A 115,029-nucleotide genomic window follows, 5' to 3' on the forward strand; every position below is an offset into this window, starting at 1 on the left:
TGAAAATCCTTTCATTGTCCCTTGTGTTGGAGGCCTTGAGATTAGTAATTAGCAACCGGCCTCCTTTGGCAGTGTTTTCCCTGCTTTGCTGTGGAACAATTGGCATTAAACGCTTGCAGGTCTTGGTCAATATTGTTGTCTTCTTTGCTGGTGTCATGTCCAAGTCCCATAAAAATAAGACTATGGGACAGTAAGGGACCTGGGGGCAATTTTCAGCCCATCCTGCTGTTGCACATAGCTTCGCAGGCAGAAGGGCCGTGCCCCCACTGCACCCAGCACGGAGGGGTAGACACCTTTCTTCACACCTTTTCTGTGGATCCACCTTTGTGGTATGCCAGAGGATGTTTTCCAATCCATCCGTAATAGCTCCCAAAGCATCATTTCAACATCCACGCACAAAACCTCCTGACGTGTCAGGTTTTAGAGGACCACGAACTACCTTAAAAACGGGACATAAAATTAAAGAATTAACTGTTCACAGCTCCCGGTAGGGAACCCAGTAATTAATATATAGCTTAATCTACGACTTCTGCTATCCTTACACAGCTCTAGCACTTTGGCCTGCAGCCCCTGTGTTTTAATTGCTCTCGCTAAAGATAACGCTGCTCTAATGCAAAATAATCTGGTGACTCCTATGCCTGTATCGGGGCCAAATGCCGGGTCTGTTAGACAAAAAGAAGCCAGCTCAGCACAACAAGGTGTTTGCCTGAGTTCAAGGGAAAACAGAAAGGTTTACTGCAAGTCAGAATACTGCATTGAAAATTAAATTAAATGCCACTAAAAGCTAATTTTTATGGTTATTGAATATTGTTTTTTTGTGGTCAACGTTTCACGGATAATCTTTTGTTAACATATAATAGTGAGCCACAACTTGTCTGCATGCCAGTGTTACCCTCTTTAAAGAAATATAAATACCGTGCAACACTTCTGATCTTTCTTATATAAAGATCATTTTTCTTTATGAAACACTATTTAGATGCTTCATGGCCAGCAAACATAAATAAATGTTATTAAAAGTAGTCTCGGCTGAGAGAGAGGTCTGAAAGACTGCATTCCTCGAGGGAGAAGCAAATAAACCAGGAAAAGTTTTATTTCATTATCAACGTGGTAGTGGCATGCACACATCAGCTGGTATTAATCTTGGTTATAGCTTGAGGCTAGCGACTGACGGCATGCTGTAAATTCAAATTCGGAAGGAAAAAAAAAAAAAAAAAAAAAAAAAGGTGATCCTCCTGATTAATATATTAAAGCTCATTTTAAGTTGGATCAGATTGCAGACATCTGACTTTCACGTCACAGCAAGTGTTTGGGTCGGTTTCCGCTGTTTTGGTTTTTCCAGGCCGCTTTCCTCCGCTGCGTTACGCTCCTTGTGCCGGGACGGGCTTCCTGCGGTTGGAGGTTTAGGGACTTTTTAAGCCGGAGGTTGTATCCAAACGGTCGCGTTTCGTAGCCAAAATGAATTTGCCTAATCCTTTTCAGAATCCATTTCTAATTCAGGCCTCCATAACATCCTATAGCAAGGCGCTTCATAATTTAATTACACGTCGCGTGAAAAGGTAGTGAAATTAGTAGAAGTTATTAGGGTTTCTCAGCCAAGGAGAGCATTGTTAGCTGGAGCGCCTTGTTTTGTCGAAAAGCCTTGCTGGCTGGGGAGGAAAGGCTGCTCCTGCTGTTCTTGCTTTCGGCCAGGAGCGTGGAGGAGAGGAGGAAAAGCAAAGGCATGAGGGAAAGCAGGGCTTTCTGCTGGGATATGAGCAGCCGGGTCTCACCCCTCACACAGGGCTTATCCCAAGCAGCTCTGGCTGGGCTCAAGAGAAACTGCGCGTGGCTTTTGCCCACATCCAGCCCTTTATTCCCCTGAGCCTTTGGTGGAGTTTCTGAAATATTTGACTGAAACTGCCCATGGAGGCAGCAGCCTGCAGGAGCTGGACGTGGCCCTCTGCGCCCCCGTCCCCCTGGAGGTGCACGTCCATGGACTGCTACCAGAGCCTGAACCGTGGGGCTATGGCACTGAGATAAGAAGGCTCTCGACAGCACCACAGTCTCCTGAAAACTCCTCTCTGACTGCACCACAGGCTCCTGCAAACTCCTCGCTGCGTTTCTCTGTCACTGGCCTAGCAAACCCTGCAGGGCCGGCTGCCCTTCACCCACCGCCGTTCAGCACCTCAGCCAGGCAAACCGACCTCTGCTGCCTCTCTGGGCGGCGAGAGCCGGCGCTCCACAGCAGATCCCAGCTCCAAGCAGCCTCCCCAGCACGCAGGGAAACTCGCCGCCTCCCTGCCAGCTCCCCACGCTTCCCACGGGGGAGCGTTTCCCTGCTCCTCTCCTTCCCCATCCAGCTGCGTGTGCGCGGAGGACACGGTCAGGCAGAGGTCAGGGCGTTGGAAAAAGCAAAAAAAAAAAAAAAAAAATTAAAAAAAAAAAATCAAAGAGGAGTCACGCACGCGGGGAGCACATTCACCGCATTGCTGAACTGTCTCACCAGCCCGGGAGCAGCCTCCCACACGCCCGCGCCGCCGGTGCGCAGCTGCCGCTGGAGAGCTGCCCGCGGATCCACCGCCCTCCCACCTCTCCCCAGGGACCTTCTCTGGAGCCACCAGGCTTCTGCTGGCCACGGGTGGCCAGGCACGCAGGAATCCTGTGGCCTAAAAGTCAGGCAGGGTCCACAAGGTGCTCCCTCCGAGTGCCTGGGGAGTGCAGGGCAGTGCTTCCAATGCCAGGAAAAAAAAATTAAAAAAAAATAATAAAAACAAAACCTGCTGGTGCGGTCAGCTCTGTGTCTTAATTCTGTGTTTGGTGGGATACATAAATTGGGTTATGTTGAGCTCCAAAGTAGGCCTAGCTACAGCCAGGCCAAGGGCTTTTGCAGAAGGATGACTTCTCCACAAAGCGCCTTGCGTCCTTCTGGGACTATAAATACTAATTATGCGCCGTGCCAGCGAGCACCGGTAGGAAGAAACCTTTTCAGCCCCGGGCTCCCAAGGATGTGTGCACAAAACCACCAGCAAAAGCCCTTCCGTGGCTTTTCCCTGCTGCAAGCAAGAAGCCACAGCGTGAGGTGTTCACCGAGGTTCCTGGTCAGGGCCTCAGGAGCTGGAGGTGCCGACCTCGCTGGAGGGGCCTCTGGATATCACCGCCTGGCCATGGCACCCTGCCTCTCCAGGACAGGGAAAATTGCCACGTCAGGGCCATGTGTAGCATTTATTTATTTGGGAGCTGAATTTCTGCTTCTGAGCAAGGAGGAGATGTTGATGTAAATGGGCAAAAGTGCTACTCTGCCATTAAAAGTCTTTCCTTCGGCTGGCATCTCTCCTAAGGGCCGCGTCCAACACAACTCCTAAAGTTTGGGTTTCCGAAGGCACCCTTGGGGATGGGAGACCACGCTCCCTTTGGGTCCTTTTAAAAACCCCAGCCTCAGCATCCCAGCTGGGGGGCAGCGAGCTGCTGTGCTCGTCCCGGGTCTCACCTTCCCTCCACCACTCGGCACGCGGCGCGTCGGGCGCTCGGCGCTGTGCCTCCCAGCCCTGCCTTCCCTTTCATCCGCACGCTGCGGATTATCCCATCTGATGAGTCATCGGAAACAGCCCTGCGGTGGCAGGGCGCGATGCGAGGGGTGACTTCGCACGCTGCTTCGTGTCACCATTCCTGGGAAGAAGCCGTGCCGCTTCCCCCCTCTCTCTCTTCCGCGCTGCGCCGCGCGGAAGAAAGCAGCCCCTGAACCGCCAGCCGTTTAATCTCAGAATAAGATAACCTGAGGCATTCAGGAGAGCTGAGCCACCAGCGCCTTCGTCTAAACAAAAGTTCTTACAGCAAAAAGCACGCCGCTGGGATTTGCCCATTCCAATCTCATAAAGCCCGTGTTGCCGCGCGGGCGAAGAAAACCCGGCTCTTTAAACGAGGTAATTCCGGGCTAAGAACATTAATGGCATCCCAGAACCGGAAAGCTGGATGTGTAAATTAAAAAGCAAAAAAAAAAAAAAAAAAAAATCACATACACACTCTTAATATCCTAATACCTATTACACGCGATCTCTTTCAAAGTAGCTTTCGGTGAGCAGCGCGGTGATTCCTTGCTGCAGCTGCCAGGCACGCAGCCGGGATGGGATGGGATGGGATGGGATGGGATGGGATGGGATGGGATGGGATGGGATGGGATGGGATGGGAAGGGATGGGAAGGGATGGGATGGGATGCCCTTTGTTACAGTCCTGAAGCCGCATCCGCATCCCTCACAGAGTCGGGATCACCCAGTTTCGGCAGGGATTAATCCCCTGCTGTCTCTTCCTCTCCCCAAAGCACGGATCTGGGGCAAGCACAGCATCATCCCCCCCGCTGGGCAGCATCCCTCTGCTTCACCTCCCCAAAACCCTCACCCCAAAGGCGAAGCTGCCAGCGTTGGGGTCAGCCCCCAGCACCCACATCTGCTGGGGAAATGAACACGAAGGAGGGAGGGGGGGCATGCAGGGGGGGTGGTGTTTCCCTGGAAAACCTCCCTCCAAAGCCCCCCAACGCCCTGAGGAACAGGGGGGGGCCTTCCTGCCTCTCCTCGCCCCTCCGGGGAGGGCACGGAGGGGGCGCAGCCCCCCGGGGGGGCTCAGCCCCGGCCGGGCCGGCCTCAGGGACGCGCCGTCGGGCGGCAGCTGCAGGCGGAGCCGCTCGGCTCCACAGCCCGGCGCTTTGAAACAAAAGGCTTTTTTTTTTTTTTTTTTTTTTTTTTTTACCCCTTTCAGAGGAGAACTCCAAACGTACATTTGCAGAAATATACGTTTTGTTTTCCTTTTTTTTTTTTTTTTTTCCCGGAGAAAACGAGCTCCATCCATCCCTGCGCTCCCCCCCCCCACCATGTGCGCAGCGCTCCCCCCCTTCCCTCCCCTTTTCTCCCCCCCACGCGTCTCCGGGCTGCGTTTTCTTTCTTTTTTTTTTTTTTTTTTTTTTTATTATCATTCCTTTAATTATTATTATTACTTTTTTTTTTTTTTTTGCTTTTCCTTCCCCAACCACCCCCCCCCCCCCCCCTCCCATCCTCCCGGCTTCATTTCCACGCACGTTTCGGCTCCAGCTCCCCAAACTCTTTGATCTCCCCTTGCTGTCTCCTTACCCGGAAGAAAACCCTCGGCCGGCTCAGCTGGGAGCTCGGCGCACACGTGGGCGCCCTGGCTCGCCTCCATGCTCCTGCCAAATTTAGTCGCACAAAGGGCCCGGGGGGGGCTCGGGGGGGGGGATGAAAGGGGCCGCCGGCGGGACATCAAAGGCTCCGCCGCCCCGCCCCGCTCCCGCCCTCCCCTATATACCGGGCGCCGGCGGCTTCGCACGCAAAGGGGGTCCCCCCCCTCTCCTCTCCTCTCCTGGCTGGCTTTGGGGCACCCGGGGGGGGGATTTGGGGTTTGGGGAGCCTGTGCGCCCCCCTTCCCCTCACCCCGACTCCCCCCCCGAGCCCGCTCCGGGGTTGGCATCGGGGGGTCCCGTCCCCGTCGGTTCGTGTTCCCCCCCCCCCCCCCCCCGACCTCCCCAGTTTCCATCCTCGACCCCTCGGATCGGGGCTGAAATTAAAAAAATTAAAAAAAAAATAATAATAATTTTAAAAAATCACCCAACATCACTAAACCGGCGAAAATAACCAAAAACGTTTTGAGCTAAAACGCCCAACACGGGAAAAAAAAAATTAATAATATAAAAAAATCCAAACCCCAAAGCCACCCCCCGCCCCAAAAGATGCCCGAAGTGCACCGAGAGCAGGCGGCCGCCCCCCCCCCCCCCCCCCCCCCCCCACCCCCCCGGCAGCCGCCAGCTCTGCCTCGTCTCCAGTGAAATCTGGCGTCGGAGCTGAGGTTTCCTGAGTTTATCCCCTTGACATAAATCTTGCCGGTCTCCACCCCCGCCGCCCCCTTCTCCTCCTGCGAAGCCCGAAACCTGCTCCGGGACCGGCCCCAAAGCCCGGGATGGGGTGGCCGGGGGGGGGGTCCTGGGGGGGGGGCTGCCCGGCTCCGGTCCGATCCGCAGCATCCCCGAGGTGCCGCTTGCTCCCCGCTTGCCGCCTCCCCACGGCCCTTTTTGGGCTTTCCATGTCCCCTTTTTCCCTTTCTCCACTCTTTATTTTCGGTTTGCCCGGCTGGACAAATCCTGACCCCCCCCATTTCCCCCCCCCCCAAAGTTTCCCACTACCTGCTCCCCGTCCCGGGGCTTGCGGCTCCCTATTCCGCAGCCGGTTTTTTAACCGCTCGCTCGTGGGAAACACGGCTTTTGCACCAAAAAAAAAACAAACAAAAAACGGCGTGTTGGGACATTTCCGAGTGTCCCCAAAGCGGAGGGGGGGGGGGGCAAAAAGGGACAGGCACCCCCAGGCTCCCCGCGCCCCTGCTGGGCCAATTTGGTGGGAGGCGGGCGGGGGGCGAAGCGGAGCGCCCCGACGCCGAAATCACGGGCAGTGCTTTGCAGCGAAATGCAGGGATTTGCTCGCTTACATTTTCTTACATTTTGAGACAAATATATATTTTTTTTAAATTATTAGTGTTGTGTTTTTTGTTGTTTTTTTTTTTGTTGTTTTTTTTTGTTTTTTTTTTTTTTAACGCGTCCGTACCCTGTCCCACCGCGGGGCTAACGGGGCAGCGCGACTTCCGAAGGGACGGCACGGGGAGGAGAGTTGGAGAGGGGGGGGGACACACGGGGACACCCCCCCACGGCTCCCCAAAACGCTGCCACCCCCCCCTCGCCCCCCAGATCCCGGTGCCCCCCCCGGCGGCTCCTTTCATCCCCGCCCCGACGGCGGAGGCAGCGGGGGAGGGCGGCGGGGGGGGGGGCGGCCGCTTTTTTCCCTTTCCCCCCCGTTTTCCCCTCCCTTTCTCCCCCCTTCCCGGGCCGAGCCGAGCCGTGCCGAGCCGGGAGCCGCCGGACAAAGCCCTGGGGGGTGCCCCCGCCTCGCTTTTTGTCACCCCCCCCTCCTTTTTGTGTGTGTCCCCCCCCCTCCCCCCCCGAGCCATTTTAACCCGGGTGGCCGCAAACTTCGGGCGTGGGCACGGCTCGGGCCGGCTCCGCTCCCCTCCGCGACCCCTCAGAGGGAGCCGGGGGCTCGGAGGGGGGGTCGTGGGGAGGCCCCTGGGGATTTGGGGCCTCATTAAACCCAGCAAAACCAAGGCGAGCCCCCCCACACACACACTTCTTCCCCGGGGTCAGGACCGGGAGGGAGCGGGGCTCGCTCGGCCCCGAGGGGGCGGGCGGGGGGGCTCCGGCTGGCGAAAGCCACCACCCCGAGGGCTTGACGGGGCTTTTTTTTTTTTTTTTCTCCTTCTTCCCTCCTCCTCCTCCTCCTCCTCCTCCTCCTCCTCCTCCTTCGCCTCCTCCCCCCGCTGCTCCTCCCGCTCCCCTTCCCGCGGCGGGCCGGCGGCCGCAGCAGACGCCGCGCTGCCGGGAGGATGCCGCAGCTGCCGGGGGCCGGGGGCGGCGGGGGGGACCCGGAGCTGTGCGCCACCGACGAGATGATCCCCTTCAAGGACGAGGGGGACCCCCAGAAGGAGAAGATCTTCGCCGAGATCAGCCACCCCGAGGAGGAGGGCGACCTGGCCGACATCAAGTCCTCGCTGGTCAACGAGTCCGAGATCGCCCCCGGCGCCAACGGGCACGAGGTGCGGGGAAGAGGGAGGCAGGGAGGGACGGAGCTGCCCCCTTTTTGCCCCTTTTTGCCCCTAGAAAAAACAGCCCCGGCCCCTCACCGCCGCTCCCGGTCCCGCCCGGGGCCGGGAGGTGCCCCCGGTGCTGCCGGGCTCGTTTCGGGGTGCCCCGACGGCACCCGGGGCACCCCGAAACGAGCCCGGCAGCACCGGCGGGGGCAGCCGCAAACTCTGCGAGGGATTTGCCCCAAAACTGCTTGGGAAGAAATTCCCGACGCTAAAACAACGTGGGGCGAGCCGGGGACCCGTTTGTGGTTGTTGGCTTTTTATTTTGCCATTTCTTTTATTATTTTTTTTTTCATTCCGTCTTTTTTTTTTCATTCCTTCTTTCTTCATTCCTTCTTCTTTCACCCCTTCTTCTTTCATTTCTTCTTTTTCCTCCTTTTTTTCCTTCTTTTGTATTCCTTCTTTTTAATTTCTTCTTTTTCATTTCTTCTCTTTAATTTCTTCTTTCATTTCTTCTTTTATTTCTTCTTTCATTTCTTTATTCATTCCTTCTATTCATTTCTTCTATTCATTCCTTCTTTTTTCTTCTTTTTTAATTTCTTCCTTCCCTTTTCTTTTTCTTTTTTCTTTTTCTTTTTCTTTTTTTTTTTTTCCTAAAGACCTGGCAGCCCGATTCTCACTGTTATTTTTGGTAACTCCATGTAGCGAGGGGGTTTCGCCCGCCGAAGCTGGGTGTGTTTTCCAGAAATCAGCCCCTTTCGTTAAGCGCAGGGCACTGTGGCTCTGTGGCTTCACACAGCCACGCAGTTGTCGTAAAACAATCGCTTATACAAACGATGATCCCGGTGCAGTTGCCTTCCAAAGGGCTTAGGAGGAAAAACAAAGATGCTTATCTCTTGCCCTAACTTTCTTCTGTCCCCAAGAAGACGTAAGCCCCGTGGCCGATACGTGAGCATCCACACAATGACTTTTCTTCTTTTCCTTCTTCCTCTCCGGCGGTGGATTCCCCGTGGTCAGGTTTCCAGGCAAACCCAGGCGCAGGATTCCTACCATGACAAAGGCAGAGAGCACCCCGAGGAAGGTGAGAACCGCACGGTCCCGTCGTGCTGTATTGGCCCGAGCCCCCGCGGACTGGAATTTGGTTTCTTTGGGGAGGCGTAAATTTAGTATCTTTTGGGGAAGGGGGATGCCGGGGCGCTTTCAAAGCACGTTTGGAAAGGAGATGGAAGTACAGCACGTTTATCTCGAGTGACCAAATGGTAGACCAGTTGTCTAGAAACTGATAAGTAGGCCAAATGGATCCTCGCTGAAGAAATAACTATTTTTAGGATATCAGCTTAAACACATCTATCTCCCCACTCAGACGGTGCAGCCGAGTTGTGTTCAGAAACTGTGTGCTCTCTTCCCCTTAGCCAAAGTCTGTCCCTTAAAGCCCCTCTTCAAATCTGAGCATGAACAGACCTCTTGCCATTTTTAATGTACCAGCCGGTTAATTTGGGTCGAGGAGGACAGAGGAAATAACAAAGTTTGTCAAATACCGCCTAGGAAGCTGGACACGTGTACAAAGAATGAGTGCTGCGAACGACGGAAGGCTGTGTTTAAAATGAAATGCTTATGATCGTGAGCTAAGCCAGATCATAAATGCCATGTAGGGACGGGCACCGTTCGGTCCTGCTGCTTCCCGGGACTCTGCGGTGATCTGTCACAAAACTGGTCGTTAAAGAGCCTCCAAGCAGTAATGCCCACGCTGCTGGCATTTGGGCAGTTAGGGGGAGGAGATCAGCTCTGCACAGCCTTCCCTTCCGCCTTGCAGCCTCCTAAAAGCTCACCTGCAAGTGGTGCCACTGCCAGCGACCCTCGGGTGGGAGACCTGTTCACCCCCTCCAGTGCCCATCCCTTTGCAGGGCCTGGGGCCAAATTCTTTATTTTGGTACAAAATCACCTTCCTTGCTCAGCTTCCCCTTCAACTAGAGTGCCATGCCTGTTACACAGCTTCCCCCTGACTCTCCCCCCAAAAATAATTCACCAGGGTCTCCTCAGAAGCTGGCCCTTGCCCTCTAATTGTTCCCGGTTAGCACGGCCAGCATGAATTGTTCGCTGCACACAGTGTCTCGGCAAGAGAAGGAAACAATTATATCTAGTTATCACTGCCCCGTTCCTCCCTTTCCTAACAATGATGTTGAAAACCCGTACTGACAATACTTCTGAATCCACAAATCCTAGAGGGATGTGTAAAATGGGGGAAGACTGCTACTTGAGAAATGTCATGTCCCTGCTGATGTTTCTGCCTCTCTGACTGGGGGCTTGGCAAAATACATGGGTTACTCTGAGGGTTTGTCGTATACTGAGTGTAAACTCCTCGCTGAATGCACGCAGCCCTTTAAGGATTAACTCTTCTTCCCCAAAAAATGTTTCTGTGAATTGCTGCAGACTACTTCCTGCTCGAAGTAATTGCCATAAGCGAGGAAGTGTTTGCATGCGGAGCATTTCCACGAATGGTACCTGTTCAAGTGCTCTGACTTACAAGAAATGCATGTGTGGGGAATAATGTAATCGTTGTTTCCTCTTCCACAGGAAAACATCCAGACAGTGGCTTATACAGCAAGGGACCATCCTACTCTGGTTATTCTGGGTATATCATGATGCCAAATATGAATAACGACCCCTACATGCCTAATGGATCTCTGTCGCCACCCATCCCCAGAACAGTGAGTGATCCCTTCCCAAGACGGGTTTTGGCGAGCGGGCTTTCCTCCTGCTCGTCCCGCAGCGTGTTTTCGGGTAGCTTCAGCCCAGGTGAAGGCTGCGCCTCTGGTGCCCAGAGCCTGCAGCCAGCGGGGTTTCAGAGCTCGTGGTGGTGTCGGTCGTGAGCCCGCTGGAAAAAGCTGCAATCGGCGATTAAGCGCAGCCTTTGAACAGGGCCGGGGGCCGGGGGGGGGGAGCCCTGGTTTACGACTGTAGGATAATGTATGGCGGAATGATGTAAATGCCGTCTTTGTAGTCACTAGGACAGATGTGAATTTTCTGGCTTTAACTCTTTGTTCGGCGAGGAGCAGCGAGGGCTGGGAGCAGAACCGCTCGAGTTGCTTGTCAGGGAGATGAAAAGGCTCGGTTCTTTTTTCCTTCCGCCGTCAGATACGGCACTGCTCCGTGCTGACTGACATTTATTCCTGCCGTCGGCTGCGCCGGGCAAAGGCTTTATGCATCCCCGGGAGCCGTGCTCTGGCACACGCGGTGCAAGTTCCTCCACACGCTGTGAAACGAAACGGTGCTGTAGGAATTCGTGTCTACGGCTTCCCATTACGTTGCGGCGGGCACCGATCCCTCCAGGCCGGTCCCTCTGATTTCGTTGCTGAAGGTGTACCTGGACGGATGGACTTTACTGCATTCCTAATTAATTTGGGGCAGTAAATTCCTCTGGCCACTGGGTATGCAGAGAGAGAGGTGACGGGGAGATGGTATTAAAATGAGCCGTGGAAACTGTATTAGCAGAGTGAGAGCAGAGTGGGAAACACATTTGCTCGTAGGCATCCTACTGAGGGAATGTCGCTGCAGTCGTGTGTGCTGCGGTACGAGAAGTTGGATGCTGCTATTTCCTCGTGATAAAGCAGTTTTCCTCCTTACCGGCTCTCAGATTTTTATTTGGCAGCCTTTGTCAAACGACTGGCATCATTTTGGTCCCCCGTGTTCTTGATTTGTTCTTCAAGGCCATGGCTTTTGACTTCAAAAGCAAAAAGACGGGGCCTAATTAGTGTCGGCGATTTAATGGTAGCAAAGGGTGGTAAAATACCGGGTGTTCGGCTCGGGAAGGACCGAGCAGCCTGGCAGTCCGAAATTCCCACTTCTGCTGTCGTGACACGTCGCTGCTCGCGTCTGAAAGATGCAGAGCCGTGCACCACGTCCTGCTTGCCACAGCTCTGCTTTTACACGAGACGGTGCTTGCGCAGGACTTGCTGCTCAGGGGCCTGCGTTCGTTTAGGACGGGGCGCACGCACAAGCTGCAGCACTCCCAGTCCCCCTGTGCAGTGCCCATGACTGCTGATATTCGCTGTTATAAGCTCTGCTCCATGGAAAACTTCAGCTCTGATGCATCGAGGGGGAAAGGATGAAAGGATGCAGCGTCGGGAGTGGGCACCGAGCCCCAGACCCGTCCCCGCAGAGACGGGGGAAGCCGAAGGCCTCTTTCCCCTGCTATGCTCCCAGGAAAGAACCTGGTGCTGGCGCGAGGCTCGGAGCCACAAAATCTGGTTTAATTATTCACTTAGGATTTTCTGCATGTATGCGTGTCGCAGGGCTGCTCCTTCTTACTGCTCTGCCATCGATTTTCAGACGAGCATCAGCTTCTTGCAGATGCACCCTGCTCGGGTCGCTCAGGTACTGGGGGAGCCCACATAGAGGGGTACATGGGAGAGAAGGGGGGCACGCATCTGCTCCCTGCTTTAAAGGCTCCTGCCTGGCATCTAAGGGGCTAATTCAGCCCGGCACTGCTCGTACATGTTGGAGCAGCACCACTAGATCCATAAAACAGCGCTCGGGGAGCGCTGCAATGTTGACATAAGTCTGGAGCGCCTTCAGTTTAACCGCAAGCCTACACGCTTGAGTTATTAAATAATATTTTTTGTTTAATTGAACTCTAATCTCCGCCGGTCCCGGAGCTGACAGCTGGCTCTTGACGGGCGTCACGTCCAAACTGGGGTCTCCACGCTCTGCCTTTCCCCCCAGCACCCCCAGTCCCACCTCAGCGGGGCATCCTTTGCCAGGGGCCGGGGCAGGGGTCCCCCGCGGTGTACCTGCACCCTGCCATTTGCATGACAAAGCCGCCGCTTGCTCGCTGCATCTGTGGCCTGGAGGTGTGGGGCAGGATGAAAAAGCAGCCCCGGGGCCCTGAATTTTCTTTATTTTTTTTTTTCCCACCCCTCTGGGACACCCCGTGTCCTTCCCAGGGTTGGCAAAGGGGTGGGAAAAAAAAAATGCATCCCCCAGGAAATGGTGGCTGCGCGGGTGGATCTGTGCTGGTTCGCTGGGAGCGTGAGCCAGGAGGAGGAAGGAGTAAGTGGTCGTTTGCTCATCAGGCTTCGTGCTGCCCTGCTTGAGCCAGACCTGTAACCGAGGTGGTGGGCCAGCTTTGCTGGGATGGGAAAAAGTTACTTTGACCAATGTGTGCAGAGAAAAAAACGTCCTGTTTCATAAAGAAAAGGTAAAGGCTTTACACTCTTGCTCTGTAAAACTAAAAGTACAATTTTAATTGTACTTAGTACACTCGTGCTATCCTAATAAACCTTAAAAGAAGAAAACTGAGGTGTAATTTCAGGGCAGCTTTTGGAGGGAAGAGGGTATATGAGGAGGATTTCAAATTTTGATCAATCCACCGTGGTCAGAGCGGTCTCACTTTCCCTTCTCCACCTCCTTTCTGTATTGGTATGTATTTTTGTTTTCATTTTACTGGCAACTGCTTTGCCCTTTTCAAGTGGGATTTGCAGGAGAGTTAGCTGCAAGTTCACGCACAAGCCGGCTGCAGCAGTGCGTACCCTTATCAGCTAAAATCACTTCTAGCTGGGTGAGTGGAGAGGCGAAGCAGTGCGTTCGGGTAGCTGCAGGAGAGGGGGCACGTGGTGACGCCAAAACCGCAGTAACACCTGGTGAATGTGCATCCTGTCTGCTCGAGATATCTTTCGGTGGTTTCTCAACATCACCGGCGTGCTGAAGATGGGAGACGGAGACAGCTGTTTGTTTTCTAGCATCTGCGGGTTTCTCGTACGTTTTCGTTAGTTTTGGGGCAGCAAACCTTTCTCATCTGTGTGATGGGAATGTGGAGGCAAAGGAGGAGGCTGCAAAAGAGCCTTGGCTGTTTCTTAAAATCACACAGAAAATTGTTTTGTCTTTGTTGTCCCCCCCACCCCCCTCTTTCCCAGTGAATTAAACTTTGTGCTGGAAGGTGCAGGATTTCTGCAACCTCCCTTTTGTCCCTTCTCCTCTGTTCTTGGGCTCCGGGTTTATTACTTTGTGGCTAAGCTGTGTGTATGTTAGCAGCTTGAGGTGTTAAATAGGTTGGAGGATACAATCTATAAACACCTTACAGTGACTTGCAAAACACAGCACATCCGTTTGACAGTGAAGAGGAATTCTGCTAGAAGAGTTCGAACGCAAAGAGCAACACTTATGCACAGGGCCCCCCTCCCTGCCCAAATTTTGGGTGTTCCTGGCGTGCATCTGCATGGTGATGAGCACGGAGGTGGCCCCTGTCCTGAAGAGGACATCCCAGGAGAAATGTGCAGGTAGCAAGGACAGGAGGAAGCAAGAAGGTAGAAATAGGCAGAGTGCATTGCCATGGGGTCTCAGTGGGAGATTCCCCAGCTGCATCGTGCTGTCCCTCAGGAAACACTGGCTTGTGGAAGGTTTTGGGGACCTTGAGAAGAATGTACTGGGGTGTTAGTGCTAGTGTATCCAGCCTGGAAAACAGTGCCTGGTGGAGCTGCAGAAGGCTATGAACATGGTTTTTGGTAATGCTGTCTTCCCATTCCCCTTGGTACCTCACTGCAAAGGCAGGCATTGCAGGGATTGCAAATTCTCCTTTTGGGAAGGGGGGGCAGAAGCTTCTGTGGTGCCTCTGGGTGGGCTTTTGTTCAGAGCCTGGTCTCGTCGATGACCCAGGCAGAGTCCTCGTGCATACACGTGCTTGTGTCCATCCATCTGTGTGCTTTTGTATCTATGTTTGTGGCCTTTCAGCCCATACTGGTGAAGAAAACGACCTTTCTGCTTTCGCTGCCTTCTCCCCTTCAGGGTGGTGCAGTTGGTAAATCTAGCTAATTGTGAACGGGGAAAGGGGAAAGAAAATATTCCCCTTGTGGCTTGGTCCAGAGGTGGGTTTCGCGTGTGTGTGACTTCAGCTGAGGCGTGACCAAAAACCCCACCCACTGCAAATAATCAAAGCTGGAGCTTTGGTGTATCAACATGTGTATGTACGTGCCCTAAATCTCATTTCTCTGTATATCTAGGAGCGCATTCAAGGTAACCCATAAAAGGTGGGGCTGCTGCTTTCATTTTCAGGTGGTGTACAAGCAAAATGTCATTCTTCTTGTTTTGGTGCTGTGCCACCTCTTCTCCAACTTAATCCCTGTCCAGAAAAAGGTGTTAATAAGAACAGCTTGTTATGGGCTTCGAGTGCCAGAGAGGATAGGGCTCAAGAAGGCCTGAAGCTCTACAGGTTCAGGAATTAGAAGAGGAAAAGACTTTCTCCAGATCCTTGCAGTGCTGCGTGGCTGCAGGCACTGAAGAGCTGGGTGCTGCCGGCCTGGCTCCTCCAGAGTGCTGAACTTCTGTTTATGGTTAGGGAAAGCTCTCCCGATACGGGAAGGAAATAACCCACACAAAAGCATTTTACTGCTGCTGTAATATTTCTGAAGTCCTAGTAGAGGCATGCGCGTTCCTTTTTTTTTTTTTTTTTTTTTTTTTTTGAGCCATAAAATAGTGCCCGTATCTCTCAGAAAGAGACATATGTGCAAGAATACGCTGCGGAAGGAATACTGAACAATTTGCAGCCCGAGGTGTGTCGAATCCCCAGCTGCTGCCCCATGCACAGCACGATGTGCTGGGACCTTCCAGGCGGCCCCGTCGTGGCTGGGGGGCAGCTATCGCCGAGCTGGGGGTGGCACGTGGGGTGTGAAGACCCTTCCCACCTCCCTGTTGGGTTTAGTCCCATTTCGTAGGCCTCTGGGGAAGGCAGCACAGCTGCTTTGCATGCTGTCCCTGTCCTGGCAGCCGGGGATTAGCATCTCTGTCACTCCGGCCCTTCCTAAGCATTGGATTCACTTAAGAAAATTGCATTCAGAATAACTTAATCTAGCAAGCCAACGGCTTCTATTTTAAGACTTGGATCTTGTGGATGTGTTTATTTAGTTTGGGTTTCCCACTTCAAAGGAATCTGTCCTGTCAGCAAGAAAGTGATTGAGCACTTAAATAAAAACGTATTCATTGAATCTTTGGGGCTGAACGAAAAGTATGGTAGGGAGTTAACTTGCGCGCCAACTGTGCTGATCGGCCAGGGACTGTCCTCGTAAGGGGGAAAAGACACAGTCTGAACCATGCCAGGAGGAATCTGTCCCCTGGCCTGTGCTGGTGGTGTTGCCAGCTGGCACTTGAGGGGATGAGGAAGGACCTCGAGTATCTTTGTCTGTGATCTTCAAAGTTACCAAATCCCTCATGCAAAAGAGCATTTTTGTGGAGCTGAAAGGTTGACTCGATGTTCGTCTGTTTTCTTTGAGTGGCTGTGAGTGTTGGTGAGATTGGGGCATAAAATCAATAGGAGGACCTTAGTCAGCAAGCATTACAAGTGTAAAGTTACAAGGCTTTGATCGAATATTCATAATATGGGCAGTTTAACAGGAGAAGTAGGCGCACTATTGACACCAGTGGTAACACTTAGGGACAGAGCATCACTTTGGCCAGGTGCTGCTGGGCAAAATCCCAAATGCACCTGCCTGCCTAAGCACTCTCTGCAGTCTGGCTCCTTCCTTTCCACCATGCCACGCAAGCTGGCAGGCAGCACCAATGTACTGTAATGTCCCAATAATGTTATGTACCATGGCCCTTAGGAGCCAGATTTCGTGCATGCTTTTGTCATGCAGCACCTTCTGAAAGCACTGGCACTTGGAGCGAGCACGGGGGTGCGTGTGTGCTCCTGTTTGCAAGGGAACTCCAGTCATGCTGCCTTGGCAAAGAACAAAAGAAGTCTATTTGTTAGACGATTTGTTTTTCTGCTTGCTTTCTGAGGAGGAAAGCTTTAAAGTGAATTGAAGCAGACAGCTGCACATCCAGCCTGGTGCTGGGCACTGTATGTACTTGAAGCTTGCAATTGTGACCCTTGGGAACCATGACAAACCCTGCAGAGACAGCACTGTGCATGAGGTATAGCAGAATTCAAAGTCCTTGTGCCAAAATCCCATTGATACTGATGGCAGCTCAGCTTCCCTCTTAGCTGACCGGAGCAGAACTCTGAATAGGGGGGCACAGTGGTTGTCTGGAGAAATGAGGCTGGAAATGGTCTGACTGGTCAGGTGCATCCAGAAGGAGACACAAACAGGGAAAGGGGCATGGGGCTTTTTTTGGGGCAATTTTGTTGGCTCAGAGGTGGAGAGCAATGAAATCTAACAAGCTGTCCCTGTAGTCTGTGTGTTTTCAGTCTAGAGTTTGTACTCCCAGTGACACTGCCTGCTCAGAAGTAACTCTTTTTACAGTCACCTAGCTATGCTATGAAGCTCTGTTTCTACTATTTTCTGCCTCTTTCTGTATTTCATAGAATCGTGGAATCATAGAATGGCTTGGGTTGGAAGGGACCTTAAAGATTATCTAATTTCAACCCCCCTGCCATGGGCAGAGACACCTTCTACTAGAGCTGGTTGCCCAAAGCCCCATCCAACCTGGCCTTGAACACCTCCAGGGATGGGGCATCCACAACTTCTCTGGGCAACCTGTGCCAGTGCCTCACCACCCTCATAGTCAAGAATTTCTTCCTAATATCTCATCTAAATCTAATTTTAGTTTAAAACTATTACCCCTTGTCCTATCACTATACTACTTGACAAAGAGTCCCTCCCCAGCTTTCCTGTAGGCCCCTTTTAGGTACTGAAATGCCACCATTGACATTTAGTACCACCAGTACATTGAGGTACTGCAGGCCCTGGAGCCTTCTCTTCTCCAGGCTGAGCAACCCCAACTCCCTCAGCCTTTATTCATAGGAGAGGTGCTCCAGCCCTCTGATCATCCTCATAGCCCTCTGGACTTATTCCAACAGGTCCACGTCCTTCTTGTGCTGGGGGTCCCAGATCTGAACCTGGTACTCCAGCTGGGGTCAAACTCACGAGAGCAGAGGAGGAGAATCCCCTCCCTCGGTCTGCTGGCCATGCTGCTTTTGATGCAGCCCAGGACATGGTTGGCTTTCTGGGCTGCAAGCACACATTGCCAGCTGGTGTCATCAAGCTTCTCATCAACCAGCACCTCCAGGTCCTTCTCATGGCTGCTCTCAATCCATTCCCTACCCAGCCTGTACTTGTACTTGGGATTGCTCCAGCCCAGCTGCAGGGCCTTGCCCTTGCCCTTGTCGAACCTCATGAGGTTCATTCACACAGGCCAACCTCTCGAGCCTGCCCAGGTCCCTCTGGCTGCCATCCCTTCCCTCCAGTGCGTCGACCACATCACACAGCTTGGTGTCATCGGCCAACTTGCTGAGGGTGCACTTGATCCCACTGCCCATGTCTCCAACAAGAATGTTTAACAATGCCAGTCCCAAGTTTCAAAACCGCCTCCGAGATTTTTCTTTGTGATTGTTTTCTCTCCACAGTCTCAGCCTATCTTCATGCCTTGATCTTTCTGCCTTCCCTCCAAATCTTACACTCATCTACCATAAAAATGCAATATAGGGCATAAAATTAGAAGCATCAACACTTTTCAAAGTGGGCGGTGACAGCATGGCAATGTGGTGGCAGGCCTCACTGCGGCCTGCCTCCCTCCCGCCTCCCTGCCCTCTCCCCAGGCCGTCGGTGCCATTTCTGTGTCCTGAAACACAAAAGATGAGGTGAAGCAGGACTGCAGCACGCCCAGGGCACATTTGGGATGCTTGGGATTGACAAGGAAAGGAAGAGTGGCTGAACCAAGCTGGTGCTTGCAGAGCTTTCATTGCACTGGGCTTTGTGGAATAATGTCTTGCAAACTTTCAACTTCCTGTAGGTTCTGAAAAGGTTTTGAACACTTAACCATGTTCAGCCCTGCATTACTTTGCCAACAGTGCAAAAAGGAAATAAACCATACGTTGCACACACTAAAATACATTGTGAAAAACATTAGCAATTGAAAAACTTAGTCTGTGAAGTGCTGCTTTTGGTTTTGCTGCCCTCTGACACTGTAGCACTGAGTTACATTTGCGTGCTCCTCACTGCCAGGCTCTCTCCTGCAAAGTAAATTTGAACTGAGCATGTTGGGTTTAAAAAATAAATGTTTCTAAGTCCACTCTCTCTCACAAATTACTCCATGTCTTAAATACCCATGGTACAGGGAGAAGAGCAAGCTGTGATGGATCTCTAGGGGGGGGGGGAAAGAAAGAAATGTGAAGAAAAAAATAGCTTTTGAGTGTGTGGAATTTTCTGATTTTTGTTGTGACTTTTCGTTGTGGCTTTTTCCTTCTCTCTGTTATTTTAGGAATATTTCTAAGCTAATAGCTCAGAGATCCTGTTTGAGATGTAAGTGATTTTTCCAGAAAGAAAACTCAGAATAGGAGAACTGGGGAAAAAAAAAAAAAAAAAGAAAGAAAAAAAAAAAAAGCCAGTTATTAGGCAGCTCCCCCAACAGTTTGACAGCACTGTTACTAACACTTTTTTTTTAAACTGGCAGCTACTAGGCTTCTTATCAGAGTGACCTGTAACAGATGACTTCATACTTTGTAATAAGGAAATATTCAGACAGTCTAGGAAAGGTGGTCAAAATGCTGTTTTGTTCAAAGATTTCTTGAATGAAAGGGCCTTTCCAAAGCAGCCTGTGCAGAAAGCTTTCCCTCTTTCTTTGAAACTTTAAATTTTTCCTTTTTTTTAAATTTTTTTTTTTTAGAGGTTTATATAAATGAGAATATTACAGGCTAATGGGGCGGAATCAGAAATATTGCATCAGCAAATCTGGCTTAGTCGAAACTGGTTTGATGACTCTTGTGTTTGGGAAGCAGGCAGACTTTTTAAGGGAGAGCGATTGCAGAGGGGTTTTGTGGAACTTGTCTTCCAGCTCCAGCTGCGCCGCTGCAGGTAAATATGTCCTGTTTGGTAAAGAGTTTTTTTGGTCGCTGTCCAAAAAAATGCCCTGCTCTGCTAAATGAACGTTTCTGGCTGATATCTTCCGGACAAAGCATTTTTCCAGGTTCAGTCCTGCTCTGGAGGCAGCACTCCCCAGCCACAAAGCCCTTAACGCATACGCTTGCTGTGGGCTGACTTTGATCTGTCCTGTGTCACCTGCGCTCGGTCTCAATTTCAGTGCCGGCTGATTTCTCACCGGAGGGCTCGTCTGGCTGAGGTGCTGGCTGGGATTTGAGCCTAGGGGGCAAAGCCAGGGCTGCGGCAGCTGCCTGTAGCAATGCATGTTGTTAGGCTATGGCTGTTCTGGGGGTGGAGCAAAAGTTTTTGCTTGTGCAATTAAGCATGAAATAGGTAAATTCTGGGTATAATTACCGAGCACCGAGTTGAGCACGAGGACGTGACCCATGGAAAGGGCTGTGGGGCAGTGGCTGTGGGCAGATGCCAGGAAGGTGTCTGGCACCCTGCCCGGGGGGCACCGTCTCGCCTCCCCCCACCCAAAAGCAGGGCTATGAGCCAAGAGGATGGGGCTGCAAGCAGGGAGCCCGACAAGCAGCGTTTGTTTGGAAGGTGAGGGCAAAGGCAGGAACAAAATCCATGTTCCCTGAACATCCTTCAGGATCCCACCTGGAAGACAACTCCTTTATAAAGATATGTTTCTTGGGGTTTGTGATTTTATTTTATTTTTCCTTTTTTTTTTTTTTTTTCCCCTATGACAACAAAACAGAGTTCTGAGAACGTAAAAACTGGCATGTGTGTGGAGGGGGTGCTAAGAGGATTTCCCAACATCTCCATCTGATTACAGGCAATACAGATAAGAAAGTTCCTGGCAGCACTGGCGTGGCTGTTTCATAGCCAGCCTTTCCGCTAAGGACCAGAGAATCCTGATAAAGTTTTTCAGAAAAAAAAAAAAAAAAGGAGGGACTTAAAAAATTACCTTGGAAACATTTTGGCAAAAAGCACGCTTTACTTTTTTTCCCCTTCTCCCTGCCCACCACCTCAGCAGCACCAGCGTCTTCCCCCTCTTTTATGTTTGCCATCACTACTCCAATGGCAGGGGGCAGACCGCTTGCCCCTCTCTCCAAAATCCGGCATAAATGGGGCCAGGGAGTGAGCACAGCGTGCTCCCTGCCCCCAAAAACTGCCATCCATCCTGGGCTCCTCCAGCTCCTGGGGTCAGGGGGCCAGCCGTGCGGTACAGAAGGCTGGCTGAAAGCCTCTCCTGGGCTGGGGAGGGTCTCTTCAGTTCCAGCTGCAAGAAAGGAGCAAGCTTTCAAGCACAAGGATCAAGTGGATCCTCTGTAAATGAAGAAAAAATGTCCCTGGAAGGGAAAATAAGCAGTAATTACAGAGAAAAATACTTTCTCATCACAGTAATGGCTTGATGCTGAAAGGTAGGGTTGCAGCATCGTACGGCCGTGACTCCCCGGCGCTGTTTCGGAGACCTTTGCGATGCTGTGCGTGTTGCCCGCTGGGTTGCTGGGGGCTGGCGTTCACGTGCCGAGACCTGGGGCTCCCCGTGGGACGTGGGGATGGCTGTGCCACCAGCCCAGCAGCTGGCTGCTCCGGCACTCCTTCCTCAGCACCGCTTGATGAGGATCCCTCCGGGCCGCGGAGCTGGTGCTGGAGACGCAAAGAAGGAGGCTCAATTTAAGAAAACAGGAGCGCAGAGGAAGCAGTAAATTTTCAGGGGGTGGGGGAAGAGTTGGGGACAAAATGAAAAAAAAAATAAAAAAGGACACCTTGGCTTAATGTTGAAAAGACTTCTTGATGCTGTTAAGAAATCAGGCATCTTGGTAGGGAGACTGCGTGCTGCAGTTGGCACCAGTTTGAGCCTCAGCAGGGCTGTGTGCACGCTAAGGAAGAGCCAAAGTAAAACCGAGGCAGTTTCCCAGCCCTGAAATGACAAGGACATTGGCGCTGTGTCCGTGGGGAGGGAGGGCAGATCCTGTGCAGTTGTCTCTGAGCGGGGTTTTAATGACTACAGGGAGAGAAGGAGCACCAGAACGGCAGAAGGAAAATGCTACAGCTAGGAGGAAATTATTTTTATTGCTAATACATGGGTGCTCATAATGTCTAATTCTTTACAGCTTATAATGTTTAATTCTTTACAGCTTTTGCTTTATTTGCACATTCTTCGCTCCTCGCCGCTCTGCACGCTGTAGTGGCAGCGAGCATATTGCAGAATTACTGCTCTCAAAAGCCTCTGCTCAGTGGTTTTGAATGAATAAAAATGTTTGTTGAAGCAGCAGCGGTGCTCGGAGCGGTCAGCGCCCGGACCAGGGCTGTGGCATGGCCCTGGCTCTGCCCTCCCCGCGCCGTCTCCTTCCCAGCGCTTACTTTTAAGACTTCCCTGGAAAGATTTTCTTGGGACAGCGTTTAGTCAAAGCCCAGGGCCGCCTCTCTTGGTGGAGGTTTGCCTTTGTGCTCGCTCCTGAAGCCAGAGGAGGAGAGGGGAGGAGGGTGGGAGCATCTGACACCCCCCGGCGTGGTGCTGTGGCAAGGCCAGGTTTTAGGGCAGCACCGCGGCCGGCCGTGTGGCTGGGGGAGAGGGAATCTGAGCGGCAGCTTTGCGATGCTTTATGCTTTTAGATCACCGGTTATCTTTCAGATAACTAATGGGGATTTAATGTTCCCTCGCCACGTGCTGTGTCTGGTTCAGGATAAGCGAACCACTGTCAGTTTGCTGCGAGGAGCTGCAGAGGGGAGGCAACACCCAAGGCATCTGTATTATTTTGCCTTGCATCAGGTGCTAAAAGTCACTAAACGCACCGTGAGTCACAATATTTTTCCCCAATTTGACTCGCTTACCCAATCATATTTTTACTCCAGCCTTCAGGCCTGAAAAAGCATGTGCATAATCAGTTCATTTTGTGTGGTCTAGGCTATAAAAATGCCCCCTCTGTTCTTTCCATATGAAAAACGTGTTTTTAATTTTGGGAAACTTATATAATTTTCTGTGCTTTCTTTTGTATTTCAGATTGAAAACAAATGCTGCCTTCCCCTAACTTTGCATGTTCCAATTACGGAGTTGTGAAAATAAGTCATCCCTCAGCTTTTGTTACTTTAAAACAGCTATCGGTGATGTCAGAGTCAATACTAAAAGCATTAAGAATGCTGGCAGAATGTAATGCAGCTGCAATCCAACATGATGTTGGAAATGGGGTTGAGAGCATAAAGGCTTTCCATATTCCCAGGGCGCACAACTGCTCGCGGCCTTGGCTTTGATCTCTTCAAAGGCTGCTGCCTCCTCCTCGATGGAGAGACTTGGCTGCCACTCGCTCGCATTGAAAAAAGGCAGAGGTCTCTATTCAGGCAGAAATCAATCAGTGTGCAGGAACAATTATGTGTAATTCAACCATCATGAAAACAGGACGAGATTATGGGTTTGTTACCTGAGTGACTGCGTGGAGATGGGGAGCAGCGGACGCCGGCGTCCCGCTGACACGCCGCATCTCGGTGACAATTAGGGACGTGTGAGCGGGGCGGCGGGCGGGGGCGGCGGGATGACAAATGCTGGTCACGCTGTCCAGCAGAGCAGAAAATGAGGTTACAATTGGGAGATAATGTTTGCATATGTAACCATATTTCAGCAAGCTGGGCAACTCGAGGGAGCAGAGGAGACGGGCTATCGTAAACAACGGCGCTGCGTGCCGCGGCCGGCAGCTCCCCGCCAGACAGCGCGACCTCGGCGTGAGAAACCCGGGCGCCGCGTCCTAATGAGCAGCTCGTGGGACGCAGCACTGCCGGCGCTCGGGGCTGAGAATTTCCCAGGAAGAGGAGAAAAACCCCTGGTTTTGGCCCCAAGGGGGGGCAAAGGGAGCAAACAGGAGCGCGGGCGGCTCGCTGCGGATGCGCCCGTCCCCTCTCGGTGGGGATCGGCTTGGCCCCGCGGATGCGTGTCCCCGAGCGGGAGCGCCTTTCGATTTGCATGGTAACGTTTTGGCTGTAGTAGGCTGCCGGGGGTGTGACGTGATGCTCAAAACATCTTCTGATGTATAATGGCCTCCTTTAATTAGGAACTTGCTTTCTTCCCCCCCCCCCAACCCCCCGCCTCCCCGCCCCGAGCAGGGAGCGAGAGCGCGCGGGCTTGAAAAAGAGAAGGAGAAACCTGCGTGCGTAGTGTCAGCCACGAGGATATTTATTTAAAGTGTTATTGCCTATAAAGTCTTAAAATAGTTTTCCTCCCAAAAAGGCAAAATAAAACACAGATGACTGATTATAAAATGGGATCCCTGCTCGGTGTGGTACACAGGACGAGCTTCACCTTTTATACAGCTCAGGCTTAGACATCAGAGGCGCAAGAAGCTGCTTTGAGTTACAGATCTTCAAACAATAAGTCAAAACAAAAAATCAATCCCTCCAGTCCCTGGGTGCAGTTAGCTCAAGATAAAAGAGAAAAATAAAGTTATGCGAAAGCAGGTAGAGGAAAGGAACGGATACGCCAAGGAAACACAGAGGACAAGTGCAGAGCTGAAGCGGGCCCGGCGCGAGCCAACATCAATGAATTTTTGTCTCATCAAAAACTTTTAGGGGTGCCAATTCTTTTCAGACTGGATCCACTGTGCTCCAGGACCGCCTGGAGCCTTGCCTGCTGTAAGGGCTGCTCTCCCCACCCTCCTTGGTGCCCTTCAGTGCGATGGCACCGGGGCTAGGCAGCGTCTCGCACACGTGTGAGACGGCAGCAGGGAATTAATGGCTCGGGTAATCCCTCGTCGTTACAAATGCAAACTGAGAAGACTTCTCTTCAAATGTTTGGTGGAAGATGCACAATCTCCAAAAAAAAAAAAAAAAAAAAAAAAAAAAAAAAGAAACACAGCAAAGCCATTTCCCTCTGGTGATGCGTCCCCCTCCCCTTCCTCTGCCTCTCTATAAAAGTAGATGGCAAAGGAATGTTTTTAATGTAGAAAAAAAAAATATATGGGAACAATGTGATTTATGCTTTTTGGCAGCCGATTCGTGACATTTTTGATGCCGGCTAGCTGTCTTGACTCAATCAAGCACTTCTCTTAAGCCATAGCCTGCAAGGAAGCGAGCACTGCGCCCCGAGGCCATGGTGCACCCCTGAACTCCTCCTGGTTCGGAGAGGAGGTGGAGAAGTTTAGCTGGTGCCCACCACCTCCATGGCTGGGCCTACAGAGCAGAAAGGGACGTGTGGTGGCCCTAAGCAAAAGGTTGGGGATGTGCAGGTGAGCATGAAGCAGGGTGAGGGTGCTGGCGCTGGGTGTTGCTCGTCGCTGAGGTCTGAGGAGGGGATTTCAGGCAGGCTGGTGCTGGTTCTTCTCACTTCGGGCTGCCTAACCGCTGCCTTCCCTGCGCTGAGAAAAACATAAATCACCCTTTTCTCTTGTCAACAAAGACATCAGCCGCTACAAAGATGTTTATGGGATTGCAAGCTGAACAGGAAAAGGGTTAATGAGCGGAGATGTGACTACCAGATAGGGCGTGGGGGACGTGCCCCACGGTGCGAACAAAACGGTACCTTCGGTCTCGCGTTTCGGGGAGCTGGAAGTCACCGCAGGTAACCCTGCTCAGGAGAAACGCTCAGCCTTCAAAGGAAAAAGAAAAACCGCCACCACAAAACAAAAAAACTGCAGCGTGATAACTATTGCCATTCATCCCTGGGCGGACGGCACCTTAAAGGGGCAGTTTTTGATTGCTCTCCCCAGGGCTGCTGGCCGCGGGGTCGAGCTGGGGCTGGAGCTGCCCTGCTGCATGCAGCAAGGCGCTGGGTTCCTCTCGTCCCACCTGGAGGTGACATCTCCTCAGCAGCAGCCCCCGACCTCTCTGAAGAAATATTTTGGGTTTTGCAGAGGCGCAGACAGGTCTGGAGCTAGGTGATGGAGAGCTGGGGTGTGGGACGTGCATCCCTCTGGTTAAGGGGAGGAGGACGGGTCCTGCTTGGGGCTGCCAAGGCAGCCAGCAGGAGGTCACTGTAAAATACCTTCTACAATAGGGCACGTGGTGCCTTCTGATCTCCGCTGCTTCCTTCCTGAAGGGTGCCAGGCACAAGCTCCAAAATACTTCGGTTTGAAGCAGGATGAGCCGGGAGGGCCCAGCCCTCTGTAGACGTGCCACCCCAAAGGCCCCGCTGTCCCCAGCCCCAGGGGACAGAGCAGCAAGGATGGGGTTGTGCAGCTGCTGATTTGCATGTCTGCCAGCCCGGAGCAGCTCTGGTGGCACCCTGCTGTCCCCCCCCAACCACGTGGCGATGCTTTTTGGGTGTCTTCTGCTCTCCTCCCGGCAGCCCGAGCAGCTGGACCTGGAGAAGTCTCGAATTAGCTTTATTATGCCGCTGAGCCGAAGTCATTACTGGTGTAAGCCGATGCAGTCCCATTATTGTTGATGGGATTGTGGCTCTTCATGTCACAGGTGAATTGGGCTCAATTAAGCGGAGCCGGTTGCTCTTAATTAGAAGCTCGGCTCCTCCCGGAGGTGGGACACCCCGGCCCTGCCTGGCCACCCCCGGGGGGGGGCTCCTGCTGGATGCCACCCCCTGCAGCCTGCCTGCCTTCCCCTGCTCCCAACAAAACCACCTTCACCCCTGCAGGCGGGACATCCCGAGGCCCTTCCCACAGCGCGCTGCCTCCCGCTAAATATAGCGCCCACCCGGGCTCTATTTCGGGCACCCCATTTGAAGCAGGCGCCTCGCTGGGAGCCCTGCAGGACTCCAGGGGCAAAACCCTGCAGGAAGAGCCAGAAGGAGCCAGAAGGAGAGGAGAGGAGAGGAGAGGAGAGGAGCTGCAGCCGCCGCTCGGCTTCCTGAGGGCTCGTGCCCTTCCCTGGCCAGGAAGGATGTGCCGGGGACGGAAAGCTCGCGTGGGGCTGCCGCGAAACAGGCGGTGCGACAGCTGACTGCTGCCTCCTCCCTGGCTCGCTAAGAGCTCCTTCCTCTGCCCGCTCGTAGCTTTTTAATTTTTCTTTATTATATTTTTTTTCTGAAAGCTCGTGGGAACGCGGCCCTCGGAGGCCTCTGCCCCCGGCAAGGTGGGGCTGAGGGTGGCCGGGGGGACGGGGTCGTCCATGTGGGCGAAGGCTGGCTCGGTGCTGATCCCGTTCAGGCCACGTCCCCCCAAGGGCTTTAGGATTTGGTAGGGCTGTTCTGGCGACCCGGCGCCTTGTGCCGTGGGCCGGAAAGCGGCTGCAGAGAGCCAGGAAGGGGGCGAGCAGCTGGAGGCACTGGCGGCACTCGGAGGCGGTGGAAGTCGCGCTTTCTCACGACCCCGCTGGGGTCTGGCCCTTCCCTGCGCACGTCTCACCCACAGCAGGGGACGGAGGCTCAAGGGGAGCGATTTGGGTCAGTTTGGGTCAGTTTGGGTCGACAGGGAGCTGGGTGGGGCACGGGCTGCCTGTCCACGTCTGGGATCTCCACGCGGGCAGCCCGTGGTCCGTGCTGTGCCCCGTATTTCATGTGGATGCTCAACCTGGTTGTATCGTGGAGGCTTCCTGGGCTGTCCTGCTTGTCATCTCCACGGCCCTAACGAAGGACCCCTCGTTTCCCAGCGGGGGCTGCGAGAGCCGAACACCCCCGCGGCTGCTCGAGAGGAAGGTGCTGCTATTTCGGTTCCCCCGGTGGCTTGCAGTGGGTGCCGAGATAAGATGCGGTGGGTGGCACTCACATCAGACAGCTGCCCCCCTCCCGCCGAACAGAAAACAAACAGAAAGGGAGATAAGCCCTGCTTTTAAGGGAGATCAAAAACTCGCCTGCGTGGTTCTTCTCCCCGGGAGAAACCGGTGGCCCGACCGCCAGATCAAACGCAGGGCGAGGTGGGCACCTTCGGGGCGCCGCTGAAGCGAGGTAGCAGCCGAGCACGGCTGCCAGGAGGATGTGACAGCTTCGGCGTGAATCACCACACGGGCACCAAAAAAGCATTCTCTGAAGAAGTTATTTTCGTTCCAGCGGAGGTGCTCAGCCATCCCTGCGCCGTGCGGGGTGGGAGGCAGGGAGGCGGCTGCGTTTTGGGTGGAAGTGGCACGAAACAGCCTCTCTCTCGGTACCTTGTCTCCTCAGCTAGCTTGCAAAACGGGAGCTGCTGGTGGGGAGGGCACGGAGCCGGCTCTCCCGTGCCAGCTGGGTAAACGGGGAGAGATTAATGACTGCCTTGGAAGCCAGTTTTCCAGCGTGCCGGCCGGAGGGCAAGCATCGTGATAGTTGCAGCAGCTGGCTCGGAGAGGAGGGAAATGAGGGGAAGATAAAATTGCACGCCCCGAATGCCAGGGTAGCCTGTGTCCATGCTTTGATGTCTTCTCCCTCCACACCCTCCTGTGGGTTAAAAATGCAACTAGACTGCATTTATCATGGGTGTGTGGAGCTCTGGATTTAGCTCCAGCCAGCCAGCTCCTGGGCTGGATCCTCGCGTGTGCAGCTGGGCCAAACGTGGGGAGGGAGGGGAGCTCGCTGCGCCCTGCTTTTTGGGGCACCCTGCCCCTCATCGTGGGGTGCCAGGGCAGAAGAAGGGGCTCCTCCAAATTGCCGGGTGGCTGCGGGAAGGCAGCTCGGGGGAACGGAGCCTGGCTCCTGCCATCGTGCCACGCCGCTGCATCCACGGCTGCTTTAATCAGCAGCCCTCCCCCCCCCCCCCCCCCTTGGCCCCCGGGCCTCAAAATTCCACAAAACCCAATTAAGAGAGATGAGAGAGCTCCAGCGTGTATACATCTGAAATTTCAGGAGGCTAAAAAAGAGACTCCTAATACCATAAAGCCTGCCCTAAAGTCAAATTTGCATCTGAAATCTACATAGCCAAGCCCCGTGAGGAAGGCGGCACCGCCGAGCACGCCGCCTTTTCCCCCTCCAGCGGGGAGAAACGTGGCCAGCTGGGGCTGGGTTTGGCTGCAGCTGGGGGAACCTGCGTGGGGTGGCTGCAGGGACCCCGCCACGGCCACCCCGAGGGCCAGGGGAACCTCCCCGGGCCCAAAGCAGCCGGGTGGATGCGGTTCATTAGGGGAAGTGCTGGAGACTCGGTTAATTAGCGCCCGCCGACTCAGCCCAGGTGTTTCATGCTTTACTGCCCCTGCACCTCGCTGCCTCGTTCCAGTCGCCCGTCCTGGGCTGCTCGGAGAAAGACACCCCCCCCTCCTTCAAAATAATTAAAACAAAAAAAAAAATCAGCAGAACCAGTCCTTTAGGTACAGGTTAGGCACTTGGGGGGAATGGGAGGGGGAAAAAAAAGCTTCATCCCCTTCTACTCTTCGTTTTACTGTGTGATTTGTGTCAGGTACGCGCTTTCTCCTCCCATTATCCTACCTGCAGCTTAATTGTGTGCTAATTGGAGGCCGTGCCTCTGTGGCTCTGCGTATTTTGGAGCCTCTCCATGCGTGCCTCCCCTCCGAGCCATGCACAAGGAGGGGACACGGAGCCCAAGCCTCTGGCCCAAATTCCCCCAGCGGTTCCCCGGCAGGGCAGGGGGGAGCTTGCAGCACAGGTAAGCGTTTCACTGCCAAAACACGAGGCCTCAAAGCTGCTTTTTTTTTTTTTTTTTTTTTATTACCTCCGGATTCTGCAGAGGGCTCGTTATCTCACGCCGCGAGCCAGCATGATCAAAGCCCCGGGAAAGGTCAGGCATTCCTGCAGGAGCCACGCTCAGCCAGCGCTCCCCCAGCCCACGGCACCTCCCCAAATCCTTTATCTCCCTAAACGAGCCGGCCTCCAGATTAGCCAGCTTGATGTCGAGAGCACCCAACACCTGGCCTTGGTTTTCTGAAGAGGAGAGGGTGCTTTTTTTTCGCTTTTTTTTTTTTTTTTTTTGTCTTTACGTTCTGTTTTGTTCTTGTCTCGTGGGGGAGGCAGCGTTTCCTTCCTCTCGCCGAGCGCCAGGCAGCTCGATGCTGAGAGCAGGGCGCACCTCTGAAGGAGCTGCCCCTCTCGCAGCGGCGGCTCCCAGCTCGAGGCCAAGTGATGCACACGGTGAGTTGCCAAATTTCCCGCACCCGAGAAGCCATCCGCGGTGCCTTCCAGCGCTGCTGTCTCTTTGCTTTGCTAGGCTGGCAATGAGTTGCTCTTCTGGGGCCTGTTTCTGCGCCGAGAAGCGCCGAGGAGGAGCGTGGCTGTGGTCAGAAATTGCCCACACCTCTGCCGTGCTGTGGGAGGAGGTAATTGTGCAGGGGAGCCTTAATTGCCTGGAAAATCAAGCCGGCCCTAATGATGGGGCGCTGGAGAAGTTCGGAAGTGCCTCTTGACCCAAGGAAGGCGTAGCTGGCTTGGGGTTTGGTCGGGTTGAGGTGTGACTGCAGGGCGACCCCGTGCCACGGGCAGGGCGCTGCATGCAGCCCCAGGGCCATCTGGAGGGGTGATTTACCAGGGGCTCCGGCACTTCAGGCTCTCTTTTTATGATGTTTAAGCTTTTACCCACGTTATAAAGCGCAGTCCAGGCTTTTTACGAGGACGGAGGTGCCTGCTGCACAAAACTCAGGCTGTGGGCTGGGTGTTGTTTTTTCTTTTAAGAGTGATTTTAAAGGGCAGCTCTTGAATTAAAAAAAAAAAAAAAAATCAAGTCTAGCAGCAGGCAGGAATATCCCACGCAGGATTTAAAGGGCATCACGTGCGCCGTGCATACCGACAGCGTTTTATTTAAGCCCTCTGGCACCTTCCTGGGGCGAGCGCAGAGGCTGGAACAAAGCCAGAGCAGATCTGGTGCCACCACTGGTGGGAAAGTCACATTTTGGGTACCCCCTGCGTGATGATGCTGCGTTTTGGCAGGCGCAGGGCAGCTCTCAGAGACTGACCTAGCACCAAAGCCGATGCAGGAGTATCCCCAAAAGACTCCCTTGTTGGCTCCTCGTGATGCTCTGGGTCTGGTATCTGGTGCTGAGCATCCGTGCCTGGTCCATAGGAGGGGCACGAGTGTGAGGTTTAATTTTGACAGCTCCCTGACCTGAGCCACCTCCTTTTTTACATCTTCTGAGACAGTGAGATTGGGCAGCTGGGGATGCTGGCATCCGCGGTGTGGGCCAGAAAAAGCGTTTGAAGCCCTGCTTCTTTGAGCCCAATTCACTCTCTGCTCGTGCTGAGCTGTGTGCTGTGATAGCTGTACCTTTAGCTACATGTAAGTGTCATTTCGGGGCGTGATTTTGTGTCTCACGACTGTTACAACCCCTCGTGGGGCTGATCCATGACATTAAGCTAGCAGCTTTTCATCACTTTTGTTTGTACTGAAGTCATCCTGCACAATGTGGCGGAGAAATAATTCCTGTTATGACCTTCTGCGGATGGTTCAAATAACCTGTCTAAGAGACATCCTGTTTCTGGAGGGCCCTATTGCTTTAATTCCTATTAAAATTGGTTTTGCCTTCTGTGGAACAGTGCTGCAGAAATTAAGTACTTGCAAATGCGTTTTACCTCCAGATATATGTTGCAGTTTGCATTTTCAATCCCAGCGAAGCTTTAGCAGACTGCTGCTTTTGGCCTAATCATTTGTACGTTTTTAGGGATTTTTTTTTTTCTGAGTTTAAAAATGAATATTTTATTTTAAGCCTTCGGACCATCTTGCCCACATCCAGTGATGGATGTCTAATGAGATGACTTTTTACCTCCGCTAAATGGTTATATTGTTTGCACTGATGTATGCTAAGACTTGGTGCATTAAATCTTTGGTCATTAGCAGATGCCATTAGCAGAAAAGTCCAAATCACTTAGAGCTGTGACTTAAGACTTTTCATTAAAGCCCGAATTTGCATGTTATTGGATAAATCTGCTAATACGGTTTAGCTGGACTCAGAGAAGTTACTTGAAAACTTTTTCCAGTGGGTATGCGGGGTCAGCAGTGCCTGGGAGCCTTGGATTTCGAGGAAGCGACCCCTCAAGTGCTTGCTCTATGCCCTGCTGGGTGCCCTACGTGTGCTGGGTGACCTCTGTGTTAATCCCACCGTGTGCTGCCAGCCCTCAGGCTCTTAACTCCATGGCTCAAAACTCCTGGACAGTGCACGGATGGCCCTTCCCATGACTTTGGTGCCAAGCAAAGCTTTCCCCGTGGCAGCATTTGGGGCTGGAGTCCTTGCCTTGATGGGACAGAGCTAAGGTGTGCTCCCCGTGCACGTGTGCTGAACTTGAACATCTGAACCAAAACCGTGTGCGTTCCCTGAACCAAGAACATCTCCTCAAAAAATCCCTGCTCAGCGAGAAGCTGACAGTTTTCGGCCTTCTTGCTCTCAGCTGGCCTCTGTCATAGCACGTGACATCGAGCGGGCCGTGTGGCACGGACACCACGTAGATATATACTTGGGAGCGGCCCTATTTTAAGCGCTTTCATCATGCTGCCAGGCACCGCTGCTGCACGGGATGGGGCTTGCTGGGTTCGCCCCAGGATCCTCGGCCTGCATCCTGTGGGACGCGAGGAGGCCGACGAGGAAGAGTCGCCTCATCCTGTGACGCACGGCGGCGGCCCAAACAGGAACACGCAGGAGCACCGACATTCAGGGGGTGCCCTCGGGCCGCTCGCTCCTCTACCACATTTTGGTATTTATCCACCCGACGGCCTCACGTTTGCCCGAACAGTTTCCAGGCTTGGTTTGGAAACTCCCCGGGCTGAGTGTTGGACCAAAGCGCATCCCCTTCTGCAGGAGCGTGGCACCAGCTCGGGCTTGTGAAAATCGTGGCTCTTGTGTTCCCCCAGGAACAGGAAGGGCTGCGGGCAGGTGGGAAAAAACAGGGGGAAAACACCTTTGTGGCTGGTGTATGGTGAGGGAACGGCAGGCTGCGTGGGCAGAAGAGCCTTTGCTTAACCCCACAGAGCTGCGTATTCCCAGTGCTGGATGAACTGTTCAGGATGGACAAAGTTAAAGGACCTTCAACTTAAACGGAGCTTCAAATGAGCGCCAGCTGTTAAAATGTGGAGCATTTCCTAGGAACTGATGGCCGTCAGGAGGACCCGGTGCTGTCTTGGGAGAGCAACGTAAAACATCGCAAAATACTTGAAGAGAAAAGGCTTTCCGTGCGAGTGTGCGGCTTTGCTGGTGATTTCATGCCCTATCAGTCGTCAGTGCGTATTTCTGAAACTAATGGGCTGTGTGACATTAAATGTAATCTGCACACACGTGCTCTGGCAGCACGTAAATAGCAGCGGGCTTGTCCTCTCCCCGATAGCAGCCTTGAAAGAGCTGCCCGGCTCCCCGCGCGGTGCCGCAGCATCTCGGGTCTCCCGACAGCCTTCCCGAGAAGGCGAGAACAAACAAATTAAGGAGTCACGAGAGAGTAGAAAACTCAGATAGCAGGGGATTTCTAATCAAGCTATTTTAATACGGGGTGTGCTTTAATCACTCGCTTAATGGCGGTGCTTAATGAACACTTGAAATAAAGCCTGTTTCTGTCGGAGATTCAACAGCCATGTTTTTAAAGCTGTCTTGAGGGAACTCAAATGTTTATTACAACTTTTCAGCAAAAAAAAAGCAGTCACAGTTGTGCTATATTAATTTCCAAGATTGAAGGAAGGAAAGAAAAAAAAAAAAGTTGCAAAAAGAACAAGGTAGACCCGCCACTAGGACAGTGTTTTCTCACTAACATCACAATTAACCTGAATCCAGTTACTTCTTGTAATCCGTCTAGATAGATGCTTATCCCGGGCTTTATCAAATCCCATTCACTCTTTTCTTTGCAGTGCTCCCCTGGCTGCTGCACTCGGGTTTTTATTGTGCACTGACGCTTCAGGCTTCAAGCAGAGCAGTTTGCCCTTCCTCTGCTGGCATCCCTGTACGCTGTCTGTGTTGCCAGGCTTGACACCCTGTGGAATAAGTGGTGCAAGATCTGGCCCAAAAAAGAGCCCAGCATTGTTGCTGCATGGCTTATGCTCTCGGAGAGGAGGCTGAGCACCTGAGAAACTGCCTCTCCCATCTCTCTCATGCATTGCAGCACTGCTGCCAGGCTGTCTGAAAAGGAAGGGGGTCTTGGTGGCTCAGAAATGGGCACAAACTTCCGCTGCTCCCAAATAACCACATGAGGCTCTGGCAAGGATCTCAAGGGTGCATCCTTTGCACTCCAGTGGCTTCTCCACAACTCCTGGGGGTCTCCTGGGCTGCTGCATCTCCACATCCACTGGCACAAGGTGTCCCAGGGAAGGGGGAAGCGTACAATGACTTACAGTAATTTTCTTGTTCTCCCCTTCCCTGGCTCCCAGCACTGAATCCAACTTAATTATCTGGCCATGCACTGAAACAAAGGGCTTGAGGGAAAGGGGGACTGGGTGCAGTTTTCTTCTTTGCTAGTGACCGGTTTACTCCCTGAAGCATGCAGTTTTGAGGATAGTTTTGTTCTGAATAAGTGTTACCAGTTGCAAAGCTGCAAAATGTGATGTCAGAAGGGACGCAGGGCTTGGCTTTGCCATCTTACTGTGGCAAGTCCCATGGGTGTCAGCCCTGGTGTTTCCAAACAGGAAGGGTCAGCAACATAAACGGCACTGTGCTGCCATACTGGGAAGCAGCATATAAAGAACGTGACTCTTTTTGTCTTTTATAATTCAAAATATTGCTGCACCCCTGTTTCTGAAGGGGTGAGTGGGGTGGTCCCTGTGGGCGTGCTTTCAAGGTGAGGTCAAAAGTAAGGCTTCAAACCCACCACCTCTGTACCTATGTCATTTCCTCAGCTGCACTGCCTAGCAATTGGAGAAGGTTTTGAAAGTTAAACATAAAGTGATCTCTGCTGTCAAGAGCTTGTAAGGAGATTGGCTTTATACATAAAAACCATTTGCTATAATTTGCACCTCTGCAGATCTGCCTATGGAAAGGGATGGTATGACGGCTCCCTGGAAGATAGAAAATTGTAATTGCAATTATTGTTTGAGTTGATTACCTGTTTCATCTACTGGTAACGAGACACCTTACTTCACTTACTGCTCCTTCCACCTCCAGCTCCCTGTGCTAAAGCTTGCCCATGACAGCGGGCCTTCATACACAGGCCTGGCTTTCACATTGCTCCAGAACTATGCTCTCCTGGCCCTTGCATTCCTATTGCAACAGCTGGTCATCAAAGGCATAAATCCAGAGTTGGGTTAGCCATTAAAATGCTGTCGCTATTTTGAGATGGCAACTGAAATGTCGGTCTCCTCCGTTTGCCAAGTCCTTCTGCCTAAGAACGATTTCAGGGCCCTCGAAACTACGAGTTAAACAGGCTAAAAAAGGGACAGATTTCCCTTGTCTTTGCAGGCTAAGGTACCCTGAAGTCCTTCAACAAGTCATTGGTCTTCTTTGTCCTTTTTTTTTTCTTTTTTTTGAGGTAGACCCACAGCAGTAGTGGACGGGGTTGGGTTTTTTTGGTGGTGTACATTTGGAGGAGCTGTCTGCTGTTGTGTTTTCCCCTCTCAATTTAACATTTGCTGTCAAAAACTTGCAGCCATGCTTCTCAAAACGACCCTTCCCCTCAGGAACAGAGGGAACGCTTGCATTTGGCCACACAGGTCTGGTTTTCTCTTTCCTTAAGGTGTTTGCTGGTTTGTTTTGTAAATCTGTTTATTTTCATTTTGATTGAGAAGACTGTCCGCTAGTGCTTGTACCCAAGGTACCACTTATTGACAGGAGAGAAGTAAGGAGGCTGCAGCATTTCTTCTAGAAGCAGACAAATGTTTAAAGGAGGCGGGAAAAAATCAGAGCACTGTTTTGGGTGTTGGTTTTGGCTCCAGGAACTGGCTGGAGGACGAAGTATTTCTTCATTTTTGTGACCTGGTGGTGGGGAGCCATGGCAGGCCTCAGGCCAGGCCCTGCAGCCTGCTGCTCACAAGGCCACCTCCCTGCTCCGTGCCCCTTTAATGTCTTTCTCTGGGACAAATGCCCCCCTCCAGCTCCAGCCTGCCTGCCCAGTGCTGACCCACAGGCATTTTTGCTGTGGCTGGCTTGGGATTTTTATAGTTTTTGCACACTTGTCGCATATAGGACACCATATAGGTGCAGGCCGAAGCTTTTCGCTAGCTGTTAGTTTAAGATCCTCACGTAGGACAACAAGTAATCCTGTAATACGCCTTTCTCATTGAAGGCGTAGGCTCTGATAGGGATTTGCAGGAGATTTTAACATTGTATTAAGGGAAAAAGCATCACGCCTATATAAGATGTGTATCTTGTCAATGTGACGGGGACTGAGGAACCACGTTCCCCTCATGTGGAGCTCAGTGTGGTCAAGGTCAGCAGCCCCTGCTTTGGGCCTGTGCAAACTGCCTGAGGTTTCCTAAAAGTACTGTGTTCAGAGACAAATTTGGGGAGAATCTGGGGAAACAAATGCACACAGCCCATGTTGCATGGGCAGCATGCTTGTGGGAGGAGGAGGAAGCCCACTGATAAAGAAAATATGACTTAATGGACTGCAGAAAGAGAAATCTTACTGCAGAAAGAGAAATCGTGTTTTCTGCCCATCACACACGGTGACTGTCATGGTGGAACCAGCAGGGAACACGATGCTCAGCCTGACCACCAAGCCCCTGTCTGGTGGTGGATGTGGGTGCCCAAAGCACTGTGAGACAGGCCAGAGCACCTCTATCATCATCATCATCATCATCATCATCATCATTTTCATTATTATTATTATCGTTATTAATTTATTTTGCCAGTTCAGGCTCTGCAGAAGGACCTCCAAATGCTGTTAATGGAGATCCACCCTGTTTATATGTTAATTTTAAGCCCGCTGACAAGCGGTTTGCTTTTCTCCTCACTTCTCACAGTTCCTTCACCCGTTGAAAACCACTGCCATGGGCTTAGGGGATAAGGTGCTGAGAATTAGAAAATAAAATCGAATCTGCAGGATGCTGAGGAGCGAGGGGGTACATGGATTGGCTGACTGAAAGTAGGAATGGATGATTTCTGAAAGCAAGCAGCCCTGATACCACGGGCGTGCATGACAATTACATCCAGTATAATACAAAATGTTAATTACTAAATTTTGAGAAATTAATGCTGATTAGCAGCTGCGTGTGTGACCTAAATACATCTATTCCTTGATCTTTATTCATAATGTACAGTTTATTGTTGATAAAGTAATTGCTGAATGGTGGGCTGGCCCGTGCGTCTTGTAGCTAAAGACTGAGGCCTGATTTGTAAATCATCTGAAATTTGTTGGCATCTGTTTTTGTTGAATATATACAGATTGGGAAGATGAATAGCAGCCTGTGGTATCGCCTTTACAACTCAACTCATACATATTCTTGAGAATTCATATTGCTTTTATTATTTGGTCACAAAAATGGACCTAATGCTTGTTGGCTTTAAAACACCTACTAGTGCTGCTTTCTCTCTCCATCTTGCAAAATATAAGACAAGGCCAAAGCTTAAATTAAAATCCTCAGGTTCTTATCTCTTTCCCACAGGAAAGCAAATCTGTGTTGAAAACCGTAAAATTAAGGGGAGAGCAAGGATAGCATAATTTAGCAAAAATTCATGGCACCAGATTCTGAGCTATATGACTGGAGGGATAGGTCAGACATTAAGAAGATACTGCCTGCTAATGCAAGTTCCTTAAGGTGGTGCTCTGAAAACAAGGAAAGCAGAAAACGCTGCACTGGTTCCCATTTGCTCCTTTTTCCTCTGCTCCCACCAGCCTTAACAATAAATTGAGTTGTCCATTTAATAGCCCTCCTGGTTCTAGAAGTCCAGAGAAATCCTTGATTTGTACTTGGAGTATTGTCGTAATGTCTATTTGTGCCAAGACTTGAATAGTGAGACTCAAAATTAATTTCATTGGGTTCCTAAATGATTTTTTATTTCTCTTAATTCCTGGCATTTGACAGGCTGTTCTTGCTGCGATTTATCAGCATTTTTGTCTGAAGGCCTATTACTTTTTTTTTTCCTCCTTTTCTTTTTTATTTTATTAAAAATCTGCTAGTTGCATAATTATTTTTGCCTCAGGGCAGGGTGCAGGGTGGTGGGGTAGAAGCTCGGAGCGCCTCTTACATGCTGGGATGGTCGCTGCGGTTCTTCCCACCATGGGAAAAGTGACATTTGTTTCAAGCAGTGTGAGCATGGAAGTGTTGCGTTGGCATGGATGAGTCCCATTGCCTTGCAGCCTTCATTCAAGAGCGTGGTTTGTGGGAACATCGCTTGACAGCACCCCTTTCGGGACCCTGTTGGGTGTTTTCAGCACTTTGATTCCTCCCTGGGGTGACATGGCAAAGCTCCCAGCCATCTCCGCGTCTCCTTCCCAGCTGGCCCCTCCAAAAATGCCACTGCCAACATGTGAAATCAGGCTCTTAAGGGTGACTTTGTAGATAGCTGCTGCACAGACTGAGAGATTTCAACCTGAGTTTATAAAATTGCAAGGGGAAAAGCCCGATGTACAAGCCAGCTTTGTCGGGCACTCGTCTTTGCTGCGCTGTGGTCCTGCAGAAAAGCAGGAACGTGATGGAGAGGAGGAGTGAAGTTGATAAAGTTGATGTTGCTGTGTGAGCTGGAGATGTGGCAAATCTTCGCTTTAAACCTTTTGCCTTCAGTAACATGAATATATTAAAACCATATTTTGTTATTGCGTTTTTATTATTATTAAATTTTTAAATGCAGCAGCTACATTTCACTAATGCTATTTTTTTTTCCCATCTCTTGCAGTCCAACAAGGTGCCAGTGGTACAGCCTTCTCATGCGGTTCACCCCCTCACCCCTCTTATCACCTACAGCGATGAGCACTTTTCCCCGGGGTCACACCCGTCTCACATCCCCTCCGACGTCAGCTCCAAGCAAGGTGAGCCCGTCCCAGTGCCCCCCATGCTGCTGATGGCTTTGCTTGTCATATTTTGGGGGGAGAGCTCTGGCCGTGCATGCCTACTTCCAGAGACAGCTGTTCTGCCGTGATGCTGGTATTTAACTTGGCTTTTTAAATCTTCGTGCTCTTCCTAATGTGATAATTCTGGCTTGTTTTACTCATCAGAGCCTTTTAAAATCTCAGTAAGCAGCAGCCAGCCCTCACCGCCCCCTGTTGTGCCTGAGGCTTGCAACGCACAGACACAGAAACAGCAATCATCCCTCACTTTCCCCAAAACCAGGGAAGAGCTGCGGTTATCAAAGTACTGCTGTGTTTCCCTTTTAATCAAAGCTGAATTCTCAAATTCTGAATTCTGTCTGAATTCCTCCACACAGTAGCTGGCATAACTGGAGCGTAGTCCCTAAAATACAGGGGGACAGTGTAGCACCTGCACAAGTTAAGGCTTTGCAAACGTGACTTTTATTTTTTTTTAACCTTCTTGCACCTGCTGCCTTCTGCAGAAAGCATCATTTTACATGTCCGAGTCACGGGTGTCCATTTTCTGCATGCCCCTGGGACTTCTCAAAACCAACAACAAACAAACAAACAAGCCCAGATCCCCGTCTGGTGACATTAGGGCTGCCCTGCTGCTGGGGGCAGGCTGGGCTTCCTGAGGAAGCACCAAGCCTGGGACTTGCACCCAGCGCTCCCTCTGGACACGTGGGTGATCCCAGGGGTTTGGTGTGGCCTTTGTTTGCGCTGGGTTGAGATAAAGGAGCTGGAAAGGCTGGGGTGAGGGGAGATGTGGTGGTTTGGGGGCTGCAGGGGGAGGACTGACCCCATCCAACATGGGTTTGGGTGAGCAGTCTAAGGAGAAGCCTCTGTGGGAGAGCTGGTGGTGAGGAGGGAAGGAGGGGAACGGAGGGCAGATGAAGCTGTTTGCTGTAGTCAGGATGTAGCTGCTGATATGAGGGGTTTTGGCTGGTCCTGGAGGGGTTTCTTCTGCAGGCACATGTCCCACAGCAGCTGGCTGAAAAGTTGGTGAAGCTCTGCCTTACCTGGACACGCGTCCTCACACAGAATTGTCCTGTTTATTTGGAGCAGTGTTTGGCCACCATCACCCAAGGAGAGAGACTTTTTGAGTCCTGACTTTCCCTGAATGCTTTATTTTTACATTGGCCTTGCTATGCCGATAATAACATGGGCTACATCCAGAGAATGCCATGGCCTTGTGGCCATGTGGTGTTTGCTTGTTTTTTAATTTACTCTGGCCTGTAAGTGCATGTAGAATATATTTTTTTTCAGAGCAGCGGAAGCAAACACAGCCCCCTTGTCCTCATTTGTCTTCCTTCGTTGCACGAGTGCCCAGGAGGAGGATATTTCTGCTCATTCCTTGAAGCCCCAGGGGTGCCGTGCGTGTTGGAGTGGGGATTTGTACCCCTTGCCAAAGCCAGCTGCGGCTGGTGGGGCACATCCCAATGCCACAGGCCTGAGCTCAGAAGGCTTTGGCTTTCTGTGATGGCAAGTTATTTTTCTCCTCATCTCCTGCAGACCCAGCCTGGACACCTTGTTTGTGTTTGCTGCCCGTCCTCCCTCCCCGCCTCATTTCTGTCTCTTCCCTGCGCAGCCCATCCCTCACGCAGAGCTCTGATATTTCTGAGCGGGCTTCTGACTCCTGCACTCAGCGTCTGGAGAAGATGCCGACGGACAATGTGGGCTGGAGGCTTCTTTTTTTTTTTTTTTTTTTTTTTTTCTTTTTTTTTTTTCTTCCACGGTCTCCTTGATGTGTGTGGTCTTCCCATGCTCCCCATTCCAGCGCCGCGAGCGTGTCAGAGCAGCCCCAGTGAAGTGGCCCGTGCAGTTGTTGCTGCTAAGGGAAAATTTTCCCTCAGGTCCTCTGCCAAATGCCTCCGACCATTGTTTCTGTCCTCGCCTCCCAGCGTGGGGCTGGAGCGCCGGGGTGCCCTCCTCCCCTGAAACCCCTCAGCAGGAAGGCGCCGGGGGGTCCCAGGGCGGCTTGCCCCCAGCATCCCCTCCCGCACCCCGGGCACCTCAGGATGGCCACATGGCCAGCGCCTTCCTCCAGGCAGTCAGCTCATCCTTCCCTTTAATTCGTGTTGTTTTTAACCCTCCTGTGAGCACAAGCTGGCCTCCCCGTGGGTCAGAACAGGCCGGCTCCTCACACGCAGCTCGGCCTGGCAGGAGGGAGGTGGTGTCATGGCTCCCCGGGAGGATCAGCTGTCACCAGAGAGGAGAGGCCGGGCTTGTTTTTCACCCTTTTATAACCGCACTGAAAGAGCCTTCCCTCACTGTTAAAAACCCTGTTAAAAACACAAAATGTTCTCTCTCCTGTCAGCCGCCAGCTGTTTTTACGCCTCTGAAGAGACAACTGGCCAGAGATCCGATCCTCGGGCTGTGGTGCGAGGTCTGAGGACTGAGCTTTTCTGAGGCACCAAAAGAGACAGAGTTAGCAGTACCACCACCCCTGTTGTTTTCCATCCTTTCCTCTGCACAATCCTGAAAGATATTCCTCAAATCTTATAATTAAATTCAGAAGATTTAAATGCAAACTGTGGGGTGGGGTGGGGAGGAATCAGTAGCGTCAATCTATAAAACCAAGTCTCAAGGTAGCGCACTCAGTCTTGGACCTTTGGAGTGTCACCACATAAATATTTAATACCCTTTTAAAGCAGCTGATTTAACATGTGAAGTAGACTTAACAATTCCTTCTGCTTCAGCCTCCTCTTCCCCAAACACATTTAAATAAACCGATGTCTTTGTGGCCTCTGCAACTGTAATTCCACGTCCCTTGGGGGAGCGAGTTTGAGGTGAAGAATGGAGACCAGGGGCCCTTTGGGGGCTGGGATTAGCTTTAATCTTGAGGTGATTCTTACAATTGTAGGACTCTGTGTTCTGGGGAACGAGGGCTGATGGATCGTTTCTGATGGGACTCTTTATTTTTCCATGAAACACTACCAATGCAAAACAGATTGACCTTGGAGCCCACAGGAGTCAACTTGATGAAGAGCTTAGTTGGAGCTGGAGTGACAATTGGAAGCCAAATGAATCATATCAAGTGTGACCATTACAGGCCTGAAAATGATTCTTAATTAACCACTGATCCTCTGTGGTAGCAAGTTTCCAAAATCTGTGAATCCATAAGGGAGCCAGTGAGAACATACAAGTAGCAATTTACCTAATCTAAGAGCTCGGCTGTGCTGCCTCTTTGGCAATGCTTTATTTTCCTCTTGCTTCGCGCTGTGTGTTAGAGCAGTTCCTCAGGATTTGGCTGGGTTTGGTGACAACACTTAGAGGATGGTATTGCCTAAAGCACCTGACAGGAAATCTGAACTTGTGCAGGTCCTTAACTGAGATGTTTATTGCACCTTTCCCCCCCTGTGTTTCCATTTGAATCACAACACAGTACGCAAGGTATTTATTATTTGGAAGGGGGCATGGGTGGCCTTTTGCTTCAGCACTGGCCATAAAGGTGGTTAATTCCAGGGCACTAAATCCATCATAGTGCTGGCTGCATTAGCTCTGAACTGTAGCTCGCATTTGCAATATTTTGAGGGGAAAGTCATTCATTCTTCTGTACTCTTTAACAGGCATGTCCAGACATCCTCCAGCTCCTGATATCCCTGCCTTCTATCCCTTGTCTCCAGGGGGGGTTGGACAGATAACACCACCTCTCGGCTGGTAAGATCTTTTAGCTTCTTTTCAGACAAGGTGCATGTTTGTACCCTCCGCTGTTGTTGAATCAGTCGCAGCATTGACAAAATAAGAATGTCGCTGCAGTAAGAAATGACTATGTTATTTAAGTTTAAAAGATCAAAAAATGTTGATCTTTGAAATGAATTGAATCTGGTTTTTGAACACGTACAGAAATTGAAGTGTGTAGATTTCACTTTGAAGTCTATATATTTCTTATGGCTCAGATTTGTGGCTCTTGGCATTTGGAAAGATAGCACAAAACAGTTCTCAAGGAATTAAATGTAAATTTTTAATAAACAAAATTGCAATTATGGAGGGGAGGGGAGGTAAGAAAGAACTTTGAAGTGTGTGTGTGTGGGGGGGAAGGCTTGAAACTGCACCAGAATGGAGAACAAACTTTTGCAGCTTTTTACAGTTTCTGTACAGAGAGATGCCTCAGTTACTGGGAGATTTTGCTCTTCTTGCTAACATTAGCACTCGAAGGATCTTTCTCTGCCATTGAAGGTGTCGTCTTCCTTTTGGAGGAAACGTGGTACTTTCAGAACGCAATCAATGTGACAAGGTGCCTCACGTCTGCTAGGGGTGGATAGGTGCTAGCCCCCAGTTCTGCCAGAGCAGGGAGCAAGGAAACTCAGCAACAGTTTCAGTGCTTTAGAAGCTGTGTCTTGACTAATTTGTGCCCACACAACGAGAGATGTAGATTTTTTTCATGTATCTGTGTATGGGAGGAAAACATAATCCAGATGACAACAGGCAGAGAAAGTAGAGCCCAGAAGACGGTGAAATGCTTCACTGCTGGCAAATCTTTCAGGAAGGGCCACATGCCTTCTTGTAGCAAATTATTATCAGATACAAAGCTAAAATATGGAAGCATCTGACTTCCCCCCCATCCCCCCTCATTGCTGCTAGGCTGACTCACCACCTCCACCACCACCAGGCAGTTCCTGGCATTCATTTTCCAGATGTGGTCAATCATTTCTTTTGAATGGTTTCTCAACGCAGAGGCTGGCGGGGAGGGGACTGGGAAGGAGGCTTAACCGGCATGAGAAAGAGGAGAGATGAGCTGAGATTTTACAAGGTTTGGGAGCGTGTTCGGTGCTGCTCATTGACAACTGGATGTAGCCAGCCTCCTGTGTGGTAGTGCTGCTGAGACTTCCTCCTCCCCCTTTTTTTTTTTGTTCCTCTTCCCTTTGAGCATTACTCGTTGCCAATCATTTACCCCAAGTGTGAAACCCGTATCCTGAACCCTACAAAAGCCACTCTCCCTTTTTCCCCCAGCTCTGAAAAGCTGCTCTGCCCTTCAATAAGTAATTCTTGGAACCAAATTGATGTGTGTGGTGGCCTTGCTGGACTGGTTCAGGTATTTGGGCTGAATTTGCAAAGGTTGAACTTTTAAGTAAAGATGCACTAAGATGTACTTGTGTTGTTGTGGGCTTTTAGGTTGTTGTTTGGTTGTGTTTTTTTTTTTTTTTATCAAACAAAATTCGAGTTTCTTAGAAAAGCTGGCCACTCGTTCCACACTGGAGAAGGTACAAATGAAGAGAGCCCTAAGTCTTCACAGACTGAATAAAACTGTTCAGGAGGTTTTCTAGCTTGGTAATTCACGCTGTGGTGTTCTTGCACTGAGCTACAGTGGAATAAAATGCCTCTTTTGTAAGAGCTGGTTAACCAAATCTGATTGCAGTGCATTTATATCTAGGTGAGGGAGTGTGTGTACACGCACGTGTGCTGTACGGGAGGAAGGCTGGTTGTTTTTCTTTCCTCCCCAGTGGAAACCTAGATTTGGGAATCTCTCAATAGCGAGGGAGGAAGTTCCTAAGTGCTCAAGCATTTGTTAGCTTCGAATACAGCCAAACTCTCGAAAATTTTACCTATTACTATTTTTGTCTCACCCTGAGCTCCCATCAAGTGCTTACAGCTCTAGAGTAACTATTGAATACCGTATCATGTGATTGATGGGTTCCTTTCTTCTGTGACCTCAGGCAAGGTCAGCCTGTATATCCCATCTCGAGTGGATTCAGGCAGCCCTACCCATCCTCACTCTCAGTCGACCCTTCCATGTCCAGGTAGGTGTAGGAGGTGAATGACTGACTGGGGAGTAACTGCTGGCACTAGAGGGCAAGTTGCTCTTCTGCTTGCATCTTGGTCTGCCTTTGCTTGCTTTTCAGTCAGCTAAAACTTTATGCGTACATTTTTATTTAACGTATATGTGCATACACAGTTTGCCTGGATCCCACACTGGTTTCACTCAGCATTTTCTTGGCAGTCTCCGAAGCATCGCAATTAGGAGCAGCGGCAAATTGTCAGCAGCTAATTGATCTGTTTCATCTGAAATGAGTCACTAGTTCCTTCCTCGGTGCAACGGCTCACATGCATACTTTGTTTTTACTTTACACGAGTATGAAACCAGGTGGATTGTCACTCTCGTCTGCGCTCCGTAGTTTTAATTTCCAAGTTGCTGGTAATGAGGCTCGAATCATTTAGGTATCACTCCGTGTAGAAACTTGCTCGCAGGTAGATATTTCACAGCCCCAGGCCACTAATGGCGAGGGATGCCAGCACGGCGTATTCGCACTGGTGTGTGACTCAGGCACTGTCTTTATGTCTAAGTGCAAGCGAGCGATGCTAACTGAGACTTGGCCGTGACACACTCCAGACTCCTCTCCTCTGCTTCTGCACTCTAAAGACAGCTTCTGCATCCTGTGCTTGGTGTACACAAGGTTGCAATGTACCGTTCTTGTTTTTTTTTGTTGTTTTTTTTTTTTGTGTGTGTGTGTGTGTGATCTGTAGAAGACACATCCTCTTGCACGGGGAATTAAGACAGGCCACTTGCTAAGTGGTAGGTCCTCTTGCCTCTGTTTGCGTGGGTGCCTTTGGGTTATCGCTATCCCTTCGCTTCTTTGCAGGGCAATGACAAGCATGTGCCTGGCAGGGTGACCGGGGAGAGAAGCCGTTCTTTCTGTACAATTAAAATCACCCAGCTGGTTACAGGGCTTCGTGTTTGCTTTATTTTCATGGAGTGGAGGATCAGGCCAAAGGGACTAGGGAATGGAGAAGGAGAGGCTGAATGCAGTTCCTTAACCAGCGCTCATTCAGCAAACCTTTAGCTTGCTGGTGGTGTTGCTGGGGGATTCCACCAGCTCCAAGCAAAGCGTGCAGGTTCTCCTGAGCACCTGGGGCTCAGCACCCCGAAGGCCCCTCACCCTCGAGGATGAGCTGGGTTAGCAGGGTGGGATGGTGGAGTTAGTGGTGCTGTTTTGTTTTCTATTTTCCTTCTCGTACAGATGGAAGGAAGTTTTACTTAGGGCAAGTCTTTCTTTTTTTTAATTCCTTCTTCCAAGACGCAGGAATTTTTCATCGTAATTAGTGTAAGCATTTGAGGGGAGGATAGTGAGCTTAGGTGATGCTAAAATCTTTTCATTTAAGTACCTCGAAAAGTAAGAGACTCCATACAGAGCTCTCAGGGACTTCTTGAAGAGACTTCTTCTTTTATTTTATTTGTTTCTGCATGGCAGTTCCCTCCTTCGCATTGGCTGGTGGTGGATAATTTAAGAATGTTTATATCTTGGTGTGGAAATACAGTTTTTGGTTAAGAAATGTGTATTTCTATTGCTAGTCAGTGCAACAGTACGACCACTAAATGTTTCTCCTGTGCATTGATAAAACTATTTGCCCGAAAGGTAATAAAATAACTTCTTCAAAACCAAAACATTGACCGAGTTTTGTTTTTCTTGAATAAAACCGGCTACAATGCACGAATCTTAGCCAAATATTTTTCATGCACTCTTAAAGAATCGCCTTTCCCTTGCAAGCTCCATGGTATTTGCATTCTTGGGGCGTCCTGCTGCTGTCATATTTGCTTGATGCCTGCCTTCAGTAGGGTTATAGACCTTCCTTTGTGTTTTTTTTTCTTTTAGGTTTTCACATCACATGATTCCTGGTCCTCCAGGCCCTCACACAACTGGAATCCCTCACCCAGCTATTGTTACACCTCAAGTAAAACAAGAACATCCGCACAACGACAGTGAGCTAATGCATGTGTGAGTCTGCCTTCCCGCACCGAGCCCCCTGTCAATAAATGTTTGAGAACTAATGCTGTCTGAAGACATGTCAAGGTCTAAAATGAATGAAAAAAAGAAATACCTCTCGTGACCTCTCTGAATTTTGACCCCTTATGTAACTAAAAAAAGGAGATAAGGGCGACTTTTTAGAAGAGTAATGAAACGTGAAGCCCTTGCTCATTCCAGTCCAGCACTTTTTAGCTATCAGCAGCAATCATCTCGACTCCGACATAACCATGGACCGGTCTACCCGAGGATGCTGCTTGAGGGTGAACTCATGAGCTTCTGCTGGAAAAAGTCTTAGCTGCAAAACCTACCAGTAGAAAGCAACGTTGCTGCTTAGTGCTTGGAGGCAAGAGGCCCAAGAAAGAAGCAGATGAGGGGCTGTCCTCCTGCCTGTAGCAGGGTACTGCAGATAACCATTCAGAAAGAGAATAGGTGAGATAGGGATGAATCTGGAGCAGATCCACAGATCAAATGTTATTTGCTCATCAGCCAGACACCTTGCATTAAGTCAGTTCTCTGAAAAGCTGTGAAAGAGGATGGGGCATAACCACTGAAATTCACGTCCTCGGGAGCTATTTCACTGTAACCACTGATTGGAAATTCTCATTTGGGTGGGGTTTTTTTAGGCTGAAGGTAAATAGATGCTTTTCTTTCCTCCTTCCCCCTTCCCCCACCACGTTTTAGGAAGCCTCAGCACGAACAGAGAAAAGAACAAGAGCCAAAAAGACCTCATATTAAGAAACCTCTGAATGCTTTCATGTTGTACATGAAAGAAATGAGAGCGAACGTTGTAGCAGAGTGTACTCTGAAAGAAAGCGCAGCTATCAACCAGATTCTTGGCAGAAGGGTATGTACAGAAGGGTGTGTGTGTGTGTGTGTGTGCTCACGTGTGCTGCTAATTTGTGTGTTTCCCTTTAGTGGGTGTGATGGCTCACTTTCTGCTCGAGGTGCTAACTAATGTGCAACTATCAAATTAGCTATAGAAGATAAAACATGCGACTAAAAATAAAAGCAAGGTCTTGATTTTTTTTTTTTCCTCCTCATCAAACTGGCGTCTGTTCCGTTCACGTCAGCGCCTCAGGCAGGGAATATTCTCATCCACACGTGGAAGGAGCATTCGAATCGCCCTCGCTGTCCTCCCTTAGGCTGGGATGCAGTCAAAGATGAACTCTGGACGTCAACGGAGATGGAACTGAGAAGTGAATACAAGCAGGGTCTGATTGTAAAATCACGTAGACTGGCAGGGATCTGTGCAGGTGGTTCAGCCCAACACCTGCTCAAAGCGGGTCCAGTGACCTCAGCTTGCTCAGGGACCTGTCAAGTTTTGAATACCTCTCAAGGAACCAGCTGAGTATTTGGTGATCCCAGACACATCCCAGAGCCTCTCAATGGCCTTGCTGAGAGTCCTTTGGTTCTGTGGCATCGCAGGCATGTTCTTTTCTTTCCATGCTCTCAAAAATTGCAGGCCAACCCACAGTTACAAACCTCGTGCTCACTGTCAGCATTGTTCCTCCAGGGAATGCAGCAGAGAGATGTACCCGTTTTGAATTTGGTTGCCCCACAAATTAAAAAAGGGATGACATTTGTAGCACGTGGAGTATGGATTCTTGCAATCCCCTTGCCCAGTGAACCCCATTTTTGACTCCTGGCTAAGTCAGTATGAGGAGGCACTACAGCTCTCTGAAAAAAATGTGCTTTTAAGTGGGAAGTCAGTGCACAACTTTAGCTGCTTCTCGTCTGAAGACCTATTTTACCCCCTCAAACAGCGCAGGAATCTCTTGTTGCTTGTCCCGGTTCCTTTAGCCCTCTTCTTTCTCTCTGATGTTCTTGTTGCTTGCTCTTAAAGGACACCTTGCAGCTTTTTTCTGTCCTTGCATGCAGGTCTCTGTGATCATGTTTTACATTCTCACCCCCCTCAGTAATTCGTCTTAGTTGCTGAGTACATCAGTCTTGTTTTCCTGACTTGAATGATGGCAGTGGCTCGTTTAACTCCATTTTGCTAATGAATCAGTGCTCTGCTCCATGCTTTTTTCCACTGCTCTGACTTCTATTTCCAAGTAAAAGTACCTCAGGTTCCTCTTTCCTGTGGTACAAACAACGCATGAGTTATCCCATATAATTGCAGGGAGATTAATTATTATCAAACGTTTTGTGTTCAGCCATCCTGGCCACTATTTGCTATGCTCTCTGCCACTTTGGAACGGGAGCCTCTGTTCCCGAGAGCTGATGCTCTGCATGCTGCTGGGCTCTCTGATGCTGCCGCTTAATCCGGAAGCCCAAGGCTGGAAATCCTCTGCTTTAACTAAGGAGAGCTTTTTCCTCTCCTTCCCACCCACCCTTGTGCCTCCGTGGGCTCTAGGTTTAAATCGTTGCTTCTTCACACCCAGCAAGCAAGGGTCAAGGCACAAAAACACCTCTCAGGGAAACCTTAGGCAGCCTTAGGGACCTTCCAGGTCTGCAGCAGGGAAGGATGCCAACTTCTAAGAAAAAAAATAAACTTCTAATCCAGAGCTTTCTCTGCATGGTTTGGAGTCCCAGTTTTGCTCTTTTCGAGCTCAGAGAGTTTTAAATGTGGGCACTGAAGCCAGTGAGAAACGCAAGTCCAGTGGCACTGCCACACAAGGACCAGTTTTGTAACTCTGAGTCCAGGTGACACTAGAAAATGAGGCAGAAAGTGTCAGCTACAGGAAAGCTCTATATAATTTGTAAAAAAATAAAAAATAAAATAAAAATCTAATAATGTTCTGAGTGGAAAAATAACTTTAGATTCTTAGATTTTTTACCTTCATATTTCTGGTGAGGCAGCTGTTCTCCGTCTGTCCTCCTGTTAGCAGCAAATAATGTCTGCAGAGAAATGGGCCGTCCCCTTATCGTATTTTCTTAAGGTTTCTCACTCCATTTGCACTGAACCAGAAATGTTCCACCTGTCACTGAGGCGGCCTGACCCTTCTCGTCCTGCCTCTTGCTGTACTGAAATTTGGCTGCCTCAGTTGCTCATGTGGAATTTTTTTTTTTTCCACAGTTGTAACTTTGCCTTTATCAGCTTACTTGCTGTTGCAAATGAAAAATGCTCGTTCCTTGGATGCTCGGGACCTTCCAGTCCTGGAACGCGTGCGTGGAACCCGAGAGCTGCAAACAGGCTGCGAGCCGCTGTGCGCTCGCTAACACATCGAGCTTGTCGAGGCAGACAAGTTCACATCTTCCACCATGTAACAAAACAACGTATTAAATCAAATGTGATTTGACCCGAAAGCCTAGTTCTGTGAATTATTCGTGCATGAGCTTCTCACTGATTTCATGGTTCTGTGTTTCTAACATCTTCCTTCCTTTTGTCGTGGCCCCCCTGTCGTCGTCATCCCTCTCTCCCCCAGTGCACATGGTCAAACAAGAAGGCACATCTAAAGCCGCAGCAGTGGACCCAATTCTAAACAAAACTCCTTTTCTCTTTCTGGTTCAGGTCTAGTAGATGTTCCCCCAGCTACAGAATTATTAGATACCGAGGTAGATGGTGCCTTTTCATCTCTGCACGTCTTTGGTTTCGTTTGGTGTTTAAATGAGATAAAGAAAGCAGGAAATTTATCCTTTCTTGGCCACCCAGGTCAGCTCCCGTAATTTGGAAGACTGCAGCGCTGTGGGTTTTGTACCTTAGAAACTTTCTGCAGTTGCCATTTTCTCTCCCTTTGTTACAACAAGAACTCAGAAGGCGGGTGCCTTGGAGCTCGATACGTAGAGGTTGATCTTGGAACAGGAGCCTGAGAGCCCTCCGTGTTGGCACTGCAACCCCGTGTGTAGCTGCTGCTCAAAAGCAAGACAGCAATCCCTTCTGTGGGGGGCAGCTCTCCGCCCTTCAAAGGCAGCACAAACCATTCCGTTTTGTCAGGAGCTGGAGTGCTTCTTTTTAAGCTTTTTTTTTTTTTATGTCATGTTGGGAAAGCTCGGTTCTGTGAGCGGATTATATGGTGAGCCCTGTTTCCATAAATGATTTTTGTCTTGCTCAAGGCACTTGGCAGTTACAGAGCTGACAAATGCCTGAAAGTTGTTTAATAAACACGGGTGCTTGTAACTGCTAATGAATTTCATTTTTGCAATGGAGGACTGAATCAAAGTCACAAAAACACTTGCTCATGTCATCTGTTGCCTAGGTATGAGTTATTTCCAGGTCTAATGCGATGTTTATTTTGTTTGCAGTGGCACGCTCTCTCCCGTGAAGAACAAGCGAAATATTATGAACTAGCTCGTAAAGAAAGGCAGCTACACATGCAGCTTTATCCAGGCTGGTCTGCAAGAGACAACTATGTAAGTCGCTCAGTTGAAGGTTCCTTCACCTAACAGGTTTTTTTTTTTTTCTTTATTTTTTTTTTCGCTTCTAGCTTGTGGAAATACCTGGTAGGAGGGATGGTGAACAAATATACAACATAAGCCTTATATTTGTTTGTACTTCAAACATCCAGAAAATTTAACGTTTCGTTGTTGTTGAGATGCATCTTACGAAGGTCACAGATTTTGAGGGAAAATAAATAGCACAGAAACTTTTTCATAGTCAGTCATCAGCACTGTCTGAAAGCTTATGTCCTACTGCACAGCTGTGAATTTTCCACTATTTCTATTTGATCACCTGCTCTCCAGAAATCTTGTGTAGACCTGAGCAAAAAATAAAAGGGGTGCCTCCCTTGCAGGAGAACCTAAAGCCCGGGGTAGTGGTGGAAGCTGAACTTCAGTTGGAGGTAATTCTGGATGCTCCACCCCTGAAATAAAGCCTGCAAAACGTGTACAGATAAACCTTACGATAGATTCTGCTTTTATAGTTTGGCGAGGCTGAGAAATTTAGCTAAGATTTTTTTTTTTACGATGGCTCATATTTTATAATTAAATATCAAACACTATTCCCGTGTTGCACAGCTTGCACTGCACAGTTGTGCTAGCGTGCTCGCTCCGAGCAGTCGGTGTAGCTGTTTGTTAGGTAACGAAGCCCAAAACCTTTCTGTCCCCCGTCAGGTGTAACATTATTTACTGCGTTTCGCAGTGTGCATGCCACGTCTGGCTCGCTTTCCCATCTGCATTAGGCTGACCGTGGCATTTCTCGAGTTGTGTCTCGTGGACACTGAGGATTGGGGGGGCGCCCGAACGCGGCGTTAACAGAGCCTGCAGAAGCACTCAGCGTTTCCAGCCCAGCACAGCTCCCGTTCAGTTCAAACACATTTTTTTGTTGTAAGCCAGAGTCTCTGAGGGAGATTTTTGGCACGGGAGGTGTTGACACAGAAACCATGTGATCATCTCCGAAGCAAATGCCTTGGTCTTGCTGACATCCGTGCCCGGTTGTGTAAGCACAAATACTACTGGAAGCCCTGGCAGCCTGTTTCAGCCTGTTGCTGCCTGTTTTACACGGCCGTCTTCCCTAGCAGATGGGCTGTCGTGACCTTATGCAGGTGGCTGGCTTTTAAAGTAGCAGGAAAGGTGTCCTTCAGCAGCTTACTTCACCTGTGGGGCACTGCCCGGTGACACTCAGACGTGTTGACTTTGTGAACCTGATGTGTTTTGCCACAGCCTGCTGCCATACAGCACAAGCAGCAGACCTGTGGTTTCCTAAATGCCTCGATAAGATGTTGCCTGCATCAGGTGGCACGTGAGACCTCTCTCAGACCTGCTTCCTGCTAACATCCTGTGCAGCTCTGACGTGCTCCAGCCCTGTGTTGCACCAGAGGATCCTCCTGAGCGCAGCACTGCTGAGAAGGCGGTCATAGGAGACCACAGGTTATCACTGAAACCTTTTCAGGTCCAAGTCGTCCTTTTTTTCCTTCATTTTCGCTAACTTGCCGTCAAAAATGAAACTATGCATTTAGCCAAGAGATTGCTGCAATATTTTGGGGTTGGAAGTGAATTAGAGAGGCCCTGTTTCCTGCAGCTGATCTGACAAAACAGTGGCTTTTAAGAAAATGTACCGCTTGGTTTTAATCCTTCTGCTTTGGTTTGCCCCGTTACTCAGGAGTTCAGGAGTTCCAAGAAAATGTTAAGCGTTGTTGTTAAACTGCTGACAATATCTGGGCACTTCTCATTGTGTTTTTTATTACTGACACCCAGAGAAGTCCTTCAGAGGTGTGCGGCAGGCATGAGAGCAGTGTTTCCATACCGTGGCGGTGTTGCCAGAAGCTAGTTTCAGCCCAGCTTTTTCCTTCTTTTCTTCCACTTCTGGTACCCACAGGTGGATTTCAGATCAGTGTGTGTCAGCTGAAGCCAGCCAGACTCAGAGAACAACAGAAAGCTCTCCTTGCGTGATTTTTCCATGTAACCATCTGCAGTAAGGCCACGCCGCCGCAGAGCAGCCTTGCCTGGCTGCCTCCACGCCAGAGCACACCGCCCTGATTTTCCCAGCCCCCTTGAAATCCACTTTCTGCTTTCCCAAACCCGCTGTCCGTCCCGGCCGAAGGGACGCCCCAGCCCTGCAGCTCTGCCCTTCCCGTCTGCGGCCGCGCCACGGCAGGGTGCTGGGACGTGGGGCACTCGTTGGTGGCTGCCAGATGTGCTGGGGGGCGCAGGGCAGAGCCAGCGGAGCCACACACCACTTGGCCACAGCTCCTCTCTTCACTGATAGCTCTCCAGGCACGGCCACGCGGCCTTTGCTCAGCCACGGGTGTTATCAGCACAGTTTTAGCTGGCTGGCTGGCACCCTGGGGCCAAGCCGTGGTTGTCCTAGGTACTTTCAACACCCTGTCTGCTGCTGCCGTAAGTATCCGAATGTGTGAAGGGCTCTTGTAAGAGCCATAAATTCGGATATCAACGTTTGTGTCATCGGGTTAGGAAGCTCGAGAAGTCTTCCGGGTGCTCGTGGCTGCAAGCGTTCGCTGAGGAACTGCCAGAAATTGTATTTCGATTTGGATACAAAAATCTGTATTGCTCATGTGCATGGTTCTCCATAGATGCTGAGGGCAAACCTTGTTAGCACTGAAAGAGTTGGAAGTGGGTTAGAAAGGGCTTTAACTGCTCTGAAAAAGATGTGTTTTTTGTTGTTTTTTTTTCCTAACCGCTTTCTCGGTGTCCAGCTGGCTTTCATTTCAATGTTGTGGGACAGGGAGGGATAAAAGACGTTGTGCGTGTGTAATGGGATGGTAAAGTTGCCTGTTTTGCAGGGGAAGAAAAAGAAGAGGAAGAGAGAAAAGTTGCAGGAATCAGCATCAGGTAGGCCATGACCGACTCTTCCTTAGCACTCACTTCAGGTGTGTTTCAGAAACCAGGGCTTGTGCTATTAATTTTCACATGCTGTGCTCTAACAATTTGCTGCTGACTGATGTTTTAAGATACTTCACTTTGAATGCAAGCTTGTAAAAACGCACACAATACTTGTTTCCTCTCCCTCACCCCTCTCCCTATAACCCTCCTGACCACATCAACATCTTTGGCTGAACTGACGCCTCGCTGCAGTCACTCTCCTGCTTTACCTTTGCTTTTCTTCCCCGCCAGTTGTATCATCCTTAGACTTCATCTCAAGTGCTGTGTGGGACCATTGGACACTGGAAAGTTTACACTGACCTTTTTTTTGTAGCCACTTTAGTTTTTAGCACCGTATTTTACGTTTCCATCTACACTAACAGCTGCCAGTAGGCTGGCTAAAAGCATCAGTGAGGTCTCCTCTTTGCCTTTAAAACACATAAAAAGAAACACTGTTTTCCCCAACACGAATGGCTGGTATAAGAACCATAAGGATTAAAACCCAAAACCAAAACCACAAAATAAATAAATAAAAAAAAAAATAAATCCATGTAATGCTGTAGCAAACAGACTTATTTGGAATGTGCAGAAACTCTGTAACAGAAATTTGTTAAAGGAAAACAATTTTCTACAGGTACAGGCCCCAGAATGACAGCTGCCTACATCTGAAGCATGGTAAGAACATCTCTAAAGCTTTCCTGATAAAAACTGAATTGTAAGCTAAGCTTTCTTATAAATTTTATGCCATAATATGAATTTTAGCAAAAATTGCAGAAGTTTCATACCCCAAAGTGAATGTTGCTTTGACTACTGATGGTTTTTATACCGGCTATCTACTAGGCGTCCACCATTTCACTTCTTAACCTTAATACTTCCAAACTGACCATACCTCACTGACTCGCTGCAAGTCTGCCTGGGAAGCACAAGGACGGGTTTATGTTAAGCAGTGCAAGCCCTCCCAGCCAGCAAAACGCCACAGCTCAGAAAGAGCAGGCTGGAAGCTGGCTTTGGAGCACATTTTATGTGCTGACACTGGCTGGCGGGGTACACTTTATTTAAAAAAATTGTTTATTCACCTGTATACTAACAAACCATCTGCTGAGAGAACGGGACTGTATTTCAGCTGTATCAGAGTTGTTCCCCTCGGCTGTACGGTGGTGTGTTGTGTGGGGTTTTCTTTGTTGCAGTTCCAGCCTGTGTTTTCTCTCTCCACACCACCTCCAGGAGGTGGACCCGCACCGGCTATTGCACACACCCAGCAGCACCACCCCGCCGGGCTGTCAGATCCTCCCTTCTCACTGCTTTCTCCCCTCTTTCCCTGACTCGTTCAGCCACACGAGCCCCTTGGCACTCGGTAGGCAGCGAAGCGACCTCCTCTGGGCTGTCCCCTCTGCTCAGACTTGCAGCTGGAGGGAGCCAGGTGGAGTTTGTTCCGTGTCGTCAGCCGGCCAGCACGGCCCAGGCCTCTCCTCTACCTAAACCAGCAGGCCAGTGAGGCTGAACTTGCCTAGGTTTAAGAGTTTGCTGTTTCGGTTCGCTTTTGTAAAGCTGAAAAGAAGGGAAAAGGCAAAATGCACGCGGACAGCCTTGCTCGTTGCGATATGCCAGGCTCGTGCTGGTTTGGGGTGTGGATTGCAGCATTTGGGTTCTGTAGGCCACACAACAAATGTAGCTGTGAAGTGTGGCTCCAGCAACTGTCCCAGGTGTTATACCTATAAAGCAACAAAAAAGGGCAAGTGCTTTAACCTTGACTTTTCTAATTGATACTTCGCTGCCCAGGCCCACGATTGCTGTGAGTGCTTTTCCCTTTGATGTTAACACAGCACCAGCAAACAACGCACGGCTGATACAGGAGCTACACGCTTTAACATTGTGCTCTGGCATATCTTTTGGCATATCTAAGTTAGTGCACAGAACTTAATTAGGAATGGGGTACGATTAGGGTTCATGTGACAGTTAAAAGCTGGGGAATGTTTGGTCTCTTGGATGCGTTACACCCCGAGGATGGCTGCCTTGCCTACACCCCGGTGCTTTTGTTGGAGTTTCTGTTTGCATTTCCCATAGCAGAGAATCAGTAGAAATAGAAGATGATGAAGCTGTGGGTTTTCTCTTTCTCTTCTACCTCTACATCCTTTCTGCCCTTCTCTTAAGGTCCATAATGGTGTGGAAACTGTTGTAATATCCTCGTCTCTGTCCTCGTACAATTTATACCACGAAGGGTGAGAAAGGGAGGCATCGCCTTCCTCTGAAGGGGAAGTGTGCTGCTGGCTCCACGTGGGCACGCGTCGGCAGCTTCACCGGGCGCTGCGTGCCGAGTGAGTGCTCTCCTCTGAGCCGTACAGATGTGCCCTAGCTGGAAGTAAAGGCACGGGATGATTTAGGGAACCCGAATCAGCCAGACTTCAAAGTAAACTTCTGAAGGTTAAGACTCCTGCCCTTTGCAAGCCTACTCCAAGGAATGTTTTGCCCACGAGCGGAATATTTTAGCAGGCCCGCAGCAGAGCTGTTGCAGTCTTTACTGGATGGAGATGACAAGTTTGGGAATGCCTTTCGGTGAGCTCGTGAAGACAGGAAAACACTGGCTTCCCTGCTCGCATGGCTGGTGCGAGGCAGAGGGGGAAGGAGGGTGGGAGGTCTGGGAAGGAGACAGGCATTCTGTTATCTGAGAGGAATCAGAAACGAGTAGGTGGCAAGACCAAAGAAAGAATCTCGAGATCAGCACAAAGGCGATCAGCCAGGGCTGTAATTAGGGTGATGTAAGTGAGAAGGATGAAATGGTGGGAGGGTTGCGTGGTGGGATGTTCAGAGGAAAGTAACGGAAGAGATATGGAGACATGCAAACAGAAATGATTTAAGAGACTGTGAAAGTGTTTTTTTTTTTTTTTTTCTTTCTCCATGAACACTTCAGAACATTACTGATCTTTAAGACAGACTTCTGGCCAGGTTCTTGGCTTGCTCTTCATTTGAGCAGTGAACTCAAGATGGTAGCATGAAGGTGCTCCTCTTCCCAGCGCTGTACACACCAGGACGCTCCTCATGGCTTCCCTGCTTAGGATGTAGCTGAGCTCCTCTAAGCCCTCCAGCCTGCTGAGCTGCCAATTTGTAAAAACACTTTAATATTAGAGAGTTTTAGGAATGCTGTGACCCGGTACTCCAGTCCTTGATAAATTACCCGGGGATACTCGTGAAGAGCTGCAGAACGGCCTCCTTGAGGGATTTTGTCTTCGGTTCCTATGGCCCAACACCGTGCTTCGATTAGCTCCCATTTGCTGAAGAAGTAACTCCTGTTTGTTACCCTCTCCTTTGAAATCAACTGAGAGCAGTGCAAGACCAGATAATGCTAAAAAATGGGTTTGGAGAAAGCCAGGAGGAAGGGGAAATGAGGAGAGCTAAGATCAAGGACAACGCAAAGACTGCCTGTTGAATACCTTTCAGAAGGACTTCTTTTATTTTTTCAGAAAGACTTCTTCCAGAAGATTTCTAAATGCGAGCAGTTCTGTGACCGAAGTGGTGATTACTAATTTCCTACCCAATTTGACTTCTGGGAGGAAAAACCAATATTTTAGCATCTCACGAGTATTTTTAAATCATTGAGGTAGTAGAAGGGTGCTACCAAAAGTGCCCCGATCATTCCGCAACACGGAAATAGTTAACTTTTTGTGCCTTGCTATGTGTGGCAATTGCAAAAGGCACATCGTTTGACATATGGCAGGAAGCAATTGGGAAGTCCTCACAAGCTACATAATTTAACATTGTGTTTTGGCATGTCTTCAAGGGCTGAAAAGAGTGATAGAGAAGTGTTATAGACATTTGAAAACCTGTGAGAAGTGAATTTGTGGCTTGCAAAAACTCCGTGACAATTAGCATCCAGATTAGCAAAGTTTTCAAAAATAAGGAAACTTGCCTAATACTGATTTACAATCAGAAGCACTTAAAGGGATCACATTAAGACTGCTTGACTTTAAGCAAGGAATAATCTGTAATGTTTCAAAACCCCTAGATGGAAATTCGGCGACGAAGAAACTTTGGATAGCGCTGCAACAAGAAATCTCTGCCTGGATTATCTTCTGCTCATTACTTAGACAGAAAATGGAGTTAGGCTGTGAAAGCAGAATATGAAGTGGGTGGCAAAGAACCAGCTGATGACCACGCTCATAGCTGACCCTGGCTTTCTGGCCAGTGTCCTAGAAAGGAGATGCAAAGGGGATGACGGTGGTGTAGGGACGTGTCCTGACTGAAGAGAAATGCTTCCTCTGTGCCCCCTGTCTCCCCGTTCCCTCTCCTGCCTGAGTAAAAAATGAAGTAAAAAAATGAGGAGCATTTGATGGATTGAAGTATTTCTGTGATCCAAATAGTCACTGACTTCGGTTAGCCTCAACCTTTTTCAGACAGGCACAGGAACTCGCAACGAGGAGGGGTGTAGCCCTCACGCAGACCCCCTCCTGCAGCCAGCCCTAACCCAACGCCGAGCCTTCGGGGCAGAAGATGGGAAAGCTGCATCCTGTCAGGCTCTCCGACAGCAAGGAAAACATCAAAGGAGCAAACGTGAAGGGAAGCCAGCTCCTGTTTAGGCGGCAGGTACAGAAGGGCACTGACACCTGCTGGGAGAGATGCAGCAGAGCATGTGGAGAGCCCCATTTCCCTGTTCCAGCCCTCGAACTGAGGGTGGGAAGGAGGCACGGAAGCAATTTTGGGTGCAGTCAGCGACCATGAGAGGCATAAGGGCAAGGCAAGGTAGGGGACGAGCACAGGTTTGCTAAATAAGAAGCAGAAAGCTCTGAGCCAGGCAGTCAGCGTGAGCACGGGAGGGACAAAACAAGGAGACTCTGCCAGGGTTTACAAAATGTTGGGTTTTGCAACCAAAGTCTTTGAGAAGATCAGCAACGAAGGCAGCACTTCCAGACTTCAGTGGCAAAGGACAAAACTTGGTAACTCGGCAGGAGGACACCTAAAACCTGTGGTGCTTGAGCTGCAGATGCTGCTGCAGAAATTAAAAGCGGCGTCGGATCATTTCTAAGGTGTTAGCAGCAGGAGGCTTGGGCCAGAGAGAAGGAGCAGCATTGTTCTACCACCCTTCCTGTGGGACAGGGTGGGGACAGGGAGGAGGCTGCCAGGGCACCATTCTCTTCTGGCTGAGGGCTGTGTGTGTCGGTGGCTTTAGTAAACTTAGCACCAGACTGGGGACTCGAAGGTCATGAGGAAACCGTGGAAGCAAATGGTTTCAGAAGGAAAACCGTGAGACTTCGGAGTGCGGTTTCACTCCAAACTGGAACGAAACCGGAGCGTTTCAGCGCCCATCTCATGTCTGCGTCGTGTTTTCTTTTTGTAGTGGCAAAAAGTTCAAAGGGGGAGACCGACGTGTGGTTGTGGCATTGTCACAAGTCCTCCCACTTGTTTGTGGAGCCCAAGCTTGGGTGAAGTCTGTCCTCTAAGGCCAACAGCGCTGCATGTCAAGGCAGTTCTGTCACAGCTCGCCCAGCAAACTAGCACTGTTTAGTTTCTGTCGCTTTCAGGGGTTGTGACTGAATTTCAGAGGTCTTCTGGCACATGAGTGCAAAGCCAGCCACCCTGACGACAAAACCAAAAACCAAAACCAAGCCTAGACCAACGACTTGCTGGTTCTGATGTTGCACAAGTCACTGCAGGTAGAGCCAATCTTCTACAACACCAGCTTTAAGCCCAAATTGCATCAAACACACGCGGTGTGTGTGAGCTCGGCGGTGCTTTCTGCGCACAGCTCCCACACTGCCAGTGCTGCTCGATGGGTGCGCGACGGTAGGAAAGGTGGAAGAGCTCTCAGACACGCTCTGCTTACACCTCTCACCCTTGGGTGCAGAAAATCACTCATTTCCATGACTCTACCCATGTATTAGCAGATGGAAACATTCAGCCCGTCTTTCCAAGCGCAGGAAAAACTCTAGCTTTTGTTTAATTGCGGCAGAAAAGGTGATCTACAAAGAAAACTTCACGTATGTTACTTCTTTTCGAAAATTTCCACTTAGTCCTTTGCCAGTCCCTCACATCTTTTGTGTTACCGGAGGTTAAAACTGCAGCAGCAATTCCGGTGCCCCCAGGAACAGCCAGATCCCTCTGCCAATCTCTCAGTCTATCAAACAAGCAGGGCGTGGAGTTTTGTTGTTGTTTTTAAATTAAAAAAAAAAAAATAAAGTAAGTCACAGGCATGGAGTCCTGGCTAAACGTCTGTCCCCTTCCTTAGTGCTTTAACACTTAAGATTTTGTCATTATTTTTAAGAGGAATGGGATGTGAGGGGTTCATTTAATTATTTCAGAAAGCAGAGAGACTTCATCTTGGTCTTCCCAGTATTTACTGTAGGCACTAAAGGGGCACAAGCCGATTTTTTCTTCCCCTGCAGATCACTCTTAGCACATTTTTCTCCTTTAAGAAGCTGCTGGAGATCGCTGTCTAGAGGTAATCTGGTTTTTATTACAAACACGGAGCCTCCCCCACCCCCCAACAGGAAAAACATGTCGTGGGCCTTCCAGCCTTCCAGATCTCGGCGCAGGGCATGAGGCTCACGCTGCCCACCCCGGGGGCTTTTGATAAGAGCCACACCTGCTTTGGCACCGCCGGCTGGCACTCGGCAAAGTGGGAGCCCGAAAACACCGGGGCGTTCCCAGCGCGGCTCCCGGCCTGCCCTGGCTCCCTGCAGGAGGGTGGCGATGGTGTTAGCAGCTCCTCACCTCCCTGCACCCAACCCCTGTGTTTGTGTTTGCCCAGCACGATCCCGATCCCGGGATCTGCTTTGGGCTCACCCCACACGCCGTGGCCCAGCTGGGCAGGAAGAGGAGCAGACGGCAGCGCCGGCATCGCCCCGCTCGGCCTTCAGCCCCGCTGCTAAAGAGCCTCTGAGCACCCAGAGGGAGCCTCGCTGGTAAATCATCGCCTGGTTTTGCGTCCTCACCTTTCCAGAGCGTTGGCTGAATGCTGGAAAAAGGTCAAACGTGTTCGTTTGGGACTTCAAAAGAGAAAGGACAGCTTCTGCCGTCGGGTCGCTGAGTTGGCCCCGTTGTTTAAAGCGCTGGATTCAAACCCAGGGCTGGAGACCGGTGCCTTTTTTTTTTAATTTATTATTTTATTTTAAATACACGTAACTGCTGTCATCTTGCATCTTTATACAACTGCGTAAATATAAACAACCTGCGGTGAGGGAAGGTGTAGACAAAAAGCGCCTGGCTTACATTTTTAACTTTCTCTTGCCTTCTGTGAAGAGTCAGAGATTCCCTTTCCCCTGTCCTTACTCCCAGACCCTCAGCCTTCCTCTGTGACCTCTCCTGATCAGCGTGACGTGGACGAGGCTGCCTAATCCCCTCTCCCTTGTTGGAGCAGGACGGAGATGAGCCGAGGGCTCCAGGAGAAGCACGGGGAGCACGAGGCACTCGCAGACCCACCCTCCAGTCCGTCTCCTTCCCAAGAGCGGGGAGGGATTTTGATCTCCCTCCAGTGCCCTTGCCCTCAGCCACGGAGCCCAGGTTTTTTAGAAGGCTTCATATTTATGGTGGAGATTCCTAAAGTGCAGTTTTACCATTTCATGAGTAACGCTTGCCTTGTTACTCCGACTTATTGTTGAATTTTATTTCTGTTCCTTACTCGAGGTAGTTTTTTTTCCTTTTTTTTTTTTTTCCCCTTTCCTCCTGCAGTCAGATGCACGCTGCAAATGGCACAGACAGTGCCTCCTATTGTGGCTCAGGCTCAAGACTTCACATATGTAAAATGTGACTTGCAGCACTTTCTTTGAAGCCTAACCACAGCCAGGGAGCTGTAATTGCAGTCTTTGATTGCGCCGACTTCACTTGTGGATTGGGCTTTGCTAGGGCATGCCTTGCTTGGCCAGACTTCAGCTACAGCCCCCCAGTGAAGCCTTAGATGTGGGAAGTCTTCAGTCTCCTTCGCTCATGCCTGTGGTTTCTTGAAAAGAATCCTGAGTTGACCTGTTTTATATCTGTAAGGCAACACGACCGTCAGCCTTATTTTTTTAGGTATTATTTGGTTTATCAGCAGCGGGAGCAAGTCGTGCGGCTGGGGAAAGGCTGGGTTCTAGGTGCTGGTTTCGGGACGGCCACCGTGTCATTTTCTGTGCTGCACTGTCCCCTTAGAAAAAAAATATATAATATATATGGGGGGGGCTTTGCTGTGCCCGACCCCTCGCAGAATTGGAGCAGAATCTGCAGCCTCGCTATCGGGCAGAGCTTGTGGAGAGCAGGCAGCTGCTGCGAGCGCTGCTCTGGCCCCTGTCCGAAAAAGCTGAGGGCCAGAGCAAGGCCGCGGTGGTTATTTTAACCTCCTGACTTCAAAGGCAGCTCGCTGGTAGGGGAAGGGGGGAGGAGGCAGGGAACCATCTCAACAGAAGAGCATTTCATTTCCTTGGGTGCAGGAGACATTCCTGGCTGCTAATGGGGAGTAGCTCTGAATCACGGCGCTTGTATCGGGCGGCTGTGAACTACTGGCCTGGCGCCTCAAGGCCATTCCTCAACAGGAAGCTGAATGTTTTCATGTAAGACTGAGAGGAAAACCTTCCCAGGAAGAGCAACCTGGACCAAAGCTTTGAAAAGCCAGGATGAAAAGGCACAAAATAAATATAAAGCTGCAGGGTGCTCTCCCCAGTGTTCCTCTGCTGTTTGCTTGGCCTCCCTTTTCGTGCTCCTTGGAAAGGTAGAGCCCTTCGTGGCGCTTTGATCCGCATGTGTTACGGAGCACTGGGCTTTTTTTTTTTTTTTTCCCCAAAAAAAAAAAGAAGCAGGAAGCGAAGAAGGCTTTTTTTAGTCGGGACTTGGGCTGGTTTTATGAGGAAATAGGAACTGAATTAGTCAATACAGACCACCTCTGTTGAAACCGCTGGGTTTCCAGCGGACTTTCAGCTGCGAGGCCGCAGTGGCTTTAAATGTCCTTTTGTGGCTACGGGCAGCAGGTGAAAATCATTTGTGATGTGCCAGGGGACGGCGGTGGCTGGGGCAGGGAGCGTGTCCTCGGAGCTGAAGCCCTGCAGCACGCTCCTGCAAGCCTCAGCACCCTCAGCTTTCCCTAACACGGCCACGGAGGCGGCCCCTGCTGAGGAGTCAGTGTGGTTGGGAGCAGTGTGGGTGCTCAGATCTCGTGCTCACCAAGAGCAAGCGGTCCCAAATCAGTCTCGGGGGCTTTCTGCCTTGTGTACACCAGCCCCTGCAACCCCTGTGCAGGACGGGGTGCAGGGCTTACACTGAAGCTGCAGGGGATGGGAATGGGTTACAAGCGGCCCTTGTTTAAGCACTGCAGCTGTAACACTCACTGGTTATTTCTGCTCGTGGCTCGTACAGGCTCAAGCAGTCCACCTACTACAACTATCCTAACAGGATGCATGCAGTTGGGAAATTCTGGTAACAGGAGTTTGAGTTATGGTCTAAACAAGGCGGCTTCTTCAGAAACTTGTCCTGTCTTGCTTTGCAGGATTCAAAGTGTCAAGAGTGTAGCCGTGTCCAATAGTTTGTGTTTCTTCTGGTGAACAGTTCTCTCACCTTCACCACCAAATTGCATTCACCTGCTGATTGCGCTCATTCCTCCAAGCTCTGCTCCTCGAAGCCTCTCTCTGCTTGTTGGGCAGTTGAGCAGTACCTGGAGGTTAGCGTAGGGTTTTGGGGCTTCCACTAATCCTGAGCCCAGCACTGGAGACCACCAGATTCCTCTGCCCAGCTGCTCGCAGAAGACAGCATTTCTGTGTTTCCACAGTGCTGAGCTGGAGGTTTAATTGACCTTAACAGCTGCAGTAAAAAAGCCCGAGGATGTCTCATTTTGTAGCAGGTATATGGGTGAAATGCTGTAGATAGACAACTTAAATCCACTACGAAAAGGAACTACTTCTGTAATATGCCGAAGGTCTAAGTAGCTTTAAAAGCACTTTTTAGTTGTTGTGGACATCTGTTTACAATCCAAAGCACTCCAGTGTGAAACAAAGCCATGAATATTCTTGCAAACCTCAGGTGAGAGCAAATAACGATGCACCACACTTAACTCAGCCATTGCAAGCCCGTGTTCCACTCCCTGCTGTCAGAGTTACAGGGACCCATCACCACATGTTTCCCAGAGGACAGCTTCTTTGAATGGCTTAATTTAAAAAGAAAAAGAAAAAAAACACACAGGTTTCAAATCATCTTTATCTCTGTCTCTCTCCCGTCCCTGTAGGTGGGAAAAGAAACGCTTTCTCAACTTGCAAAGCAAAGGCGGCGACACCAGGACCCCTGCTGGAGATGGAAGCTTGTTAAACCCTAGGTGTGTCCTTCATCCACACAGACCACCCCCAAGGAGTCTGTCTAGGATGTCATTCACCCTGATGTCACTGCTAGAGACACTGAATCATAAAGACAATCACTGCCAAAATCCTTCACTATCACAAGGTCCAGCCCCGATAGAAATAGAGCAAGCGAGCTCCTGGGTCAAGCAGAGCAGCTTTTGTCTCCACTCCACCTCTGCCTTGCACTCTTAAGCCCTCGTCTCATCCGTGTCCATGTCGAGTCAGCAAACAAAGTCGCATGGCTGTCTCTGCCTGCTTCAGCCAACAGGGTCACCTAGACCACAGCTGCCCCATACAGCACGTCGAGGAACGGAGTCTGCCTGGACCAGGACGACACGCTCAAAACTTCTTTTTATTTAATGGTGCGACAGGATCAATTTCGGTTTTAGCTTTTTTAAGAAACTTGAATGCTTTTGTATTTTAACTTTTAGTTTGTAATTTCCTTGGTGTATATTTTACTAGGTATGAGCTTTTAAACAAGTGTCAAAAATCTGAACTACTTTTTAAATAAAAGGGTTTTTTCTTTTTTGTTTTTTTTTTTTTTTTTTTTGTTTTTTTTCCTGCCAGAGGAAAAGCCTGTATGGAAAAAAAAAAAAAGGTGGCTTTTTTGTTAAACTATTTGTAACAAATAGTGGCCTCTCAGTCTATATAGTACGGTGTCATATAGAACTAAATAAATGTAACAACAGTCAGCTGGTCAGTAGACACGTCAGTCTTGCATCACCTACTCTGTAAACATAAGCAATACATCCAGCAAATCTGACTGCAGTGAGTTCTCCTTCTCACCCATTCCCCTTCTCCTTGTAAAAAGCCCAGCACTTGAATTATTACTTCAATTGTTCTGTATTTGTATCTGTTTTTGTTAGCCTGTTAGTGGGATTTTATGCCAGTTGTTGAAATGAGCATTGATGTACCCATTTTTTAAAATAGTAAGGCACAGCCTTTGCCAAAAATACTGTCAACCAATTTTATTTTTTTTTTTTGTCATTCCAGTTTGAGTTAATGTGCTGAGCATTTGTTTTTTAATAAAAGCTTTGTAATAAAACTAAAGTCAATTGTCTGGCTTCAGAAAAAAAAAAACAAAAACTACTCACACTTGAGGGAGCTGAATCCCTAGAAAGTAGCTGCGAGCCCCCAAAGGTGCAGGCACCTCGAAGGCTGCAGGCTTTTGGCTGAGGGGCCCCTTGGAGGAAACGCAGTGCGTTTGGCTGCTTGCTCACCTGAAGCCGAGTCAATTTGGAAGACGTGGAACTTTTTTCTTCCTAAAGGGAGCAGAAATCTTTTGTTTTCATCCCAGGAGAGAGGAATCAGCAGGCCCAGTGCTCCCTTACGCTTCTCAGATAGAACTGGCCCATCAGGCAGCAGCAGGCGCTGCGGCTGCTCCCTCTACTTTCAGTTTCCTACTGAAATCTCATGGGTTTTAAGCCCGTGATCGATTCCCTTCCTTCTGGATGCCATCCATGCCCACATAAGGAGCAGGAGCCTCCACTTGCGTTTCTTATGGCCCTATAAATTCTCCAGCAATCAGGGACTGGAGCCAGCTGCACGATCAGCTGCTGAGGGCCCGGTTTCACGCTGCCAGACCCAGAGCAGCAGCAGCACAGCCTGCCTGCTGCTGGTGGTGCCCGCGAGGCAAGCAGCTCCTCTGCACTCTCCAAACCCGAAAGCACAAGCGTTTGAGTCTGTCCAGCCCCAAACCCTACCAGCGACTGCACTGCTACCTTTCCCCTTTTGTTCAGGGACTGGTGTTTCACAGCTCTGACAAACAGATACAGCTGACTTCTACTAAAGGACTTCAGGTGGGGGAAAAGGAAAAAAAGCCACTGTAGCCATGGGTAAATTATTGCAATGGCTTGTGAGCACCACTGCAAAAGAAACGTCACGGACTGTGAACTGAATGAGCATACCTTGTGTCTTGAGCCGTGTGTGGCGTGGGACTGGCCTGAGTCAAGCTCAAGCCACCAGAAGTGGCACAGGTGTGTCAGTCCCGAAAGAAGCTCCGTGCTTAGGCTGCTCGCAGCTGACCCTGAAACTCTGTTGCATAAGAAGAAATTTCATAATTAAAGATGTTGTATCACAGCTTCCTTCCAAACCAGCGCGCACCGCACACAAACGCAATTGTAAGAATGCGGCCGGCCTGTCAGTCCCTGCCATGTTTATTTCTAGCAACTGGTGATTACTTAAAAAAAAATAAATCTAAAAAGTGACCCAGCAAAGGAATGCTTTCAGCCAGCAGGAGGAAAGCCCTCTCAAAGAGCAGCAGCCACATGCTGGAGTTTTGCAAGACCTGGCTTTATTTCCGTTCTTGTCAGGTAGCCCAGCTTTTGCTGGAAACCTGCTTGGGTTTTGTTTCGAGGGCTGTTTTTGTGACCTTTTAGAAAATAAATAAATAAACAAATAAGTAAATAAAGGGGGAAAAGCAAACGCTTCAGTGCAGGAATTGTTTTAAATCAGGGATTACTGCAGCGAGGTCTGTAGATGACATGCTCCAAAGACAGCAGTCCTCTTTGAAAACACAGCTACTTTCGCTGTTTGGAACTTATTTTTTTTTTTATTTTTTTTTTTAAGGCTGTTTAAAAAGCCACTTACCCATTTTAGGGAAAAAAAAAAGAAAAAAAAAAGAGTTCCCAATAGAATCCCAATAGAAGCATTAGCCTTAGGTAGCAAGGTATCCCAGCACACTCTGTAGACTTGCCTGTCCCAGGGTTGAGAGGTCCTTCAGCAGTAATAGCGAAGGGGAAAAAGAATTCGGGAGCTAAAAATAACACCTCTGCTGTTCCCGTGCAATGAGCAAGCGCCATGTGTTGGACTCGTTCACAGATCAAAGACCTTTCACGTAAGAGCAGCTGTGGAAAAGGTTAACTGATAGACAAGGCTTCGGATGCTGCCCCGAGAGCACCTGCGAGAGGCCGATGCCGCTGTCCTGGAACAGGCTCTGTGGGTCGGGTCAGGGTCTGCTCCTGCCCTGCTGTACCAAAATCCAACAGCCCCGAGCCCTCCCTGTGCTGCAGCACAAGGCACACGAGCTGGTAAAGACAGCCCAGTGCTGATGGTGTCAGACTGGCAGCAAAACCAGGCCTAAACCCTTGAAGGACTGAGTAAGTTACTCCAGGCGAGACCCAAACCCGACAGCTGAATCCCTGAGGAGCAATTTGGCATTTCACCATTTCTCTCTTGGGTGCCTACGGAGACAAAACCCACTCGTTTTGCACAGAAAACACCTTTAAGGATTTAAACGTTCCTGTCGAATGGCCAACCTAACTCTACAAATGCTTCTGTAGAGGTGGCTATACGCCCAGTCTCTGTGCCATGCACTGCATGCCTGGCACACCCCAAAAAGCTCTGCACAGATCCCAGTACAGGTTCTGTGCTCATAAACACAGAAGATGCCCTGCTAGCTGGGGAACACGCGTCCCCTCCTCTCCTCACTGAAGAAAACAGCAAAGGGGAAAGACCCAGAAGAGGGCAGCAGGGCCAGAATTATTTATGGCCAACCCCACCGGATGAGGTGGCTCCTCGGGCTCCTGGATCATAGAATCATAGAATCATAGAATCATAGAATATCCTGAGTTGGAAGGGACCCTTAAGGATCATCAAGTCCAACTCTCGACACCGCACAGGTCTACCCAAAAGTTCAGACCATGTGCCTAAGTTCACAGTCCAATCTCTTCTTAAATTCAGACAGGCTCGGTGCAGTGACCACTTCCCTGGGGAGCCTGTTCCAGTGTGCAACCACCCTCTCTGTGAAGAACCCCCTCCTGACGTCCAGCCTAAATTTCCCCTGCCTCAGCTTAACCCCGTTCCCGCGGGTCCTGTCACTAGTGTTAATGGAGAAAAGGTCTCCTGCCTCTTGACAACCCCTTACGAGGAAGTTGTAGACTGCGATGAGGTCTCCCCTCAGCCTCCTCTTCTCCAGGCTGAACAGGCCCAGTGACCTCAGCCGTTCCTCGTACGTCTTCCCCTCAAGGCCTTTCACCATCTTCGTAGCCCTTTCACCATCTTCGTAGCCCTTTCAGAACCCTTCAGAACCCGTGGACCAGAGCCATTTCCCCTTTGTTATATAAAAGAACAATGCCCCGGGCTAACTTCGGCTTCTTACACAGCAAGTGATGACAGATAATAGAGAATTATCTGCTGCTACAGCTCCTGCTTGGCACTAATAAATAGCAGAGGCAGTAGGTTAGTTAGCTAACCTGGCTGGTTAGGGGAATCTCAGTGAGTGTGGGAGCTGGAGGATTGTTCGAGGCTGTACGAGAGCAGAATCCAGAGCATCAGCCATCTGCACGCCTCCGAGAGCTCTGCAGCACACGAGGCTTTGAAGCAAGCAGCCCCTGGTTTTTGATGCCTCCCCCTCTGATCCACGCAGCAGCTAATTGCGCTAAAGCAAGAGAGGCAGAAAATGAGGGACACTGCGGGGACGGGGAAGTGCCCAGCAGCCCCTCTAATCACATAATTGCAGTTTGCTCCCTGGCACTCACAGGGGGGGCAAGGGGTCAGGCAGCCTCCCCTCCAGCCAACTGCACAGCGCCGAGAAGAAGATTACGAGGGGAAGCAGCAGCTCCACAAACAGATCGGCAGCAGGCCGCCAGCTCTGAGCGCATCCCTCCTCGGTCAGGTCGGTGGCACAACTGCTGGGCTAACGAGGGAGGTGGCCAGAAGAAGAGCAGCTCTAAGAGGGAAACTGTAAGCAGACATCCTGAGAGGAAGCCAGCAAGCTAGAAAGTGCACGCTCATTTCTCTACGTGACAGGCCAGGAAGAGAGTCTCTGCATCCAAGTACGCATTTACGCCGTGAGTCTCCTCGCAGATACAAAAATCATTTTTAGAAAGAAAGAAAGAGCCTGCAGCCCCAGTAACGGAGATGTATCTGCCACAAATATGGGAAGTGAACATCTTAAGCAGCAGCTTTCAGCCAGGTCAAAGAAAGAACTAAAATTCTGCTCTCCATCCTCCCAGGTAAATACTCCTACCTTGACTCCACGGGCTTTAGATGCCATCTTCTCTCTGGCTCCTCCTGCAGCAACCGTAACTTCACTGAGCCACAGAAACGAGGAGGAGATAACAGCCACTGCTTACCTGACCTGGGATGCTAAGGTTTTCTTACTTTACGAGCTGTAAAACATAGTATGATAAACTCACTGGTCCTGCTTCAAGGAAACCCACCATACCCAAACAGGTGACAGGTTTGTTCGTCCCTCTCAGCTTTGGAATACCAAGGTGAGGTGCTGGGTAACAAAAGAGGAGACAGCGTGCGCCAGAGCATGACAGTGGCTACAATGCTTGATTTATACAAAGTTTCAAAGCCCGAGATAGACAAAATTCTTAAAATCTAGTTGCTTCTTTTGCTACCATGAAATATGTTTCCTTATTTTCTCCTCCTGTGACACCTGTTTTGTTTTGCCATGAGTAAAATCACCAGGGGTAACTTCTTCCTCTCCCCCGCAATCCTAAATGACACAGGTAGTAATTGTATTTGCAAACAAACCGCGCCTGAGGAATCACAGACTGCCCACTGCTTTCTTCAGGCCTGTAGGAAACCTGCTAGCTCAAACTCTACCCAACTTTTTAGCACAACGTCCTGAAAGAATTCGTAGTGAAAACATCTTAACCCAAGGTCCCTCAGCAGAGTTAACAATCAGTGTTTGCAGTCACCGTATGAAAGTTCAGATTTTGTAAGGCACATTTTGACATATGGCTTAAAAGTTTCCATTTGTGTGAGCCTGGTGTAACTGCATGACTCAGAGCTAACACCACTCACACCACTCAGTTAACCACTAAGGTTTCTCATTCTGCCTGTGCTGGTACTCTCAGGCAGTTACTCTGTGATTTTTTTTATTTTTTTTTTAAGTGTAAATTTGCTGAAATTACTTACTGAAATAGAACGGCAAATAGATTTCTCAATATCCAAGCACTTGATTCTCTCTTTCTTCTGGTCCACTCCATTTCCCTCCTGCTCTAGGGTTTCTCTATCCTCCCACTTTTCTCTCACCTTTTGCTCTGCTCCTGCCCTACCTTCACGGGGACTTCTCTGCTGACAGAACACACCGCTGAGTGCTTCTTCCACTGGGAAGCAGTCTTTCCTTTCCAGTGACCTGACGCTCTGTTTCCTATGAGCATAAAGAGATAGACCTGTGCTAAATTTGAAGTCCAACACCTATTCTATATCTTCATCCAGTCCAGTTTGGAAATAAATACCATTTGATGACAGAATAGGTAAAAATGCTATTTTCTTTTCAAGTCAGTTTAAGAAAAAACTCCTTGCATATCTGTTCCTCAAATTCATTCTAGGAATGGCACTCCCTCAGCTCACAGATACGTTGTGAGGATCAGATATGATTATATATAACTATATAAACTGCAGATGGATTGCAGAAGAATTACAGAGTATCATAAATGAGATGCATTAAAGAGGTAGTTATAACTGCTACCACACACTTACATAAACATGGAATATATTAATCACCCTGCATTCAAAGAATTCTTCAGATCACCCAACTTCAACAGCTGTCTTGCTAGATTAACCTGCCATCGTTTTTGTTTGGGAGTTACCTCACTTTTAGAGGCAATGGTGACAACTCAGGGAACGGTAAGAGAACAGAGTAAGACTAGGGGAAATACTGAAATCCACAGCCATAATGCATTTTCTGTTGTAGCATTACTCTTCCATGAACCCAGGGAAATGTGAAGAGACATACTTTGGTTGCGGGTTGTAACTAAGCAGAAGTAACATCCAGCAGAAAAGAAGAATGGGATAAATGTACCATAAGTGACTGCTACCTGTTACTACTATGACTGCTGAACACGAAAGACCAGGCAGCACATTTTCACCTGCACCTTTACTGTATTAATACAATTTTTGGTAGGCACTACTGCCAGTACTTGGCTAATTTGTCTAATTTATAGATGTGACAAATCTTAAACAGGACAGGAAAACTCACAAAGATCTTTGGACCGTACACAGTTGGGGCTGACTGACATCCTTGTTAATTCACACCTTGAAATCAGTTCTAGCTAAAGGTATCTAAAATCCTTTACCAAATGCCAGATTTCCAGCTGCCCTGTCAAAGTTCAAATTTTGTTACCTCTTTCTCTACCCGTCAGCAGATCCAGCAGCATCTCCAGAATAGCTTCCTCCCCTGCACAAAAGTTAGCTGCCACTGAAGAAAAGCTCTGTCCTTTGCCAAAAAGCACTGAACCTGCAGGTGAAGATCATGTCTATCCATGTCCAAAGGAAGGCTAATAAGATGGTAAAGAGTCCAGAGGACAAGATGTGTGAGGAGCGGCTGAGGGCCCTGGGTTTGCTCAGCCCCCAGCAGAGCAGGCCGAGGGGAGGCCTCATGGCGGCCTGCAGCTCCCTCATGAGGGGAGCGGAGGGGCAGGCGCTGAGCTCTGCTCTCTGGGGACAGCGACAGGACCCAAGGGAACGGCATGGAGCTGGGACAGGGGAGGGTCAGGCTGGGGGTTAGGGAAAGGCTCTGCACCCAGAGGTGGTCGGGCACTGGGACAGGCTGCCCAGAGCAGTGGTCACAGCACCGAGCCTGATGGAGTTCAAGGAGTGTTTGGCCAAAGCTCTCAGACACACGGTCTGATTTTGGGGTGGTCCTGTGTGGGGCCAGGAGTTGGACCTGTTGATCCTTCTGGGTCCCCTCCAACTCAGTATATTCTGTGATTCTCTATTTCTCACTATTTACCATTACTCTTCCCTTCCACCACCATGCTACTTCAAAGGCCACATGCCAATAAGCTAAACAATTTTTTTTTCAGCTACAAATCTGTCAAATAATTTCGTGGAGCGTAACACCGGTCTTGAGGTAAACTACACATTCAAATTTTTATTCTAAGACAACTGAACCTCCTTACAAATTTAGATCCAAGTAACAATACTGGCTTCAGTTCATAGATTTGCCAGTTCAGTGTCAACTTAGGCAACAATAGCTTTTAGCCTTAGCCAAAAATAAAACGCAATGTCTCTAAGAAAGACAAACACTTCCTCCTCAGTCCCAATTAATGTTTTTGTTTAAAAAAAATAAATTAGAAAAAAAAAAAAAAAAAAAAAAAAAAGGAGATGGTATCAGGAAAACCACTTCTGTGAAATTAACAGCATCTTTTTCCCCACTCTCGTTATTATCTCTCATTTTTAAAAGGAAATTTTACCACTTTAAAAAACCTCACCTCTAGTGCTGAAGGAATTAACTTCGGTATCTTGTCTCCTAAAGTAAGCTGTTTAAATGCTTATCACAGATCTCTCTTCACAGACACTGCCATTTCCCCAAAAGCACCCAGACTGTGATTCAGAACCAACAGCCTCATGCAAATCAGCTCTCAATGAGGCATCTACCCCTTTGTAGCTTACTTTACCACACTCTTTCTTCAAATAATACCTACACAAACTTTTTTAGGCACTTAAAACATTATTTGTGTGCTTAACTTTCGCTGCTTTCCCTCTGATGCTTCATAATAGCATCCTGAACTTAATCCATTAGGAGTAGTGACAACCCTTTGGCTCAAAAGAAAGTGAAGAAATCAGGAGGAAGTATTTTTTCTGACTGTTAGATGCAAGTTCTGATTGCTACTGTCTGAAATTATTAATTAGCAGCCTGAGAGGAGTTCTGTTCCTGTAACTGACTCTGTTCAAGAAAGTAGATAAGCAGCAAACAGAGGAGGAAAAGGCTGAAAATTGCTGGTTTCTTTTACATTCTCTCAACAACTAGGGCAGGGGTGGGGTGGGCAAACATCGTAGAAATCCACGCCAGTTCTAGTATTCCACATTCTTTTGAGGATTAAGATCAAGATTTAAATAAAACCAAGACCCCCAAAATCAGACTCTTAAATAAATACTTCTTGAAGTTCTGAGAGGCATTTCAGTGCTCAAAAGAAAAATCACTGGAAACTGGATGCCTCACCTGCTTAGACAGTCTCGAAAACATCGCTGGGCTTCCAACTGACACAAAAGGCTTTCAGAAATCTCACCCTAAATTGCAAAGAAAAAAACCCTGCAACATCAGCTGCAAGGAACCCATTAGTCCTCCTGTTATCTTCAGAGAAATGCATGTCAGAAACACTCTACCTTTTACAAGCTCTTTAGAGAAAGCCAACAATTAGAAAGGCCTGTGAAATACAGGTGCAGTATATCTTACACCTGCTTATGTTTGCGGCTTTGTAGGATTCAGAACAGCAGGTCACAAAGTTAATGTAAAGTAGTTGAAGATTCAGAGTAGAAGCAAGTGTTTCCAGTGGCTGGAGTGCTTCAATCCAGCTCAGGGCATCGCTGCATGGGGAGGAGGAGTCAGGGAGCAGAGCACTCCCTTCCTCAGGTCGCAGATCCTTACGTTACTTGCACAGACCCTGCCAGCAGCACAGCAGACAAATCTCAGTCTGAGCTCAATCAGGAACCCACTTATTGTAAATGTGTGGTTTCACCAATTTCTGTTGCACAAACATTTAATAGATTTATTTGAGGATGCAAGAATAATTAAGCAAAAAAAAAAAAGAGGGGGGGTTTACTTGGTGCTAATTCGCCACATGCAAATTCCAGCTGTTTACTGGGGACCTACCACCAAGCATACACATCTTCCCACAGCTCATCGGAAAGCCTCTTGCTGGTGAAAGTGGTTAATCCACAAGATTTTTGTTGCCGAAGCCAAGACTCCAAATGGGGGGTTTAGGTTACTAATGACAAAAAATTTTGCATTCTTTAACTAGCAAATACTGTAAGGGTTTGTGCATTTACAGAAAACCACCCTAGAAGTGGTTGCTGGCAGGAAAACGGGACCAGAATAGCAGAAGCTGTTACCAGGCAGGACAGAGATGCACCAAACAAAGCAGCAGTGAACAACAGGCTCGGAAAAAATCCTGTTATCTGGCAGCCTGAAACAGCCAAAGTAAGCGACAAGTTCCTTAGTGCCCGCCAAGCAAAAGCCTCATGCTAAAATATCCTCCTGTGCCCTGGCCAACCTACAGCATCTGACCAAGGCTGGAAACAAAACCTGGCATCATGCCTCATTTTGATGCCTTGTGCAAAAAGGCACCCACACAGCCAAAGAAATGGCTCCTTTAATAACTAGGTTTTTTTTTTTTTGTATTGTTCCTACCCCAGAAGCAACCAAAAAAAAAAAAAAAAAAATCCAGCCTGCTTCCACAGCTTTATGGTGCTGGCTTCTGTGCAAAGAATGCATTGCTGGGAGTTACTTGCAATCTACGGAAAATAAAACAGAAAACCTCTAACAGAGTAAAACAGAAGCAGAAACTGAACAAGTGCAAAGCTGCTCTGTGGGCATAAAAACCTAAATCTGATTAATATAATACCAGGAACAACCCCAGACCTCATTACATACCGCCCTGAGATTCTGTGAACACGTACGTTTAATTTCATACTCTGCATAGCACTGCATTCATAAATGGGGAAATATGGTGGGTAAGAAAATGGTACATAAAAGGGAATTTCAGTTTTATCAGGAACTTTTGAGAATATCATAAAAATCAACAGAGATCTTTCAAATCAACAGAGATCTTTCTACAAATCATCTTTGATGATTTTTTTAAATTACCAGATTGTGCCTCTGCTTAACCCTTCTCTAACAAAATTCAGCAGAAGGCTAAATGCCACTTCCCTCTGGCTATGAGCAACAGGAAAAGCTACAGAAGAACACACAACAGAAGAGATCTCGCTCTCAAAAGCGCTCACAGCATCTGCTTTTGTTGCTGTTCTCAGCTCTTCCAAAAAGCACAGAGAAACAGGAATCATTCAGATCAGCTTCATAATTGCTCACGTGGTCGCAAACTGTAGTGAATAAAAGTACTGAGTTGTGAGTTGCTGCTGTGGTACTTGTTAGAAAAGTAAAGCCACCTGTACCATAGCCACAGGGGCAAGAAGACTACTGCCCCTCTGCCTCTTTTGAAAATTCCTGGGCAGGAGCACTTAAAACATCCAGTTTTCAAGTTCCCTTCTAATTCTAACAGCAAGTACAGATTTAACCTGACAGTCATATCTCTACACTTAGCTGCATACAAAGATTTTTGCCTGTTCTTCTCCAGCCTGATAAACATCTAGTAATTTATAGCTCCTGAAGAGGATGATTGACAAACCTCAAGCTTTCAGAGGTACCTGAAAGTGGGAAAAGAGCCTTAACCGCAGAACAAACATTGTGAGAAGAACCAAACAGGGCATTGAGAAATAAGTGAAAACAAAACAAGAACTCTGAATCTCGATTTCAAGCCACCACCCATGTTTCGCAGAGGCCTGATTCACTGTTGGAGCTCCGGACTCTGGCAGAGGTGAAGATCCGCTGCTAGGTGCTGGAGTTAACCCCAGGCCTGTCAACAGCCTGCCATTTGTAACAGCTGGTTTCTGAAGGACATTTGCATTGACACTCCAAAACCCTTGGGTCAGATGGTCCGGGAAAAAATCCCACTTGTCTAGGAAGGAAAAAGGATACCTTTCCACGTCGTTTCCTCTAGTTGCTGTCAGCAATTCTTCCTACTGTGTAAAATGAGGCATAGGCTCACAAAGCTCCCACGTGGACAGAGCTGGGCGACTCACTTCAAGGCAGCTACTCATTTCTGGGGGCTAAACTATATCACGAGACAGTTACCATACAAGAAATGCTTGGGCAGTGCTGTTTGCCCAACTAAATTCTTACCCAGGTGATGTTCTCTGCAAGTCCCCCCAGCAGGGGATGGAGGAAGCAACAACCTGTGATCATTTCTACTGAAATCCACCCAGTTTAGCAGGTATCCACGTGTCTATTCCACATTCACATCCAGACAGAAAGTTGATATTTGTGTCTTCTAATAAAATTAGTCTTCTACAGCAAGAGAAGGGGCTCAATAATTTTTGCAAACAGACTCGGATTTAAGACTTCAGGATGTCTGCACTCAGCAAACAGGCATCTGTCACTGCTGTCCCACGCACAAGTAGTACTGTGCTCAGTGCCATCAATGGAGAGCATTTCATTTTTTAGACCATAGCCAAATTTGAACTTCTAAACCATGCTTAATTCCTCTTTGGATCCAACTTTACTGCTGCCTCTTGCACTTTATACTCCGTAAGTCCCTCAAGCAGAGCATTCTCCTCCAGTCCAACTAGGATTCCGCTTTCAGCCCTTTCTGTAAAGTTTGCTGTGCTCCCATTTTGTCCCCAACTGTGCCAGCAGCGAGGATGACCATAGATGGAGCACGTTTGGCAGCTGACGTGACCCAGATGCTGAATCTGGAGCCATCTTCCCAGCTGCAGTAGCTGGGCTCACATCCGACTCCTCAGCTGTTGCCTGTCAAGCTGCTCCCAAGCTGTGCCAGGCATCCATCTCAAAGCTTTGATGGAAGTGGGGCAAATGCTCTAAATCTGTGAGGTCTGCTGACAAAAAGGATAAGGAAGACTAAAGGTTTTAAAAGCGGGCCGTGAGGGAAACCAAACACCCCTGTTTCCTTCTTTTTTATCCTCTATTTTTTTTTTTTCCACAATCTGGTTTTCCCCTATTAATAAAAAAATCAGGAAGAGCCGAGTGGTGAGAGCTGAAATAAATTCCCATGTTCTAGTCTATGTACTGCCCAGCCAGGAGATCATCATACATAGGTGCACTCAGTTTACAGGTCCAAAAGGCAGAGTAAAAGAAGGCTACGACCCAGCTGAATGGGAACTCCAACCTTCGTGCCCACCTGGCTCTGCAGAAAAGGCTTCCCAGCACTCCTAGCAAGGACAAATCCAGGCTTTGCTAAGTCCCAAGGAAAAAGCTGCAAAGCAGAAGGTGGCTGCCACACCGATCTGTTTACACAGCACAGCCTCTAAATGCAATCCCCCGAAGTATTCAACTACAATAGTAGTGTAGTGCGTGAAAAATGACACTTAAAATAAAGTGCCAGTAAGTAAAGCCAATTTATAGGACTCTAGAAAGCATACAGAAGCTTTCACAAGCTTCCTAGCCTAAACAAAACAAAACAACTCTATTTACTAAGCTCTTCAGAATAGGAGCCACCTCTTCGGTATGTTTCTACAGCATCTAGCAAAAGGAGGCCCTTGACCAGGAATTGTAAATGCCAAAAAATCCCAACACAAATCATGAGTTCTGCTTTTAAACGCTGGCATTGGGACCATTTGGTGCAAGTGACAGCCTGCCACCGCAGGATTTTATTTTTATTTTAAACCATACGACATTCAAAAAGCCTGTTCAAGGCACTGTTTATACCTACAGATTAGTGCTGCATTAAGGAAAACCCTAACGAAACAGCTTGCTGCCTGTCCACCACTACGTTGCCAGAGTGAAAAGAGACTGCCCCCCAGTGGGCTACAACCACGTACATCAACTGCAAGCCACAGCGTTCAATAAAGAATTGTTGAAAATTTTATTTTTAAGAAAGTGTGGTTATTTTTTGGATTTTTTTTTCCCATTAATATAATGTCTTTGAATACATAAATTCACTTGTCATTCTGTCTTGCACCTGAAAAATCAACGTCTGCATGAAGGCACTGTACATATAAAGCTTTTCGGAATTACAAGAAAAAATAATCTACCAAATCAAGCTTTCAGCAGAGAAATAGGTAACTAGTGCAATCACTCCTCAGAGGTGGGTTATGTTCTAAACGCAGCTCGTGCCGTCCTCGGGAAGGTTTAAACAGAATTCACCTGTAGTTTGGCAATGCTGAATACAAAGAGAGTTTAACACCTCTCGAGGTTTGGAGTTCATTTGTATTTGTAGAATCCTTCTCCAGTCTTCTTACCCAGCTTCTTCTCTGCCACCAGTTTATCCAGAAGGGGGCTGGGTGCAAAAAGAGGATTGTTGGGCTCTAGCACATGCCATCCTGGTGGGAGAAAAGAAGGGGATGAATGAAAAATATTCCTGTTTACATGTCAAGATAACTGAGATCCGTATCTCTTTAGACAAATATTAAGAGCGCTGCCTAAAAGCAGAAGGGACTTCACTGAAGATCTGGTTTTGAAAGTGATATTCTGCCTAGAGAATTTACGCTGCTCATTCAAAACAAGACAACAACCATCAACAAGCTGTCACCAACTGCACCTCCTTTTGCTGTCATACCGACATTTACCCGCTTACTGACTGAAGTGAAGGGGAGACAGGACACCTGCACCCTTTAAACTATTTACTGGTTCCCTATTAACTGAGGATGAAAACATGGCAGGCAAAAAAAACAGTAGGGAGCCTCAACTTTTGTTGCTTTTTATAAGAATATCTTACCTCCGTTACTCTTCCCACTGACTCTTTTTTTAATTATACAAAGTCCGATTGACATTATTAATATTTTCCACAGGAGCTTGATGCAGTAAGCACAACAACCCCTGTAAGGTCCCCATCAATAAGGTGGGGTGCAGTACAAATGCTGCGCTCAGGTAGCACGCTGAGCTGCATTCTCATCCCTTTCTCCTCTACAGTTAAAAGGCCTGTGCCATAACTGACTCCTAATTAGCTTAAACATTTAGTTTAAGCTAATTAGGAATCACATTTTCCTTACAACATTCATCTGCAATTAATCTAAAAAGGGCAAAAAAGAAAAGGAAAATAAGCATGCAGTACCATCTATAATGTATTTACTGGTATCCAACCCAACGTAGTCCAGGAGTTCAAATGGCCCCATGGGATAGCCAGCCCCGAGCTTCATAGCAACATCAATATCTTCCTTTGATGCGTCTCCTAGAGAAAAGATTGACAGTTTGATGAACAGAGAGGATTCTGCATCTGCTTGGCACCACCTATAAATAATTAACAGGGTGTTATTTCACACTGGTGCAGCTCTTCACAAAAATCTCTGCACGTTTCAGAGCCACAAAACCTGGAGTCAGCATACACAAAAATACACGCTGGAATACAAAGTTGAATCCCTCACACACACACACAAAAAAAAACAACAAAAACAAAACCTGCAGGCCTGCTTTCTATTTTCTCATCTTCCTCTTGCATTTCAGTATAGATTACCATGTTTTTGGTGGAACCGCAGCTACTGTGCTCAACCTAACAGAAAGAGTAGAGGAAGACTCAGTCATGAAGAATCGAGAGCTTCTTTTAGAGGCAGCTGAATGTTGTAAGGAGAGGGCTCAATCTCAATTTTGTGGTGTCAGCAACACCTTTGGGATCCGGCACAGGACAGAGCTGCCCTTCCTCGAATGCAGTCAGAAGGCAAGGTCTAATACTGGACACAACGACTACTTTTGACAGCAGCTCCTGAGGTCAGGGATGCAGCCAGGTGAGCTGGCAGGCAGCACGCTGCATCGTGCTGCATCAGTTCATGCTTTAGCAAATGCAGCTTTTTGTTGAGACGCCAGCCTTGTGCACCTGGAGGTGCCCATTCCCACCTGCTTCTCCTGCTCCAGGAGTCAGCGATAGCCAGCAGGTGGACAAGGCAGGACCGGGGGGAGTGGCTGCAGCTGATTCACGTGCTCAATTTCAACAACTTTCAGCAGAGGATAGCTAGCAGAGATGGCAGAGAGGAGCGATGACCTGAAGAGACTGCACAGCTGTAGTAAAATTATTGATTTCCAAGATTATTAAAGAAAATCAAAATGATTCATAACTTCTACGTCAGTCTGTGCCTACAAAAATAGGAATCCAGATTTTCAATTGTCACAGTTAATCTTCACCTTGTTCTTTCGTTGTGAATGTCTGTTTATACTGTCATGAAAGCAGATGCACCTTTGCTGCTTATTTTTACCACATCTTTTGATAAAGGCAGTGTACTTCTTTGCAGATCTTATATGGAAAAAAAAAAAAAAAAAAAAAAAGATGAAGATAACAGGTACCTGCTGTTGTTTTTTTTTTAAGCATGCTCCATGCTCAGTTCAGGCTATCCAGAATCTTAGAGGATCATAGCCAATGCAATTTATGCACCCAGAATAAGACCATCTTAGAAATGATTTTTCAGCAATTTCCCATAAAGGCAACAACTTGAATAAAATAGTCTTGTATGAAATCATAGAATCATTTAGGTTGGAAAAGACCCTGAAGAGATCAAGTCCAACCATCAAACTCACCTGCAAACTCCCATCACTAAATGATGTCCCTTACTGGCACATCATCAGGTAATAATTTTTTTATATTATGGAATGGTTTGAGTCAGAAGGGACCTCTTGGACCCCTCTGTGTATGGGGCATTTACAGCTGGCCTTCTGGGCTGCAAGTGCACACTGCGGCTCATGTCATGTCTCTCTTTTTGTTCTTTAAAGCTAATAACTCTTTTATTTTTATTTCTTTATTTATTTTTTTAAAAACTTTTTATTTTTGAGCAGCTGGGAAATTAGCCTTACTTCATTCCAAGATAAGCTCCCTGGATTCAAATACACAGAAGCCTTCAGCTCATTTGAAGCTGATGCAGGTGTACTTACTTCTCCTATCCACAGATTCAATCCACTTTGTCAGAATTGGCACTTTGCTACCTGACAGCACAGACCAGCCAATACAGACCATCACTTGCTAATATTTCCAACGCGCCTCTGTTTAAATTACTGTTGATATACTACAGGGATTTGGGCTGTGTAAAAGTATGGAAGTCCTTCCCCACTTAACCTACAGAGACTTTGCATAAGTAAAGAATGAAGGACTGACCAATAAAAGGGTATTTCAGTGCCTGTGGTTGTCGGGGAAGAGGCCCAAATTCCTTACGACTGTGGCTGACAATCTGGTTCAAGTGTCTGCTCTAAGAATTAATGCAAAAGGTGTGATAAAAATTTAACACGATTCAGTAAGAAGCATGAATCAGAAGACAAGCATCAGGCTTTTCAAAACATTAATCAGGTTTTTACATCAATGTCTTCAGAGTTAAAAATTCATAAATGGACTTTAAGAAGTTTGGAAATATCATGCTGTTGAACAAAACACAAACAGAATAAAGATGAAATCAAAATACTGTTTTGCCTAGGCAGAGAGCCCTCAATTTTAACGCACAATCTCAGTGACTGTTTTCTTCTACATTTAATTAAAAGTTCCCTCATCTCCTGAAATATACATCATGACAGATGCCACTCACCAAAGGCGCCCCTTTTACACACATTACAACACCCATGCACTATTTAAAACTGTGACTTTTTCTAAAAGAATAATGTCCCTTTGCATTCAAGCCTTTGTTTTTCCAGTCACTAAAATCTGCTCTTCTCTCTGTTTGAGATGTAATTAGGTACATCTGTTGATAGATAAACAAGCAGTGCTGGTTTATATTTGTTTCTGGAGATCAAACCATCCCTTCCGTGTGCTATAAAACAGATTTTTAATATTTAAAGCATATTTGGTGGAATCCTGGTAATGCGATGCTTTCATCTGTAAAAAGGGGTGCTTTCAAAAACAAAATGTTTCAAATGACATTCTTCAGTAGCACGCAGCTACAAGCAGAACACTTGAAATAAAAGCAATTATACTCCAAATTTCCTCTTTAACCACTCACGTTATTGGCTTGTTTCCTTTTCAAAACAATTATCAATGCTTTCAAAGTTGGATGGTTCTTTAGGAACTCCAGATTACTTCCACCTGCCCTCAGCATCAACGTCAAAGAAGACCAAAACTAAGATGGGAGGTCCTAAGGAAGGTATGCTTTAAAAAGGACCTGGAAGAGGAGCAGGAGGTTTTACAGAGCAAAGGTTGAGCCCAAATCACTTGTGTGCCAGTACCGTAGAAAGATACTGAGTATTGTAGCTTATTCTACCTGAATATTGGTGTTTTCAGGTAGAAGCCCAGAGTATGGAACACCTCAGAAGAACTTTCCTAATGGAAAAAAATTCCTAATTTTTAGGAATTTTCATAACAGCCTCTTGGGCTGCAGAGAAGAGGGTTCCTGCTCAGCTGGCAGAGGCTATTTTTACAGCGGTACCACACTCACCTTTCCAAACCAGAAACATTTTCCACCAGCAGGAGTTTCCCACACAGGTAATCAGTAACTTCCCACTCTGCACGCCCTGGCGTTTCAAAGGGAAGACAAGCGCTTTCCAGCTACACAGACTGGTTTGTGCCCGACGTGCACGACCCACCTCCAGCCTTTAAGGCGTGAAGGTTTTAAGGGAATCACAACACCTTTCTGAATGGATATAACACTTTGCAGCACAGTATGATGCCAGCATCCCCTGAAGTCAATAACCCAGCAAGTACCTCTCTCAAAAAGTCGAACGGCTTCCATCATGTACGGCACCAAGAGACGGTTTACAATGAAGCCAGGAGTGTCCTATGAAAATTAACAAAAGAAACAAAAAGGGATTCTAAATAAACATTCACAACTACTACACTCAGGCAACACATAAATTAAACAAGTGGATGAAGACACTTATTGAATCATCAGCTTCTGGTGTGCTCTGAACTGTATTTTCATCTGATTTATCTGCTTGCTATTCAAACGCAAAAGATGAGTTTCACAAACCAGGCATGGCACACAAACATTCATCATGATTAAGAGCAATTAAGACTACTACAAGTCCAACTCATCAATCTGAAAACGATGTAATGTGACCCATTGGAAAATGCCTTTCCTTTAGCAAAATTCTGCTGACACAATTTCCTGAAGGATACGAAGAGTTTTTTCTGTGTGTGCGTTGTTCACTACTGGAGTTCCTGGCTCAACATTCTACCTCTCCCCCACTGCTCACTGCTAAACCAAGCTTTAATCAAAGTCAACAATACAAAGAAAAGAGAAAGAGCTTTGCAAATACAGTATTATTTCAAATATTACTACAACTGTTTCAGGTCTTTATTGATTCGTTCCATTTCATCTCAGTATTTAAACCAGAGAATTTCAAGCAAACAACTGCAATTTCTTCTGCAAACAGGAAACAAAAAATCGAACATGGAGACTGACCATTATTTCTGCATTACCCTCTACCCAAGCTGATTTATAAACAATATCGAATCGTATATTTGCCACATTCCACCCTGGAAAACTGTGACAGAAACAGGAAAAAAGAAGTCACCTAAGGCCATGCAGCAATGTAGCAGCACAGCCAAAATCTGAGTGCAGCATTCAGATGCTGAATTACTGGTAACCACCAGATCGCAGGCCCTTCTTTTTATGACCAAAAGTCTCCTGGGGGTTGTGAAACTTTAGGCAATAGCTTGCACAAAGCTTCCCAGACCACAGCTTAATGGATTTGGAAAAAGTGTGCTTAGGACGCGGGGCGTTCCTCTGGAAAAAAAACAAAACTGCGAAGCCATGAAGATTAACATGGGCGTAGTTACTGCAGTCTTAAGAAAATCTTGTGATGAGCACACACCATGGAGGACGCATCCAACAGCTTCACGGTACAAGAGGTAGCAGTCTTGCCTCTAACATAGCTAAAGATAAGCTCCTGTTTAAGCTTTTCAGCCCAGGACTGGAAAAGGCAAAACAGAGGGGTATGCTCTGACCTTGTAAGTTTTGCTGCTTTTCAGAAGATATCTAGAGTCCCTATACTTTGAGGAATTTGTGGTAAATGTGGGCATTTTCTTTGTCAAAATATTTTTAATATGGAAGTGAATCTGGAAAAAAAATTGCCTGGAAATTCCAGAAATGCTCTTATAATCTCCTGAAAACCACTTTCTTAATATTAAGTTTTCAAGGAAAACAAGTTTTCTGGACATCGTACAATCCAAACTGTACTCACCTTACAACTGACAGGACTTTTTCCTACCGCTTTGCTGAAGTCCATAAGTGACTCAAAAGTCTTTTGGCTAGTCATTGGAGTCTTGATGACCTGGAAAACAGGAAGGAAAGGAGAGATAAGCACATTTCTGAGCAGAATTTCCCAACACAGAGATGATTAAACCAAATTTCAGAACACTTACAGAAATTCATATGACATTTGTTTTGAAAAAAAGAAAAAAAAAGTAGATATATATATATATAACAAACACAGAAGTCTATTTTAAAGACAAGTATATTGTGTTTTACATGTTCTCAAGTTATGTTTCCTTGAGATAGGTAAAAAGGTCTATCTTTTTAGAATCCTATGTAGAGATAATAGAATAACAGACCCACTTTAAAAGCCACATAGTCTCTGCTGTCTTGGGAAACACACTGGCACTACTCTAGAAAACCATATTATAAAATTAATATACCATATTAAACCTGATATAAACGATGAAACATCTATTCTGTGCCCAGGGTACACGTGAGACAGACATGTAATTCTAAAGAAAATTTAAAATCTTTCAGATATGCAACAGTCTCTTAGCTTTTTAGTATATTCCCATGTTGATTTTCTTCACAAATGAGTCTTTTTCTTTTGTCACATGTAGTATTTGCTAGACTCCCCTGGAGTTGGGATGCAGCGTGTTATTTATTACACTGTATTTGTTCTTTATTAGCGACCTACCCCCCACCACACACAGAATGACTTGCAGAAGCCGAACTGGTTGCAATATTTGTGTTGAAACTGGCCTTCATGGGTGGTAACTGAAAGCTGCTACATGCAAGCGGTTAAGACTGACCTCTTTATTCATACAATCTTAAGTCACTCAGATTTCCGTGCCCCAGACACCCTAATAACTGATGATAAGGCCAACACACAAAAAAACAACATTGTTAGGACTGAGGAGAAGGCTTATTTTTCGGCAGAAAAAAAAGAGTGTTTTTTTAACTTCATTATTAGATAAAAATCTCCAAAATATTTATGTAAGACTGTGACAGTTTCAAGAACGAGTTTTTAGTACACACTTGAGAGTTTTTAAACACTATCACCAGTCTTTTGAATTATTAGAGAAAGAAGTCCCTCATAGCTATGCTCTTCTGAGCACAAGATCAACAATCTATGGAAATCGCAGATATGATGCAAAGTTACTGCAGAGTTGTGACAGGTATGGAGGACAGCTTCCATGACAGATGCCTGGCAGTTTCAATAATATCCTTTACAGTTAGGGCAACTCCCTTGATTTTTTACCCCTTTATTTCAAATGGAAACAACTATTTTACATAGAAGAGATCATACAGTGTTCTTCAGTGCCAGTCCTGATTTAGAGCAGCGGATCTGAAACAAAAGCAAACCCTTAAAAAGTGTATTTATTTATTAATTAATAATAGAACACAAAAGCTGTGCTTAAAGACCTTCAAATACTGCTCATCAAGCAGAGTGACTTTGGGCAAGGGCATTCGTAAGTCAGGTGAAAAAAACACCAATTACAATGTTGCCCACAGCAGTCATAAAGGGGTTGCTCTGTTTTGTCTTTTTTACGAATACTGATAGATATCCTCAGTAGTTTTCTATCCTCACAGAAGTTTAGTTCAGATATCTAAAGTCTATCATTCGTTTTAGGCTTGAGACAAGGCACAGGACATTTCACCCTCACAAATAAATTACTGGAGACAAGTAGTTCTTAGTACAGAAACCAATAAAGCTTTACTGTGCCAGCCTAAGGAACTATGCTAAGATTTCTGTCATCTCTGACACCACCTATAAAATGTCTCCCTTTCCTCCTTACATTTCCCCAGACCATTTCATCACAATACAGAGATTAAACTAAAACATTTCACATGGGTACAGAAGTTAGGGAAAGGGAATTTGCAAGTGGTTGAGTCCTTGCCAGATGACTGTACTCTGAATCACATTTGTCCGTTTCAGCTAAAAGGGTCAAACGTATTTTTTTGGGGGGGATACAGTCAAAGACACAGAGCAAGGAAGTGCATGGCCTGTATTTTAATGTGAAACAAGCGAAATTCAGGAGTTCCAAAGCAAGGCACAGCTTATTCAGAGTGTTTGTCACCAAAGCACTACTAGAATTAATCACTTACGGGACAGAGGAAAAAGATTTACAGCATTTAAGTGCATGAAGTACGTGAAATTTTGTGGCAAGCTGGCCAAGACACAACGTTCATTTTCACTTAAGGTCTTGTAAGTTGTAGCCAACCAAGATGAGCTGTAACAATCACACACTCTCCAGACACGCACATTCTTTTGTAGTTTAGCTCATCTCCTGTGCTATTGCACAGCCACCTTAAGGTGCCCTTTTTCTTTTTTTTCTTATTTTTGGGGGGGAGCGGGAGGAGAACAGGCAGAGGAGGAAAGCCCTGGCAGTTGTACTGCAATGATGTCTTTACTTTGGAGACTCAGGCCCTTATATCAGATTATTTCTTATTCTGCTCTGCATTTCAGTATTATTAGAAGGTGCAAGATGTAGCCAAGGAGAGTGTACTTAGAAAAACTTCTGAAGACTTAGTAAAGGCTGCTCTTCACATATTTCCCAACCTTTAAGGACCTCCAATGGTAACGTTAAGACACGTAGCTTCAACCCTTCCAGACAAATCATCTGGAAGACTGAATAAACACGACTTACTTTGCGTCTCAAAAGTCACAAGGCAGTACGAGTTCCTCTGCACATCGCCTCCTGTCAAGCCCAGACTGTTAATAATCAAATCCCTCTGTCAGTCATTGGATGGTTTTGTTTCGGCTGCCAATCGTTCGTATTAATCAGCCAGTCTGCGGGACTGAAACAGTCACTGGAAAGGGCACGTCGGCTGGCAGCTCACCAGGGAACTTTGGAGCCTGGAGGCAGGAGTTACCTCCGTGGTCAACCTGCCCCTCGACAGACCGTCACCAGAGGTGGCTCGTTCTGCATCAGAGGAGCTGCAAAACCCACACCGACCCTTTCACCAGATGTTATATCACTGTTATCCCAGTGATAACAACCACGCTGCTGTGATGACTACGTGGTTGTAATTAAGATGGTGTAAGAGCCTTACCTCCACGAGCTTCATCATCGGCACGGGATTGAAGAAATGGAGGCCACCGAATCGGTCCTGCCTGGTGGTGGAGTTGGCCAACTGCGTGATCTGCAGGGACGAGGTGTTGCTTGCAAATATTGTATGCCTGGAAAGAGAAACACATGGGCTGTGCTGTCTTCCTGACAGCAGGAGATTGGTGCACCACGCAGAAACAGACATCCACTGGCTAGCCATCCACACAACTCCTAAAAATATCCTTGCAGATTACCACCTTCCTTTTGCTGAGGTATAAATAGAGCAACAAAGGAATAACCAGAGGAAGAGCTGTGTGAGCTTCTGACTCCCGAGATTGCATGTTGAATACTGTGTCAGGTCAAAGAATAAAGATTCTCTAAGCAGAACATTTTCGTTACAGCCCCAGATCTATTGCAAGTAATTCTTTCAGCAATCCTGAAAATCATATGGATTTTTTTTTTTTTTTTTACACATCTATGGAAACCGAATCACGTGACATGTCAAGCATGTATTAATTTTATTACTTTTTTATAATGATCAATGGCAGACATGGTAAGTAAACTTTGTACCAGAGCAAAGAGGTGATGAGAAAAAGAAGAAGGGACACTGCAAAGGTTACACAAAATTACACAATTTTCAAGGCATATTTCAAAGATCTTGTCAGAGACATAAAACACAGTTACTAATTCCAATTTGTAATGATTTTTTTCAGAGACATCTCAGAGCCTCAGCAGCCCTGCCATATTGACATCACACAGAAAACTTAAATGGCTTTTTCTTCAAACCACAAAATCAAAAACTAAAATTAGAACTGAAACCCTACCTTCCATTCCGGACTGCCTCAATCTACCTTTCAAGAAGTTATCCTCCTGGACTCATCAAATGTTCATCTAGATTGGTAGTTTGCTTATATTTCACTGAGATATAATTGAGCTTCCAAACAGAGCTTTCAGAAGTTACATCTAAGTCATGGGGACATCTTATAGATGCATTAGAAGAAAACATTTAAAAAAAAAAAAAAGACTTTTTTTTTCTGTTTTTATGTTTTCTGAGTTTTGAAAACTTGTTAAGGGAAAAGGAAACCAAATATCCTGAGAATTCCTGCTTATATTTCTTATAAATATTCTTTTGTTTTCCCCCCACCATAAAGTGGGCCTTCCATTGTTCTTAGACAGGGTACTAAAAATAGTATTTCACACTTCATCATTTTCATCTTGCAAGGTCAATGAATACAATGGACATTTATCTTCCCCCAAAATCTGTCACTGTATAGAAATAATTCAAATATTCATTAAAAAAAGCTTCGTGAACCCACGTGTAAAACAGCAACAATTACATCTCACAGAATAGTGGTCTTAGAGCAAGAGGTTTGAATTCAGCATCACTTCTGCAGGTAAATCCTATAAACTCTCACAATGTAAAGCTTTGGTTTAAAAAAAAAAAAAAAATGCATTACATTGGTGCTGTGTACAAGGGCATTTTATTTACACTTTCTGCTCTGACCAACAAACTGACTTAAACTGGGGTTAAAATAGAACTGACATGCCTCTGTGACACAGAGTACATTATCTGTGTTTCAGGTGACAGCACGGTCTGAAGGCTTTTAAAAGCAGCAATAGGAGTGAAGCCCCAAGGATGATTTTCCAGCCATCAGTGTGCTTTCACTTGGTGCCATCTAGTGGGCCACAGGAAGAAATTAAAAGCAAAGTCAAACACAACAGAAACACACCGTTTCGGTAAGACTTAATTTTACAGTCCAGCTCTTTAAGCAGGGAACACTGAAGAAAACCTCTTTCACAGCGCTTTTATAACGCACTGCTTCTGAACACCCTGACCTGTCCCAAAACACTGGCCTGTTCCCGGCTGAGTTTCCATTTCTAAAGACCGATCCTAAACCAAGAGATGCTGAGACTAATAGAAGGCAAGAGCTCTTAGGAAAGTAGACACTCCAAAATTCTTTTGACATCATTATCATCCTTCTTGGAAAGTGCTGCATTGTTTAAATGCCCCAAAGATCATGAAAAATGCAGAGGTATTATAAAAAACAAAACAAAACAAAACAAAAAAAACAACTAGCCTGACCTTTTTCAGAACAGGAGCACGAGGACTGATCCAACAGAGGAAAAGGAAAACAGACTCAGAAGTGGGTAGCAACGCTTTATCACCCATTCTGAAGATGATAAGTTACTATATGAGAGAGATAACACACCTGGAGGTGTGTTATATATATATATACACTACACTTTGCACTCTTGCAAAGCACTGCTAAGAACAAAAACCAGGATGCGTTCAGACTGATGTCCTAAGACCAAGCGACGGCCCTCACTGTTTTACCTTTTTACCTGCTCAGTTACCCAGGTGAGGAACACCCCAAGTTCTCAGTGCCCTCCGGGGCTGCCAACCTCTCCTCATTCATTGCATTTTCTCTGAAAACTTAAGAGCAATTCGCTCTCCACCCAACCACCAAATAAAACCTGACTCAGTAAGGAACACCTTTCTTATCCCCCTCCATTTACGGATCCCCTCTCAGAGGAATGATGGTTCCTACAAAGAAAAAAGGAAGAGGAAAGAAGCTCATTGTGTGCTATTTTTTCATGAGATGCTTTGGCTTTGTTCTGTCACCAGGTTTATGTTCGTTGGAGAGGTCATCTCAGAACAAATACGTGAGGGGGCAAGTAGTGTTGCACCTGAGGAAACAAACGAAACCCAGGATACAACATAAACGAAGAAATAGGCGTATGTACAGTTCATGTTTCAAAACCAGGATTAATCATCTTGTCTGATCAACTGTAACACACAGCCCCTTACATTTCAGTCAGCTATCAGCTCACTGGGTAAGTTATCAGGGTGAGGCTGAAGATTTGCATTAGTAAAAGCCCTTCCTCCTCAGAAGGCTGGCCTTTCATACTCACTGCCTGTAACACAAAGTGCCACCAAAGCCCCAGGCCCCACAGAATTAAAACTTCTCCCAGGCCTCGAGCTCTCTCGAAACAAATCTTGCCTTTGTTACAGCTGCAAGACCCACGCTGAACTGATGCAACAGTGAGGTGGCTCAAGAAGTAATTCTACTGCATTTGGAAACATCTGATCTAGCGAAGGCTGCACGGCACCTGTGCTGACAGGCACAGCCTTCCCTCCCATCACAGAGCCACACGGGGGAAGCAAAGCCTCCTGCTCCATTCAGGCACAAAAACCCACCGACTAGACGGTTCTGCCTTTCCCCACAACACCCACATGATAGGCAAATCATGGATATTCCCCAAAAATAGTTACAAACTACCATTTGCATCTAATAGCCAGTAGTTTAAGCACTCAGCTACTAAGCTTCACTATTTCACTAGCTTTTCTTTGTTTCCACCTACACCTAACATACTGCAACTGGTATTCTTCACCATTCACTACCCTCTTCTTCAACCTCTACATCTTTACCACCATCTCCAATTCTCCTCTTAAAAAGGAAGGCTTCTTGTCTAATTTTTCCCAGCCCTGCAGAGTCACGCTTTAGGCAGCACGAAGGAGCATACCTGAACCTTTACCTGCCCCTACCTTTAACGCTCCGTAACGTAAAACTTGTTGTTTCGAGGCAGCTTAATGTATAAACCACTCAGTCTTAGCAAAAACAGCCTCAAGTGTTCCAAATGCATGTAGTATTACGTGAGGCTCCCAATCCCTACTTTTCCTTGTGCCTTTTCCAAGCGTTTAGTTTCCCTTGCTGGCTGGTTCTAGATGGTTTGCCATTTTGTACACTCTAGTTTGCTCATCAGCTTTCTGTGTTAAAAACAGAGACCGGTTGCCTGAGTCTTTCTCTGCTTTTAACAGAAGCAGCCAGTGGTCTGTTTTCACAAAATTAGGATAACCTAACCATGATGAGGTATCCTGGTAATTGCCAAAGGCAGCTACTTAATTTTCTTTGCCTGTGAGACTGCAGCTAAGAGCAAGTTACCCTGTCCTCAATGCAAGGCTTCTTGCAACCATTTATCATTCTCAGAAACGCCAGGCAATTCTGAACACTAACCATATGAGGCAGCCTGAAAACCTCCCCGGGCTGAAGTCAATTAATGATAACATCTTTCCTCCCTTGACATTATATTCAAGCTGCAGCCTGCTTAGCTCTTAGTTAAACAATCTGGAAGACCTCTTAGCCAATACCCCCCGATTCAGCTGCACCAGTTAGAAGTTCACTCTGTGAGCAGTCAAGGTCTTGTGATTCTGAGTCATCCATTACAAGGATCAGGCTCCCGAGACTGCATGCTCAGCTTAACAGCATTTTGAGTTTTGGATGGAATTGAACAGTAACTTCGAACAGTTATCAAATATAGGTCAAGGCAAGCTCCACAGACTGTAACTGAGTGTGTGGTAAGAAAAGACAGACACTGCTACCTCAAAAATCATAACTGACAATGATCTATGTCCAAAACCTTGCAATATGCAAGTTTATCTCGCTTAAGCTATGACTTGCAGCTTAGAAGCTGAAACTTCTGAAAATTTATTCGTGCTAGGCACACCAAAACCAAATATTTCACCATTCCAATTCCCTATTTAACTATGGGAATGCATGTTAACCATACCCGATCTGTACCAGGATAAGTTTATGCTACAGCTGCACATTTGCATTTAGATCTGACTTGGAAAAAGCAGGCTTTGAACTTGTTGAGTAGATGGACAAACCTCCTCTTGTCAAATCATACCATGAAGCACATCCAATAATGCAGTGCAACAAGTAAATAAAGCAGATGAATGTACCTGAATGTGTTTGTAACACATGTACCTAGCAGGTACATGTTACATGTGACAGTCTGGAGTAAGTCTAAGGAGAAAACCTCCTGTTTTTAAGAAAAACAGCTAAGAAAATGCAGAATTAATGGTGCAAGAGAAAAAAAAAAATAAAGGTGCAAGTTTCAAAATGAAAGAGAAGAAATACACATACTCTGGAGCAAATTTATCCAGCCTCTTGAAGAGTTCATTTTTAATTTCCTGGTTCTCCACGATGGCTTCTATCACCAGATCCGTGCTGTGGACCACTGCTACCGCATCTGTGCTTGTTGTGAGGTTCTTTAAGGTCTTCTCAATAAATTCTGCACCAGCCTGAAACATCACAAGAATTTGCAACAACGATTTCATTTCTTTTTACATGAAAACCCACATAAGCGCTGTAATGTATTTTTGCGCCCCCCAAACCTCAGGATGAATTATTTGGCATCATTTTGCATTTAACATTTGTTTCAAAAAGTCACCAAGCTATTTAAAGCTTTATCTAGAGGCTGAAGGAACAAAAATCAGGGAAGGCATCCATCTTTCAGCCTCCCTGAATCGCAAAAAGAAAATCCAAGCTCTTCATCGGACTGACAAAAAATCTATTTTTTAAGCCAGCATATTAGTAACTTATTAGTAACATATCTGTAACGCATAACTGCAAAACAACACCAGAACTCCAGTACAGGAATTTTATTATCCTAAGTTCTCCTAATGGTGCAAATAAAAAATGCCAACCTCAGGCTTATCCGCAAATTTCTTCTTTGTCACTCTCTTCAAACTCTCTTCAATTCCCTTTGTAGACTTCTTGAGGATTTCATCTGACTGGTCTACCAACACCACCGTGTGACCACTGGCTGCTGCAATCTGAAAGTTAAAATCAGATTCAACATCAACATCATAAACAACCAGACTGATGTGGGTTGGGGCAGACAACTGACCAGAATTAGGCAAAAGACTGCTAAAGGACCTAGAATCAAGAATCATGCACTTTAATAGAAAAAAAATCATTAAAATGCTCAAATATTTGGGGTGGAGAAGGGAGAAAGGAGCCAACTTGAGAGAAAAGGAAAGAGAAATCCCTTTTTCCCCCGAGCTGTCTGCAGAACTGCGCTTGGAGGCAGCTGGATTCTGCAGCTCTGACAAGTGAAAGAAATCTGTCTTGAAAAGAGGAAGCAGCTTAGCCGTGAGCCTCGGATCTGTGAAGCAAAAAGGGCTGTGGAGACCCAAAGTAGAAGGCTGGCAGGGTGAACAGGTTCCGTAAGGGATGGCTGGCCCTGTGATCCCGGGGCGTAACGTAACACAACGCTGCTGTTTGACCACGAGTGTGTGCCTGGAACAACGGGAAGGTGACAGTGGAACTGGGAGCAGAAATGAGGCTTTTGCTGCAGCAGGGCTCTGTGCAGATCCAAACTGCTAGCAAATTCTCCTTCCTTCGTACTGGGTACAAACACTGGCTCAGCCTATTAAAAACCAGCTTGCCATTATCTGTTACTTTGCTATTCGTTAATTTACATTTCTCTTGTTAGCTAGCAACAGTCTATCTTCATTTTCAGAACTCCTGAACAAAGTTGCAATATAATAACTACAGAAAATAACAGATGTTGAAACATGTTGCCACTTTTTTTTTTTTTTTTTTGTGAGTGACACCTTAGGAGTTTATGTTCTGCAAACTTTCCCTTTACGCCTAACTCGCACCTGGAGTTTAAAGAACCTCCTGTGCCCACAAGACCTACCCCAACAAAGCTAGCTGAAATGAAAAACACAGACCTGAAGAAAAGCGTGGCACTATTCTCATTCAAGGTTCCCCACAAATCCAGCAAATAAAGAAATGCCAGGCTGGTTCCAGACAGAAGCACTGCAGAATTAACAAGGTGTCAGCCAGCAGCTGGACATTTCTTCATCCATTTTTTTTTTATTATTTTCATTACGGCCATTTCATAAAATCAGTTGTATCATAAGAAATTTTTAAATTAAGATTGGACTTCCATTTCTTATACTTCATCTGCTGCTATCATTTGCAACGGCAAAGCAAGGGCCTCTACTCTTCAGAAAAAAACTCATTACCAAGCACATTCATAAGACATGCTTCAGCGATTATCCATTTACAATTGTACCAGAACATCACTGAGCAGCTGGCAAAGAATCACAGAGAAGTTAAGAGCTCCCTTTTTCCAGTTCATTCTTAACATATGTGTGTTTATAGGAAAGAAGAAAAATGTCAAGAAATCACATCATCGCCTTGCAATTCAAACACACACTTCCACAGACTCCTCTCTCCGGTATCTTTATGAATATTACATATGAAACACAACAGTGCTGGGGAGTCAGTTAATGCTTCTCTCACACTGTTCATGTGGCCGAATGAGAAATTGTAGTCTCCTGGCTTTCAGCCATGCACTGGTTAGCTTCTCCTGACTGTATGAGAAAGAAGGAAGATGATTTCTGAAGTGTTCAAAGCAGGAGGAAAATCTTTACTACCAGGGTGCAGAGGAGACCTTGCTCTGTCACAATCATCTCTGCTTTGAGATAATTCTGGATTGATAAATCGGAGGCAGATGGTCAGCAAAACACTCCTAGGTCCTTAACAGTGCTAGAACACTACAACTGCTGTTACTGCCAAATACCACACCTGTTTCTCTTGGTAAACTTCTCCTTAAAACATGCAATCTAACAGAATATGCATATTAAGTCACTTACTCTACAGAATTACAACCTTTGCATAGTGTGCATGCTCCTTGAGCATGCCAACAGCTTGCTGCAAAGTTGTTATTTGAAGATTCCTTCAGTGGAAATCTCAAATTCTAGTATCAAGGTGCAGAAAGGTGTTTGTTACCAGACAAGTTAATAAACAACTAGTTTATTCCTTACCAAAAAAAAAAAAAAAAGCCAAAAACTACACAGCCCCTGTATGCCTCCTACTAGAAATTTGCAATTTGCCAAGAATGTGAAAAATCTTCACTTCTGAGAAGGTCATCCATTAATTAAAAAAAAATAAAAATAATAAAAAAGAAGGAACATTGCTATTTGTGTACTCCAGCTCCCTACTGGCTTCCACCTGGAGAAAGCAGTGCCAACCTGGAGGATGCTGGATGCTCCAGTTACTGCTTGTGAAGTACCCAGTACCTTTGACATCAAGCTCTGTCTGTGAATGAGGTAAATAACTAAATCTTAAATCACCGGCAAGACTGTTCAGTCACAAAGCAATCGGGTTAAAGATGAACTTGAAAGCCAAAGGCCAGAGATTAAACACTGGGAAAATAAGTGCTATTTAAATATTAACCGCTCCATAACTCTATAGATGACTGACAGCCTAATGTTCGTTTTAGCTGCTATACGGTATTTAAATAACTGGTAATAATGTCACTTGATCTGCTCCCTTGGCAAGATAGAAGAAGCTTCTTTCTTAGCCCTACATTTTCCAAATATTTATTACACACTGTCTCGTTTTATAAATAGCCCACACGCTGTCATAAGAACCATCCTAAATAATTTAGGACGTTAACCTCAGTTCCTTTTGCCTACCTGTCTGACCTGAAGATCTGTGGCTTAAACAAGAGAAAAGTTTTAAAGTTGAGCAACCGGACAGCAGCGGCGCGGCAGTGCTTTCTACTCTGAAACAATAAAACCGAAGATTGCAGAAGTCTGCTAACACAGCAGCTCAGGTGTGCCCTGTCACAGGCAGCCCCAAATCCTCGTCCTGAGGGTGAGATGCCCGTGTGCTGCCCACCCTAGGTCGCCTGTGTGCCTTGTATGCTACATGCTGAAATAGGCAACGCATTAAATCATTTGAGTGCAAAGCGTGGTATATTCAGACAAGTGATTTGAGGCCATGGAGCGTGTCCAGAGCAGGGCTACGGAGCTGGTGAGGGGCCTGGAGCACAAGGCCTGTGAGGGGCGGCTGAGGGAGCTGGGGGGGTTTGGGCTGGGGAAGGGGAGGCTCAGGGGAGACCTCATTGCTCTCTGCAACTGCCCGAAAGGGAGATGTGGGGAGCTGGGGGTCGGCCTCTGCTCACAGATAACCACTGATAGGACCAGAGGGAATGGCCAGGGGAGGTTTAGGTTGGAAATGAGGAGACATTTCCTCTCAGAAAGAGCAGTCAGGCGTTGGGACGGGTTGTCCAGGGAGGTGGCGGAGTCCCCGTCCCTGGGGGTGCTCAAGGCAAGGTTGGACGTGGTGCTTGGGGACACGGTTAGCGGGTGACACCGGTGGTAGGGGACGTTTGGACCAGCTGATCCTGGAGACCCTTCCCACCCTTAATGATTCTTTGATTCTCCACCAGCCCCGAAAGAACCCCCCGCGGGGCCATCAGCTCCCCAACATGGCGCCCCCCCCCCCCCTCCCGCCCCGCTCCCCGTCATGGCGGCGGCGCCGCCCCCGCTGCCGCTCGGCTCCCGCCCCGGCCGCGCTCACCTGGGCGATGCCGGCGCCCATGAGCCCGCCGCCGATGACGGTGACATGTTTGACCAGCAGCTTCTTGGCGGCCGCCGTGGCGGCAGCAGCAGCAGCAGCAGCGGCGGAGGACGAGGAGGAGGAGGAGGCGGCTCGCACGAAGCGTCGGGTGGCGAAAGCCATGGCGGAGGCGGGCAGGAGGCAGCAAGGAGCCTGCGGCCGCTCGGCGGCGGGGCCGGGCCGGGCCGGGCCAGGCGGGGCGAGAGCCGCGCTCCGCCCCGGGGAGCCGGGGCCGCCTGAGGGGGAGAGGCTCCCGGCGGGGGCTGCCCGTCCCTCAATGGGTTTGGGGCTGCTCCTCGGCCGCTGGGGGGCTGCTGGCACCCTCCCCGGTGTCCCCAAGGTCAACCCGATAATGGCGAGGGGCTGGCTCCGTGTGGGGGCTGCCTTGGCGCCCGTCCTTCACGCCGCGGTTCCCCAAGGCTGGTGGCGTGGCAGCAGGTTATTTTCCTCAAAATCACAGAATTTCTAGGTTGGAAGACCTCAAGATCATCGAGTCCAACCTCTGACCTAACGCTAACAGTCCTCCACTAAACCCTCAAAATCAGGCCTGCTGTGCAGTGTGCCATCAGCACACAACTAGACAGACATTTCATTTTCAAGCCTACACAAACTATAGGAATCCCCCCAAATCTAGCCCTTCCTTCACAAACACTAACTGATCAGACACCCCCTGCCACCCTTTTCCACCTAATTCCTCCAAAACCTGAAGGACTTCAAGCCAGCAACAACTGACAATGCCACAACCGTAGCACTTTTCACTTGAGTCAGCACGGAGGTAACCATTAAGCAACTTGTTTTCTTCAAAAGAGCTGAAGTATTTTTGGATCCGTGCACTTTTGAGTACAAAGTGTAATGAGAAAATTTTCTGTGCCGCGCCTCATCTGGCTTGAGTCAGGAACGGTAGCAGGCTGCTGGGAACAGCTTCACCCAAGCAAGCAGGCTCAGTCACCGTTCCCTGCGTATACAAATGACCGAGTGGGTAATTAACACCGTCCTCTAAAACCAAGTTCCCTGTGCCAAGCTACTTGCAGCATAACTCCAGGTTTAAAACCCAGGACTTCCCCAGAGAGCAGCCAAGCTCTCTGCTGAGCTCTCCAAGTGCAGCAGGCAGGGCTCCAACCCATTTCTCCCCAACAAGCACTTCACGTACGGCCCACTCATCCCTTCCCCTTCTGCATTCAGGGGCCTCCTGCCTCTCTTTGCCCCCCTCAGGCCCCAGCACCTCTGCCCTCTGACTCCTCTGCACCAGGGGTCCAACAAAACTACACCTCAGCTCCTCAGACCGTCCATCTCCTCTTTGCACCTCCTCCCTTTTACCTCCTCCATCTCCACGCCTCTCTCCTCCTTTTATTCTTTTGGAGTAACAGGGTTTGTAAAACTGCATGGAGAGAACGAAGAGACATACTCTATTACTTGCTCATAACATCCTGCTATTATATTTTCCCAGTTTCACCCCACCACCACCCTCCCACTACTTCCTTGACTCCTCATCCAAAACATTCTGTAACATCTTCTCACTCAAAAGCTTTTTGTTTTACATAACATGTAAAATGCCAAATATCGCAAGCTTAGCCAACAAATGGAATTCATTAAAATAACTGCGCAAAGCTGTCAAGCACTTACTTAGGAATGACTTTATTAAAAATAAAATTACATTGAAGCAAATTCTGAAGTAATTTTTAGAAATAAAGACATTTTCATCATTCAGAAATAGCCATCCATTTATATAAATGTACATTTTTCAATAAGGCATTTGAGATGCTTCCTCGTCCAATAAAAAAAAAAGGGAAGGGAAGGATAAATTTACAATACAAACCAGATCTGCTGCCACTTTATTTACAGTTTACCAAAGATGGCAACACGGTTTTGAAAACACAAACATTGCATTGCTATTGTTTAGTTACTTTTGTGGCATCCTACACCAATTCCAGTGCATCTGGAAGCGATGAGAGGCAGGTCTGTACTGTCACTTCCAACAGCATCTTGGATTCAGGCAGACACTGACACGGCTGCACTGCCACATCACTATTTTGAGCTTGTCACAATACGCGGTGTTTGATTATAGGTATCACCAGAAATTACACCTTTAAAGTGCTATTTGTAGGAGGGTAATTTTCAAAGCTGACATTTTAAACTAAATCCAGCAGGCAAGACACACACAAATATATATAATTCCACATACTAGGAGATTATGTGAATCATCTCTTCTTTGGAATCTTTAAAAAATAACAATAAAATACTAAAGTGCTTTTCAAATATGTCCTCATGATTAAAAGGACAGATATTTTATATGTCATTAGTTGCACACTAACATCATTATGTGTTTATAGAGGCATTTCAACAGAAAGATAAATATTATCAGCATTTCACTTTAGCTTTCAAAGTAAGCATTTAAGGATTTCCAGTCAAAAATCCCAACTGTATATTATTCATTGGAAAATATAAAGCTAAAGAAATAAATGTTTATCACTCCAATGAAGTCAGCTTTTAGTGCAAGTTAATTAGCAATGGTAGCAAACTCAACTTCTTATTGTGCAATCTGGTTTTCAAAAATTTCATACCAAAAAACAAACAAACAAACAAACATCCACCAGCACAGGCTAACCTATACAGTAAAAACTTAGATTTTATAAGAACTGGAAGTTCTCAAAAAACAGAGGGGTACCAGACCAACCAAATTCATTATTCAGAAACTAAGCCATTGTGTTACTTGTAACAGTTAAGGAAAAACTTAATTGAAACCCAAAGTATCTGACAGTCTTTGCTAGGCACAAGTTGGCTTTAAAACTTTGAGTTAAAAAGTGACAGAAACAGAGCTAATTTAAAGCTTACGGACTGAATTTTCTTTTGCAGTTTAGGTTTCATGCTACAGAATTCCCAATTTCACTTTACAGTCTTGTAAACTTGACATCAGGAGCACTGCTAGTATTTTCTATATTTCCAATAAGGACAAAAATGCCTTAGAAGAATACATACGTATTTATTTTATCTAATATGAAACTGATAGCTCAAAAGGTATATAAAGAGATTTAAGGATTGTTAAGAAAATTATGTAAAGGTTAATTGTTACACATCCCTCAAAGACTACTTTAGACATTTGAGAGATCTTTTTATTTAAATGGCTTTACTGAGTGCCCTGTTCTGAAATACCTGACAGGTTTCCCTGACGCTCGTTCTGACAAAGGTCAACAGCACCAAAATTCTGCATGAGAAAAGAGTAAGGTCCTGTCACATTACTTTTATACATACAACAGATCTTTTTACGGCATTTGGGAGATACCAAAGAAACATCCTCTATAGTCAGACCTCAAGTTTGTCAGATTCCTCATTTTATATGCCTAAGACCTATGTCCATAGTGTCGTTTTGATGCGCATTTGACGCAAGACTCCAGTTCTCAAAGCCAAAAAGGTTGTGGCAGTACTATCCCCGCTGCCCGTACAGGAAAATCCTGAGTGCAAGCCCCCAGCTTCAGGATTATCCACGCAGAGGTCTCCCTGGTGAGCAGGCTGTTGGTCTCACCCAGGCTGCAGCCAGAGAAAAAAACATCACTTCTGACTCGGGGAAAACAGCGAATGCGAAGCACAGATGTAGTCTTGAGTATCTGTTTGGCACCAGAGAAAACAGGCTTCTGCTTTGTGTTAGGGAAATCAGCTCTCATGTTTAGGAATAAAACATCTGTGCCCAGAGGCTGTGCACTCCTTTCAGACCCCCAGATTAAGAACGTGGCATGTCCAAGGATTTGTCTGACCTCCAAGTGAGCCTGGCATGTGCATTATTTTTTTTTTTTTTTGAGTTGGTACATGCATATCGTGTTTACAGTGAGCCCTGATAGTCAAGGAAGTTTGGATCCGAGAATCGGGACTGATTTGATCCAGTCTACACCTATGACTTCCTCACAAGAAAGAATGCTCCAAGGTTAAAGCAAGTGTCATTTAGTCCTTTGAAACAAAGATTTGTTGTTATTTAGGCTCTGCTAGAATGTTTCTTTATACAGAAAAGGCTAATACCCTGTTAATCGTTAATTCTTCTGATATTAGACAATGTCCTTCACATGTTGGGTGGGTTAAATGTTCACATTCTGCTTTTACCAAAATAATAATCATTATTCATTGAAGTAGCAACAGATGTTTTGGACCATTCTCCCATAATTAACATCCGACAAATGGACAGCATTAGCTTAACAGACAGAGGGCTCAAGCCCAGCAAGTTTTAGTATCAAATTGCAAACTATACAGTCAGTTCCTCTGTGGAATGCAACAGCTAACCAAAAGAATGTTTTCTATCCAGAACTGTAAATGGATCTTTCTCACTGATATGAAATGAAAGCCTACGCAGTCACCGTTTTTCTGGTAAGAAATTATCAAAATAAGCTGGAAAGAAAATAAAGCTGGAATTAAAAAGTGCAGTATTTCTTGGTTTCCTCGTTTGTGACGCTGTATCATCTCTTCAAAGCTATTATTTTGAATGGACACGGAGCTAACGTTAGACCAAACCTTCCCTCCATAGATGGTTTTGTAGCATTTTCAGGGTACACAAAGGTAAAACTTTGCATTAGACTTGCAAAAATTAAGAACAGCTCCATTTTCGCCAGCTGCTCTCCCATGCACACACGTTTACCTGAAGAACAGTTAGAAAGAGATGTGTTACCGTTTGATGCTGCTGATCCAGCTGTTAACACACATGCAACTCCTAGCCCAGCATATCCCAAACACAGAATTGCTCAAGCCATGAGGAAATCACAGACTTCCAAAGCTTTGGTCTCCAGTATTTGAGTCTGAATTTTGCTTAGGTTTACTGCCTGGTATAAACAGCATTTACATCCGTAGGAAAAGTGGTGTCAAAGTAAGATTCATCACTTCCCATTTCTGCCTGGCAACTGGAGCTCTGAGGAACCCGACCCATTTTGCAAGCCACCAAGTGAAATAATAAAACAAGCTCTGCAGAAAGTCCCGTGAGTCCTTGTCAATCTCACGCCTCTGAGGCCCTCTGCTTGAAAAACGCCACCACCCCCAAGCAGCTCATGAGTGCGTGTGGATATCTTACCCATTCCAAAAGGAATGAAAGCCTCTTTCTTAATTAGCTGGCCATTTTCATCCAGAAATCTTGCTGGCTGAAAGTCATCCGGGTTCTCCCAAATGTTAGGATCTCTGTGCACTGCCCACAAGTTGGGCACGATGACGCTGCCCTTAGGAATAGTGTATCCCTGCAGCACTTCGAACAAAAGCACAAAGACAGAGGATCTGACACACTGCCAGGAGCAAACACAGACGACTTATTAAAAAAAGAAGCCTGGAAACCACCACGACAATCAGACAGAACCCCAGCTGTGGGCTGCAAACGTAGCAGGAGCTTGAGGCAAAGGTGACTGCTGCTAGCCTCGCCGGGGCAGCATCACGCAGGCCAGAGCAGCTAGAGAGACACCGAGCCAGGGCAACAGCTCCCTGCAGGGAAAAGGCAGCAGAGAAGCCTCAGCCACGTTTTACTCTTCTCCGAGGCCTCCCTCAGCGTGCCAGCAGGACAGCTGCAGCAGCAGTCAGAAAGGCACGCTGCTGCATGGAGGCGCTGTCACCCAGTTTCCTCCCGATCCTGTGCTGCCTCAGAGCCCCAGCACAGCGAAGGCGGAGATAAGGGAGAGGGGTGGGTTTTGAACTGTAAGCACAAAAGGGTTTTGAAGTGACTACAGCCTCATTGCAGCCTGCTGCACCTCCCCGTCCTGCAAGCAAAAACAGTAGAAAAGCAAATCAGTTCGGTGCTGGAGTTGAAAGCCAAGTGCTGCTACCTCCCGCTGACTTCAACCAGTTCTCAGCTATGTTTACAGAAACACAGCCAACAAAGAGACCTTGAAAAGAATATTTATTGTAGGGTTCTGTATGTTACATGCCTTTCAGCAAAGCAAAGCAGCTACTTGAAATTAGTATTTTCAGAGTTTTGTGTCTGATAGCCAAAAAACAGCTCTGCTGTTCGATGCAAAGGTGGCGTCTCAGCTTTTAACTACCACAAAGCACATGAGTTAACACAAACTGACCTCTGGGAAAGAGAGTCTACATTAGAAAACTTCTGGATGTCAGGTCAGGCGTGCTGCTTACCTAGGTGGGTATCTTGAGCCCACCCACTCTCTGACTGGCATTTCCCATACCGAAGTTACACGTCCCAGTGCATAAATGAGGCCTTTGTAAATTCTCACCAGATGTCCCATCAGATTTTCACCCGCCAAGGAAACGCTGTATGAACAAGTCTCTGCAAATGCTTACCAGTGGTTTCTGAAGCCATTCGAGGAATGGAAAGGGGAACCACGGCCGTCATCCTCTGCACTTCCAAAATGGTTGCCTCTGTGAAGGGCATTTGAGCCTTGTGGGTGAGAGAGGGAACTTTGTCACGTCCCAGAACTGCTTCGATTTCTGCATGAACCTTCTCTATTCGAAGGGAGTGAGAAAAATGAAAGAGATGCACAATATGTGAGAAGGCATGACCTCAATTTCACTTGTCTATGCTTCATTGTTTACACAGATTTGGCAAAAACGACTGCGAGACATGATTTCCTAGCAGGAATAGCTATGCCAGCAGAAGCCTACAGAACAGCCTCATTTAAGAAAAAAACAACCAAGCACAATCTTGACAACTGTCCAGGGGAAAGCCACTGGCAGGACAGACACTGACAGCACCGCTGCATGGCTGAAGTACAGGAAAAGCTCTGCTCCAGATCCAACCTCAGTTTGCCATTTAACTATATGGTAACTTGAACTTGAAAGCATCAAGTTTCTGGCCAGAATTAAAAAAGAACAAAGCCAGACTGCAGGCACTGCATGCTGCATCTGGTCTCTGGTCCCTGAAAAAAAAAAAAGTCAGTTCTCTCAACTGGAAAAGGTGCTGAAGAGATGGGCAAGATGTCAAGGCAGCTGCTTTGGGTACTCCGCTCTGGAGCAGGCATTCTGGTGCTGTTACTGCATGCACCACAGACACCCAACTCACTCTTGCTGTTTCCTGCTTTCTGCTCACAGAACCCAAACTCAGCTACTTCCCAGATCCCCAGGAAGGACGTTCCTTCCCCCACACAGCCCTTCTGCAAAGGGAAAACATAAATTAGTGAGCTGATCTCCACTCAAAGTATTTGTTTGTCCCTTTCTTCTCTCTGAAGGCTCAGCACAAGAAGTTCTATTAAACAAGTTTCCAAGATGCAAGATTTCCCTCGCCCTTGGACTGGATTTTGCTGTTTTTATTCCAGGGCACTTGGAACGTGGCTACACAGCAAAAGACAACCTTGAAAGAGGAGAAGACACCACAATCAGCCTTCCATCCAAAATAAGAAGTCAGTTTTCAGGTTCCACCCTTGATATCCTGACTATTTTGTGGTGGTCCAGCTTCCCTTTTCCAAGATGTGGAATCCAGGCTTCTGAGAGTTCAAAGTTTTTGCTCTTCTCTCTTCCTATTGCCGACTCCAGATTAAATAAAAGCCCAGTGAAAAAAGTTTCCTGGTTTCAGAGGCAGAGAAGCACCCCAAAATGCAGAATGAGCTGTGTTCAACGAACATTTGCTGCCACCTATTGGGTTTGCTAGGAAAACAAGTTCTCCTATGAAGAACACACAACAAAAAAAATACCTAAACAGTAGGAGGTCTGTTAATGGTGTGGCCCTTGGGTACCTGCTTCACGACGCTTCATGGATTTAAAAATCTCACAGAGCTTCAGAAGTCCAGGGCCAAAAATAAGTGAGGGAACAGACTGAAATAAAGTACTCCATCCACGCACATGCAGGAGTGAGCACGCACTCACACATATCCCTCTTCTCTCTCCCATGTAACAAGGAAAACTGCCTTCAGCAGACAAATACATACTCCCTGATTTCCCCCACCCCAAACAGCCCTTCGTTTGCCTGTCCTGAAAGTATCTGTCTGCACCATTTGCTACCGCTGGAAGTTATGCATTTCTTGCATCTCCTGTAGGAAACAAGACAAATATATTGACAGGGATTAAAAAAACAAACAAACAAACAACAAAAAACACCACCACAAAACCCTTCCAGATATCACTTGTGTAATTTAGAACATATCTCATTCTTGTACCTGCCTATCAAGTCAAGCAGTGATAACCCAGGATCATTAAAAAAACAGAAGAATGAGCCCATGCGATACTGTTTCAAATCTGTCCTTTGTGAACCTTGTCTGCTGAAGTGATACCCTACTTTGCAACCTTTGCTCAACAACCTGTGTTGACGCAGATTATTTGTACAACAAACTATGATCTTGACCTATTTAAACAGATTATTCCAGACAGATAGGGGCTGTAAACACTATCTATTTGCTAACTTGTAAAGCAGCTGAAGTACCTGAAAACCTCAAAATCTCAGGTACTTGAGGAAAGTATTCCTGGTTTTAGGTCAGAGGTTGGACTCGATGATCTTGAGGTCTCTTCCAACCTAGAAATTCTGTGATTCTGTGTTTATATTTGTTGCACATGCACGTGTAGTAGCAGCACTCCTAATGACTTCTATAGTGCAGCTGTTTGCTTCTGCTTCTGAAAATCCATCTGGAGTTTTTTAGCCTGGAATAAAACCCCTAGAATGAACTTGGTCTTACCTTGCACATCTGGATAGAGGGACATGTAGAGCAGGCACCACAAGATCGTGTTGGAAGTTGTGTCTGTGCCCGCGATGAACAGGTCACCAATGATAAAAAAGAGGTAGTCTTCATTAAAACTGCTCTCCTTGTTGTTCTTCTGCTCTTCCGCGTGGAGGAAGTACATATCAATGAAGTCCCTGGGATTTGCTGCATCCAGCGTATCCCTGTGCTGTGCAATTATTTTTTTGAGAAAAGCAGTCATGTCTAACTCTGTCTTCCTAAGTTCCCTGAAAGGCCCGAAGGGGAGGTAGTACAGCCACGGGCAGATGTTGACCAGGATCATGTAGCTGTTCACACTTAGCTCCAGTGCGCGGGCCATGTTCTTCAGCATCGTCTTGAACTCGACGTCCTCGTAGTTGAAACGCCTGCCGAAGGCCATGGAGCAGATAACGTTGGACACCGCGTTGCGAATAATCGGGAAAGGATTAAATGCATCCTTCCCGTGCTTCAGCATCTCCTCCTTTATGAACTTCAGCTCCTCTATGATCTTGGGCTCCAAACTGTGCCTTCCCACTCCAAAATGCCGCAGCGTGGACAGAGAGAATTTCCTTTGTTGCTTCCAGACAGGGCCGTAAGGTGCAAAAATAACACCTGGAAGAGAAAGAAACAGTCTGAAACCACTCCGCTCTGCTTGCAAGGGGAAACAGTAACCCAGGCCTGCAACCCCTAAGCCAGAAGAGAAGGAAAAGTTACACGGCAACTCTGTCCCAAGCGTTGGGCTAGGAGCTAGAGGAGGCACACAGCTCTCCCAAAACTTCTTCACAGCAGCCCTGGGAGGCCCATGGGTCCCACACAGAGCAGATCTCCACGCTGCAGCCCGTGGAGGAGACCCCGGTGGAGCAGGAGGGCTGGGGGGAGCTGCCGCCCACCCGTGGGGGACCCGTGCTGGAGCAGTTTGCTCCTGGGAGATGAACCCCATGGGACAGAGCCGTGTGGGAGCAGTTCCTGAAGAGCTGCTGCCTGTGGGCAGCCCCCACAGGCTCAGTTTGGGAAGGACTGCTGGGCAGAGAGCTGTTGTGGCAGAGCTCAGCTGCCCAGCTGGCTGGAAGCACCGCATATTCATCATAACCAATGCTTTTTCTTTAGCTATAATCTCTATAAGTAAGGGATACGCGTGCTGCAAATACCCAGGGAAGGTGAAGCCAGATTCAGAGCCAACCTGACTTGCATCTCCACAATTCTGGTGCCTCTAGGCACACGTTCTGGGTAATTATATCCTTACGAAACACTGCTCAGCTCCTTCCCTTCGTGTAAATATTGCTTACTTACAAACAGAAACATCTCCTGTTAACCTAACAGACCACACCAGAGACACTGCCACAAAACCAAAATACACTGCCAGCTACTTCTGATGGACTCCTTGGTCAACCCGATAATGTTTGAAGTCACCAAAACAAGGGAGAGTTTTGCTGTTGTTCTCTTAATGTATGACATCATCAGGTTTTTTTTTGTTTTGTTTTGTTTTTTTTTTTCCAGAAATAAAATGTTACTTTATAAAAGCAACATCAATTCTACTGTCAACTGCAAATCTTACTGCTAAGCTTAAATGAGAGAGAAATGGCCACAAGAAATTGGCAACAGGAAGATGCACCATTTTTCAACACTTAATGCCACCTTTGTTTCTGTTAAGGCTTCACGTTCATAACCCCTAAGACAAAAAGGAGAATAAACAAATACGAAATCTGTAGATAGAAACACAGAAATTTGCAGAAACGCGAGACAGCTGTACCCTGAAGGGACTGCAGTCCCAGAGGTGTAATAGCTCAATATAACACAGAGCTGGAAATCTTTAAAGCCACGCTGTCTGATTACATTATTCCTAGTATTAACAATGGACTGAAAAATATAAACACACGACCCAGTTCCTAAAGTCCTAAAGCAGGACGTTGGGATGAGTCGGTACAGGCTGCGAATCCGCTGCATTTCCCCCTCTCTGTACAAACACAATCCTTAGGAAACCTACTCAAATGCCCATTACCTGGCACTTTAAAAACAGAACCAAAAACTTTTCAAATCCCCTTTTTCCTGTACAGTTTCCAGGCAGCGCTGCTGTCATCAGACACGTGGAAGGGCTGTGCGGGAAGGGGTTTATTTGGGGCTGAATTTGCCGGGTCAATAACCAACCTGGCTTTCCAGGGCTCAGGGCTGGGGTGGTTTTGTTTGCTTACAGCAGCAGCACAGCTCAAACTGCTCCAGTCTCTAGCTGCTCGTCCCCTTCCCTCCCTCAGTCCTTGCTGAATTTACGGGACCTGACAATATTCATGCCCTGTAAGAATTGCACAGCAGTAAGATGTATCTAATATTGCTAAAGCAGCATCCTTAGCCCATCCCTTTTTAAAATTAATTTAAAAAAACGCAGCTATGCTAGCTGGTTGCTTTTTAATCAATACAGCCTAGGTCCCTCTGATCTTAATTGATCCACGCTAAATGTCAGCGCGCTCATTAAGCGCTGGGCGCTGCAATTAAAGGCAGCCCCATCCGTTAGATGCCCCCGATGCCGCTCGGGAGCCTTATTTCAGCTTTAATTTCCCCAAAACAGGTCCTCCCCTCCCCTTACCCTTCTTTCTGGTGATCATCAGGACGATGGGGACGGAGGGGCGGTCGCTGAACACCTCCGCCTGCTGCACCAGCGCCTCCCGCACCGCCCCGAAGGTGTTGAGGACGATGAAGGGGCGGCTGCCCACGAAGAGGCGGAAGATGCCGCCGTACATCTTGGTGAGCCCGGTGAGGAAGACGTGAGGGGAGAAGACGGGGGAGCCCCGGCCGCGGCCCCACACCTCCAGCACCCACCTCCGCAGCAGGGGCGGCGGCAGCAGGGCGAAGGCGAAGTTGCCCACCAGCGGCCAGGGCGCGGGGCCCGGCGGCAGCCCCTGCGGCTCCCCCCTTCGCCTCCTCCTCCGCAGCAGCCAGCAGCAGCCCAGCCAGCACACGGCCGCCAGCAGCAGCTCGGTGGCGCTGGGCACCCGCAGCAGCCACGGCCCCGCCGCCATCCCTTCGAGAGGCGCCCGCGCTCGGCTCCCCCCTAAGATGGCGGAGGCGAGGCCTGAGGCGGCGCGGCCGCCCCCGGCGCCCTCACAGCGCCCGCCCCGGGGCCGGGCTGCGCCGCCGTGCGCTGACAGCAAAACCCCCAAAGGACGGGAACGGGCCCGAGGGACTACGATTTAGTGGCTGCAATGGGTTTTTTGGGGGAAAACGGTGTTAAAAGGCGCCCCCGAGGTCGGATGGGGAGCCCAGCAGCTGGCCCGCTTCACAAGTCAAAGGGGGGTGCGGCGCGCTGCGCTGAGGGTGGTGGCTGCAAAAGCATTCAGGAGAATAAAACCAAAATCTCCCCCAGGAGGTTCAGGGCAGCTATTGCAATGGAGTAGCTCCCCTCTTGTTTTCCTCCTCCAACGCTGTTACAATTTAAGTCAGGTTTGAATAAATGGCAGCAGGTCTGTCTCAGAAGCAGGCACTGACTTCCCACAGCAACTCCAGAAGGGAGTTGCTGTTACTCACATCCAAACACCATTTATCCAAAGTATCCAAAGTGGCATTTTTTTTTTAAATCTATTCTTTATTGGGATTTAGCTGAAAACATGGAAGTATACATCATCCTTCTTTCCCTCACCAGATACTAAAGGTTATAGGTCCTGTGTAATACACCACATTTTTCCTGTATTTGTATAGCCAAGGACTACAAATAACTGCTCTTGATGAAAGGCTCCATGGTCCTACACAGTCCTCTTAGAGGGAAGGTGCCTTTAGTTTTCAGTCTTCCCCACAAGAACAACCTGGGTTTTAGGGGAAGGGAAAGGGGACAGTGCCCTTGTCCCCCTGAGGTTTCAATTTCTTCCCCAAACTAAAATTTAATACCTACAAAGGGAGGTGGGTGTTGAAAGGTGCTAATGCATGCTCTCCAAAACCATTTGCAGGAGCATCAGTGAGCTTAGTAAGTGGTCTTCATTCTCCCTTATGAGAAGGAGGAAAACACAGGGCAAAATGCAAGTACACCACCTTTACAAGTGACTACCTCCACCACCAACAAAAAAGTAGTGCTTGCCCTCGAATTTTTTTTTAATAGTTGAACATTTGAGAAAAGATGACAAGCAGCTCTTGGCCAACAGCTGGACTATATTAAAAAGGTTTTATTGCAATAATACAGAAGTTACAGGAGTTTTGGACATACGTAAAGCTTCAAAGGGTCAAGGTCAGGTTTTCTCCCAGCAATTAAGGCAAGTGGATGTAATCTCTTTAATATCAACAGCAAGCATATGTTTTACTAGCCACTGAGGAAACAAAGTGGAAACTAAGATCACATTTAAATTAGCATAAAGCAGAACAGAATGCAGACTTTTTTCATCTGTGCTTGGCAGAAATTCAGTGGTTAGTTACAACATTCACAAAAAGAAAAGGTCATCTATTAGAAAGATACAGCATGAGGTAACATGAAAATTTAGCTGAATTAAGGAAATTTGAATCGGTCTCAAGGAAAGGTTTATGTTCTGCAGTCTGAAAATAAACTAAGCTATCCAGCATAGTTGAAAAAAACATTTGTTTACTTTACATTAGTTTTCTTCACATAAAAGTAATCTAGTCTCACTTCCTTCTCAGCCTTCTCATTCAAGAAGTGACTAAAGAAATTCTCCTTCACCCCATATGCAATTGAAAGATTGTTTTCAGTAGCACACGGCCACTTCTAGCTTGCTCAGAGGTTAAATTTTATATGAGTTTTGATAAAGCATATTTGTAATTTCAAGGGACTTTACTAATCAAATGTAAACTTTACTCTGAAATATTAAATGGATGTAGAATACTTAAAAATAACAATTGTTGGAACAATAAAGTCAAAGTTGTTCCAAATAAGATTAGAACCAAATAGCCTCGTTTTAAAACAAAATTAACAGCAAAATATAACTGATTACTTTCTTAATAACCTATTATACCCCTACAAACTACATGTACAAGCTTTAGCACTATAATGCTTTCCTTGGAAATCAATCCTCCCCAGTCCCACTATGAGTGGGATAAAAAAAAAAAAAATAAACTCCCATGTGCTTATATGCTTAAAGAAAAAATCCATTCCTCAAACTGTTTTGCCCTCGATTGAGTAATCAAAGCATTTGCTGATTCTGCTTTTAACAGGCAAAATCTCTCTGAAACAAGCAAACAACCCCACCAGAGTTTAAAAAAAAAAAAAAAAAAAAGAGTCATTAGGTACTTAAAGAAATATGAATTGATTTGAACTAAAGATAACCAAATGACAGAATTAAGGCCAAAGCAGAATTGGAAGTTTAAAGTAAGCCCTCAAAACCAATATAATATTCCTTTCCCAAACCTTATCTTAGCCTTTGAATCCTATCAACACTTAGTAGATGACTATATAACAGTCAACAGCCTACGTTGTCAACAGCTATGTAGCTGCTGACTTAACACCTATTTTCTTTAAGTCTGGGCTGTGTTTTCATATGCTTCATTTCAGCTTGTAGGCAACCTTTGGATGTTTATTTTTATAGGCACTTTATTTGCAAAAACCTTTGTTAAAAGCACATTGAAGATACTGGGAAGTTCTCTGAGTAAGACTGGTGCACTGGCAAATATTCCTGTAACTCACAGCAGGTGCTAACACTAGAAGTCTGCACTAACTAGTCAAGTACATGTCACTAGCTCAAAGGCTTCATTTTGCAGGGTGTTTATATACGCAGCCATTTATTTGTTAATATTTTTAAAATATTGCACTTGTTTTAGTAAATGAAAAAGATAACTAATTGTATCCGAGGCATCCTGTAGTTAAGAAAGTTATATTCCACTGCGGCTTAAAACTGTTGCAGATGACTTTGTTCTCTCCTTGGCTCTTCCAAATTTCCTACTACTAAAGCAAGCCCTGAGGGAAGTGGTGAGACAGTGCAGATTCCTGTCACTAGGTCACCCATCTTACCCTGCTTTTATCCTAAATTGTTTGTTTCTGCTTTAAGTGAAATTACTGGAATATTCTTCCGAAAGACACAGGAGTTCCTTAAAATAAATCTCAGAGAAGCTTGTTTGTTTCCTGAAGTAACAAAAGGAAATTATTCAAGAGAACTTATGCCAGTATATAAGATAAGAGAGAGCAGTTCATTAAGACCTTATGGCGCAACCTTCACGCGCATTGCGGATGAAATTTGTAGCCAGTCTGTATGTTCAAGCACACAGAAGTGGAATGATTATTCCATACTTTCTCATACATAAATCTCACTTATTTCAGAGTTGGCTATAGTAAAGTTTCCAAATATTACAGGCAGTGCTTTCACTACTGCAAATTGGAAAGTAAGGAGCTTTTGACAAGAGCTAAAGGGTTTGATTTCTCTCAGAGAGAAAACATAGATACTGCTGCCTGAAGATTCAATGGGAAGTGATTAGGAAGCACATTACCCTTCATTATATGCAACAAAACAATAACAAAAGAAAAATATTCTGTAACAGAAGGCACAAGAAAATTTTCTTAAAAATTTTAATTTTAATCTTAAAAGGGTGCTCGTGAAGTTTTAAAATAGTTATAAAGTGACTGGACTTTTCCATAGTCTCAACAGTCTTAGTTTAAGACTTTCTCACCTTTATTCATAAAGTCTGACTATAAATTGCCCTGATAATTTTGTCAAGCTACATTTCTGCTCTTCAGATATGGCTACAGTCACCTCCCTTCACAAATATTTTTCAAAACCTTCAGCAAGAGATGCACCTATGCTAGAGAGTAATCAGTGTTCTTCTCGTACAGTTTTGTCCATTTCATATTCCTTTTCTGTCTTCAAGGCTTCAACAATAGTGATGAAACCAGAGAACATTTTTCTTAAATTATTAGCCTATGCCTTAACCCGACCCAGTAGCTTTTACATTTTAGACCAAGCTTCAAAAGATTAACCATCCTAAGTACATATGAAAATTCAGTCTCAGACCTCTAGTCTATACCCATATACACTCCTAACTTCTTCCTGCCTTTAAAATATTTACAATTATTTTTTATTTATATAAAATAAATAGAAAAGGATCATATTTATATAAAAAGCATTTGGAACAAGCTTAAAATATAGAGAAATTGCTTTATTGAAAAAGGTGTCAAAACAGCTTTGCTTAATGTTCATGGGTGAGAAGAGAATACCAGCTCTTGATAATTTTCTTGATAAGAGATTATTAGCACCATAAATGGACATAGATTTTTGATTTTAAAAGATGTGTGTTCATGTAAGTATTCCAAAGTATTGCATTTGTTTTGTACATAGGCTGACCATAAAAAGTTTCAACTCTTACGTGCCAAGTGAATAAACCACAATGGACAAATTTCTTCAACATTTTTACCAAATTCATGGTCAACAGTGCAAGTGATCATGACAGATAGCACCTTTTCAGATAAGCTATAAGATGCTTACATTATTGCTATTTTTTTTTTTTTTAAAGTACAGCTAGTGCAACAGTTTTTTATACAGTGAACATAGATCGCAGCGTCTTACAAATCACAACTCTAGTATCTCATGGCATACAGCAAACTATAACACTGAGTTGTCACCCACTCAACCAGAATTGCTGACATGCTAGAAAGTGTCACAATATCCTGAAAATTTTACAGTTTGAGAGCTAACTCTTGCTAGTTCGAAATAACTTGCATAAAAAGGATGCCCAGTTTGCAGACATCAGTAGAAACTGCAGCACAGAAGGCCTAAAGTAGTACCATATTTTAAAATAGGGTTATGCTGCATGTGTTTGTAGAACTGGATCCCAAAGCCATAAAAAAAAGACAATTGAAAGTGGCCATATATTGGTATCTAAGCATGCACACCCCACAGCATTCCTGTATTACCACCTCTGGTTCCTCAGCAGCCAACAACACTTCTGGCATAGGTTTTCCTAGGCTGGATACGTAGCGCCAATTAACAAAGCTAGGAATTCAACCTAGGAGAAGCAATACAAGAAAAGCTGTTGGCTGATGACAACAGAACCATATTGCAGTCAGAAGTGATGTCCTGTGTTGTTTTTAAACAGAAACCTCTGGACTTCTCCGCAGTTCTCCTCAAAGTCAGATGGAAATGGTAAGACCTGCAGCCCACAGATCATTATTTCCTCTTTCTTTCAGGTTCCTGGGTGCCTTACAAAACAGCCAGAACTCATCTTTACCACACTCAGACATGCCCTCCTGGACCAGTCAGTAAACCAAAACGAACGTACTAAACATTCACAGAGCAAGAATTTCTCAAAGCAATTGATTTCTGACAAAGAAGCATGCCCCAGGATGGTAGGTTTTGTACTTGAAGATAATTTCAGGTTGAAAGTAGTGCAAAGATGTGTCCAGCAAAGATAGCTTCAAAATTACAAACCAAGCCAAAAGGTTTCTTGAATGTAAATCATTCTTCTGCACCACACCACTTAGAAGGTAATTAATAGAAGCAAGTGAATAAAGATAGAAGCTCAAGGCAGCTTATGCTAAACGTAGGCAGCATTTTGAATGGCCACAAACTATGAAAAAATGGAATGTAAAACCAGCTTTTACAGTAATAAAGAAGCCCTGATAACAAGTTAACCAAAGTAGAGGAGAGGCTGAAGTTCAGCTGTATTGTTTAAGGTCCATACCGTTATAATTCACCGGGTGGAAGATGCAAGCAAGCAGGGAGATAAATTTCCCCGCCACATTCTTAGCACTCCCGCTGTCCTCTAATCATTTAAGTAGTATGCAAACAGACCCACTTGCTTCAAGTGTGGCTCACACGCTGGACCTAATACCAGCTTACATACGCTGCAGACTTGAAACACAGCTCTCCGGTAACTGGCTTTACAGTGAGCTGCCTTTTACAGAAGAGAAAAGCATGGGAAGGACTGAAGTGATCTTTGCTAGGCTTTCTAACTGCTGCTACTTCTGGTGCTGGGCCCTTGGTCTGAAAGAATCCCCAAAGGACAAGCAAAGATGGCTCAGCCTGTTATACAAGTAAAACCCAGACTTTCTCCCCAGTGAAAAGATGAGGCTGTGTTCCACCTCCAGTATCGTGTATGCAGAACAGAGCACCCTGCACAGGCGTGCTTGGTGCCTGCGTGACGTTTCCGCCTTGAGTGCAGAATTTTTTCTGACCACATTTGATAGAAAAGTCATCTTCAGATATATTTTGGCAAAGATACTTTCTGAAAATTAATCTCAGTTGGCACAAAGTAGATTCCCCTGTAAAGTCTTCCCAGTTTCACCAACACTAAAAGACCTTATTATAGAGAAGGCAAATACAAGACCTGAAATTAACACTATATAGCCATGGCTTGAAGGATGAGCATTTCTGCTAGAGGAAACTCACACAGAGACTTTATAAAACACCTCAGGCACTGTAGATATAATAGAGCCACATTTTTTCCGTTGACATTTACCAGAACTAAACTCCCTTAGGAACAACCATACAGCAAGTGAAGGACAAAATACTCACTGCTCATCTAGAGGAAAGGCAGTGCCAAGCAGTAGAGCATCATTTGAGAACGCCACATTTGAACACAGCTAAGCATAATTGTATAAATACAGCATTTTTCTACTATAGTATAGTTAAGACTACCTGCAGCATGCAACCAAAGAGTCACCTGAATTGAAAATGTTCTTCCAGCAGCAGCTGTTTTGCCCTGTCCTCCTTTAATGGGTTGCATCTTTAAGTGCTAGCCCACAGCAGCTAACCACAGAAAGTGAGCTTCAAGTATTTGCCAAGTTCCAAGTCCCTAGGAATCAAAACACTTCCACTGAAAATGAGTTGTCTTCTGGTTTTAAGCAATAATATTCATCAGGAGAGAAAGAATCCTCAACACCAAGAATTATTTCAGATCCATGCTAGAAGCGGCATAATTTACTACATCTTAATATTTTTAAGTGTTTTATAACTGAAAGATTGGTTAGTGAAATAAAAGATGAGTTCAGAAGCACAACTGCTCTCCTGCAGCATTTTGTGATTATTTCAGGCTAGGCAGAGATAGCTTACATACTTTCTAGGTTAATAAGGTTTAAACAAATAGTTAAATCCGGAGAAACTTGAGCCAACTAGGACAAGGTTCAGTATATGGTAAGTATCACAGCACTTTGTTCTCGTTTCAAGAACTACTAGCGACAGCTTGGAGGAACTGCTCACAAAAATTAATATTTTATTTTTTTTAGATCTCCAAGCATCTCTTATCCACATGTTTTTCTTATAGGGGATATTATGGATGAGAACCAGCACAGCTGACAGCAGACGTGCATCTCTACTGTTAAGCACTTCACTTTATAGTGCCTGTTACTTCCCAATCATACATTCCTCACAGCACTATTGCATATAATTCTGCCTTACTTGGAAGTTAGTTGTAGTGGTAGCTCAATTTCTTGTAAAAAAGCAATAATACGGTCACTCCAATCTATTCATCTTCCTTACTTTTTCTTTTTAAATACTAAAACGCAAAGGCTTTCTGTTCAGTCTCAGTGCCTTGGCACTCTCCGTTGCACTGGAAAGCATCATAAAGTAACATAAGAAGCTTAACTTACAAGCAGAATTACTTCGGTGGCATGCTGGGACATTTTTATGTGCACTTAACCAGCAACACATTTGAATAGTGGCCAACAGAAGTATTTATTTTAAGATCCTTTTTTCAGTAACAGAATTTAAGTCCCATTAATTTTAGTGCCCAGTATGGGGAACACTTTGACTTGGAATTGTTCAGTCTTACAGTAATCATTTTAGTGTTGTGCACCTACAGAAGCCTCCTAAGCAAGTCCAAAACATTTTGTACAGATAAAGATGCCAATGGAGCTTTACAGCTCTGAAGTCAGCCAGAAATGAAAACTAGTTCCAAAGATTTGTTCAATACACCCGTTAGATTGAGCAGGTTTTTAAAGTTACCCCATGAATCTTTAAGATAATTTTGGTAAGTTAAGAAACAGATGTGGGGAAAGTTCCTTTAATAGTAAATGGGCAGACTTCATCTTGCCCTGAAACTAATGGAGATTCAGAGCCATAAGTCATATTTCATGTCTGCTGAAAAAAGACAAGTGATTTGGTTCAGTACCAAACATAGGCAGGATAAGTTATCTACCCCGATACTAATGATGGGAGAAAGTCAGAGTTCGAACAGATTGAGGTTTAAGATGTGGGTAAGAGGATTTGCAGTGATCTCATTAACAGAATTCTCTCTCATGTCTTAGAAGTATTCCAGAACTCACGAGTATTTTATTACTGCGCTTTGTTTCTCGGTTATATGAAGGCTGTATTTTCTTAACATAAGAGTCTTGGTTTTCCTCCCTCCTTTG

At 47.1% G+C, this 115,029-nt stretch overlaps 3 protein-coding genes across 6 annotated transcripts; 1 reads left to right on the forward strand and 2 right to left on the reverse strand.

The window, feature by feature from the left end:
- Positions 1–7,408: 7,408 nt before the first annotated feature.
- LEF1 (lymphoid enhancer binding factor 1) lies at positions 7,409–63,829 on the forward strand. Of its 4 annotated transcripts, XM_032187486.1 has the most exons (12): positions 7,409–7,618; positions 8,627–8,690; positions 10,184–10,317; positions 37,942–38,074; positions 41,683–41,773; positions 43,771–43,854; positions 45,706–45,828; positions 46,540–46,702; positions 50,044–50,151; positions 52,980–53,028; positions 53,693–53,733; positions 63,233–63,294. In XM_032187486.1, the coding sequence occupies exons 1-11, from the start codon at positions 7,409–7,411 to the stop codon at positions 53,725–53,727; spliced, it is 1,194 nt and encodes a 397-aa protein (XP_032043377.1). In that variant the 3' UTR covers positions 53,728–53,733; positions 63,233–63,294. The 4 variants fall into 4 exon arrangements, with proteins under 4 accessions (XP_032043377.1, XP_032043376.1, XP_032043379.1 ...); XM_032187485.1 differs by lacking the exon at positions 53,693–53,733 and having other exon boundaries at positions 63,233–63,829; XM_032187488.1 differs by lacking the exon at positions 43,771–43,854.
- Positions 63,830–76,698: 12,869 nt separating this feature from the next.
- Positions 76,699–95,319, reverse strand: HADH (hydroxyacyl-CoA dehydrogenase). The gene is made up of 8 exons (XM_032187352.1): positions 95,134–95,319; positions 91,458–91,586; positions 90,895–91,052; positions 85,971–86,097; positions 82,900–82,989; positions 81,419–81,491; positions 77,867–77,983; positions 76,699–77,135 (listed from the first exon to the last, which is right to left on the reverse strand). The coding sequence occupies exons 1-8, from the start codon at positions 95,293–95,295 to the stop codon at positions 77,017–77,019; spliced, it is 975 nt and encodes a 324-aa protein (XP_032043243.1). The 5' UTR covers positions 95,296–95,319; the 3' UTR covers positions 76,699–77,016.
- Positions 95,320–96,895: 1,576 nt separating this feature from the next.
- LOC116488499 (cytochrome P450 2U1) lies at positions 96,896–106,609 on the reverse strand. Its single transcript, XM_032186089.1, has 5 exons — positions 106,345–106,609; positions 103,746–104,378; positions 101,425–101,586; positions 100,217–100,384; positions 96,896–99,790 (listed from the first exon to the last, which is right to left on the reverse strand). The coding sequence occupies exons 1-5, from the start codon at positions 106,496–106,498 to the stop codon at positions 99,612–99,614; spliced, it is 1,296 nt and encodes a 431-aa protein (XP_032041980.1). The 5' UTR covers positions 106,499–106,609; the 3' UTR covers positions 96,896–99,611.
- Positions 106,610–115,029: the final 8,420 nt, after the last annotated feature.

Source organism: Aythya fuligula, chromosome 4, assembly GCF_009819795.1.
Source record: "Aythya fuligula isolate bAytFul2 chromosome 4, bAytFul2.pri, whole genome shotgun sequence".
In the NCBI taxonomy this organism is placed as follows: Eukaryota; Metazoa; Chordata; class Aves; order Anseriformes; family Anatidae; genus Aythya; species Aythya fuligula.

Bases quoted from the DNA above. Each gene is read 5' to 3' on its own strand.
- HADH (XM_032187352.1), bottom strand. From the start codon at position 95,295: ATGGCTTTCGCCACCCGACGCTTCGTGCGAGCCGCCTCCTCCTCCTCC. The intron at 81,492-82,899 runs GTGAGTACAGTT...TAATTTTCATAG, and splicing joins AAAGTCCTGTCAGTTGTAAG to GACACTCCTGGCTTCATTGT. The intron at 77,136-77,866 runs GTACTGCATGCT...TTCTCCCACCAG, and splicing joins CAGTAAATACATTATAGATG to GATGGCATGTGCTAGAGCCC.
- LOC116488499 (XM_032186089.1), bottom strand. From the start codon at position 106,498: ATGTACGGCGGCATCTTCCGCCTCTTCGTGGGCAGCCGCCCCTTCATC. The intron at 104,379-106,344 runs GTAAGGGGAGGG...TTTCTCTTCCAG, and splicing joins GATGATCACCAGAAAGAAGG to GTGTTATTTTTGCACCTTAC. The intron at 101,587-103,745 runs GTAAGACCAAGT...CCCTTCGAATAG, and splicing joins CCTCTATCCAGATGTGCAAG to AGAAGGTTCATGCAGAAATC.
- LEF1 (XM_032187485.1), top strand. From the start codon at position 7,409: ATGCCGCAGCTGCCGGGGGCCGGGGGCGGCGGGGGGGACCCGGAGCTG. The intron at 38,075-41,682 runs GTGAGCCCGTCC...ACTCTTTAACAG, and splicing joins CGACGTCAGCTCCAAGCAAG to GCATGTCCAGACATCCTCCA. The intron at 41,774-43,770 runs GTAAGATCTTTT...CTGTGACCTCAG, and splicing joins ATAACACCACCTCTCGGCTG to GCAAGGTCAGCCTGTATATC.